General features: G+C 41.0%; 4 protein-coding genes across 6 annotated transcripts; 1 reads left to right on the top strand and 3 right to left on the bottom strand.

The window, feature by feature from the left end:
- Positions 1 to 20,442: 20,442 nt before the first annotated feature.
- Positions 20,443 to 22,452, bottom strand: LOC121363619 (acrosin-like). Its single transcript, XM_041486081.1, is given in 5 exon segments — positions 20,443 to 20,568; positions 20,570 to 20,797; positions 21,274 to 21,419; positions 21,709 to 21,974; positions 22,307 to 22,452. Coding segments are annotated over 4 exon segments (756 nt in total). The 5' UTR covers positions 21,965 to 21,974; positions 22,307 to 22,452.
- A 12,933-nt stretch (positions 22,453 to 35,385) lies between these two features.
- On the top strand, positions 35,386 to 71,931 carry PUM3 (pumilio RNA binding family member 3). 3 transcript variants are annotated; one of them, XR_005956770.1, is made up of 19 exons: positions 35,386 to 35,603; positions 35,728 to 35,834; positions 37,125 to 37,307; positions 38,971 to 39,106; positions 39,850 to 39,925; positions 40,631 to 40,724; positions 40,935 to 41,001; positions 41,550 to 41,724; positions 43,337 to 43,440; positions 43,902 to 43,980; positions 45,645 to 45,743; positions 46,794 to 46,847; positions 48,405 to 48,485; positions 50,407 to 50,549; positions 51,226 to 51,448; positions 52,484 to 52,571; positions 54,447 to 54,537; positions 60,153 to 60,334; positions 71,809 to 71,931. XR_005956770.1 is itself a non-coding variant. In XM_041486251.1 (18 exons), the coding sequence occupies exons 2-18, from the start codon at positions 35,738 to 35,740 to the stop codon at positions 60,280 to 60,282; spliced, it is 1,920 nt and encodes a 639-aa protein (XP_041342185.1). In that variant the 5' UTR covers positions 35,386 to 35,589; positions 35,728 to 35,737; the 3' UTR covers positions 60,283 to 60,405. The 3 variants fall into 3 exon arrangements, 2 of the variants coding, with proteins under 2 accessions (XP_041342185.1, XP_041342184.1); XM_041486251.1 differs by lacking the exon at positions 71,809 to 71,931 and having other exon boundaries at positions 35,386 to 35,589; positions 60,153 to 60,405; XM_041486250.1 differs by lacking the exon at positions 71,809 to 71,931 and having other exon boundaries at positions 60,153 to 60,405.
- KCNV2 (potassium voltage-gated channel modifier subfamily V member 2) lies at positions 71,846 to 76,871 on the bottom strand. Its single transcript, XM_041486253.1, has 2 exons — positions 75,432 to 76,871; positions 71,846 to 72,121 (listed from the first exon to the last, which is right to left on the bottom strand). The coding sequence occupies exons 1-2, from the start codon at positions 76,869 to 76,871 to the stop codon at positions 71,846 to 71,848; spliced, it is 1,716 nt and encodes a 571-aa protein (XP_041342187.1).
- Positions 76,872 to 109,020: 32,149 nt separating this feature from the next.
- On the bottom strand, positions 109,021 to 126,715 carry VLDLR (very low density lipoprotein receptor). Its single transcript, XM_041486106.1, has 19 exons — positions 126,357 to 126,715; positions 122,166 to 122,285; positions 121,094 to 121,216; positions 120,109 to 120,231; positions 118,445 to 118,816; positions 118,216 to 118,338; positions 118,008 to 118,130; positions 117,435 to 117,554; positions 117,232 to 117,357; positions 116,686 to 116,857; positions 116,137 to 116,361; positions 115,864 to 115,982; positions 115,350 to 115,489; positions 115,106 to 115,247; positions 114,646 to 114,792; positions 113,639 to 113,728; positions 113,170 to 113,247; positions 112,891 to 113,060; positions 109,021 to 112,595 (listed from the first exon to the last, which is right to left on the bottom strand). The coding sequence occupies exons 1-19, from the start codon at positions 126,568 to 126,570 to the stop codon at positions 112,560 to 112,562; spliced, it is 2,763 nt and encodes a 920-aa protein (XP_041342040.1). The 5' UTR covers positions 126,571 to 126,715; the 3' UTR covers positions 109,021 to 112,559.
- Positions 126,716 to 142,001: the final 15,286 nt, after the last annotated feature.

The following is a 142,001-nucleotide window of genomic DNA, read 5'->3' as shown; positions in this document are numbered from 1 at the left end:
GGTATTAGGAAAGGGTTATTAGCTGTTACTAGTAGTTTGGAGTGAGTGGGGGGGGGGAAGTAATATTTTTCTGATTCAGCAGTTATTTTGACAAAATTCAACAGCAGCCTAAAGATAATGTAATTTTTCTCTCTAGTTATATACAGAGTAAACTCACCAATGCCTAGATAAGCTGCTTTTGCAAACTGTCTTTTTATTTAAAGGACATGTATAGGATGGTCTAGAAGAAACTGGAAGAGTAGTCCTTATTTTTGTTTTGAAAAGTGAGCAAACAGTCTTTTTTGAAATCCTGATTTTTTTTTCTTTCCCCTTACCTTCCATGTAACAGTATCTGCAGTAGTCTTGTTAGTTGTAAATGACAGACCTAAAAACTGGGAGGGTGGCAGATTAGTTTCTATCTGTTTACAGTTGAAAAGTAGGAAATCTGTAATAAATTTGTGGTTTAGTCCTTATATGTGTTCGGTCAAGTCAAGACAGGCAGTAATATTTGGGCATTACATATGCAAGAAAGACTATATTTTTTAGATTGTTGGTGTCTTCATTTATGGACAGCCATTAATTTTGTAAGAGTTAGTAAATTAGTGAAAGCCCCAGGGAAAGTCTGCTTTATCTTATAACATATTTGTGTTACTATTCATATTTATATTATTTAAGATCCTTCACATTTTCCTTGGGAGTTGCCTCTCTGAGCTTTATAATTTTGTATGAATCAGGCACAAATCCTCATCCCATAAAAATGTATACTAATAATTTTTCTGCTGTGATTTATTGCCATTGACTTCAGTTGCCATATACCTGGAAGGTGCACGGGTGGCATTACACTTGCATGTGTTTATAGGATTACGTTATTTTTTTTGCAAAAGCAAATTGCAGCTCTTTAATACAGATATCTGGAAAGCAAACCATCTGTGTTGAGGTTATGATGATCTGATAATTTCAGTCTTGTTGTTGTTCTTATGGTTGAAATATAAAGGATCAGAAGTCATGTATCATCACAACTCTTTCTTCCCCGTTTTATGGTAGCTCATTCTCTTTAAGTCTTATTCACATAAAACTATAGTTGAAATGTAATGATATTCTCAGAAGAGTGTGGACATGGAATTAGCAAAAACAAAGTAAAAATAAATATATCTGTAATTAGAAAAGGAGTGTGGCCTTCTGTCTGCAAGTCTGGTAACTTTACACCAGGTCCAAGATTTTTTTGTATAAAGAAGGAGGTGCACTGACTCATTAAATGTCATGTTGAATAGACAGGAACAGCGTAAAATCAATTTTCAAATAGCAGTATGAGGTTCTGCAGGAGCTATAACTTGATACAATAAAGTGGCTGAGGTTCATTACTTCTCGTTGTTGTCAGAGCAGTTTTAGGTAACATTGGGCTTCAGGGGTCTCTCAATATTAAAAATTCACTGAAGGGCTACATTTCCAATTTACCAGGAAGGAAGCAAGGCAAGTAAGTATACTACTGCATGGCAAACAAGTTATTCAAAATAGAAGAAAAGGAGAAATCCTGCTCTAAATCGCACCAAAATGATTAGTGAAAGATAAAAGCCTTCTTGCACCACGCCAAGGAAGCATTTCTAGCGCATGTAGCTGGAACAGGTGGTACTTGAAATTACATCTTTGACAGTAGATACTGCCCTCCTTCGCCTTCAGAAATGTTTTTTGTGGTGCTCAATGAAGCGTTGCTAGTTGTACAATGCATCAGATGCTCCCAGTGGAAAAAGTACCAGGAATCAACTCATTAATTCGTCTCTTATCTTCTTGTGGCTTGAAAAAAAATAGGCTTTTAAAAACAGACACTGCTCACCAAAACAGCTAGATGGAATTCTGCTTGCTTCTTTTCTATTCAAGCATCAGATACTTCAGTCTTTTAGGCTATTTCTAGTTCTCCCAAAACTGTGTTTCAAGTAAATGACTACCCCTTATCACGGACATTTGCCTTGTGACCTACCAGGGAATATATATCAGGTTTGCTTGCTTTGCTGTCAAAGTGGGCCTGATGATACCACCTTAGTATGAAGCTTTAGTCTGGTTATTTGGAGATTTTTTAACTGCCTGTGGAAAACTGTGGATACTTGCAGGTTTTGAAGAAAAGCAGTATTGATGAGGAATAGAGCATGCACTGATGTGCAATTTGAGAGGGAATTTATGAGGAATCAAGGAGATGGCACATCCCCTACCACAGAAGAGCTTGTCTGCTCTGTCGATCAGCTGGTGCAATAGCTCTGGTGCAATAGCTCTGGACATTCTCCCCCCACACACGTGATGAGATGACCCAGGCCAGCTCTCTTGACTTGCTAGTGAGTTATTTCTCTCTGTGGCACCAGGGGTGAAACTCTCAATAAACACCTGAGTGTGAGAACAGATGTGGGGAGATAAGCTGGAAATTCCCCACTGAGAGACACTACTTTACAAACTATAAAAGCTACACAAACTTTAATGGAGGCAGAAACCACCTACACACACCCTGGAAATGTGTGGGATTTCTCAAGCGGAGTTTGGATGCAAATTTGCTGGATACTTTCCTAGGAATTGAATGAAAGAATTCTATGTGTACTCCATCACCAATTCAGTGGTAAATTACATTGAATCCTAATCTATACTATTTCTTTGCTAGTTGTAAATATAGGCACCTTTATCATGCACTGTATTTTATCTAGTAGTTCTTTTTGTTTTACTCCTGTGTAGTAAGTAGTCTGTTTGAAGTCTTATGTCTGTTAATTTTGTTAATTCAATAAATAATTCACCTTGTAATAGACCTAATCAACCATTATTAAGAACTTGTGAGTGAGAGCAATCTCACAGTGGTACAGGCCGCCTCAAACAGCCACTCTCAGAAATCTGCATCAAAGGCAGGACTTGCCCGGGCTCTTGCCCTCTCATTCATCACAGGCAGCAGGAAACAATAGTGTTGAAACAATAGTGAATGTGTTATCTTAGTAGCTCAAGCATTTAGGAGTACTGAGGCTACTCATAAAGAAGCATGGTAAGAACAGTATGAAAGCACTGGTGTTTAATTGCTTAAAACAAGAAAGTCTCCAAAGGGTGCAAAAACAATCAGTGCTGACATCTCAGGAGGATTTAATTTCTCTCAGCAAACAGCAGTCTAGACTTACAAATACCTGTTCTGTATTCATCTTAAGTACTTAATTCAGGAACCCTGAAAGTTTTGGGGGTGCCTTTGCTTTTGGCAATCCCTGTCACTCGTCCTTAGATGTCCAGAGCTTGCATTGCCTGGCAGAGGCCTGCAAGTCCAGCAGAGGTGTTTCAGGAGCATTGCACTGCACAACACCTCTAGCAACAGCTTGGCTTTGTTACTGTTCTTTGATGTCCTTATTACAGGCACTGACCTGATGTGGGACAAAGAGAGTATGACAAAGGTATAGGAGAGATAAGGGACTTCACTCTTGTTTTTCCTATTGTCACAATCAATTTTATACCAACATTTCCAGTACAGATGAACCTGTCCAATTCTCTCCAGGAGGCAGTTGTCTGGGGAAATTTGGATCTGATAAGGCTGAGCAGGGGTCAGAAGAGATGTGGAAGCAGCACAGGCAGAGCAGCAGGATGGGCACACAGCTCTTGCATATGCTCTGAGCGTATTTTGGACTAACTGTGCCAAGGATGACCTCGTTGCAAGGCTTTTCAGTAACCACATCTTGCAATCTGTGATGAAAGTTAGATAGATCAAAGCCTTATCCAGAACCTCTGGATTCCTCCAGACATTAACATGACCTCCTAAAGTTTGTTGATACCGTATCTTTATGAGGTTTTATCTCATCTAGAGCAAATGTAGCTAACTAACCACAAAGATTTTCAGAATTCTTCATGAAATAAGGGATTTTTAGAGTTTTGCAGACTCCTGAAATGTAGACTCTGTCTGGTATGGCAGCAAGAAAATATTCTTGTCCAGTCTCGTAACATCTGAGTATTTCCACCTCTTCCTATGCTCAACTGCCTTAATGAATAAGAAAATGCCACCACCCCTGTCTCATAGAAGAAACTGAGGGATGGCACAGCTATGACTTATTACTCATTATAATAAGAAGGTTGGTTTTGGCACCTTTCTGCCACTAGACCAGTGACTCTGATTTTGCTTGTGAAATGACAAAGAAAGGGCAGCAGGGCACATGGGAAGAAAGAATTGTTGAAAGGCTGTGAAATACGGTATAAGTAAAGTTAATCTGACTTTAGAATTCCAGGCATCTGTTCTGATTCTGCAGCTTTAGTTGAGGTGATAAATGACCCCCACAAGTAGATCTGAATATAGCTATACCACAGGAATATGCAATCAGTTTTCAAGCTTTTGCCTGAGTAAACAGCAATTTGTTTGAGACAGTTTGCAAATCACGGATTTTTGATTAACCATTAGAAAAAGTCTCAGACATTGCTTCCAGACTATTGCATTGGATGCTTCAGTGCCTTTGAAAATATGAGCTTGTGCCTGAGCAGACTGAGTTTGCTTTGTTCACTTATTTTATTTGAGTATTTTGCTAAAGATAAAAAGCCCCTCATATGTGAGAACTACAGTGTGATGAAATAGTGTTCTGTGACCTCTGAGAATTTGTTGGGCCTATTTCTTACAAAGCAAGCTAAACCCCTCTCTCTGATCAACTTCACAGACATGACTGGCTGGACAGTGAATTGCGAGCAGCTATGTGACGTGGCTTAGGGGGAGAACAGCAAAGCTGTAGTTCTGCTGGACCAGTGCTAGGCCACCTGCTTTGCAACCTAAGTGCAACTATTTCTAGTAAAATTTAATTGCCAGAGCTAGTCTTGGCTGCTGCTCCACTTCACTCCTGCCAGCTGCAGAGCCACTGTACTTCCTGCTCCACATGTGCAGGCAAAATCATCATACACAGTTGCTCCAGCACTGGTCTCTGAGTTTATTCAGCCTCCACCCTCTCTCTCTCTGGCTGCAGCCTTGACCGAAGTCAGCAGTCAGTAATGTTTTTTCAGGTTTGTCTGACTTTCCTGCTGTGAATCCAAGAAACAATTCATTTTTTCAGGGCAAGAGCAAAAGTGCTGGCCCAGGCAGACTGCTTGGTAAATATTTTTCTATAAGCTTTAATCACACAGCCAGCACAAGTATCCTTAGCTAAGGTTAAATGGAGCAGAAAACCACAATATTTGCAAGTGACAGAGGGAGTGCTGTCTCCATCCCTCATGCTGTTTTGCACATAGGCCTCTTTTGCTGGAAAAGCAATTTGCAATGACAGTGATCCCAAAGTCTATACAATACTGCACCAAAGGATGAATCCCTTCACTCTTCAATAGCTTCTTGGCTAGATAATCTGGTTCTATCGAATTGCAGCCAGAGATTGCCCCATGTTACAAAAGACTGTTTCTCTTTTGACAGATAATGGCTGAGCTGTCTCTCCCTGATGTACTGCTGACTGAAAATCAGTCTCCTTCATACCCCATATTATAGAAGGAGCATGCATTAGTCAGCATGCATGCATGCAAAAAAACCCCAAAAAACAACTACAAAGGAAAACCATTTAAGGACCTTTTAAAGGATAAAAGCATAAAAACAGATTCTCATTATCAACACACAGCAATTACAATAAAATGTGGGTCTATGAGCCTTTCTTCAGCATTTCATAATTGTGGGTCCTGAGTAGTTTTTGATAAATATGCAGGATGTAGCAAGGTCCTGCATATACCTAGATACCACATTGTAACGGGCAATTAGTCATCCATATCACATTCCAGCAGTTGTGTTGCATTTTATTAATGTAACTGTGCCCAGGACATTGCAACCAGCTTCTGGTTTATGTTTCATCACTTCCCTTTTGCATTCTGAATCAAGAGCATAAAGTGTCTCTGAGGCTTTTGCAAAAGTCCCTTACCCCATTTTAGGGTGACTACATCATTCCTATTCCCTTTTTTCTGCCATGAAATATTCCTCCTTATTTTTTTACTGCTGGTACTGAAGATCTGCAGTCACTGACCTGCACTGCTCATTATGGGTTCCCAAGATAGAGGCAATGCTCTGATGCACGGGGCGTAAGTGACCTTTGGGTCTGAGGAGTGGTTGATGGTATGTGCTACCTCTGATCCAGGCAGTGCCCAGCGCCTCCCCGGAGTGAGCACAGCCAGTCTGTCATGCCCATGGCCAGGCAGGGATGCCCTCTCACCGGCACCAGGGTTGTTTTTCATGTCTCCTGAACCCCTTCCCACCTGGCTCCCTCATCCACCCTGTGTTACCCCCTCAGATGGGTCACTCACAGGAACAATGGGAGCTGCTGGTGGCACCAGCACTGTCCTCCTCAGGGACATCAGGTCTGAAGGAACTGGGGAGCCACTGAAGGGACAGGAGGCTGAGGGGGCTGGGGGCAGCTGAGGGGATGGTGGGGCTGAGGGGTCTGGGGCAGCTGAGGGGGATGACAGAGGCTAGAGGGCTGAGGACAATGGAGCGGGGGGCTGGGGATGCTGAGGGGACATGAGGAAACTGATGATGTAAGTACTCAAAAAGCATATTGTTTGCAGTATCTCAGTTGTGACGAGAAACTGAGACCCATTGTTTAAAGTTTCATAAACCATAGAAAAAGTTTTCTTACCAAGGAAAGAAGTTGCTCAACCAAGACAGCAGATTGTGTGCCAATTCATAAGTCATGTCCTCAGGTGAACTTGTGTCCATGAAAGGATAAAGTAAGGTGGGGCCCATTCCTCAAATATCCACCAGAGACCCTCTTGAGACTGTTCCCCAATTGTGTACTCATGTCCAAGCTATAAGGCGTACAGCTTTATCAGTAAGGGGGACGAGAATTCTGGAACTGTGTGTGCTGGGGTGTGTTAGGAGGAATGGTTCCCCCCATCTCGTGCACCCACCGCTGAAATAAAGTAACGCCTGCTTTCTAATGCTGAAATTACAGTGCTGGAGCGTTGTATTCTTCCCAACCTTCCTGTGACGCTGAGGGCAGTGGGGTCCGGGCTGAGGGCACTGAGGGGACCGGAGGGCTCGCAGGGCCCCGGGGGTGCTGCGGGCAGCGTGCCGAGGGTTGCGAGCCTGAGGGTCCCCGCGGGGCCGGGCTGACGGCGGCTCGAGCCGCGCGTCGTGCGTCGGGCGCGTGCCGGCGCCCGGCGCGGGCGGCACCGCCCTCGCGCGGCCGCCGTTGCGGGCGCTGGGGCGTTGGGCGCGCGCCGTCGCGTGTCGCGACAGTTGTCGCCCGGCGCGATGGCGAAGGGGCCGCTGCCGGCTGCTTTCCGCCCCTCCTCCGCCGCCCTCTGGCCCCGCTCCCGCCTTGTCGTCCCGCGGCCCTGCACCTTCCCCATGAAGCTGTGGCTGCTGGTCAACAGCCCGTGCGTCCACTCTGTGCGCTGGGACGCCCGCGGCGAAGGCCTGTTCATCGACCAGGGGCTCTTCGAGCAGGAGCTGCTGGCCGTGGGGCCCAGCGCCGCCGGGGAGGAGGAGCTCTTCAAAACCAAGAACTTCGGCAGCATCGTCCGCCAGCTCAACCTATACGGGTTCCACAAGCTGACGGTGAGTCCGGCCAGCAGCACGGTCGAGTCCAGGCCGAGGCCGGCCACGGCAGGGGGCGATACCAGCTACGCTGATGGGCCCCTGCACCACTTCTGGAATCCCCATTTTCGCTACGGCCGCCCCGACCTCCTCGTAAAGATCAAGAGACTGACCAAGGCCAACAAGGAGAAGCTGGACGCTGGCCTGGAGGTGACCAGCCGTCTGCCCGATGACTTGCAGTACATTACTGGAAGGGGACTTGCTGCTGTCGCCCACGTCCCTCGGCGAGGTCGGAAGGACCGGTGAGATGGGCGGGTCATGGGTGGCCGCGGTCGGCCTGGGGGTGGCAAGGACTTAGAAAATTGGCACTGCCCTGGGGGGAGCGAGTCACCTGCCCTTGCTGGTGGCTGCTCTGTCCACGCGGTGTAAGAAAAGGGTTGTTCTTCCGGAAGGTAGATCTGCTGCCAGTAAACACAGGGAATGTAACTACAAGTTGCAACAACTGTGCTGCCCATTTATAAATAGGCAAATATCAATATATGCATCTGAATATCTATATACCTCTCACTGTGTAACTCACAGGTCCTGCTTGTATTATCTACAATGAATTACATGGTTCACAGTGTTTCAGTGTGCCTGTAGACTGCCTACAGTGTAGCAAGGACCTAAAACTAATATACACACACCAAATTGTCCTTGGATAAAAGGTGCAACATGCATTCTTTTCTATGTTTAAAATCTTCGTAATTAAAAAAAAAAAAAGTTGCCCAAAACACAAGTTCAGTGTGCTTTGAAAATGAAGAGGCCAATCAAAAGAAAATACTGCAGCAGTTCTGCTTTTTGCATCTTTGTATTTTCAGCTGTGGGAAACCATATACAACGTAGAGAAGAATGGCAAGGAGAAAGGAAGACTTTGAGATCTACTTTAGGAACACACACAAACTGAGTCATTTTCAATGTTCTCAAATTCAGGGAAAAAGAAGTTCACAGAAAAGTCAGTTATTATCTCAATAAAATGTTGCTTGATGCAATATGCTAAGAGCTATTATTCAACACATACCAGTTTTCTAAAATATGAATTGTTAAGTAACATTCATTCACAGGAACTGAAAATATATCCATGGATACTTTGTAAATTTCAAAACCTTGCCTTTTCCTACAAATAATATTTCATCAGGCTCTGTCTCTCTTTTTTGTTTATTTTGTTTGAAATTAGCTTCTGATCTTATTTCACATTACATAGCTCTTGGCCATATTGCTTTTCTGATAACACTAAGATGTGCTAACATGAGGCCTACCTTAGATATCTTAAAGACCTTTTTCACCTTTCATCCAAAGAAAAGTTCCCCAGTCCAAGGCATTGCAAACAATAGCACAATTACCTGGGCCATTACTGGGATGGCTGAGGATAGGCAGGATAGTGATTGTGCAGCCCAGCAGAGACCTGATGTGACATTGCTGCCCTCCATTAGCACAACAAAGGGAAACAGATGAGATAATCCAGAAGATCTTCCTAATTTTGGGATGGGAATGAGCTCAGAAAGTCTGGAGTTTTAGTAAAGCCTGTGCAAAAGGCTGTGTCTGATTCACATGATCAGCACTACCTCATTGCTCTCCGCTCCATGTGGGTAGACAGCTCCTACCTGAATCTTCAGTCTGTGTTGCCATCTCTCTCCTCTTAAGACCATTTCATAATAGTGAGGAGCAAATGAAAATAAGTGAAGTAAGACATAGCACCTCAAACTTGCAAGGCTTTTTTAGAGGTGCAGTACCCAAACAGGCACCTAATTCACAGCCTTAGGTGTCCTTCCACAAGTTTACTACTGCAAATCACTGAGTCGTGATACCATGGGTCCTTCAGATCTCACAGTTGCTGTGACATACATGGAAAGAAAAGCTGGAGCAATTTATGTAAAACTTAATGTGTTCAGAGCAGATACTATGAGAGAAGGTTCTGTGGCTTTTTGCAATTCTGGGGTTCAGATTAAATTATTATAATGCTGCTTTCTGGGCTCAGCTCTCCTGAATCAGAGCCAAAAATCACACATATGAGCTCCTTTAAATAAAGATTTAGAATCTAATTGTTGCAACACACAGTTCATCAATTGTAAGTTACTGACTTGTTTTGGGTTTTTTCCCCCGATGTCCTCATAGTGGACGTAAATGAAAAAATTGTCCAGAGGAGGGCAGCAAGGCTGGTGAGGGGCTTGGAACACAAGCCCTGTGAGGAGTGACTGAGGGAGCTGGGGATCTTTAGCCTGGAGAAAAGGAGACTCCGAGGTGACCTTATCAATCTCTACAACTCCCTGAAAGGAGGTTGCAGTCACGTGGGGATGGTCTTTTTCAGCAGGCAGCAGCTGACAGAACCAGAGGACACAGTCTCAAGCTGCACCAAGGGAAATATAGGTTGGATATTAGGAAGAAGTTTTTTACAGGAAGGGTGATAAAGTACTGGAATGGTTTGCCAGGGAGGTGGTGGAGTCACCATCCTTGGATGTGTTTAAGAAATGACTGGATATGAAACTCGGTGCCATGATTTAGTTGAGATGTTAGGACATGGGTTGGACTTGATGATCTTTAAGGTCTCTTCCAACCTAGTCATTATGTGAATTCTATAAATTCTGACCAACACTGTCTTTCTACATTTTACCTGAAGTGGCCATGGTAAACCCCTGCATGAAGAAGATGAATTAATGAAATTATCATAAACCACAGTTAATGTGCCTCTGACATGTGAAGCATTTAAACTACATTCCTAAAGACACATTCCTCTTTTGGGGGAGTCATTCAGACCTTAATTGTACTTAATGCAAATATGTTTTTCTAAGGCAGAGAGAAAGGGAAGGAATGGGAGGGTTTCTCAATCTTTTTAAAAGCACACAGAAGAGACATGTCTAAAGGAAAATGCAAAATGACAAATGCTGCATACTGTCATCTCATCAAATACATACCATCTCACTTTGTGCTGCAAGTGGGAACAGCAACTGGCAAGTACAGTTGAAGCATGTTTAAAAATAAAAGCCACCTACTAGAAGATTTTAAGTGTAATATCATTAACGAGTTTTGGAAACTCACTGTGCTGGGGACCACTTACAGCCACAGGAAACATCCTAGCTGTCTGCTCAGGGGGCAGAAACATCATGACAGGACAACAGCCACAAGAGGGGGAGCACAGCCAATGACAGAAAAGGGGAAAAGATAGTGGCCAGACTCCAGAAACCCCAGAAGCCTGGGAAGGAAAGCATCTTATAAAAATTGAGGCAAATCAGACACATACAAGAAGAAATGCTTATCTGAATTGGAAATAAATCTAAAGAGACACTGGTGGCCCTACTCTGTGTCTAGGACTGCAGCCATCCAGCAAAAGTTCTGCTCTGCCTCACTGCCTTGCCAAGCATGATGTGCTGCTTCTGAAGCTGATGTCACTGTCAGTGCTGTGACATTGCTGTCTTCCATTCACCCAAGTCCCTGTAACATAGCAGAGTGAGCAGAATTCACTTTGACCTGTGTCCCCCTGGGACCAGGTTGCTTAGGGATGATGCAATGTCCCTGTCTCCTGTTCTGCCTAATGAGGTCCCACATAGTACTTCTCACTGCATATTGTGATGTGTTTATACTGCTGCTAAGTCACCAGCATGGCATCTCTGTGGTAAACAAGTTGTATTTGCCACTGATCTATGAAGGTACTGAGAAGCAGAAGCACAATGGTTCATTCAGTGCCAAATTCAAGTTTTATTGGCTGATTTAAATTACTTTCAGCTTCTTAAAGGTCAGCCACTTCTGAGTAATAGTATACTCTCAAACTTGTAACTGGAGATCTAAAAGTAGGCTAATAGGTGAATGATGCAAGGGATGGATGGATGGATGGATGGATGGATGGATAGGAGAATGAATAGAATGTTTTCTCCATCCCTAACAGCCTCATTCCAGCACACTGAAGTCCTGTAAAAACATACTGTACCATCTGAAGAGACTTCTGCCAAAATGCAGAGGGAAGGAAGAAATGTGAGACTTTAGTCTATATTTTAAAAGAGAGGGACTGTTCTTTGGTTCCATTAACTCTTGCAGTTCCATTAACTCTTGCAGTTCCATTGATTTCTTTACAAAAAGCTGAAAATCTAGTTTAAAAAAGTAATGAATTATTTAAAAAAACAATTAGTGTGGCCAGAAGACTGTTGCCAAACTTGGCAAGTTTAGAAAATCCAAATACCTAACAACATAAAACATTTTGGGGTTTTTTTTTGTTTGTTTGTTTGTTTTGGGGGTTTTTTTTTTTTTTTTTTTTTTTTTTTAGGCACAGTTTTGCCCCGGAAACGTCATTTAATGTGTATTCTGTTGTGAATTAAGACATTTACAACCCCAAACTAGCTAGGTTACAATATATCCTGTTTCAGGTTTTCTGCCTCCCAGGAGCAAGAATCAAAAGGTAGGCAGTAGATGCTTGTAGATAAATGACTTGACTCTTTGGTAATCTTTGTGCAGGACATTTCCAGTGGCCGAGCTGATGTGTGGTCATGTGTCCCCCCTGGAAAAGAGAGACATAAGTTGGATAAGCAACAAGACAGAAAGACAAGGGAGGTTAGGAGGAGTTTGTCAGGCTTGGAAAGGAAGACGAAGGGATGTACCTGCACACCACACTATGAAGGAGCAGAAGCAAAACTCACACCTGGACATCTGTAACAGGCAAGGCTTCTTAGTTTAGACAAATTGCCAGCAGAGATAAGAGCAACATGAAGAAACATCCTTAAGTGCCAAAGAAGCTGGTATGTACCCTAATTGAACAGTCTGAACAGTCTGTTGATGACCTGTCTGCTGCAGTCCATTCGTCATGGGCAGACTTAGAGCAGAGAACAGTGTTTCTGAATGGTCTCAGTGACATTTTGGCTCTACTTGAGGTCAGTGGTGAAAATGCTACAAGGCTCAAAAAGGTCAATTCTCACCTTCAACCTGCAAACCATTCATAAATCATTTATTAAATATAACTCTTTAAATAGTTGGACTGCTTAGTGTTTTCACTGCCATGTGTGCATGACATTAATAAAAGTGCCATGGAATCCAGCCATGGAATCCAGCTGGTGGAAGGAATATAACTATATAATGTTCCTGATGTTATAGTGTTCCTGATGACAAAAGGAGTATAGACTTTCCCCAAGATTTGTCTTTCCCACTTGAAAATAAACGAAGCATAACTGCACTGTCTTTTTTTTTTTCTGAAATGTAAAAATCACAACAGCAGGTTTTGTTTCTGAAGAACACATTTGGAATGCCAAATTGGAATTCCGAACTGGAATTCCAAATGTTTATTAGCTTTAAATCAATGCTGTTTAGCATCTTGATCAATATTTCAAATAATTCTGTTGAAATAGTTGACTTTTTTTTTTCTTTATTCATTAATATTAGCCATTGGACTGCTTAGATCTTATTTGTGCTTTTGCTTCAGTTATGTGAATTTTCTGTTACTGTACCTGTGATATCTTACTGTAATTTAGTTTACTATTGTCTTTATTTATAAATCTCCTATTACATTTATTTATCAGCATTATGATTAGAAAAATAATGGATAAATATTTACTTACATCTAACAGAGTAGGAACAGAAAACCATTTTTAACCACACTTCTTAATGGCCCTGGTAAGGGGATAAAACAGTACAGCAAGTAAAGTTTAAGGGTGACATATGAAGCAAGCCATAATGTAAGCTCTGTTGGACATTCTGTCTGTTTTACGGTAAACATTGGATTATGGCCAGCCCCTACATTAAACAGTATCATTACAAATTGCATAGTCAGCTTCTGAGAATTTGAAGGCATGTTGAAATTTGTGCATTGAAAGTCCATCTCACTGCTTAGCCTAAAGAAATCACAGTAAGGAAAATGGCTCATGGTCACCTTTGCCAGAACTAGAATCACATTGGAGGGCAGTAGGCCACTGCCATACCGTGGTGGAGCAGAATTTGAGTGGGAAGGGACATTTTATCTGTGGGGTTTAAAGACATTTCTGACAAGAATCGAGAGGATTGGGAATCCCCAGTCTGCATACACAACCCGAGAACACATAACAAAGAACTTTCAAGAACATAAAGTTTAATATCTTTAAAGCAACTAAAATTAAGTCCTACAGTGCAAATTATAGTGTAAGTTTACTCCATTGACTGCTGAAGCTATTAGTTGCACAGTAACACTAGTGGAGTCCTAACCTAGAACAAGGCCACAAAGGCTCTGAATGAACAGACGGAAATACACATATTGAGAGCTGTTGCCTTTTAATCAAAAGACAGATGACAGAATAAGACATCATGGGTGCTGTGACGAGTTTTTTTAGTTCTGTTACGCTTCAACAATGGATGTCAGAGGCGGATGGGGGAGGGGTTGCACGTGTGCATGTGCAGGAGGCGACTAGGAAAAGCCTGTCTCTGGGAGGATTCCACCTGGCAACACCTCACATGGGACAGGCAGAGAAGACACTGAATGCCCGAGGTGGGCTGCTTCAGTCGGGTGGCAAAAGGTTGGACTGGGCCAAGTCTCCTGCCAGCGGGCAGGCTTAGGGAGGGGCCAGGTTTATAAAAGGTAACCGCGTAGCAAGCACCTGGGGCTTTTCAAAACTTGCTCTTTATGATTTTAGCTTGGGCTTTTTTGAGACTCTGCTTTTGTTTTTGAGGCTTGGTTTTTTGAGACTTGCTTTTCGAATCTTGCTTTTGAGTTTGGGCTTTTTTGAGTCTTACGCTTTTTACCCTAGCCCCAAGCCTGCCTTTTGGCTCTCGTGCCCTCGCTGGCTCTTGCTCGATCCAGCGTTTGCCCTGCCTCCCTGCGTTTCTGACCAACGCCCCGCCTGCTCCGTCTCCGCGTCCCTGCCTTAGCCCCCTGCCTCCCATGGTGCCGCCCCGGCGCAGCCGGTGGCCGCCGGCGCTGCGCCTCTCCGAGCGCCGCGCAGTCCCGTTCCCACCCACAGGCAGGCAGCCAGCACACTCCCGCCGCCTGGACGCCGACAGCACTTCCCTGACTCGCTCGAGGTAACGCTCTCTTTTCCTCTCTGTCTTCATGCTCTCCCGACTCCGCCGTTCCTTCTTCGTTTTCCTTCGTCCTTTTAGTGTCTTCTCTTTCGTCTTTCATTTGGACAACTCCTTTTCCTTTTCGTTTTCGTTCCAGTATACAGTTCACAGATACAATGTTTGCCTCGTTTTGCTTAATTTCATTCCCGAAAATCCGTTACTGAAAGAACTCCTTGCAGTTCCCCACAGCAGAACGCAACAGGTGCCCCGGATGGGTCGGGGCTGAGGGCTGTGCTGCAGATGCTGACAGGGTCACGGGTGTCTAGACGCTGCAGACCCCAAGACTATGGGCCCACGGACTGCATGGACTTCAAGGAGGGGCTGTGCAAGTTCTACTTCAAGAGCTTCACCTGTGAGGGCAAGCTCAGAAGTTGGGATTTTTACAGCTACCTCAAGGACTTCTGAGGTTTTGGGGAGAACTGTTCTGCCTCCTACTATGGCTGAACCTCAGGGGACAGGAGGGACTGCATTCTAGCCCTGAAGCTTGGAGGGTGGGAAGTGTTCCCTCAGTGTGGGATCTTGGTTTCGTCTTGTTTATTATGATTGTTTTTTTACACAGGATAATTCCTTCTGGAGAGAGAACAAGCCTGGATCCTGACCTGTACTACAGCACAGTGCTGCACTACACCACAATGCTGGCTGCTGGGGGTCGGTGCTCCCTGATTTGGGGCTGTAAGTTAGATGCCGGGCTGGGCTGGAAGGATGTGCAGGCTTGGGAAAATGGAGACCCATTAGCCTGGGAGAGGGCTGGGATGATTACTTCCCTGCAGAACTGGAGACACCTTCAGGGATGGTGGCTGGGGCAGGGACAAGTGTTGGCCAGTGATTGCTGCTCTTGTGTGGTGGAATGGCAGTAGCATAGCCCTGGACATCCCACTCCATGAGAACCCTCTTCCTGTGGATGTTGGGTTTGGTGGGACTTCAGGGACAATGACACACCCCCATTACCTCAGACCATGGTGTAATGACACCCTCTCTCTGTGGGACAACCAGGGTAATGACACATCATTTGAGGGGGATGGCTGGGCTTATCAAGACCCTCAGGTCTGTGATACCTGTGATACCTCATCCCTCTCTCTGGGTTTGGGACCAGAGAGGGGGCTCCTGAGCTTTTCAGGACCCCAGAGCTGTCACAACCCCCACTTTTAGGGGAATAGGGCTTGGTGGGACCCTCAGGGCCATGGGAGCCCAGCACTCCCCTCAATAGATACGATCACCCTGTCCCTGAAGGGGCTGCAGGTCCTTAGCCTGAGGGTTCCCCCTTCTGTCCCAGGCAAGTGCCCTCCCAGTGCTTCAGTCGTCCTTGGTGTTCCTGTCCTCCCTGCAACTCCCTCAGCTCCCTGCTGAGTCAATGCCATTCCAAGACTCTTTGGAGGCAGCTTGTCCAGCTACCCACCAGAGACCTATTCCCTGGGTAATGGTAGCCTGTTTTTCAGTGCTGGCACTTAGGTTTGTGTCCCCAAAGAGCTATCATTGGCAGAAATCACTCTGCAGCATCTGACTCCCTACCTGCTCCTTTCCCTGCACCTCCTAAACCCCAATGCCCACATCTTCTATCTTTTTGCCAAGATTTCCACCCTGGAAAAAGGCTTAGTAAAAGTAGGAAAAATAAAATTGCTTAAATTGTGAGATTACAACAAATACCTATTCTGCTTCCCTAATGTCATTCCCTTTTGCTAGAAGTGTACAAAGATTTTTTTAAAAAACATTTTAATATTTATTACTATTTGGATAGGGGGAAATGTGAAATGTTGAAAGTTTTAATCACATTCATATAATCATAAAATGGCTTGGGTGGGAAGGGACCCATTTAGTTCACTCCCACTTCCACTAGGCCAGGTTGCTCAAAGGCTCATCCATCCTGGCCTTGAATATTTCCAGGGATGGGACATCCACAGCTTCTCTGGACAACCTGTTCCAGTGTCTCACCAACCTCACAATAAAGAATTTCTTCCTAATGTCTCATCTAGACCTACCCCATTTTAGTTTAAAGATGTTCCCCCCTTGATAGTATTACAACATATCACATCTCCTCTAATAAGGAAGGCTGCAGTATCATAGCTGCTGAATTGTTAGGGTCCATCACAGGCAAATTTTCAGATGACACCAAGTTGGAGGGAGTGTTGATCTGCTGGAGTACAGTGGGGCTCTGCAGAAGGACCTGGACAGGCTGGATCAATGGGCTGAATCCAGTGGTATGAGGTTTAACAAGACCAAGTGCCAGGTCTTGCAGTTTGACCATAACAACCCCAGGCAGAGCTCCAGGCTGGGGAGAGTGGCTGGACAGTGGTCAGGCAGAAAGGAACCTGGGAATACTGACTGACAGCAGCTGAACATGAACCAGCAGGCCCAAGAAGGCCAATGGCATCCTGGTCTGGACCAGCAATAGTGTGGCCAGCAGGAGCAGGGCAGGGATTGTTGCCCTGTACTCAGCACTGGTGAAGCCATACCTCAAATTCTGTGTCCAGTTCTGGGCCCCTCAATTTAGGAAGGACACTGAAGTGCTAGAATATGTTCAGAGAAGGGCAGTGGAGCTGGTGAAGGGTCTGGAGCATGGGTCCTAAGAAGCACAGGTCCATAGTGAGAAGCAGCTGAGAGAGCTGAGGTTGTTTAGGAGGCTCAGGGGGAACCTCCTCTCTCTCTGCAGCTCCCTGAAGGGAGGGTGTAGCCAGATGTGGGTTGGGCTCTTCTCCCTGGCAACCAGTGACAGGCTAAGAGGCCAGAGTCTTATGCTGTGCCAGGTGATGTTTAGGTTAGGGAGGGAGGACATTAGGAGGCATTTATTCACAGAAAGGGTGATTGGGAATTGGATTGGGCTGCCCAGGGATGTGAGCGAGTCACTGTCCATGGAGTTACTAGGGAAGGACTGGATATGGCACTCAATGCCAGGGTCTAGTGGACAAAGTGGTGTTTGGTTATAGGTTGGACACGATGATATCAAAGGTCTTCCAACCTAGTAGATTCTCTGATTCTATGAAGATGGGAGTAGAAAAGATAGTCATCAGGGACCATACCTGGAACTGCTGTGCAAAGACATTCAAATTAGTGACTGGACAGTAGAATACCCCATAGGATCCTGCTATTGGTAAAGATCCATCAGTAAGAAAACAAGGTCACTGAAGTTTTAGAAAAAGAAGCTAACACGAACAGCAGGACATTTCAGAAAGGAAAATGCATGTCAATGCACAAGTGCTAAATACACTTTTCCAGTACAAGGAACATTTCAACCAGGGATGTTTTTCACGTTATTGTCTTGTTCTGTGCTAAATGAGAGTTTGTAATTTCAGAAATAAGACACTTTTCTTAAAAAAGTATCTCATTCTTGGTTTTACTGTGAATTTCTTATCTCCTTACTTTATGTCTTTATTCTTAACTATTTATTTTTCTGGCTTTGTATCACCATTCACATGTCAACAGAGCACATTACTCCTCAGCCCTGCCATTTGCTATGTGCCTGTACCAAAGGCACTCTAAACTTAGAGGCCTCTTTTGATACTGGTTAGGCAGTGAAAGTATATAGGCATTTCAGATTGCAAATATGTCATGACACTAAATAGTCCAGTTCAAACTGCTTGGGTTTTGAGCATGTTTATTATTAGTGTGGGTTATTGAAGGCCGTAGCATGTTTTGTTTCTTTGCAGGCTTTTTCCTTTAAAACATGGTAGTTTTGCACCTAAAATTAATCATATTTTAAGTTCCAGTTCTGAATTCTCACTGTTCACTGTTGCAAGAGCAGATAATTCATGTATTGCATTTGTCACAGTTTTGGCTGGGATTTTATTCTCAGCAGCTAATGCTGTGTTTTATCCTGGTATATATATAACAATACCCTAGAAAGGCAGTTCACAGAGTTGTCCAAGAGCACAGGCAAATGTATAGTGTGAGAGAAAAAAATAATAAATCTTACTCCACTCATGCTTCCTCTTTAACCTTTCTTATGATTCAGGTCTGGTTGTTTAAATTAACAATATTTAGTAGACACCATGATTGTAAGTAAGATTCCCTAAATAAATTGGGGAAATAATTAATTTTGAAAAAAGCTATAAAAGAACAGTGGATAAAGAAAATATCATTACTAACACAGTGCCCAGGAGCTCAAATTGCAACAGTAAAGCATGTAATTACATATTGTTCCTCATGTCCAACAAAAATGCCATTATATAAGTATATAATATAAGAAAATATACTGTAGGGAACACACGAAAATCATCAAGCTGCAAGGAACAATCATTTCTGGCAAGTGAATGATTTCTTAGTAGTTTTAGTCTGCAACTTACTGTTTAGTATAATTTCAAAAAAGAAGATATGAAGTGTTGGCCATTATCTCCTGGGGTAATAAGCTATCCTCAAAAAGATGTGCAGGAGTATTTATAGTGCAAATGCAGTTCCTTATGGAAAATGCAGTCAGGCATCACTCTTACTGCTATGGATTTTGCGTTATAGAGACATCTCAGTGATACTGCTGGATAGTGGTGGCTTATGGTTCCTCTGAATAGATTATTAGATTTTTTTTTTTTTTCTGCTTGAAATTTTCCATCCTTATACGGCAATAAAAATGTTGGAGCAATCATATCAGTTTGCTTTAGGAAAATTGATTGTCATCATGCTTTTTCACAACTCACACTGCATGCATTTATGAGACTGAAAGGAAGGTGAGAGCTGCTAAGAAATACAAGCTCCTGAAAAGGTCTTTGTCATAATTTTCCTAAAGGAATTTTCTTTCTCAATGCATAGATAACAAATAGCAATGAAAATTTCAGCGCTATTCAGCCCTATAGTTCTTCTGTTACTCAGAGTTCATAATTTACTTAAGAACCACTAGTTATGATGTCATTACCATAATAATGGAAATTTGTTACTCATTCTGCATTTCATAACAATAACAATCTTATGTAACAATGCTTATATACTATGAGACTTCTTGAGATGGATAAACTTTGCCTGGCCAGTATGCTAATTCATGTTTGGAAGCAATTATCAGAGATGAGTAGTGTCTGTGGTAGCTGATAGCTCTGAACTATTTGTTAGGTATAGCTCTGCTCCCTAAAGGACAAAATTGTGTGTCTGTGCTTGTGGCATTCCAAAGAGTCAGGTACACTGACACAGAAACAGACACAGACACTTACACAGTTACTGTGAGCAACAAACCAGGTTGATATAGACAGAGCAATGCCTTTACTAGCACCCAAGTATCCATAACCATCCCCTTCCTTGAACATTAACACAGTCCAGTCCTTTTCTGCCTTTCCAGGTAATCTGGATCGGATGTTTTTTAGTGAAACATGAACACACCTTCACTCCCTATATTCATAAGCACAGCATGTTCCTCAAATAACAGTATAGAAATTAATTGAAATTTATCCATGTACTGTCTGTGGCTGGGTGTCAAGTCCCTTACCCAGTCCTTGGTGCAAAGCTTGGATCTTTCTCTGAACCATGTCTCAATGAAAGAGTCCACTATTTCCCTAGTGCACTGGGCACAAACAGATTTATCCCAACAGTAGGCAGCCTAAGACACTTTAGGCTTCCAAGTGCTGTTTCTAGGATCTGTAAGACCCTCATTGCTCTGTAAAGTGTGTTCCCTTCTTCTGCACCCTTGCCCTCCTCTCTGACCAAGCAGAGTTTCAGTTCTTTGGACTGACTTCTTTCTGTTGAGCATGGTGTCTGTCCTCAGCCTAATTTTGCATGTACCAGGTGTGGAAATCCTTGCCTGGCATGGGAGACTGAATGGGACTGAAAACACCGTTAGCAGTGAAAACAGGCAACTTTATTTCCACAACTAAGTCAGATTCAGGATTTGCGTGCACACAGAGGAGAAGCATGAGCAGGATAGGGCAGGCCTTAGACACTGAGCCTGCCTTTGGATCACCAGGCATTGCCCCAGAAGAAAATGGTCATGGTCTACTGCAGCCTGCACTGGATCCTGTTCATCCTCCTTCTCTAGCCAGTTTTCTCCTTAGTACCTGAAAGAACTCCTTCACCTGAGTAAAAAATTCCACCAGCTTCTGGAGTGAAAATGGGCAGGAGCTAAACCTGTCCGATGGTGTTGGTATTGGCCTTGGCTTCTGAGGGGGGGGTTAGGGCAGTCATAGAATGTCCTGATGCCCTTCTGTCTGGCTGCGGGTCTATCTGGACCAGAATCCAGTCAGAGAAGTGCTGAACAGAGGTGTAGACTGTAGGCTGGTTTGCTGTTGCACAGCCTTTCCCCCAGCTGGCCACACCAACAAGCCAGAAGAAGGCAGCATTGTTATCTTTGCACACCAGAGGACCACCGCTGTCACCCTGCAGTGGAGCAAGAGAGGAATAAGGTAATATTAGGTAGCTGCTGTCAGCGCTAGAGCTGTCTCCTTCTCTCTCACAGCCCTTGACAGAGCTGTATTCCTGGTAGAGAAAGTCTCAGCTCAGGTGCTGGAGTCTCCAGAACCTTGTCTGGGAGCAGGTCAGGGGCTTGTACAGTAGGGCTGTCTCTTGTCTCTGCACAGTAATCCTGGATGTGCAGGATGGATGTTCCAGGGCTGGCATGTGGACCTCTGGACTGCCAAGAGCACTAGATGTGTTTTCTGGGTGTAATGCCTCTGGAACAATGGGGGCACTGGGAAAGGACCTGCAAATCGGGAAGAGGAAGGAAGCCCTAACGGAGGGCAGCTGGGGCTGGGAGGGTGACTGGCCAGGCAAAGCAGGCCCTGGACTGTGTTGGGGTGGTGCTGCTCAGGCTGCCTGTGCTGCTGGGGGCTGAGTGGCTTGTCTCACGCTCCTACCTGGCAGGGGTCGATGCCACCCACTGAGTAACCAGCACACAGATATTGAGTGTGGATGGCCTCTGTGCTCCAGAGGCTGCTGTTACAGAGCTGGACATCAATGAGGTGGACCTTGGCCTCCTGTAGGATGTCACTTGGTCTTTGAGCTGTGAGCACAGAAGAAAATGAACATACAGCAGTTCCTTGGCCATTCTCCTCCCTTGTTGGGGGGTGAAGCCCTGCCCTAGGGCTTCCCTGGGGTTCCCTAGGCAAATACCATGTTGCTCTGCTTTCCCCTTTTTGTCTGGCTTTGGGAAGTGGTCCAGGACTACTTCTCCAGGAGGCAGACATCTGGCAGCCTGACTCTGGCTTTGGCCTCTGCTGTTGGGAAGCCCAACCCATCTCCCTTATGTGCCAAGTTTGCTTTCAGGGCATTTGTCCCTTTTGGGAACCCACCTCTTGTAGTGGTAGTACCCCAGCCAGCAATGTAACAGGCTTCCAGCTCTGACACTTTCAGTGTGGTGTCAGGCACACAGCCCAGCTGTACGTAGTGGCTGCACATGACAGGCTGGTCCAATTTCAGCAAGGCAATGTTGTTCCTCTCCTCACCAGGAATATAGTGTTCATGAACGCGTAGCTGCTTAATCTGGCGCACTTGCACCTCAGGGCCCAGCTGAGTCAAACGGGTAGCCCCAGCCACCACATGCCACATGTTGGTGTTCCTAAGAAGGACATGGAGAAAGAGATGAGAGGGAGCAGAGCCATGTGCTGCAGCAGCACAGGAGTTCCCTGTCCTCTGCTTTGCAAGTCAGATAAGAAAGCAGTGTGTATGACTGCCCTAGCATGACTTGAGCTCTGAGAATGTTAACCTAGAGGCTTATAGGAAGCAGTGGCAAGAGCACAGAGTGTTCTCTTGAGTAGTCTCTCAGTTGGGGTCTGCAGTGCACAGGCATTGGGCATACTGCAGGGACACAGAATGGCAGTAGCCCATGGTGCTGCCGACACGGTACCTGTTGGTGTAGTGTAGATACACCCATTCCCTGCTGCTCCCTACCTGGCATTGATGAAGCAGTGGGCAGCTGTGAGGACCCACTCTGTGCTGATGAGGGACCCTCCACAGATATGCCCTGTGCCTGGTTCCCAGGGATCCTGGATGCTGACAATCCCAGCCCAGGCTCCTGGTTGGACAGCTGTGCCTTCAATGATGTGCAGTTCGCCATAGTCTGGAGCCATGGGGTCATAGTCATAAGCCATGGGCCCATAGGAAGCAGACATGGGCCAGAGACCACAGGTCCCTCTGTAAACAGAAAGTCATTGCTTGATGGCTTGCTGCTGCTCAGGTTGAAGGTCAGCCAACTTCCCTCCCCACATGGCATTGTTTGCATGGACAGCAGAGCCAGGGAATCCCATGGGACAGGTGTCTGTCCACCCCTGTTTCTGCTTAAGCCTCCATAGACAAGTTGTGCTGCAGCTTGGGTACTGTCAAGGAATTGAAGCTCCTGCATGGGGGTAACAAAACTGTGGTGTGGCCAGAGGGGATGGGGAACACCCCTCAAATGTTGTCCAAACTACCTTCAAGAGCCTGAGGCCACTTACCCACAGGTGTCCCATGTGCTGAGCACAGACCTACACATGGCCAGTAGGACAAGGAGGCATAGCAAATTCATCACTTCCTGTGGCATGCATCAACTGCAAGGAGTGAGGGCTCATTCAGTGCAGCCACCAACTACTGCAGTACCTTTGGCCCCAGGGCTGATGTCACAGAGCAGCTGGTTCAGTGTTTTGGGCACAGTGGCTTTATTGGGTGGACAGTGGAGGGGCAGCATAGAGTCATAGAGTCATAGACTTCTTTGGGTTGGAAGGGACTCTAAAGATTATCTAGTTTCAACTTCCCTGCCTGAATACCTTACTCTAGAGCAGGATGCTTGAAACCCTATCCCACCTGGCCTCAAATACTTCCAGGGATAGAAAGGCTTCTTTAGATGGCCTGTGCCAGTGGCTCTCCACACATGAAAGTTCCAAGCAGGAAGGGAGGCAGAAGCTGGGACTGTACATTCCTGACAGGCTCCAGTGAATGCTCTGCTGGTTGGATGAGGGTGTGCAGGCCTTGTGGCAGGCAGCAGCCTTTGGCTTCCAGCACTGACTGTTAAAAGCTCACAGGAATATACCTCATGGGGCATCACAGCATCTTTGGAAAGTTCACTGACACCTTGCTCTCTGCATCAGTTTGCCAACAGGTCCTTCCAAAAAATATTCGAGAGCAGTATGCATGTGTTTGGGTGCTGAGGATCCAATCCAGTTACAGCTGTGGTGGGTAAGCAACAAAGTGCAAGCCCAAGTGCAAGCCCAATAAACCAAGTGCTCCCAAGCAGTGTCAACGCTCCTACACAAAGCACAGTGAAACACAGATGCAGAACAGTCCATGTTGGCCATGCCAGCTACAGTAACACTACCTGACAGACTCCATGTCCTTGCTGTTTGTGGCTTCTGTTGCTGTTCTGGGCCCACACTGACAAGGACAGTTTCGGCATCTGAGATGTGTAGCCAAGGACATTCTGTTTGAAGTAGAGAGGGAAGGATGGCCCTACTCTCAGCCCCACACGCCAATCTCCATGGCTTTGGTAAATCCCATACCAGTCTCATCTCACCAGTCTGGCTGCTGCAGCCTTGTTCACCTGCTGGAGTGCAGGACAGTCATAGCAGAAAAGCAGAAGCCAGCCACATCTATTGAAGCTGCTGAGCAGAGCTAGGTCCCTGGAGGGGATAAACAGTGTCTCTCTTCTGGTGTCTTTTCACAGAAGCCACCTGTGCTGTTCTACCCTGCCTCACTTTACAAGACTTTGCCACTTAAACCCAATGCAAGGTTGCAGAGAAAAGCCATGAGAACGCAACAGAGAGGTGGTCAAAAGGGCCTAATGATGAGAAACCCGGTTTGGCTAACTTCTCAGGGAGAAGGGAAAAGATCAGGAACAGAAGCTTGGTACTAAAGGAGACTTCAGCCTGGCAAGAAATACTTCACGGCATCTAGTTGATGTTAGGTAAGCTCAAACAGAAGGCAAGAGGAGGTCTGTTGTTTTGATTTTTACCAGTAAGTGAAATTACTGTTAAGGCAACTTGTGAAAGTAAGTCAGGGACAAATAAATTTGAACCCTAGTGGGCACTGTCCATTCTTGGGTGAATCATTTTTCTGCTGGTTTACCTTAAAGAAGAGGGTAACATTTTCCCAAGTGGGCTTGAGTTTTGGAAAGTACAACCCTGCTCCAGGAGATCATTCCAAAGCAGGTGGCTTAGACAGGTGCAACTTTATGATTTTGCTTCAAAGAGATCCTGATGGCCCAGGTGTGACTGCTCCAGAAAGTCTACCCAGGCAGTTCCACTGGGCCATTTTGATTCCAGTCTGAGATGCAAATTCTGTTGAGGCACCACATACATGCAAAGCACCCTAAGCCCACTCTTTGTAATCCTTCGCTAAGCCTTCTGCCATAATTTGATTCTTTATGCAAGCACTACATGGTTCTCAAACATCTGCTTGGAAAGGTTTTGGAGGAAAATATTTGAATGGAATATATTTAAACATGAGGATTGTTTAAAAAAATCTCATTTTGGGATGAAATTTCTGTAGCTCTAAGGGTTGAAAGTTTTCTTCTTTAATGTTTCTGGAAGAGCCTATATTTTGCTCTTGTAAATGATACTCACACAATGTTCTGTGTATCTATTCTGACATGAGAGACAGGAAGGCATGAAAGCAAATAGAAAAGGGGAACAATAGAGAAGATAAAAAGATGGGGGAAAAAAGTGAGTACTTCAGTTTACAAGAAAATACCAAACTGAAGTAAGGAAATGATCAATTGGAGATCAAAATATGTGAAAATCACATATTCTGAAAAGAAGAGTTGGAAGTATACCATAATGTTTCAAAATTGACAAAAAAGGAGTTTTGCATTAAAAAATTGTATTTGTGTATTCATTAATCTCCAGTAAGTATAAAAAAAAAAAAGTGGTTTAATGTACCTTATTTGCCTTGCTTGACTGAACTGAACTGGCAAGCATAAGAGTATGCCTTTTGTGAACCCGTCTTTCAATTTTAAAGTTATTTGCAGAAAGGTCTGCACCTCAAATCAACAAGACATCTTCCTCTCTCTGATTCCTACCCCGGACTCTGTAGCTGTCAGTGCTATGTGTGTGAGGGGTGAGTGATCCACAGCACAGTTTGGTCCTGAGCAAGTGCAAACTGTGTTGGTTACCCTGGACAAAAGGAATCAGGGGAGACCCTACTGCTCTATTCAACACCCTGAAAGGAGGCTGTAGTGAAGTGGGGGTTGGTCTCCCAGGTAACAAGCAGTAGGACCAAAGAGCCAGCCCTCAGGTTGCTCCAGGCAAGGTCTAGGTTAGGAAAATTTCTTTACCAAAAGGCTTGTCAAGCTTTGGAACAGGCTACCCAGGGAAGGGATTGAGTAGCCATCCTTGTATGTATTTAAAAACCACAAAAACATGGCTTAGTGGTGGTCAGTGCTAGTACAGTATAGCAAACATATGGACAGGGGTAAAAGATCACTTGAGTTACTGGTGTCACTTGATATTCTTTGTTGTGCTCATTTAAGTTCTTTCCTTAAGGACGTCTTCTGAGATGTCTTTAAGACACAGCCATCTGGACATCTTCCCTTTATGCAATTAGCATAGGACTAGTAATGCAGAATTTATTACTATTAAGGAATATTGACGAAAGGTCTAGATGAATTTATCCACTTTGAAAAAAGTTGTTTTAGTTTAGGATTTGGGTGATGATATAACAATGAGGACAAACATTCAAAGTTACCCTTTTTTAAGTGCTTCTTGAAAAGTTAGAAGGCTTGACCATGGTTTTGTATCTAGACCACACTTCTGTGACAAGGAAAGAGCTTCCTTGCTGTTTCCCCTTTCCATCCCCTTTATGTTACCTGGAAGTAAAGATACCTATGCAACTTTTCAATTAATTGATAAGTGAGTAATGTGCAGGAAGAAGATTACTTCAAGCATGTATATTTTCAGTTCAGATTTCATACTGGAAAGTACTTAGAATATAGATCAAATGCACATTTGCATATTGATAGTACCGAAATTTTGGTTTTCCTCATTCTTTTGGTATAGGTTGACCTTTATTTTCTTATTTGATATCAATAAAAATAACAGACCTGTAAAAGAGTTGCACTCATCCCTGTTTTGATTTATACAAGGTCCACTCCCAATTCTGAAAAGCTCAAGATTACAAAAGTAGTTTAAGAGTGCCTCAGCCCTTCTTCCTATTTTCTGCTTGGTGTGTCTGTTCTTTCAGAGGCATAGTGTGAAATGTCTCCACATGTCCACTCTAGGGAATAATGACACCTCAGTGCTGTATAGTGTGTCTGTGGAAAGGTAGGAAGGCTGAAATTTGGCCTTTTGGAAGGCAGAAGAAAGGGAAAGAATTGTTTAGCCACACTTCACCTGGCATTTACAGGTGTCATTTACAGTTAGGGTACCTGGATTTGGTTGAAACACAGAAAAAACCTATTTTTCTCCGAACACTTTATATGTTTCTAGATACCAAAAATATTTTTATAGGATCAACCTGTGCAGCCTGTACAGTGCAACTGTGGATGAGTGTTTTTGACAACCTATTGTGGTAAGTTTGTATGTCTGGGATCTAATTTCTTGTTTTTCCCTCTCCCTCTCTCACTCTCTTCCCCAGATCCTACAGCTACAGTACCCTCCTTGTTTAACAGAGCACAGTGGCTGTTGAATAAAGAGCCAGGAATTAACTCCACAAGTGTGAACAGAGCTGCTGGGAAAAGCTAACTACTGTATGTAATATTCCTGGTTTTGCTGTTAATAACAGATGCCTAGAGATATGAACACATTAGGAATCAGAGAATCACAATTTGTTTAGACTGGAAAATACCTTTAAGATCATCATGTCCAATCGTGAACCAGGCACAGCCAAGTCTACCACTAAACCATATCCCTATGCGTCCCATCTATATGAATTTTAAATCCTTCCAGGAATGGTAACTCAGCCACTCTCCTGGACAGCCTGTTCCAATGTTTGGTCACTTTTTCTGTGAATAAATTTTTCTTAATATCCAATCAAAACTTCCCGATGAGAACTTGAGCTTATTTTCTCTCGTGCAGTCACCTGTTACCTGGGAGAAGAGACTGACCCCCACCTGGCTACAGCCTCATTTCAGGCAGTTGTAGAAAGTGATAAGGTCCCCCAAGCCTCCTCTCCTTTTCTCTACCTAAATACCCCTTGCTCCCTCAGCTGCTCCTCATGAGACTTGTATTCAGAACCCTTTACAGGTTTATTGCTCTTCTCTGGACACACTCCTGCACCTCAATGCCTTGCTTGTACTGAGAGGCCCAAAATTGAGCACAGGATTTGAGGTGTGGCTTCCCCAATGCTGAGTACAGGGGACAATCCCTGCCCTGCTCCTGCTGGCCACACCATTGCTGGTGCAGGCCAGGATGCCATTGGCCTTCTTGGCCACCTGGGCACTGCTGGCTCATGTCCAGCTGCTGTCAGCAGCACCCCCAGGTCCTTTTCCTGTGGGCAGCTTTGCAGCCACTCTGCCCCAGCCTGTGGCACTGCCTGGGGTTGCTGTGACCCAAGGGCAGGAGCCAGCACTGGCCTTGTTGGAGCTCACACCATTGGCCTCCGGCAGATCAACACTCCCACCCAGCTTTGTGTTGTCTCTGAGCTGGGTGAGGGTGCCACTGTGACCAACTGTCTTCCTAATGTGCAGCTAGCTTCCCTCATTGTTTCTAAAACAAGTGACTTGACCTTGATTTTCCTCTTGCCATCTACAAATGAAAGGGAAAGAGAAGGGAGCCAAATGAGCAGGTTTCTGTATAATGAAACAACCCTTTTTAATATGTAAGGATCCTTTTTTATTTTTTTGTCACTTGAATTTAGCACCCACCAGTATTCATCTTTCTTACGGGTAAAAACCTATGGGGGACCTAGTTAGGAAGAATGTGGGAAAAAAGTCTTTCTTACCACTCTGGGGAAAAAAAACAACCAATACTGGCTATCTTTAGGCTAAGTAGTTTAAGTAGCAATACCAGCTGCTGTTGCATGGAGACCCTAAAACCTGGCCAGAAATCTGGAAAGACCATCAGATAACTGATGTGACCTTCTGCACTCAACTGCTTTTGATACTATAAATGCATAAGAGAAAACTCTCATTTTTTAAAATAAATTTCAGCCTGTCTTTGACTGTAGCACGGCCATTCTGGCTCTCTGACTCTCTGGCTTTCAATTAGAGAACAGAGTAGTCCCTAGGACTGCAACACATGTTTACATCCTGAATGAAGTACATGTTTGGCTTTGATTTCTCAGCTGAGATTCTTTTTCTGTTTAAGACCAGAAATTAATTGCTCTATAAAAGCAGTTATAATATAATTAAATTGTTGCTTCTTTAAAAAAATCACACATCACCTTGTGTCACCCTTTTTCTGTAGCTAGATATTAACTATTAATGGATTAACTTGGAGCAATGTGATACAAGACTTTACATTAAATATGCTTTACTTAAAAACAAGTTTGTGAGCAATGGTAGATTAGGATTATGATATGTGATTAAGGAATGAAAAATTATGTGAAAAGATTCCATTTGCTGGCTGACCACTCCTAAGTTTTTTCTAGGGGACAACCTCTATTAAGTAATTTTGCTTTCTATACTTCATTTAGTTTTCAAGTATTTCCATACTGTCTTAGCTCAATTTACCCAAATGAGCATTGCAGAAGAAGACACTAAAATGTGTTTATCTTATAATAAACAAAGCAACCTCTAAGCCAAAGAAACCCACTCTTTATTTTCTCTGAGTGATTAATTTCTGGACAAAAAAAGTTATTGTTTCTTGCCTGAATAGAACAGTCTTTGATAGATGTGTAAAATATGCATCAGTTATATCAGTGATTCTTGAAACTAACATGTTCATGCGTGAGTGCTGATTTTATGGTATGTTTCTGCAAGAGGGGCGATGTTTATCAATAAATTCTGAAATACACTTCTGTTAATTTGTGTTGATAATTGCCTTTTATTAATCTTTTAAATTAGAACTGTCAAGAATTTATAATAGTACATACATTAAAAGAAAATTGACATATGTGGATTTGTATTTAGTTTAACAGCTAATAGTAACATTTTTAATATTAAAAAAGGTACCAGAGACTCTGCATCAGTTATAAGAGTTAAGAAAATGGCAGACTTCTAATAACTCACTCAAACTATCTGCTGAGAAGGCCTCCATTTTGGAGTAGGCAATTGTTAAGCAGCAGTTCTTTCACCTGTCTCCAGCTCTGGGATTCTTTATCTTAGCATTTTGAAATCTCAGTCAATTTGTCTCCCCGTAATACCCGAGTTATCCCTTTTTTCTACTTACAGACCTTTTCAATATATTATAGAAATATCTCTTGGAAGAGAAAACTAAGTATAGGACCATCTTGCTGAGTGTTATTTAAGGATGAAACTTCTGTTGTGAAGAATTATGTTTCACATTAAAGACAAACTTTAATTTCCTGTGATTTCCTGATTTGTTGAAGTTGTCTGAGTGGTAAGAGGAAAGAGAAATTAGTATTCTCTGTCCTATCATTGCAAAAGAAGATGAACTTTCAATTTTTCTAGGTAAGAAATTATTTTGACTAAAATACGCCACTGTATTTTACAATGGTGGTCAGCTCTTGTAGGACAGGAAATAAAGCACACGTACTGTAGAAGAACAAGTTTCTGACCTATTTTTACAGTTATAGTTTATTTTATTTTGTATTAGCAGTGGTTACTTATATAAGTCAAAATTCTATTTAGGATGTGTGACAAAGAGCAAAAGACAAAAGCTTTATATAACTTCAGTAATGATTTAGTGCTGTGACAAAATAGTTGACATTTACTTACTTGAAATAATGTGTACTTAAATCCTTTGCTGTTTCCTTTTGTTATGCATGACTGGAGGAATCAGCAGTATGCCAAGATGCACTCTGCTAAGTACATATATTGGCGTTGGAAATGAAGGACATCATTTCTGGTTTAAATGCAGAGAGGAAAAAGAAATCTACCTGCTGCAATCCATTCCAACTGAGCAGGGACCTTAATTAGGTGTTTAGAGCAGCATATTTTGGAAGAAAAAAAGTTAATTACAGATCAAAATAAGCAGGAGGAAGGAGGCATCAATTCTTCCACAAGAAGAAGAAGAAAGTATTTCTAAGTAAAACAGGCTGTGCTCTGTTCTCATTCTTATGCTGTATTTAGCATAAAGATATGCAAATACAGCTGGTGGAATTGATTATTTTTCCTGGAAGTACCTATGGAAAACACATTGTTTCCTGTTTTGTATTTTTGACTCAGACCTATATGAAAATTCCACAGTAAAGCTACAAAACAAATACTGTTGGGGTGTGTTCCTAATTTTCTGCCAGAGCTAGCCAAGGCCTTTTAAGGCACGCGATCTCTGTCACAGCGGAGCAGAGAGTGTGTGCTTTCAGCACTGCAGCTTGGGTGCCATCGGGCTCGGTTGGGCCGCCCTGAAGAGGGACACACGCGGCTGCAAAATACCCATGGAGTCTAATGAAAATTAATTAATTTTCATTGGCATATGAAAAGTGCAGCACTAAAAAGTATCAATTTCCTTAGATTTGACCTGTGACATTGACAGGGCCCAGCTTTCTTATGTTTTGGTTTGGTTAATATTGGTTTCAAGTCTAAAAGCTTTTTGTGAGGATAATTATGAGGAAGTTTACTGTTTTTCTAAAATCTCTGTTCTTATTCTCGGCACCCATTGCATGAATGACTTCAAAGATGATGCAAGTCTATTTATTTATAAGCAAAAGAAACTTAGTAAGTTTTGAAGCAACAAAAAAAGTAGAAATCACTTTGAGAGTGCTATCACTCATTTGTAAGAAAGCACGAAGTAAAATGTTCAAATTGTGTGTTACATCTAGAAATACCCTAAGTTATATGAAGGGGTATTCTAGTTTGAAATTTGAAAGTAAAGGATAACATTATGTGTTCATAGTTGCTAGCCACTTAACCATATTGAGTTCAATAATGTTGACTACTGTTCTTACATACATTAGTTCTTAAGAGTGCTCAGTTGTGAAATCCTGCCACAGCACACTAACCATATTTAATAGGATCTCCTTGTCAGGCTTCATTAAAGTTTTTTTTTAATTTTTTCTTCTCCATTCAGCCCCTGCCCTCCCATAACAATTACCAGAACTCTGAAAGAAAAAGCAAAGGCAAAGAATTCTTCTCAAAAGAAAAAAAAAGGTCTTATTCACAATAGCAAGAGATAAATTTCAGAGCATTTGTAAGGCTTAAAAAAATTACAGGTTTTTGTGCATGGTGGAACATTCTGCCAACACATATGGCCTAACTCTCTTCTATGTCACTGCTTCAAAGTCTCCCAGATGCAAATATTTACCTCTGTACCACATGGATGGATGGATAGTAGGGAAGGGGCAGTTCTGGGCAATTTTTTCTGATTTAAAACAGCTCCCTACTAATTTTACAGCATAAGGTAAAAAAGAAAAGATTGGACTTCACCAGATAGCGAAACCTTTCACTTCTGTAAAGGCAATGGTCTGAGATGTTATACTTAAGAGCAAAAGAAAGCCTCTGCCTTTGCAAAGTAAACAACAGTGGATTTGGCAGCATTTCACCCTTGCTTGCACAGCTGCAAATCAAAAGACTTACAATCCAAATTTGAAATAATGTTTTTTTTTTTTTTTTTTTTTTCTTTTTAATAAATCCAGTAATGCCACAGAGAACTGATTTCCTGGCGTTATTCCAATGATATTTTTCTGACATACACTGGCCAAGTGTTGTGCTTACATTTTCAATTTCATAAAACTCTTTATTAAATACTAAAAAGCTGCCAGTAGTTTTTACTACAGAGTAAAATAAAAAATATATTGGAATTTATTAAGTTTACTTAGTTCAGCTAGTGCTGTAAGCTGTAGAATTGTATATTTTTATTAGAAGCATTTTATTCTTTCATCAATTTATAGGTATGGATAGACTATATCATAATACAGCATCTGAAAACAGAGGTTACTAATAGACCTATTGGTGTTGTATAAAATCACTTTGCAGCTGTGCATCACTGTATGTGAGTCACATGAGAAGGGAATATTGAACTTCCTTTTTTTTAATCTGAAATTTAGCTTGCACTAACATTTAAACTTGAATTGTACCAGACTCGGTTTTATTCCTGAGAGATCATTTGATAGAAAAAGAACTATTTCTTTGTATTTGTTTTTACTCTTTTACAGTAAGCTCGCATAGGTTCACTGGTCTTACTTTTTAAAATATTCTTACCAATATTCTAGGTTATTGAACAAAACCCACATCATGTTCATGATGTGAATGTAAGATGTCAGAAGATCTTTGAGCAGTATGCAGCATTCATGCTTTAAACATTCAGCACCTGTTTCCAGGACTTCCCTGTGTGAGGATAATCCTGTGGCTCACCACAGAAGTCTGTTAAATACTGCAATTTTCTCTCAATGGACTCAGCAATTTGGTTCATTTTGAGACATGAACCTACAGTCATCTTGCATACCCTTTGTAAGTGTTCTGAGATTTCTCTATGCCTATAGCAGTCTAACAAAACATATCTGTAAATTTCCTCCAGCATATGATAAAGAACTAAAAATGATAGGATATGTATGTTTTTCACCTTTTCTGTAGCTCTGTGAGAAGTATTGATAGTGCAAGCTATATAAATATCAATTTTTCGTTTGTGTACCTAGCAAATGAAGAAATCTACAGAATTGTAGAACAGATTTTAATGAGATCTCTCTCCATGTAATGTCATCCACTAGCACACAGTGATTTTTATATATTTATGCTTCATTCTGAACAAGTGAGCTAGAGTCAAATCAGAAATTCAGATATCATACTAATACCAAAAACATAACTGCAGTGTTACCTCTAGCACAATACAATCAGCCTTTAGCCTTCCACATGCTGTTGAAAGGCTAGTTTGAATGAAAAGCCCCAGGAAAAGACTCTCCTCCCCTGAGGAAGTTACATGCTGCTCAAAATAATTAAGAAACAGCTGTAGTTTCAGAGATTTTTCTCCAAGTCAACGACCATTTGCAGATATTTAAAGATAGTTTATGACATTATGGAAAGTAGTCCCTAAAACTTTGGGAATTGTAAATGGCTGGAGCTTCCTGGGTGAGGCCATGAAACCACGGAAGGTAGCATCAATTATGACAACTGTGATATCAAAAAACAATTTTGCTGCATCTGGATCTAACTGCAGTGAAATAACTACGTTGGTGTTAATTTGCTTAACTAAGTTTCTCCATGTTGTGCTTTTTTTTTTTTTTTTTTTTTTTTTAGATTAAAAAAAACCTGAAAAAAGAGGGAAAAAAAAGGCATTTAGAGGTTGGAAGAATAAGTCTCCAGACTTCAAGTATTTTATTCTTCCTTAAGCCCTGGCATGTGAGATACACATTTCTATGTTTCATAATTCAAAACACACATATTTACAATTGTGCATTGACCAAATGGGAGCTAAAACTGGGGAAAGATGCACTGTCACAGTGTAGCTGGAGAGCCAGCAGGATAGAGGACAACAGTTCAACAGGAGAGTCAGGCAGAAAAATTACTTTCTTGCTGTAAGCATCCAAGAGGGCATTGAATACTTGTTAACTGTTCAGGTTCAGCTGACCAGGTTGAACCCACACTGACTTTAGTGACACTGAGATGCACATATTTACAGACGAAACAAAAGTAAAGTCAAGAAAACAAAGAAAAGGGAGTGGGAAGTATAAAAACATCTTTCAGTGCTGCCCCTCCCCAGATTAGCCATTTCTCAGGCATGTCATCTCACAACACTAAATGGAGACTTCAGCCCGATTTTGGTGGGACTTCAGCATTTTTCTACAGGAGGTTTTAGATGTTCCTCGTGTAACTGGTTAGTCTGTAGTCAGATATCCAATGCATCACAATTCCAAACTACTGCCAACAAAGCAATGCTCAATGGCTCAATGGAACTTAAGATAATAAATCTTATGTTTAATGGCCTCTGAACAAAAGTCAGTGTTAAGCTTTTACTCTGAATTGCTATTTTTAATTTGATTTTTTTTCTATAGTAAACATTTGTGAGTATCTGTGAAGCAATCCCAATCTTTAGCATTTCTTCAGTGGTGCAAGGGGAGACTTGTTTTCAGATACGGGTAGTTTTCTATGCTACATAGAAAAGAGGTGATACAGCTAACACTGCAGAGATCCTAAATGCACATTAATCAAACACTCATAGAAACATTAATAAAGAAGGATATTACCACAAAGCATGAAATATACCTGGGTTCAGGAAATAGCACAGAACTGAACATGGTACTTCCTCTAAAATAAATCATTATCACACAAAATCCCGACAGAAAAAAAGTTTCCTATGCTAATTACATCTTGAGAGGAAGAACATGTGGTGACCAGTGACAGGACCTGAGGGAATGGCCTGAAGATGTGTTACGGGAGGTTTAGGTTTGACAGTAGAAAAACATTCTTCACCCAGAGGGTGGCTGGGCACTGGAACAGGGTCCTCAAGGAAGTGGTGACAGTACTAAGCTTGATGGAGGCATTTGGACAATGCTCTCAGATATATGGTGTGATTCTGGGGGGTATCTGGGCAGCACCACGAGCTGGACTTGATGATCCTTTTGGGTCCCTTCCAACTCAGCACATTCTATAACTCTGTGAACAGAATTTTCTCTCTCAGCCTTTCCTCCTAAGAGATCCTCCAGTCCTTCAATCACCTCTCTTGCTCTCTGTTGGACCCGCTCCAGGAGCTCCATGTCTCTGTTGTCCTGCTCCATGTCCTGAGGAGCCCAGAACTGGACACAGCACTTCAGGTGAGGCCTCAGCAGGGCTGAGCAGATGGAAAGGATCACCTCCTTGGACCTGCTGGGAATACTGTTCCTAACGCCCCCAGGACACCACTGCCCCCAGGGCGCACTGCCGCCTCACGGAGCCGCGCTGCGCGCCCGCTCCCGCCCCGCAGCCGGGAGGCGCCCCGCGCGCTGTACGGCACGGCAGCGCGGCACTGTCGCGCGGTAGCAGCGCGGTGGCCAATGGGGAGCGGCGCCCGGCGTACGCAGCCGGCAGGCGCGGCCGGGCCACACGTGTGCGGTGGGAGCGGCGGGCCCGGGAGCGCCAGCGGGACCGTGGGATAGCGGAACAGAGGGACAGCAGGACACAGCGGGACATCGGGGCAGAGGGACACAGCAGGACACAGCGGGACAGAGGGACACAGCAGGACACAGCGGGACAGAGGGACAGCGGGCGTGCCGGGCCCAGCCTGCCTGCCTGCCTGCCTGTGCGCGGCCTCTGGTACCCCACCGTCCACTGGGAGGGTTTGATTTCGCCATGGGTGTTAACCGGCAGGCGCGGGCTGTCTTTCCCTCCCGGAGGAGCCGCGGCGGGTCACTAATGTTGTCTCTTGCTCCGTTTGCAGTGTTGCCGCGATGGAGAGCAAGGGTAAAAAGAAGTTCGTGGGGAAGAGTGGAAAAGGACCTCGTGGAAAAGCGCCGCACGGGAAAAGGAGATTTAAAAAAGATAATGGTAAGGAGGAGAAGGGTCATCAGTAAATGGTTACGGTTGTGTACTGGCGTGCTTGGAGTTCTGTATTTCTTCTCTCTTGGTAAATTCATGTTTTGAAACGGTTTGGCAGATTGTCTGCCTGGTCTTCAGTGAGACTTTGACAGTGTCTTCTCTCCTTTGAGATCCTCACAGAGGTGCTGATGAATTAAGGGCTGCAAGAGCAGTTGGTGAGGTAGATTGAAAACCGGCTGAACAGCTGGGTCCAGAGAGTGGTATGCTCTTTGGAGACCACTGATTAGTGATGGACCCCAGGGGTGAGTACAAAGTCGAGTTTAGTTCAACAGCTTCGTGGAGGACCTGGATGATGGGGCAGAGTGAAGCATCTTCTGATTTACAGGTGACACAGAGCTGCAGGGAGTGTTAGATGCCCCAGATGGTCGTGCTGCCCTCCAGGGGGATGTCAGTAGGTCGGATGAATGGCATGGCAGAAGCCTGGTGAAGTTCCTCAAGGAGCAAAGAGAAAAGTCCTGCAGCTTGAAGGGAACAGCTCCATCATGCACTGGAAAATACTGGGGAAAGCCCAGGGGCTCCTGCTGGTCAGAGTTGGATGTGAACCAGCAGTGTGCTCTGGTGGCTAGCTGCATCCTGGGCTGCGTTAGGAGGAGTGCTGGCAGCAGGTTGAGGGCTCTGTGCTTGCCCTCTCCTCAGCCCTGGTGAGGCTTCACCTGAAGTGCTGTGCCCCAGCTCTGGCCCTTCAGTGCAATAGAGATACAAACATGCTGCAGAGAGCCCAGTGAAGGGCTGCAAAGATGATGAAGGGACCAGGGCATCTCTTCTGGTAGGAAAGGGTTCAAAGACAGAGCCAGACTTTTTCTAGTAGTGCCCAGTGACAGGACCAGAGAACAGAAAACACAGATATTCCTTCTCAATATCAGGAAGAACTTTTTACTTGGGGAGTGCATGGGCACAGGCTGTCCCTGGAGATGGTGGAGTTTACCAGATTGGAGATAGTCAAAAGCCACCCAGACGTGGTCTTGGGCAGCTGGTTTTTAGTGGCCTTGTGCGAGCAGGAGGGTTGGACCAGATGACTTCGAGAGGTGCCTCCCAGCCACAGCCATTCTTTAACTCTGTCTTGCATTCAAAACTGTACTGACTGTGTGAGCCACTAATTCACTTTAAGCAGGTTGCATTGCAAGCCCTTCATCTCTGTTTGATTCACCTAAAATACTCTCTTGTTACAGTAATTTATTTTTTTTTTAAGCAACAGTAGTTATATTATAGCATTTTAATTTGTTTTGTGTTGGTTAATAGATTCAGGTCCACCGAAGAAAGTCTTTAAAAAAGGAGATGAGGAAGGAAAGCCTAAATCCATTTCCAAGAAATTTGGTAAAGGACAGTTAAGACCTGGAAAAACTACTGTCAAACAATTCAAGAATGAACAGCAACCATTAAAGTTTGCAAAGAAAAGAAAACTCCAGGATGGTGAAGAGGGAGGTGAGCAGATTTTTTAAGCCTGGATATTGAGGGAAACCAGGTTTTGGGAAACACCATTGTTCATCTAGATTTTCCTCTTTCTGATTGCCTTTCCAAATTGGCTGAATAACTCCAGGTTTACTTCCTGTTTAATCTTTGCTGTGGGAAAAATTACTGCACTTTATTAAGCTTGAGGCTTAGTCAAGTCATGAAAATCAACAGTTTGGAGTTTTCTTGGAAGTCAAAAGTAAGACACAGTAGCAAATTTTAAAATTGTCGTACTGTCCTAAAATTCTGTTTATTTTAATGGCAATGTTAAGTGGTCAGCTAGAAACTGGCAGTTGTTACACATGATTTGCAAACGCAGAGCTTTTGTAAAAGTACTTGCTATAAGCTTTGGAACAGAAATTCATTAAACAGAGTTGATTATCCTTTACATTTTTTCCTTTCTGTGGTCCGGACTATCTGGTCACATCCTCTAAGAGAAAAAAAAAGCATAATGGGTGTTAACACTGCTTTTATGTTTTGCAGCTTTTTTTCTTTCTGGTGTTTATGCAGAAAGCCTAAATAGTTGTCTGGTTTCATCACGTTTAAATGGACTTCTTTTTCAAATTAATTTCTTTTGCTTAAGATCTTCATCTTGTCTCATCCTCTCCTCTAAAGTAAAGCTCTACTGGGGCAGTTAATCAGTGTTGTAAAATGAGAAGTGGGATTTTAAATGAGGCGTTCTGAAGTTCTGCAGAAAGATGTCATTTGTTTGTGGGACAGTAGATTATGTCGAGTATTTTATTATTGCTGTTCTTGCATGTTTGCAGAATGGCTTCACATGGAATATGCACTAGATGTCTGAAAATCTAATAACAGTAGAATGTTTTTATTAGGCTGCTTTAAAAAAATGGAAACCCACAGCAAACCTTTAAATGTTATTCATAAGAGTAAATGAAAGCCTCTGTATATTGCACTACTCTCAAAGCATTACAAGTTTTTCTTGTCACTGTTGCTTTAGGAGAGTGATATAAAAATCAATAATATGCTTTGTAAAAAGGAAAACATGGGTTTTTGAATGGGTAAAACAGTTAAGTATATGCTGCTAAACACCAATAAACAGTGCTCTACACATTTAGGTGATGTCTTTAATGCATAATTTGTGACCCTTTTATAACATTATTTTGCCCTAGTTCGTTGTGTGACAGTGTACAAGGGTTGTGTAGTAAAATACTGTGCTTAAGGAATTGGAGTAAAAATATTAGACATGTAGAAAGGGTTTAACTTCTTTTATAGAGTTTTCAGATATGTGTCTTTGAGTTAGGGTTCTCCTTTTGGGAGAGGGGAAAGGTATGCATGAATTACCAGTAAACTAAAATGGGAGCATTATTGGGGCAGCCATAGCTGCTGAATACATCTTCAGTCAATTTTCAAACTATTAAGGGATTTATGATGCATCCTGTGACAGTTTTGAGGAAAATTAATTGTTTGCCTTGTTCTCCCAGTAGTCTAGATCTCCAGCTTAGCATACTTATTCAAGATTTATGGTTTCATGTTGGCTAGCTGCGTAACTGCAGGCAAAGGTCCTGAATTGTTAGTAATTCAAGTCACAGAACTGCCACAGTTTAGACTGGTAAATAATTCTATTGCTGCTCTTTTATTTATTGACTGTAGAAAATACATTTATTTTTGTCCTAAGGGTCAGATTCTAAGAAGCCAAATTGGAATGACTTCAAAAAGAAAAGGAAAGAGTTAAAGCAGACCAGACAAATTAATGATAAAAGTAATTATGACGTCATTGTAAAATCTAAACAAGTATGGGAATGCGTAAGAAGGTAATGACTTTTTTTCTTCCACTCAGTTGACTTCTAGTCATAAATTGCCAGAATATAATCTTTCTTATCTTGTAATTATATAAAACTGTATTTCTAAACTGAATGTCTTTGAGTGAACAGTAACATTGCATGCAATTTTGTAGGGAGATCAAACAGAGTATGGTAACCTGTGGTCCTAGGAAGGTCTGGTTTTAACTTGTATTTTAGACTAAAATTTATAAATTTGTGAATAATTGCTTAAGAAATTGCAGGGGTTTTTTGTTTTTTTCAGCCCTGAGATACAGAGCGTGCACGATTCACCCTGATCCTGAAGTGGGATTACTGTATGAGTTTTATGTGAAGGTTCATTGTCTCTGAGGGTGTAATTCTAGAACTAGTGCCCCATGTCAGCAAAAAAAGTTAATTTTGCTTGTCCTAAGTGTTTGTGCTTTGCATGCTTACAGATTTTTGAACCTGTAAGCAGCTCTGACTGCTAATTTGAATTTATGTTTCAAAAAATGTTTTTACTCAAAAAAAAATAAAGTTAAAGTGTGGAATTCTGTTCTGATTTCCATCAACTGAAACAGCTTAATCACATCTCTGTACAGGGTTAATGAATGACAGTATACATTTGCATTGGCAGAAGCCAACCTGGTTTTATTTGTATTGTGTTGCTTCTTAATTTATATATATAAGTGAATCATCCTGCAAAAAAGCTGCTTCCTCAATTAGAATTGTTGTACTAGATTTTATTTTGCTTGTAGGAAGAAATGCGATAAGGAGAAACGAGAAAAGCTGATGAATGAACTGCAGAAGCTTCTTCGTGGGAAAATTAAAAACGTAAGAAAAAACTGATGCCATAGTGCACAAATTCTTCTTTAACTAATGGTGAAACTGTGAGTAAAGAGAACAAAAACAGGGCTGAAAGACTGCATTTAGCACCTGTATTTCAGGACAGTAGTCCTGGAATACTTTTGTTTGTCAGCTGGCTGCTGTAAAAGGCTGCCAAGTAGCTTCAGTGCTGTGAAGTTTGATGTTAGCTGGAGTTCAGGAGCTCAGAGGTTTTATTAGTCACAACTGTTGCTTTGCATTTTCTAGGGAAGTTAGTGTCCTCATGCTTAATCATACTAAACAGTCTTTCTGCTTTATTCTTGAGATGTATAAATCTGCAGTGAAGAGCATGTTGAGCTTTTCATATTCAGTGCTGAAGTGGAACTGTTTCATCATACTTACTCTGAAATTATGAAGAAGAGGAACAAAATGGAAATACCATTTAACGGTTTTATTTCAGTATGAAAAACCTTGATGTTTGTCCTTAATTGTCAGCAGCAGTTGTCTGTATTTTCTTTGATAGAGTACTTGTGAAGGGGTAAAAATCCATAGTCCAAAGTCTTGGTTTGTTATAAGTAGGTAACTGCTTTTCTAATTTTATAATTGGCATTACATGTGGCATGACACTATACCAGAGAGCACATACATTAAAATAATTATGGTGCATACTGCCTTTTGAATGGCCTAGAGTAACAGAATATCTCTGTCCTTTAGTTGGCGTTTGCACATGATTCAACCCGGGTGATCCAGTGTTTTATTCAGTATGGTAATGAGAAGCAAAGGCAAGAGACATTTGAAGAACTGAAAGGTATTTTCATTTTACTAGCATGCTTCTGTATTGTGGTTAGGAAGGATTTTAACAAATCATGTTGTTTTCTCCTGAATATTTTTACCTTTTTTTCTGAACTGATGCATCATTTCTAGTGAACTCTTCATACTTACTTAAATAATGACTTATCATTTCATGGAGTTAATGTAGTGAAAAATAAACCAGCTGAATGTTTCTCCCTTCTTCTAGATAGCCTAATAGAGTTGAGCAAGTCAAAATATTCCAGAAATATTGTGAAGAAGTTTCTTATGTATGGGTGAGTATCAAGTGAATTTGTTCATCAGTGTTTTTTCATTTCTAGTGTGAATGCTGCTTCTTAATCTGTAGTGGATTGATCATGAATAAAAAAATATGTCTCTGGCAACATCTTTTCAATATTATGGAGTTAAAGGCAGGGGGGTGCTAACAGTGTTTTTCCTTTTGCAAGAAATAAAGCTAATGCTGTACTTGTCAAGGAGAACGTGACCAAAAAAAGGTTAGATTTACTGTCAGAGTTGATGTCTGCTGTATATAAAACACTGGCTTTTAAAAATTTTCTTTGCTAAGCATTTCAGTATGGCATTTGTTGTTCTCTAGAATTTGTTCACTGTTTACTTTCCCTCAAAATGCCTTTCAATTTTTCCACATTCCTGGCTTTCTTTACATATTTTCCCAAGTGCCATAAGGCTGATTCAGATTCATGAATTTCATGGTTTCTGTGATAAAACTTACTACATGAATGTGTTTCTAAAAATAAAACTATCAATAGGTAAACTTATCTCTAGAAGTTTTAACTCTTGCTATTTGTATTTCCCTGTAAAACAGGACAAAAGCACAAGTTGCAGAAATAATAAAAAGTTTTAAAGGCCATGTGAAAAAAATGCTCCGTCATGCCGAAGCATCTGCTGTGGTGGAATATGCATATAATGACAAAGCCATTCTGGAGCAGAGGAATATGCTGACAGAAGAACTATATGGGAACACTTTCCTGGTTTACAAGGTGATATTTCAATACTTTGTAGTTTAAGATAGTTTAGCACATAAGGTGTTGTGTTCGTAATGCCTTACCTATCTCACGTACTATTTTTTTTTTTATTACATTTCTTTCTGTCAGCTGTCCAAAGGTAGTCTAGTTTAGCATGTTGAAATGTAATGATTACTTGCTCATTTCTAGTTTAGATGAAATTGTTGTGGGTAGTTTTAGTTTGAACTATGTAAAATGTGCTACATTCATGTATGAGCTTGCTCTGCTCATCAAAGATGGTTTGTTCTTATATAGTTTCAGTTCTCATAATGTCTAGGCTGATATCATCCTTGATGAGGTAAGACGTAGACATAACTCTTGATTTATACTGTAGATGACTCTTGTGTCAGAGCTGTCTTATGTCTTGTGAAAACTGAGTGTGGGCAGAATGGGCCAGTATCCACATACAGTGTTCCATTTAGGCTTTTATTTTTATCTTTGTTTCCTTTTCCCCTGAAGACTGTAGGACTTGAGTCCAAACTCCACTGAAATCTAGGTCTATGGTAGATCCTCAGCAGGCAGTTGGAACCTTCTTAAAAATACAACCTCCATTCTTTTGAATTCTGTTTTTAATTTTTGCTGACTTGTAAAGTTGGTATCCATTAGGGTTAGGAATTTTGCTACAAAGGACAGACCTGTTTTACAGCATTACTAATTCCACTCTAATTACTTTTTCACCTGTTCAGTTATATCCAAGATTTCTGTTAAAACTGTCTTAAGAAATTAACAGCTTATTTCTGGACCTGTATTTTCTTGACAGGTTATTGTAAGTTTTAGTTAGGCATTTTGCAACACTGAGTAGTAGAAGATGTATGTTTGTTGGGCTGTAATTTGTACTCAGAGTCAAACAGCCTATGAAATGAAGTGCGCTGTTAGCTTCCATCATTCTGATATTTTTGGCATAACTGCTTTAAGTAGCCATACATTGTGGTGCAAAACCAAGATGCAGCAAAATGTACGTTTATAAAACATTGCAGTGCAGTCTTTAAAAAGTAGCAGGGATGGTTTAAAAAATATTTCTTCTAATTGTCTATCCAGTCAGACTTTTCTTTTAACAGCAGATTATTTTAAGAGTTACCAGTGTAATTCTTTGCTAAGATACCAGGAAGTACTTCTGTGTGTAAGGTATATCGTATATATTCTCCCCATCTGCTGTTCCTGAACTGGAATTTCCTGGGCCTTTGTTAGCTTCTTAGTTCATTAACTTGTTTTGTTTCCCTCTGATGTGTTCCTAAAGCAGGATTTCTGCTTAGCTCAGGAGCACCTTAACACAGTGCCAGTTTTATGTATTTTGCCTTGTATCTGGCATGAAGAGCTGGTGTAACTGGCAAAAAGCAGCTCAGGCTATAGAAGGGGGTTTTGTTTGCTAATGAGGAGTATTTAATTTGTAGAAACTGAAGTTTACAGCTTCTGACATACTCAGAAAAGGTAGCTTTTTATTTTTAAAATTGCAAAAATTGTTAGTTTTGCAGGAAATTTATTTTGGTTTTGATATTCCTGACATTTGATTGAAAAAGGTCTAAGCATTGTAATTTCTATGAACTCTTATTCTTACTGGTACAATTAAACCTCTGTGCATTCGTTTCAGACACCGGCTGTCCCAACACTGGATAAAGTGCTAGAAGCTCAGCCTGAAAAGAGAGAGGCCATCTTGGATGAGATGAAGCAGATTCTTACACCAATGGCACAAAAGTAAGGACAAAAATCAGCTGAAGGTGTGACAATCTAGCAGAAATCAGTTTGTTTCTGACAACTGGTATATTTGTAAGTTCAGGTGACAGTGATACTGATATTCTTTTAAGCTGTTATGTTGCTGTGCTGAATAGTCTATGGTTTTGTCCCAGGTGTCATAATGAGCATCTTCCCTTAATTTTGAACTCTCCTTCTAAGAGTTATAGCATCCTCTGTCCCAGTCAGACCATTGGTAGAAATGTTACACTATGCTTCTTCAGTGAAGAAACTACAGTCTATAATTTTTAAGTTGTGCTAGAATCTTCCACATACTGTAAGTGTTAAGCATTCGAATCTGCAATGACCGTGTGTTTTTTGCTCACCACGCTGCCTAACTTTTTAAAATACAAATGAGGTATTGCTAACATAATTTAAAATGATTGTGGGGAGCTTGTTGCTTATTTTCATCTATTCAAATACAGAGAGGCGGTGATAAAGCACTCACTGGTACATAAAGTATTTTTGGACTTTTTCACTTACGCTCTTCCAAAACAAAGATCTGTAAGTATCTTTATTTTGCTTTTTGTCTTCTTTTGCCTTTCTGTGAAATGTTTTTTATCTTCTTGTGAAAATGTTGCAAGTTAACTAGACAAAAATACACATATTTCATTAATAGATTTCTACACATGTGGTGATTCTAGATAGATTATGGAAGAGTAGTGTTGTGTAGAGATTTATAACCACAGTGAACTTTCACAAGTGTTTGTGGTACTTGAATTTTTTAAAAAAAGTGAAATGACTTTGATGTTTCTTCTTTTCCTGCTAAATGACCCTTCTCTGTAGCTGGAGAATATAATTAAAGTGAGGACCATTGCTTGCAGTAGTTTAGCTTTCCAGTGTGTAGTTTCTTAACAACGTGCAGTGATTATCCAAAAGTCTCTTGACCAAAATACAATGAGATTGGCCCTTCTGTCAGCAACCAAAACTTTCTTTGCTGTATTAAATTGCAGGTTTAAGGTTATGTCAGACATTCTTGTATTAAGGCCTAAATCTGTCTGTGTGATGTGACATGGTTTAAGCTGGTGTCCTGTTTGACTTTACCTGTCTTCAGGGTGTGTCCATCAGCCCCACTTGGTTCTGCAGCTCAGAACCATCTCACTTCAAGTCAGGCAGAGTCTTCTAAACTTGCTGTCTCTTGCTTCTTCCTGCCAGACTGGACTCCTTTGTTACTGTTAATAAACCCAAAGCTAAGGGTTGGGAAGTGAACTATTTGGGGCCTATTCTGAGTCTAAATCTTCTGAGCCTAGAACATTCCTGTGCATGGTTTTGTGTCTGAGAATGCTTTTGGATTTGCAAGCTTGCATGAATCAGGGGAATAAGGTTGTATCCCCTTGCTTGGCTTTCTGTGCAAATGTGCTAGTATATGGACATGCTCTTCGGGGTTTGGAAATCCCTTCTGCAGATCTGTTCCTGCCTGTGCTTATGGGTAGTGACACTAATTGTGTTGTGACTGAGCAGTTTGTAAATAATTGGTAAAATGCTTGGAGCCTTTGCCTGGAGAGCAAGAAGAACTAGAGATAGAAAGAGGCAAAGGTGGGAGCTGCACTTCGAGGAAATCTATTAGATAGTAACAGAAGTAATATTTAGTAACCCAAGAGGGTGTAATTCGATTTGATTTGGTTTTTTCCTTTGGCTGATAGTATTGTCAGATAGCTTCAGAAAATTTCATTCCTTTGATGTGAAGACAAAACTTTTGGCTGTTTCTTGTAATATCCGATTTATAACATAACCTGCTGCTTAAATGACTTTAGTTCTTCTTACTTTCTGGGTTATACTCTGTATATGTGAATATGCATCAGCTTCAAAGATTTCTTCCTAAATTAATGTCTGTCTTTTTCTCTAATTTTTGTCTCAGTTCTGAGCACCCTTTCTTGTATTTTTTGTAATAGGACAGCTGACAAGCTTCCATACAGTTGTAATTTCATGGCATGATTATTATGAACAGTGTAATTATAAAGAGAAAGCTTGTGTCATTTAAAATCTTTTGTACTCCTGTTGAGGCAGTTTTTCATAGATCCAAGAAATGAGAGTGGTTCTGTAGAGCCAGTGATGGAATGTAGAACAGTATTGTATGGGCAGACAAAATAGTTCTTTCTTGCCCACCTGCCTTGAGTTCCTCAAGCCTTTTCTTTGATCTTTTTGCTTTATCACCTTTTCTTCCTCAGGAAATGATAGAAGCTATCAGAGAGGCTGTCATCTACCTGGCACATACTCACGATGGAGCCCGAGTAGCAATGCACTGTTTATGGCATGGCACTCCCAAGGTAATGTTTGGTTTCCCTCTACTTAGTTCTCTCTGACTGCCCATATGGATCCTTCTACTTGTGCACATTTTCAGGAAATTAAGAAATTGAGAGCAAGGTTAAAAACTGGCCTGTCTTTATCTGTTGGCAGACTTAAGCAGGGCTTTTTGTGAATCAAATGCTTAGATTAGAACTTTTGTAGCAGAAGCATCTCATTTTATTTTTAGCAGAGGTTTTAGCAGTGACACATGGAGTAAGGTTATTGGCATTTCATTTATCCCATGGATTTTTTTAATATAAGTGAAATTGACAGCAGGGAGAGGATAGTAAAGAAGTCATAATGTGAAACTATGTTTGGCTTTGGAATGCGAAGACTTGCAAAATATTACAGAAAGAGTGGTTTAGTTTCATCAGCTGATACAGTATCCAGGACTTCTTTTGGTGTAATACATGTAATCACATTTTGGAAATACCGTAATGCCTCCTATATTTTTCTATATTAAAAAATAAAAAAGATGACTTATTAAAATAGTCCATTTGTTAAAGAATGGAGAAAAAAATTAAGTTCCTAGGTGTAGTGATGGATCTAAAGAGACTGTGCAGTGATTCCAAGAGCCAAAATACAGGGAGGGAACTTTCTGACAAAATATTCTTGCCTAGTAATAGGGGTTTAAACCAAGCTAGAATTTCAAGTTCTGTTGAATATGTTTCTTTCCAAATGAAGAGATGAAATACATTCTTCTTTAATTAATGGACAAAATATAAGTGAACATATGTGATGGTTTGGGGTTTTTTGTTTGCTGTGGTTTTTTCCAAGTTTTTTTGACATGTCCCATTGGTGACCTGGACTTGTAAATATACCACAGGATCTCTCTGGGATCAAGTCACAATTTAGGTTTAACTTTCCGTACTGGTTCTGAGTGTAAACTAATAGAATGTGTGTGAGTCTTACGCCTTTGCCTTAGAAAGCACATTTAAGATTATCTTTTTAAAAGGTGTAAATAGCAGTTCAGTTACTCAGAATAACTGGTATTCTAGGCTCATTTGAGTTTCCTCTTTTCTTTTGGATAGGACAGAAAAGTCATTGTGAAAACTCTGAAGACGTATGTTGAAAAAATAGCAACGGTGAGTGTTCATTAACCATTTATTTCATAGTCTTTGAAACTAGTGATTTGATCGAGGCTAGCTAGAATGTTCTTTGGTACTGGGAACAATAAAAAGACTGGTTAATAGAACCAGTCTTAAAATAGCAGTGATGTATTAGATAAGATAAAATAATTGAACTGTATGGAATATTTAGAGGCACACCAAGAAGCCTCATTGTGAACACTGCATGTAGTACTATGCTTTGTTATGGCTGAGTTCATTATTATTCCTCAGTTTTCTTTCTGCTTTTTATTTTGTTGGTCCCAACTTTGTACTGCATCTTCATGCAGCTCATTGGTTAATTCTTCTTGGTTGGGAGCAAAACAGCCTGCATAAAGAGGAGGGAGAAAAATCAAGGTATGGTGGAGATGTCATTGAAAAGGCTCTCTGAATATGTGTGTTTCTTAGAAGATGCTCAATATTTTTTTCAAGTCAGGAAGCTTTGAAATACATTGGCATACAATGGAAGAAGTCTGTTTTATTTTTTAATGAATAACATGTGTTTGGAGTCTGCAGCACCAGCAGAGTAACAGTTGAAACCAGATTTCATGGAGTTGGACAAAACTGTAGCTGTAAAGAGGAGCTTTTTAAACTTCCCTTCCTGGTTGCTATGGTGTTTTTTTTAATTTGCTAGTAGTTATTGTGGTCTCAACCAGTGGCCTTCAAGCATTTTGATCACATCCTGGGCATGTATCTCCAATGTATATATTTATGTATAAATCACATGCCTTTACTACTATAATAGTGTACATTATAATAGAAATAGAAAATTTGAAAGGATAAGATAAAAATAACCAGAGGCTATTTTGTTTTTCATTAATGTTTCTGAAAATATTTCCTTTCTGCATCACAGTGGATTGTCTTGTGCAACCCACTTTGAGGGCCACTGGTCTAGGTAATGTTTCTCTCTGTAATTTTCCACTCAAATAAATGAATTGTTTCATACTATAAATTATATATTATATGGAAATATGAGACAGTGGGTAAATAATAACTGACACAACACTGGAGCACAGAAGATCTGGTTTCACTTTGATGTAGAGCCTCACTGACATACAAGTGAATTGGTTTGTGCCCTTTTGAGTGTACTGGAGACTTGATCTCCTGCAATGCAATAAAAACTGTATGGCTCATTGTAGAGATATGTTCTCCAAAAACATTGTATGTGACTTGGTTTACTTCTAAGCAAATCAACAATAGAAATAAAGTCTGTGTGTAATGTTGCTGTAGGGAAAATACTATGATTTCAAATGTTGGTAATACAGTAGGATTAGGTTAATAGCTTGAATGTGATAAAACAGTATCTCCACTTGAAATGGAAGATTTACCTTTGTTTTAACAACATATTTCTCTTAACAAGCCTTGCTTTTGGAGAGAAACCTAAATGTTGGACTTATTCTGTGACAGTAGTCAGAATTTGCTTGTGTTTCATGTTGTGTTGTGTTTGAGACAAACCCTCAGAAATCCTCATTCTAAGTCAATTAGCATATCCATAAAAAATGACTGCATGTGGTTTCTGATGTCTTGTCTTTGCAGGGTGAATTTTCTCATCTGGTCTTGCTGGCAGCATTTGATTGCATTGATGACACTAAACTTGTGAAGCAGTTAATTATATCAGTAAGTAATTGAATTTCTCCTAAAATAGTGTATTAAATAGTGTCAGTGTGTTTGTCAGTGTATTGGAAAGTAGGAATCCATCTGCTTTTTTAGACTATTTAAATACTTCCCATCTTTTCTGTTTCCTTATATTTATGTATCATGATTAGTTTTTTCCTAGCAGACCTTAGCACTTTCAGACATCATTTTAATTCCTTATTTGAATTAATTTTTAAGCTAGGTTCAGTACTTGCTGAAATCTTCCCTTTTAGTACACATTCATTCTGGATAAGGGGTGACTGGAGTCTCTTTAAAGTCAATGTCTTTTATCATGGAAGTTTGAGCTCTACTAGTATTTCTAGAGATGGAGTCGGTGGAAAACTTCAGAATAATGATGGTATCTTATTGATTTTACAAGCAGTACTATTCGCATCCTCTCAGCAGAGAAATTCACATTGATGTACGTGTTGTAATCTCCCTGCAGTAGTACTCATGCTATAGCTGTAAGGGCTGATGGGTTTAGGGGAAGTGGCAGGGAGATAAAGGTGAGGCAAATCTTCTGTGTATGGAGAAGGAGTATGAGGAGAAAGTGGTTCTGATGAGGCTTGTTTTGCAAAGTAGGAACGATTTTTCCCTTGTGCAACTTGGTGTAGGGTGCAATGGGGATTTTTTTACCGTATCATAGGGATTTGGCCTCTCTAATGGAGTGATGAAAAGATCCTCTAATGGGTCTGTAGCGTCTTCATGTGGAGGTGGCTCTTGTTCCTCAAAGATTCCAGCTGTGATTGCAGGTGGGTTTGGTTCCCAGACCCAGGTCTGAAATGTAACAACTTCTAGGAGAGGTCTAAGGAAGTAACTTCTGACATATCTGAGCTGTCCTAATGTGCGATATTTGACCTTTTCCTGTACTGGGTAACAAGCACTCTGCTTTCTGGAGAGTTTATTAGTTCACATATAATGTCTTTAACTGAGCTTCCAAGATGTCATTTAATTATAGAACCATCTGAGATCAAGAATTAATCCATTATCAAAGGTAGTTGAATGTTTACTGTTTTATCCTACAACATCAGTCCGGACAGCAAATGGACAACACGACGTGGCCTTCGCAAATACACAATTGGCCCATCAGGGTTTATGTGTGGTCAAGAATGGGGAAAAGATGGCAGGAGGAGGAAACAAAAATCTTAGGATCAAAACCAGCTCTTCATATAGTCAATGAAAACTATTAGCAGATGATGAGGTGGGGACATCTTAAACACTGAAGCATATTCTTTAGAGAAAACCCATCTTTAAAATGATTTCAAAGAGCAGTTATACTTCAGAGTTACCTTATAGAGATTATCATTCTGTCCTTAAAAAATATCTAGCTTTATGAAGAGAAAAAAAAAAACTAGTAAAACTTGAGAGGGAAAAAAAGCAAGAGGGCTTTTTTTTGTTTGTTTGTTTGGTTTTTTGTTGTTGTTTTGTTTTTGTTGTTGTTTTTGGGGGGGGCATTTTTGCTGGTTTGGAATTTTTTTTGGTAATATTGCAAAATTCATAATTTGTCTGGGTTGACATTGTGGCTGAGAATTAGCAGGTAAAGGAGGGTTTTAAGCTCTTTATATCCTCTGAAGGATTTCTTCTGAAGGAAAGCCTCTTCTTATCATCATCTCTCAGGTCCACAGAATCTCAGTCCTGGACCAAAGTGTGTGGTGCTTTGAACTTTCATATGTGATTGGAACTGTACACTGAGCACTTGGCGTGTGTAAGAATTCAGGCAGATTACAGCACAAAATCCCTCTCTTTCATGAGGACTGCAAAAAGACAGAGACATTACCAGCAAGAGATAGCATGTCTCTGTCATTTAGAGTTTCTCCCGGTACTTTTTCACAGTTCTAATACTGATAGTGACTAAGAACTGTTATTTCATTAATGTTTTGTTGTGGTTTGTTTACTCCCACAGGAAATAAAGGCTTCTTTGCCTGATATAATAAACAACAAATATGGAAAGAAGGTCTTGTTGTACTTGCTAAGTCCTAGAGATCCTGCACATTTTGTTCCAGAAATCATCACACTTCTGCAACAGGGAGATGGAAATGCCTATAGGTAACTCAGATGTGAAGGTTACGTGTTTTTTTCTTAGGAGTCCAGAAGAAGTCATGCAACTTTTTGTCGTGATTTAATTTCAACTTTGCTTCAAAATAAATCTAAGTAATGTAAATATATATAAATAATACATGTTTGCCCCTTTCGTGAAAGGCAAATACTGTGATATATTTTGTGTGTAAGCTCATGTATGAAATTCATTGTAGAAGAAAATTTGTAATATGCATTACTGGTGCTTTGGGTAGCTTAAAAGTATATCTCAAAATCTAGCAATAAGAATGGAAATTGTTAATTTGATTTCAGTCTCTGGTATTGACAGTGATGCTTACCAACTTTTCAAGAAGGAGTAGTTCTAGATGACTAGTAAGCTGTGTAAAAAATACATTGCCATAGTTGAGATAACAAAATGAAAAGAAATAGTAAGTGTTACTTACAAGAAAAAAACTCAAGAGGTTTTGAGGCAGTCAGCTTTAAACATGTTTTCACTCCATGCATTCTTAAATTCTGTGTCCAACATGCGTTTAATTGTACATGAAACAGAGGGAACAGTAATGCCTGTATTTGAATCTAGCAGTAATTTAAATGTCTGAAATAGCACATACATTGTGAGATTTCTTGATACTTGATGTGCATACAGTGCAAATCTTCTCCAGTAATGCGCTGTCTCTTTCATCAGTAAGAAGAATACTGAACTCCGTCGCCATGAACTCCTGGAAGCCATTTCCTCGCCTTTGCTAGAATATTTGCAAGAACATACCCAAGAAGTAGTGATAGACAAAGCTACTTTTGTCTTGGTTGCTGATATTTTAAGAACAGCTCTTGGTGACATCCAGCCTGCACTAGATGCAATTGCCAAGTTAGCAGCAGAAGAGCTGGTTCCAGGAGGCTGTGATGGACAGGTAATGTACAGAAGACAAGGTGCTGAGATCTTGCAGATCTTCTGCATTGCTAAAATTAAGTCTGGTCTTGACTTCCTTTATGTAAGTCATCAGTGTACTGCCCTGATAGCACTTGCACATTAGATATGATCCGGTTTTCTGACTTGTGAATTCATAGTTTATTATTGGTGCATCTGGAGAGATGGTGGCTTGAGCCAGCATTTCACATGAGTTGTAGGGCAAGGTGCTTCATGATCTTCAATCTTCAGAACCGCTTTAGACACTTAGTGGGAAGGTTGCTAACAAGCATGTTACACAGTCTAATATCACTGTGCAGTCAAGCACTTAACAGTTAAGTTTTATAGGTCACTGGACTGTTTACATTGAGAGGGACAGGATCTCTTAGCTTTCAGGTGTGCATATCTCCATGCCAGGAAAGATCTTAGATAAGAGATGTTTGTCTTCACAGTATGACCTTCTCTTCAAAGAGTTCCCCTCCACTACTTTTTTAAACTCAGTCAGATATGTGATAGAGTGGAAAACAAAAAAAGAAATACAATGTATGCTGTATTTAAGATAGATATCTCCAGATTTTCATAGTTGTGGTGTTTTGCATTCTTTGATACACGTTCTATGAAATTTTAATGTGAACTACACATGTTTTCTGTCACTTTCTGTGAACCATACTTTAGCTGATTTTCAAGTGTGGAAATATGAGAGGTCCATAAGTTCTGGCAGAGTCAGTTAGACCAGGAGGTTCTCTTTATTAAGAATGAAGTCCTTGGAAGAGTGGATGAAATGTTGGTTGATATACTGAAAGTTAAATGTTGCAGGGAAGATGGCAAGAGTTAAATGGTCAATTTAAATGAGTGACTAGAAACTTACATCAAACCTGTTGATATCAGCATAGGCCATGACTCAGTGAATCAGTGTGATAGCAGAATGAATAAATCAAGCAGAAATATTTATGGCCAGACATGTAACTGAATTTTGAACCTACAGCACTAAATAATTTTGTTTTGGTTTGGTTTTTTTGTTTGTTTATTCCCCTTAAAGCTCCACATTGCAGAACATCCAGCAGGCCATCTAGTTTTGAAATGGTTAATAGAGCAAGATGAAAAAATGAAAGAGAGTGGAAAAGAAGGTATGTTGGAAATACAGCTTTATTTTCTCAGATTGACTTCAGAGTAGTTTGCTATCTGACCTCAGATAAGATAGTTGCAGTTATTTCTTTGAGTATACTATTATATGGAAAATCTAATGTTATTGTTTCTGTGTTTTTGCTGTTGTGAGCTGCTATACAAACAGAATGTCAAGGATATGTTAGCTTTTTTTTTTGCAATGCAAGCAGTGGTTGGGTTTCTTTTCTCAGTGCTTTAATGCGTATTTGGGGTGGAGTTCATTTCTGTGCTTAAAATGTCTTCATAGCTTTGCTAAATTACTTAGTAGTTTAAGGATAATAATAGAAACAGTGAAGTCTTTCTTATAGGAACCCCTGTTTCATTAGTGCTGGTAAGCCGAGCTGTAATCTTTATTGTGCTCATTAGTGCTGCTGGGTTAATGCTTTGTAACTGTTACTAAAATAATTTGTGCACAAAAATAGGACATCTTTGCTAGTTTATGTCTTCCATAAGGCAGATATTGGGCACAGATGTTCTCATCTTAATTTAGCTTTTAAACTTAGGTTATTACATAACTGTAAAATCTTCTGTGTGTATCACTCTGTCCTAACAGTGATTACTTTTTCTCATACAAAAAGCTCAAAAAATGAAAGCACGTGGTTGGCAAAGTGTAATCTGAGGGAACTTCTCTGTGTGTAATAGTTTTTTTCTATGTAGAATTATCGGATCTTGTTAAACTTTTTATTTCCTTTCCTCTTGCTACATTCAGGGAGCCAGTATTTCCTTTAAAAATGTTAGTTGTGTTTTATTAAATGTTTCTGAAAGTAGGCTGTTTTCCCACTTCTCAAGCAGATCATTGAAAATGTCCAAAGGAGAACTTTTGTGAGTGTCTTTCAGAGATTTGCCTGTCTGAAATGATGATCGTAAATCTGGATTTATTTCATTAAAAATTGTACAATTTCCAGTTTAATCACATGCTGTTCCCTTTGGTTTCCTCCAAAAAGTACCATTCAGAATTTCTGTTCTGAGTTTATTAAATTGTCATTAAACCCCAAACAAATTGCTGTCACATGGGGAGCAAGTTGTATAAAATCTAACCTGTCTTCGGGTGGAATTAGGATCTAAAGTGACAGTGAAAAATAGCTTCAGTGCTTGGAGGCTGGTGTTTGTTGGGGTTTGGTGGGGTTTTTTGCATTGTTTACTATAAGTTTGCTCAGCAGGCTAAGTTGTAAGAGCAGTTTCCATGCAGTTCAGTTCTTTAAATTCAGCTGGGTCCTTGGAGTCAGCCTAGGTTAATGTAATGAGTCTGAAGTCAACTTAGCTTTCAAAGCCACCAAAGAAATAGAGCCCTGGAACATTAGTACAGCTGAAAAAGACAAAGTTTTGGCATCAATAAAGGATTAGCTCTGAATTTTTAAGTAACTTCTGTTCAAATTATTTTCCTTCAGTTGTAGAGTCAGATGCTTAAAAATGTAGCATTTTTCAACAGAGGTGTTTATGTATTTAATATATTGCATACCATGATCTGTTCAGCCAGAATGATTCTGTGGTCCTTGCTGAGTTCTCTCTTTGGACTGGATGCCTGCTCTAAGATATTTATAGCCTTTTACACCCTTTTAAAAAAATGAACAAGTTTGTGTACTTTATAATAGTAAACTGTCACACAGTGCTACTGTTTTCTAACAAATTCCATGCAGTACTTGGAAGCAGTCCAGTATCTATAAAGGTCAGCATTGCATTGAACAGTCAATTATTTTGAGGCGGCAGAACTTTGTGAAGACTTGGGGACTAAAAACTATTTGATTAAATCAAAACTACAGAAAACTTTCAACAGGCTTCTTTCTAGAAAGATACTGTCTCATTTTTTCCTTTCCCTGCTTCTTTCTCACATTTTGCAGTTTGCTTTGGAAGAACACTGGTGGAACATGTTGGTATTGAGAATCTGAAGACCTGGGCAGAAGTAAATCGAGGTGCCATTATTCTTTGTTGGTAAGTATGGCGCATGACTACTTCTGATAAGATTACGTTTTTAATTTCTTGAACAGCTGAGAGAACATCAGTTGAAATTTCTACCAGCAAAATGACATTCAGCATGTGCTATCTTGAATGCAGCTGGCAAGTCTGGAATGAAACAGGGATTAGAAAGATTCATATCAGAGTTTCCATAGGTTATTCCTTGAGTTTCATCTTTTTTTTAGTAGTAGGAAGCAGCTCAGTATCAGAAAATCTGAAGATTAAAAACAAAATTAACAAAATTATTTTTAAAGTTGTGACTACCATGTCTTATATTACAAGCACAAAACTCTCAAAAGAGCAGTCCACAAATAGCTACATTAAAATAATTAACTTTAGAATACCTGGGACTGGTGGCAGCATACAAAAATCTGGAAATTGTTTCATTTTGTTTGTTTTGGTATTGTTGTATTTGGTACATTGTTGATGCCTTAATTGCAAAGGCTAAAAAGTTCTCACACTGAAGCAGAGAAGTGTTTGGAAGAGACCGTACATAAGAATAGTCTTTACAAAAGCCTATGATGAGCTAACTGGCTCACAAATTTGAAGCAGTGAACCATGCAGCTGGTGAAAATAAAAACACCCTACAGGGATCAGATTAAGATCAACGTTTTGTTTTATCAAGAGCGAACTCACTGCTTTCACTTTGTAGCTACCTGTCAGTATCAGATCATAGAAACCCAAGGTTTTGTCCTATAACCTGAAGTGTGTGGTCTGTGTTCTGGAACTTGTTTATCAGCCTTGCCCTTCTGGCGCCTCATAAAGACTTTCACTGAACCAAAGTCAACAAACAATTCAAACAGACAACATTAAGTTCCTTGATCTCTTTTTTCTGCTCCACTTTTCTCTCTCCTAAAGTTATTTTAGATTCCTTGCTCTTTGCTTTCCATCTCTGCTCTTTATCAGTTTAGAGTAGGGCTACTTCGATGTTTGTGCTCTTTGCAAGGTGAATCAAAAGCCATTTTCACTTCTGTTAGCTAATCTAAGTTTAGTTCTAACTTTTTTTAGTCATTGTTACTCAGATCACTAGTGAGAAATACTGGTAGTAGAGGAGTAGTTGCAGTCCAGATACAAAACCAGTTCACACAACATCTTACTAGTCATTTGTATGTGGCTGTTAAGATTGTTCAGCTGCCAAAATGATAATGCTCTTTCTTTGCCTCTTATAGCAGGTCTTTAGAATTCAACAAATGCACCTAATGCCTTTAAGTTATCTGATCCTGTGCACAGATGTTCATTGAAGTTTTGTTAGAAAGGCTTATTCAATGACACTATATTAATACGTGGATGTTTTTCCTTTAAGTCAAGGCTGAACAGATTAATTTAACATGTGATGTTGCTGGTGTATATACTTAGCTGTTGGTATTGTTCAAATAAAGTTGTAAAGTAAATTAATAGATTTTTCCCCATATTTAACACTTTAATAACTGTTCGCGATCACGGTGACAATAGTCTTTTAATAGAGATTGAAGACTTAGAGATAAAACAGGAAACTGGTCATTGAGCTTTAAAAAAACTGGCACAGGAGTTCGTATTTTGGGGAAAAATCTGTGAGGAATGGTAGTCTTTTTCTGTATCTGCTATTACTCATGTCACTACAGGTGGAGCCTTGAGAAATGTCCTCTGTTACCAAGCAGGGGATCTTACCTCCCAGCATTTTCACCCATAATGAAACTTAGCTAACAGGAACAAGAGAAAAAAGTACATTGTAGGACTGTTTGTTGTATGTTTGATGGAATTTTGTTGGTAGTCTTTGGTTTATTTCACTTAAATCTAAATTCTTTTTAGAGTGATCTTCTCTTGATGACTTTTTAGGCATGATGTCCTTTTGTTTAGGCAGCTGAGAGTGCACAAACATAATCATCTCCTTGTGTTCCATTTCTTGTCGCTATCACATAGCAATTAATTGCATTTTTGTTTAACTGCATGCACTGAAGTCAAGAGACTATCTAAATTGTACAGCAGTGATTAATTTAGTCTGGTGTTTAGTAACATCAGGGTGTTTTTTAACATAAAGTAATGGCTGGGTTTTTAAAAACCTTTTCATTTAAAAAACCCAGATACTTCTTGTCGTGGTTTGACACTGACCAAATGCCAGGCACCCATGGAAGCTGCTCACTCACCCTCTCCTGCCACAGCTTGGCAGAGGAGAGAAAAAAAAATTATCAAAGGGCTCATGAGTTAAGATAAGGGCTGGGCAAAAACACTCCAAGTGCAAAACAGGTTTAACTTAAAGGTAGAAAGTGAATTTATTACTAACAGAATCAGCAGAGGATAATGAGGAGTAAAATAAGCCCTTGAAAAAAACCCCCACTTTTTTGTCCTTCAACCCCTGCCTCCTTTCCGCAGACAGCGCAGGGAGGGAGACAGGGTGTGGGGGTTTGGTCAGTTCATCACCCAAGGCTTTCTTCTCCTGCTCTGGGAGAGGAGCTCTTCCCCTGTGAGGCCGTGGGGTCCCTCCCACAGGACACAGTTCTTTGTGAACTTCCCTGGCATAGGTCCACTCTCATGAGAACAGTCCTCCCAAAACTGCTGCAGCATGGGTCACTCTTCCACGGGGTGCAGTCCTCCAAGGACAGGCTGCTCCAGCCTGGAAGCAGGGCCCCCTCTCTCCATGGAGTCTCCCACTGGACCACAGCCTCCTCCAGGCATCCACCTGCTCCAGCATGGGCAGCTCCCCCATGGGCTGTGGGTGGATCTCTGCATCCCCCATGGATCCCCATGGGCTGCAGAGGCACAGCTGCTTCACCCTGCTCTCACCACGGCCTGCAGAGGAATCTCGGCTCCGGTGCCTGGAGCACCTCCTGCCCTCCTTCTGCACTGACTTTGGTGCTGCTGTGTTGTTTCCCTCACATGTTCTCACCTCCTCCTGTTCTCTGGGTAGAAAAAAAACTGTGTGTCTACTTTGTTTTGAATTTCTTCTTAAATATATCATCACAGAGGTGTTACCAACATCTCTCATTAGTCCAGTTTTGTCCAGCAGCATGTCCATCCTCGGAGCCATTGGGATTGGCTCTGCCAGACATGGTGGAAGCTTCTGCAGCTTCTCACAGGAACCACTTCTGTGCCTCCCCTTGCTACCAAAAACCAGGCCATATAAAACAAACAAACTTCTTTTGTCATAAGGAGTCTCAAATGTTCAGACAGAGGTAATTTACAGACAATGCTAGCTCACCCTAAAGCCATGATAGATTTTTGTTTTGTTGTTGGCTTTCAGAAGCCATCTGTCACATATGTGCAGATCTGAAACTCAGAATTACTCAGTGAGTCCATTTGAAAATTTTTGGCTATCTAGTCCTTTGAGCTTACTTGTCATTTATAAGCAATGCATGTGCTTGGCTTCTCAGTAACCAGGTACCCTCTGGACCTTCTCCTTTCCGTGCCCTGCTTGCTTTTGATTGTAATAAAAATATATGGGGCCTGGTTCTGACTTGGTACTATCTTGAGGATCCCAAAGGTAATGAGAGGACCCTCTGCATGTTCGCATGTGTATTAAGTACATGAATGTCGTAGATGCTTGCCTATTTAAATTTCTATATATGACTTTTCTGTATATTTTTAAATTTGTAAATGATGTGTAGCATCAGGGTAGAACATGGATAAGAATGTACTTCACCGAATGTGTTACTGACTTCCTTTATTTCTGTAATCTGTGAAAGTTATGTTTTACATCCACAAAATACATAGGTGCCAACTTTCTAGACCTTGTAAGAACTTACAGAATAGTAATTTAAAAATACCCCTCTCTGTCACTATGTTGGTCTTCTGGCTATGTTATCAAACATGCAAATGTTCTGTATTAATAACATCGTCTTGACAAACCTGTGGTTACTATGAGTTTGAAAGCAATGTCACATGTATAGCTGTCAGAAGCTGGCATTCATTTTTAGAGAGAAGTAAAATGCAGTCCAGAGCAGCTTGCTGCTTTGTGTGGTCCTTGCCTCTTGTGGTGAGTGAAAGATACATACCTCTCCATGTTAATTACCAATGTGTTCAGGACATCCTTTTCCAGGATTCTGGTCTTCCTTGCTTTTATCAGGGCCACATCAATCATAGATCAGAACATATAAACCTCACCTGAATTCAGTTTTAAAGAAGGCCTCTTGATTAAATGGTAAGAGCCGGACAGTTAAAATGGTTAAATGGTTACAGCTAAAAGTGTAACACAATTTGCTGCTAAAGGTTGTTGTAAAGTCATAGAAATAAATCTGGGGATTAAGTAGCTGAAAGTTGTGGTGTTGTCAGATGGACATCCAGTGCTTTTCTGCCTGTATTGTTGCCATCCAGCACAGGATTTGGTGCCCTAAAGGAGATGAAATTTAAGTCTCATCTTAAGCTACGTTAATTCCTTTATGTCTTACTCAGTTCAGTTTGCCATGTCTAATCATTGCTTAAAAAGTAGGTAAGAAATAAACTTTTAGGTTGATGTAAATTTGGGAGCCACTTGGAAGAATCCTAGGGATTATAAGGACTTGTAGTATCATGCAGCCTGCTTCATACCAGCACATGGGTGTTACAATTTGTTTCTAGTCTTAGTTTATTTGTATGTCTTGTAGACTTGTAGTTCTGATCTGGTTTGCACAAACTGGCTGCAGAAGGCACTTTTCTAGCCAGTGTTCACTCATAATTTTGAAGTAGCAAATTAGATATGTCACTAACTCAGCAGATCTTGTACTTCAATCCAAGAAACATTTCACTATTAACTGAAGAAAGGGAAAAGGACAAGCACTACTAAGCTGGTAGTATTTTATAGCTTATGATGAATTTCTTTGTTTCTGAGGAACAGAATTTATCTGGGAAATCTGATTTGGTTTCCAGAAGTAGTATCTAAAAGGAGAACAGAACTGGTAAGGCTTCATTGTTCTTCACTAACTGCAGCATGAAAGTAGTTAAGGTGCTTGATGTATAATAGATGTACTTCACTGCATCCAGTTTTTGGATGCACATTACAAGAAAGACACCAACAACTGGAGTGAATTCAGTGGAGGGTGACTGGCGTAGACTTGGGCTGGGTCCCTTGGCTTGGGAGGAGAGGCTGTGTGGCCAGGTCTGTTTCAGCTGGGAAAAGGTGCAGCTTGTGGGCTCCTGAGAGCATGTCTGGCACCAATGGGATGGATAGAGGGCTGGTCCCTTCACAGCTATGGATGGGTAGAGAGCAAGAGGCAGTGGCACAAGCATAAACACAAGATGCTTAGGCTGGAGATCAGGAAAAACCTTTTCCCCATGAGGATGGTGCAGCAGTGGGGCTGGGGCCCAGGGAGTTCTGGCTGTCCCCAGCCTGGCAGCTTTGAAGCCCAGACTGGGTGAAACCCAGAACAACCTGGTCTGACTCAGTATTTGAACGTGCATTGAATAGGGGTCAGTAGTTTCTTGCAGACTGATTTATCCTCTGTTGGCTGTGTTCTGCCTTGATGTTTCATATTTTGTGGAATGTTTTACATAGTTTTTATAGTATATATAGCCAGATGATAGCATCCAGCTTGAACTATATTTTTCTTAAATAGTTACTGTTTCCCATCATGGACAGCTTCTATTTCTATAACCTGCATGCTGACCTTTGATGTCCTTCATTTTTTTCCTATGTCTTGCAGCCTTCTCCGAAGCACTGATGAAAATGTGGCAAGCACAGTCAAAAAAGGACTAAAAAAGCTCATCCCAAAGCTGAAGCAGAATAAACATATAAAAGGAATAGAAGCACTACTGGAGAAATTGACTTCGTAGTGTAAATGAACCTAAAATAATTATTTACATCAATGCAGTCAACTGAGATTTGGTAAGATTTTGTACCATGGTTGTTTTAAGAAGCAGTGTATGCATTTGTATATTAAATAATTTCTAAAACAACTTGTCATTGTACTCATTCTGTTGTGCACAATAGAACATTGTCCTCAGAGATTGAAATCTCAAGATTTAAGAGCTAATGGAAACTTCTGAACATGTAATCAGGGCATTCAGTCTTTCCTGATAACTTAAACAAAAATGTTTTGAGTGTTGTTAACATTTGCATGTATGCTGTCATGGTTACCATAGAAACACAGGCATCTGTTCTGGACATACTGTATTTGGGCAATTGTATTTGTTTTAATCCCCTTCCCTCTTGGTTTCCTTAAAAAAAAAGAAAAACCCAGACCAACCAGGAGGACTTCTTAAGTCCCATTCTTACCCTGTGATGGAGGCTACCCTCCCTAGGAACTAACAAGAATAGAATGAAAATAGTGTCTCTGACTTTTTTCAGAGAAGGTCCTGAAGGAACAGCTGACTGTTCCAATGGACCACAATTTGGTTTCACTCACATCTTCTAACTACACTCTTTTAAGCCCTAATAAACCAAAGAGATTTGGAGGGTTTTTTGGTTTTTTTGTGGTAAGTGAATTCACTTCCACGTGATACCAAATCGGTATCCTATTGATTTTTCCTGTACCTTATTTTGATTTAGAAAAATGAAGCCAATATTTCATTTTCTCCATTTAGGAAAAAATCCAAAACTTCATAAGGCATTCAAAGAACACCCACCCTGCTAGTGCTCAAGGCTGTGCTGATAGACTGATCCAAGCAGATAACCAGATTGATTAAATCTCCAGCTGTAGGAGTCACGCTTTAGTGTTGCTTAGCTTGACAAGATGTGGCTCCATTAGTAATAGCAGATACTTAGGCACTGCTTCTCCTAAGATAGCAGCTTCCTCAACGTGAAGTACAATGCAACTGCCAGTGGTTGGTTGCCAGTGGTTAAGTAAACTGGTTTAAGTTCCCATGTTTTACATACTTGAAATCAGTCTAAACTACTGCTTTTACTGACAGAGGTCATCATGGTCCACCACTAGTCCTGCACTCCATTGGTAGCTGCAGTGCTCAGCACACATTACAACCAGATTACCCAGTGTTAGACTCAGACTTGAATGCATAGAATGAGGTAGAAGACTCTGGTTCTCTAGGGAGCACCTGTATGGCCCTGATGTTAAAGCACACAATCAAACCATCAGATTCATGTAAGCACACATTCTTACATGGCTGTTTGCTATCCAGTTTATCAGCAGCTTCTCTAGCTGCTCCCAGATGTCTGTGCCAGGTTCTGAACATTAGATTATTGCCCTCAGTAACCTGAACATTGGGAAGGGGATTTTTTTGCCCCTCCTTGTTTTGCTTTACCACGAACTGGAGCTACAAAGTTGATCAAGGAATTGGAGCATCTCTCCAATGGGGAAAGGCTGGGGAAACGGCCTGCTCAGCCTTGAAATTACTTGAGTAAGGGCCTCATCAGTGCCTGAAAGTGTCCAAAGGGAGGGTGCCAGGAGGATGGATCCAGGCTCTTCTTGGCTCTGAGCAATAGGACAAGAGGCAAAGGGCGGAAACTGATGCATAGAAGTTTCATCAGAACATGAGGAAGAGGTTTTTTGTACAGTGGAACAGGTTTCTCAGAGAGGTTGTGGAGTCTCCTTTCACTGGGGATATTCCAGAGGTCTCTGGGCACAATCCTGTGCTATGTGCTGCAGATGACCTTGCTTGAGCTGGAGGGTTGGACCAAATGACCCACTGTGGTCCCTTCCAAACTGATTAGTTCTGTGATTCTGTACTTCTGTAATTATTCATCATAAATCTGTTGCATATTTTGTTCAGGTTGGCTTTTTTGGCAGTAACTTAGACTTCCTAATAACAGTTCACTACCATGTGAATCCACTACCTGTTGCTAATTAAAACAATCTGGTTTATTGTCATAAAAAAAATTGTGTTGCAGACACTAGTGAGCTGCAATCTTCAGTAACTGAGAGGATGTGTTTACAAGCAGGAATACTTAATGCCATTGCCAAGCAGGTCTAATTGGGATTAACCTTTAAGTATTTACACCTACTCAAAAACTTAGGTGGAATTTGAGGCGAGCACAGTCAGCAAAGTATTAGTAAATCAACAGATGCAAATAAACAATGTTAGAAACCATTTTCGTAACTATAACGTGTACTGCCCAAAGTAGCCTAAGTAAACTATAAATTACAATTGGGTTTATGATTTATTTGTTTTTATGAATTTGCCTATTTGAATATCTTATAATTTGTTTTATGAACTAACAAATACTTCCCCCAGTGAGAAGCAAGAGATTATTTATAAAGATGAAACAGTGCATTTCACTGCTTTAAACTATTTAGACTTAAACATACACATCTAGAAAATGTACTTAATTCCAGCATCTGATTGGCAATGGCATTAAGTGTTCCTGCTTGTGAACATGTCCTCTCAGTTACTGAAGATTGGAGCTCATTAGTTTCTGTAACAGGATTTTCTTTTGTGACAATAAAACAGATCGGTTTAATTAGCAGCAGATAATGAATTTAAACTGTAGTGAACTGTTTCTAAAGAAGTTGCAGTTACTGCCAAAAACCCAACCTGAATGAAATATGCAACAGATTTGTGACTGAGTAATTAATGGTACAATAAAAGCGGGAGAGGAAAAAAAGTCTGGTACAACACTTCTCAATTTTTTGGGTTATTAAGGGGAACTAATACTTAGAATCTGGCACAGACATACTTCCAATCAAGAGGATTACAGGGAGCAATGAAAGTAAGTTATAGCTAGAGAAGATGCTAATAACCAGAACAGCAAAAAGCTGTGTAAGAATGTGTGCTTACATGAATCTGATCTGATGCTTTGATTGTGTACTTTAATTATGGTTGCTTTAGCTGGATGTGTACCAGGCAGTTTATTTACATTTTTGAGTCTGCATACATCATTTATTTTAAGTTATGTATAGTAATTTGCAGTGACTGGCTGTTCTCCGTACAGGAAAGAGAAATGCCTCTCTTCATTAAGTAGGCATAAGTTAAGTTTATGCTATAGTTGTCACTGTTTTCCTACCAGAGATATAGACATAAATTTTACTGTTAAGATGTGTCTTTAGTATCAATTGAAAACAAATTCTAGAACAGCCTAAATGGAAGGAGAGAAAAAGCAGGGTATGTGGAGTATGAAAGATTGTTTCAATGACTTAAGCTACACCAAGAGTGGCCTGGTTTTTCCCAGTGAGGAAACTGGTTGGGTGCAGTGCCATATCTGTCCCAGTCCGCCATGGGTCTCTGTTGCTTTGTGGAGGCGGAGAAGTAAATTTTTGAAAGTTTCTGAAATAATAAGTGTTTTTTTCCTTGATTCGGTTTTTCTTTTCAATGTATGATTTTTATTTTGTTTGAGTTGTGCTTTTTTGCCTACTTTAGGTTATCCAAAGTGCTCAAATTATTGCCAGCATCGTAATACAACTTGCACTAATTTTTTTACTGCCAAGAAAACAATGGAAGTGCACGGGCTGCAAGTAATTTTTTCTGTCTGCTGTTTGCTCAGAAGAAAGGCTGTGCCAGCAATTATGGGGCATCTATTTTAGAGCCATTTTCCCAAGGTGAAATGCCTGTCCCTTGTGACCAGACAACATCTCTCACCTTACTTAGCAGAAGTTGGAGGGTGAACCACCATTGTGAGTGCTAGGACAGAAGAGGTGGTAATGATTGTTTTATTTTCTGTTCTTAGAAGACCGAAGACCTGCTTCCTTGGTATTGATATCTGTTACTGTGTAACAGTGTATTTTCCATTATCTTGGAAGTAGGTGCATGCAGATGGGTGCAGTTGCACCTTAGTAGCTCTTGGTTTAAGGTACAGAAGAATCAGCCTTGCCCTTTGCTGCTGAGACAGGATCTACCAAGAGCACGCAGTGTTTCGCTTTCCTACTGACTCCACCAACGTACTTTTCTTCAAAAGCAAAAAAAAAAAAAAAAAAATACACAATGACTTTGAGTTTGTTTCTGATTGCAGAACTGAGGGAAAAGGTGGGATCAGCAGAAAATGCTGTGATTGACTTAGCTGGAAATAAAGGAGGAGTGTTTGGGGTCAGTATATACATTGCAGACAGACTGTGACCCATAACTGAGACTTGCTTTCTTAGTCCTGTCCATCTCATGTCTAGCTGGGTTGTAGACTGTCACAATGGACACGAGGCCATGCCCACATATGCACACCACTTGGTACTTACAGAGTTGTACTATGTGCTCTCTTAATTCCTGTGTTATGTCTAAAAAACTAAACTATAATAATCTGATATAAAAAGTGGGATTTTTTAATTTCTTGCATCTTTAAGACAGGTTCATGCAAGAGTTCATTGCATTAATCAAGACATATTTTCTTCTGGTTTCTTGGAAGAAACCTGTATTGCCCATTTAACACATGGCATTATCAGGTTCAAGATCATTGCCAAAACCCATCTGTACTGGCTGAAGTGGATTGAGCCATCTTGTCATCTGCTGTCATGGAAGATGGTTTTAATTGCTGGATTCATACATCTTTCAATCAGAATGTGTCTTACAAGTACACTTATGCTTTACACAATGCAAAAATCCTACTCATTCTCTGATTTCCACTGTCCTCCCCACAGGTGGTTCTGCCTGCCATTCAGGTATCTTGTCAGTCTGTACTCTTAACTGGAGTGTGGCTACATGGATTGTATCTTTTATTAGAATTTTAAACCAAAAATAAAATGCATAGAGGAGGGAGCCTAGAGGACTTCTGGGTATACAGGTATAGACAAGCAGGTGCTTTAAGCATTGAATTAAGAAGTCATCAAAAACTTTTTATCCCTTTGCAAAACAGATACAAATAAGACACTTGTGGAGGGTAAAAAGAAAATTGATCCAAAACAGCCAACCATCACCACCACCACCAAAAAATCAAACAAAAAGAAAAAAGACAAAAACCAAACCAGGGTTTGTTATTTTAATGATAGACTAAATTATAAGCATCTCTGAGAAAACATTTTTTGAGAAGGAGAATAATAAGTTAATATGAGAATTGGTTCAGTGTGTTGTGGTTGTTAAAGTTTCTGCTCCCAGGCTGTGGTGAGATGAAGAACATCAGCTGCCACAACACTTCCATGAAGTCATCTTCACAGCATGGTGAGAGCACCAGTTTTCAAGGCAGTTGTTCTTACAGTTGAAATGCTTTCAGAGGCTGTTTTACAAATTGATACCACCCATTTTTCTATGTAGGCATTTTCAATTTTTATGCTTTTTCCCCACTGTTTATCTAAACAGGTAAAAATGCTTAGATTTAGAGCTTCTTTAAATTCTGTGTCTTTTGATAGTGCACAGTTTAAAAAATAGGTAGTACCAATTAAAGATGTTTGAGATACATCTGAATTACTTCTCTTCAAATGAATTAAAAATGGTTGAACTTCTACATTACTGTAAACACTCCACCCTTTGTGACAAGACTTCAGGATTTTGGTAGACTACGTGAGGAAGATGCAGCACAGCTGGCTAACATGACAGGTAGCAGGCACCAGATATTGTTAAGGAAAAGGGGAGTCTGGCAGCCTGTAACCTCTGAGCGGCAGCAGTGAACAAGGTTCCATGCCAGGAGCGGTTCTTCCCACAAGGAGACCCACCCAACTGCTTTGTCCTGCCCTGAAGAGGCCCCCCAGCACAGAGGAAGGTGCTGTCGCAACCTGCCTGTGATTTCCTGAATCTTCCTGAACGTACTGGTTTTGGGGGGTTTTTGCTTCGGGTTCTCCATCGCCCCCACCAGCCCCTGCCAAAACTGGTGAAGGAAAAAGTAAACATGGTGGCCTGAAGAGCAGTTACTAAGTGGTGGCAAAAGAATGGCTTTAAAGTATGGTACTTGCTTATCTGGTTATTAATGATGTTAAATTCTTTTGCTTATAAATTGAGTAAATCTACTGCAGGAGTTTGAATGACAGCACAGAGTAATTTTTTAGAGTAGAACTCGACTCTGACAAGTTTTCTTTAAAAACAATGATAATCTCTATCTCAAGACTTGTAGAAATCTTTAATTTTTCTCAGCATATTTCCATTAAATTAACTAAGTACATAAAAAATTTCTACCTCTGACCTTTCCCTATTTTAGTCCTAGATAAGGGACTGGATTACAGTCAAAAGGCATGTAATTTTTATACTACCAAATAAAGAAGTTAATAAAAGTTTTGTAATAGTAGATAAGCATATTTTTGCATGACATAAAACCAGAATGGTCTAACAGTTGAAGGGTTTTTTAAGCAGGTGATGGCTTTTATTTCTTAGTCTTATTGATAGTAATTATATTTCATCAAAAACCTTGAAGTGTTCCTAATTGATAATTTAAAAATTTTCACTTCATTTACTTACAGTATTTAAAGACTGAATATTGCTATTTGCCTTAGAAACCTGGGAATAGTACCAGATGTCTATTAATCTGTGGTGTACTGTAGCTACCCCTTTAAGTATTATCTTTCTGAGTGAGAAAAGCAAACAGCTCCTAAACTGCGCTGAAAAAGTGATGTTCTTCAAAGACAGGATTTGTTCAGGAGCCTATTCTAAGTGGAATTCTTTCCACTATCTCATGTAGGACAGACTCTGCATTTCTACTACCCCACCCATTTTTTTTTTAATTTTCTTCTTTCTTTTTCATTTTTTTCCTTTTTACTTTTCTGTTCTTTTTCATTCCCCTTTTCCCCCAGTAATTCCCAGGACTAAATTAAGTAGAAGAAACAATGCTTGGTTCTCCTAAAATGAAGCCAGGTCATCCAGATAAACTGACTGTTTCTTTGTCTTACGGACATACCATGTTTGCCCAGTCTGTGGTGAAACATAGTGATAGAATATATTTTCCTTCTCCCTCTGGGTCTCATTAGTATCTGCAATTAGTTAAAATAGAAGACTCTAGCATGGCCATATTTAGAGAGATTTCTAATTTCTCAGTAGTTTGAGAATTCTCCACCCTGTTTCCCCAAAACCTTGGTTATGCCAAATTAGCATCTCATAAGAAAAAAGTCTGTCTACTTTAGTAGTATTGCCCATCTTGTTGTGTTTAAGCATGTTTTCCCTTGATGTGTTATTTCAAAATCTTTTGATTGCCAAAGCCCTATGGAATGCAAGTAACCAAGACAATAATGACTCTCCTGTGTTGTTTTTGGATGTCATCATGTCTACCACTTGACTGTTTTGTTTGAGTAATTTAGGGACAGTGATGCTACTGAAAGTCTTTGTGGATGTGGCGCAATAGATTAACCGAGTCTTCTGCGAGAAACATTGTGTCAAAAAGAAAAAAAAAAGGCAAAAATGCTTCATCCTCTTTCAAAACCAGCTGATACAGGTTTGCACAGCCTTCTGCACATCCTCAAAAGTCTGTTCTGTGGGAATATGAACTTGTTCCTATCTCTGAGCTGGCTGGAGATCTCCTTTGTATGGTAGGAGCAGGAGAGAATTTGTGGAAGGATCTTTCTATTTCCCATCTACACAGGCGGTGTACCACGTAGTGGCACTGACAGAGCCCTGAGGAATCCAGGCACTGTCTGACTCCTGTAATGTTACTTCAAATTTAGGCATAATCTTTCCTATTGAAATGCACAGACTAATGCTTGTTGCCCCTAAAATAAGAACAGTTAAGCCAAAGGCAGAAAACTGCATAAGATAATCCAGAGAAGAAAATGACAAAGCTTTAGGGAAAAAAACCTAACAAGCACTAACTTCTAATTTTCTGGAAAGTGCTTTACTCCACTAAGCTCCAATTCACCTCCTCAGTGCAGCAGACCAGAGGTGACAGATATTGCAAAACAAAATGCAGCAACTTTGCGTAGCCTTGTGCTTAGTGTTTCGCTGCCAGAGGTGTGTCCTCTGGACTGCACACTTCTAATAAGTACTTTGTGCCAACTCTAGTGCTAGTGAGAGCTCTCAGCACTGAGTCTGGTCATGAGCCAAGTGAGAATCTATCCCCACTCCCCCAAAGAGTCGCATTTGTGTGCTCAGTCAGTGCACAGAGTAGTCAGGGTGGTACCAAAGCTGCCATCTGTGAGATGGTGAGTCTGGATGACAGATGAGGGGGCAAAGTGCATTGAGAAAAAAGAGAGGGGAGCAGCTGCTAGGTAAGCTGAGCTGCCCAAAGTGTGATGGCCTTGGTGCTCAGGGCGCTCAAATGGCACCTGGTGGTGCTGGTCACAATGTGTTGTCTGTTGTGGTGCACCAGTTTAGTTGTTCTCTTGCACTGCCTGATTGGGAATTTGTACAGAATAGTTTTGTATTGCACTGTATAGCTTATTTTATATCACGTGGTTTGTTACCTCGTTTCCCCATCACACGGTCTTTCCCTCACCTGTCCCAGTACCACCTGGTGGTCTCTCCCCTGGGTTACCCCTCCCCTCACCACTCCTCACTGGTATCCCACTGGCTGCAGACCTCTCCCTCTGTCCCCATCCCCGGGGTATAAAAGCTCCCTGCTGCCAGGGAACACCCTCTTTTCTCCCATGGGTTTGTCCGCCTGATGTGTGTCTTGAAATAAAGGACAACGTCTCCCACGTGGAGGAGAGCGCTTCTCAATCTTTTACCTTTGTCTATGAAATATTGTGTGGGCAAGGGTCTATAGCTAGTCGGAGTGGACCCCAACAGCCCAGGAAACGCGTTTCTTCAGTTGCCCTTCTGAAGGGACAGAAATCTCCTCTGTATCTGGCAGTGATTTTGGCACATAGCCATTAGGCTGTGAGGTACCCTAAGTAAGTTTTGCCTTCATGTGTCTGTAGTGTGTGGAGACTCTGAATTCCTTCCAAACTAAAGCCCTCAACTGAAGATTGCTTGGGCCAGAGGAGGCTGGGTGCTGGGCAAGTCTTTGCTGCTTGGTCAGGGTACTTTCATAGCTCTTTATTGAAGCAGGGCCTGTGACACACTCCTTTCCACCCAGCTGAGTGCTGGAAACACCAAGCTGTATGGTCTTTCTTTTATACTGTCGCCTTGTGGGCCATTATTTACCTGATGTGAAGTAGAACAGATTCAGCTAGAGGGGTGCAAGAGACCCTCATCAAGCTGCATTAGAACAGTTAGAGCAGTACTGATTTGCGCATTGAAATCTTATTGAACAGATAAAGCATTTGCCAGGGACATTCAATTCTGACTCCTGATTCAGAGACGAGACTCCTATTTCTTCTGCTTGAGTTTGGTGTGGAAAATCTGTTTCATTACATGTCTTCAAAAATATCTAGTTGAATAGGTCCTGCAGGTGAGGCAAATGGGATGGAAAATGAGACTAGTGATTTTTGTCAGGTCTGAGGCTGTGACAAAGTCCAGTCTCAGGAGAGTTAGTCCTCAGGCTCTGGATTTCTGTAGGTGGCAAGAAGCTGCTGAGCCTGCAATGCAAGGCTGAGCATCTGGATCCCATCTGCATGGTCATGCAAGTATGAATTCCTTCAGCAAAGAAATTTATTTACAGTGTCCTATATTTTGGAAAATTCAGTCATCACCAGATTTTAAATCCTTTTAATGGGTCTAAATCAATTTGCATGTTGAAAATAAAGCATAGTTATGTTTTTGCATGCTTGTAACTTGTCACCTCACTGAACAGTGAAGTTTCCTGTGGTTCCTGGAAGCTTCTTGTCCTGTTGTTGCTGTGCAGAAGGGCTATGCAAATTCCCTAGAGCCAAAGCAAAGCAGCTATTCTTCTCAGTGAGTGCCAGGATTGCGCCTGCTGCATTGTGTGCAGTCCAGAACAGCAAACATCTATCACATTGAACTCCCAGGGCTCAGCTGTGCCTTAAAGACATGGTTTAGCTTTTAACAGAGCTGATCAGCACACAGTGTTCTGACTGTCATTCCTAAAGAACAAAATGACAGATGGGCTTATGATACGTTCGTCTGGAGGTAGAGAATGAGAGGAGCAAGTTGGTTACTAATTACCTTCCCACCACTGAAAGGGGAAATGTCCCCATGCTTGACACAACTCACATGGATGTGTCAAAATTAATGAACAATTTCACCCTCGGCTGTCCCAGAGTGAGTTTCACACCATTGTGTCCCATGTGGCCCTGAGATCTTAATGCAGCTATTTGCATTCATCAGGGCAGCACAGACACAATGTGAGAGTTCAAGAGTTTTGATATGAATCTCTGTCATCAAGATGCTTTGCAGCAGGAGTGTTGCTGACTAACAGCCATGGGTCATACTAGTGCACTGTTGCTGTTGATCCTTTTCATTATACTTTTTTTCTTTCAGGTCTTTGCATCTGATTATCAATAAAATATTTTTTCTTTCAGATCTGTTATTCAGATTACTGTTTCTAAATTGGTATGACTGCTCTTATGTAAAAAATATTCCTGATAGTCTCAGAAGTAATACATAAAACTGCAATTCCATCTAATTATTTTTGGTTTTATTTGTTATTTACATTTTGGCATTAGTTAGACACATGAGAAATCCCATTCAGCTGTGCAAAAAACACAGTAATCTTAGGACATAAGGTACTCCTGGGGATGAGCTAAGTTGTCAGGATTGTATCCCTAATGGCTGTATGTACCAGACAAATCATCTTGATTTTAAATCATATTTAAAATTGGTTAAAGTGAAGTGCTGATATGATCCTTAGTATGAATAGACTTTAAGAGTTGCTACTCACATATTTCCTTTGATTATTTTGTAATTACTGCTTTAATACTTATGTTTCTTGACAGGTCAATTATTCTAACAATCCAATAAGTAGATACATTATATACTGCAAAATAAATTATCACTTAATCCTATACCTAAAAAGGATTTGGGTTTGGAAATTTGATTAATGAGATTTATCAAATCAGGCTCCAGAATTCTTCACTAGTTCTTGTCATACTGAAAGATGATTATGGAGGTGGGGTGGTGGAAAATGCTAAAAGCAGTGCATTGCTTGACTAGGCATGAAAATAGGAGGGCTCATTTGCAGGGCTGCACTTGAAAAATAAAATTAGAACAATGAAGCATTGCTATCTGGCAATGGAAACAGAGGCTGACATTTTAGGGATTATAGCTGCTGCTAATATTTAGGTAAGTGCTCTAGGCCATTTTCCTCTAATTGAAAGCTGATGCAAAACCAGTTTAAGTGATGCAGTCAGTATATTGGGTATTCTATTAGTTTAATTTTTGACACTGCCTTGACAGAGGTAAGGTGGCAGAACCTTAATGACAACAATTTGTTTTCTGTTTGTGCAATTATGATGGGTCTTTATTGTCAATCTAATCAGTAGCAGAGGGTTAGATCTTAATGTGAGACTTATTCAGAATGTTAAATTTGAAGGAATTCATTTCAGAGAGCTGATGAGCACTCAAGTGCTGCTCACAGGCTATCAGAGTTCAAAAAAATCTGTTTTAATCTAAGCCTTTTTAGTTTTGAAATCTTACAGCCCCCTTCAAAACAGATTTCACCACCTACTTTTGTTACTTTTGGCCCTTTTCATTTATCTTTTGGCTGATTTGTTTTTCCTCTTTCTCCTCCAGCTTCTTGGTGGCCTCCCAATATCCAAAGCCCAAACTATCATTGCTGTGACAAAGGGTGGGATGCACCTTCTCCACAGCACTCAGATATTTTCCTCATGGCTCTCCGTGTGAAGTCAACCTTCCCTCTTTCTTTCTTGAGAGCTGTGTACTCGTAGGCCTTCAGCTTGCTGTAATAGTCTGAGAATTTATTGTAGAGGATGGAGATGGGCATGCCATTCAGGATTATTCCAAAAGCAATGCAGAGGAAAGCAAACAGGCGTCCAAGGTGAGTTTCTGGACACATATCTCCATATCCCACTGTAGAGATGCTGACCTACAGGCAAACCAACACGCAGCTTATTAGCTGAGCAGAAATACATAGACAGATATGCTCACTGATCAGGGACAATGTTAAAGTTAGCTCTTTTTAAATTTGCATTGTAAGTCTAAAAAGCAGTCTGTGCTGCTTTTTTTTTTTTTGTCTCTGTGTGGGTGTGTATGTGTATGTGTCTACTAGCTTTTTTATGCAAAATATCCCTAATTGAAAAAAAAAACAAAAAAAACAAACCCTCTCATGAAGTAAAGAAAGACAGTGGTTTGACACCATTCAGGAGGGTTTTTAGATTTTTGCCCTGCAGAGGGAATTCCCAGACAATTTCCATACCAGGCTGACCAGAAGATGAGTTTGCTTGGCTGGAGGGAGAGGATCGATGTGGCTCCATAACCATACAAATCCACTGATAGCTGCAACCCTGCTCCCTCATCATGTCACTTGGAACAGATGTCCTGTTTCTAAATCCACTGTGCTGATAAAACCCAGTATTTGGGACTTATTCTGTGGATTGTATTTTGAGTTTTACCATTGTTTTTCATATATATTTTAGGAAGTAATGAAAAACACACAAAACCCTTCAATTAATTACGAAATAAATTTTCCTATTTGCATTAGAGGAAGAGATGATCCAGGACTTCAAAGTTTCTGGATAAAATCCCCTTTAATGATTACATACCTACAAAGAACTGTAGCCTGGAAGGTTTTGCTTGTGGTCTATGATTTCAATATGTATAGTTATAGTGTTAAGTAAGTACATAGGTGGGTAATTTTTGCTGAATTTCCTTTTGAAGCAGGATTTAGGGGTTGTTAAAAATGTTTCAGCTTTGGTTGTTGGATTGGTTTTGGGATTTTTCTTTGAGAGTGATGTTGTTCAGTGTATTTATTTTACATGATTCTGAACACTTGGGCAGGTCACTGTGTACATACATTTAAATTTTTCTTCTCAGCCAATATAATTTTCTCATTCTAGCCTATGGATATATGAAGGAACTATTTTATGGGTCCAGTGCTACACCAAGTACTGAAATACTTCCATTGTAAAATTCAGATCAAAAATTAATGGATATCTGATTATGGAGATGCTACATTTGAAAAATGTACTCTCAAACAGTCAACTTAAGATAACTCCTAATTTATTTAATTTCGCATGTTGATATTTTGTATTTTTTACACTGAGTAAATATAACTTACTTTTTTCCTGGCAGGTAAAACTTGCATGTTGCTGTCACCTCTCACTTTCTAGCCTGTGCAAGGGATCTTTTTCAGTCAGTGAATTTTATTTAATTTTTTTCACAGTGTCTCAACACACTGTGTATATCTGCTAAACAGTAACCTAGAATTCTGACAAAAATAAGCCACAGACAGTAGGACTTTCACTGTAATGCCCTTGTGGCTTTAACATTAAAATAAGTCTTCAGAAGGTCACTGTGTAGAGTTTGCTGTCTTCTAAAATGGTAAATAGACTGATATTTTAAATGAAGAAAACATTAGAGTACATGAGACAGCACTGGGTGAGCACATTTTTAGGATGCACCTGGTGCTTCCTGTGGAATAAAAAGGATTAGTGATTTGGTTTAATGGAAATTAAGTCACTGGATTTGAATGATAATACAGGATAAATATCTCCAAAAATAAATACTGAGATGAAGGCAAGATGTTTATCTCTACCAGCCAGGAAAAAAACATTATCCTGTGATAAGGTTCTGTACCATTGGCATAGTATTATACATTGCCTGTAACAGTTTAGGAGGGATGCTTGTCCTGCATGTGTGAGTTGGTGAATGCTGTTGGATTTTTATAAAATTTGAATGATCTAGATATTTTAATTTACCGTCTTAATGAATAGGCTTTAAAAAGTGTTTTATGCTTTGGAATTGCCATGTGCATAACACAGCATTTGAAGGCATTTGCTCACGCAAATAGACCTTTTTCACCTTGCCATATAAGTTTATTAGGAATATCTAAATTATTATGGTATCACCAGTTTGCAAAAATGAGCCTTAAAGATTTTGCATATAACCTGCATGTTCAGAAGACAAGGTATTTTAGCAATGTATGAATCACCAGTGTTTTCATAGCCTTTGTATATCACTTACAGATGATCTATGAAGGTCACATTACAGGTCCCTTTCCTTTATTCACTGTTTTTTCCATCCTTCCATGGCCCAGCTTAAAGGACATTCAGCACAGTTACACATATGCATGTGCACATATAAATGTGTGCCTCTATGCTTGTCTGTAAGGCTTTTTTTTCTGCCACATGCTGAATCACTGCAAATGTGTGGTAAACCACCACATCTCATTGTCCATGGCTGAACCAGAGTACAGACCTTGGGCTCCAGGATGGCTGGCCAGGAGAAGTGACCTTGAATGGGTTGGGATTACTGTCTGGTGGGCCTCATATACACCTTGGGGCAATCAGGTTCTAATTCCCATCCAGTCTATTTGCATGAGCTTCTTTCTCCAGGGAAGTGACTGGGACAGAGCCAGACCCATAGCCATGCCCAGGGGTCAGAATTGCTCCCAGGGCCCCACATAAAAATAGACTATGCAGGCTGGCATCAGCTGCTGCAAAACAAAAAATATGTGACAATAGTCTAGGATAAGCCTTAGGGTTATGGATGGCCAAGATGTGGGCCCTGTGCCTGCCCTCGGTATCAACAATGTCTAGCTACCCCCTGGTTTCATCTAGGGCACTATAAATACAGACATCTTCTGCAGCACAGCAGAACACAATCTCTTGTGTAAAACAACTGTTGGTCCTAATGGATTTTTAACAGCCAGAGCTCTGGGACAGCTTTCACTTTTAAAGTGTGAGTGATCTGACTGTAGTTAATAAACTATATCTCATCATCTTGTAGTTTTATGGGTCACAGAAAATCTACATATAGAATAAGAACAAAACCCGTGTAACTGGGTAGCTGAATGCATGCATTTTTTCCCCTATTGTTTTGGCAACACTCACAATGGCACTAAATTGGGAAACACTTTTTTCCCCGTCTTTGCCCACTTCTTCTTTAAGAGTGAAAATACTGTCTGCATTTGGAGATATGGGAGTTTCAAGACTGCCTGCCTGATAAAGCCTTGATTTAAGCTTAGAGAGAGGTGAATGAGTGCGTGTGTGTGTGTGTGTGTGCGCGCACGCAGGCATGCATATGTCCTGTAAGCTCAGAATTCAGAGCAGATGTTCACTGATCTGAGCCTGTTGTTTTCATGACTGTCAGCAGCTCCAGCTGGGAGGTGAGGGGAAGGGGAGGGGAAGGAAGGGAGGGCCTCTGGCTACCCAGCAAGGTAAGATGTGTTTACTTACGGCAGCCCACCACCAAGCATGGGGAATGCTGGTGAAGTTGGTACTGGACACATCGTGCTCCACTGTGTAGACCATGGCAGAGAAGGCAAAGATGCCCATAGCAATGAAGAGCAAAAGGCAGCCCACCTGCTGGTAGCACTGGCGCAAGGTAAAGCCAAAGGCACGGAGCCCTGTGGAGTGGCGGGCCAGCTTGAGGATGCGGAAGATGCGCATGAGGCGCATGATGCGAAGCACTTGTCCTACCTTGCTCACCCGTCCCACCTTCTCAATATCGTGCTCGTGCTGGGAGCCCCGACCCCGGGGCTGGTCATCATCAGTAAAACATTCAAGCAGCAGCTGCAGATAGAGGGGCAGGATGGCAATGAGGTCTACTGCATTGAGGGCACTGCTGGCAAAGCGACGCAGGTCTGGGGTAGAGACCAAGCGCAGCAGGTACTCCAGTGTGAAGAATGCAATGCACAAGGTCTCCACATGCTCCAAGACAGGCCGGCTATTCCCACTCTTCCAGTCTACCTGCTGCATCTCCTCTACTGTGTTGAGTGCCAGGGCCACCACGGAGATGAGCACGAAGAAGCTGGAGGCCACTGCCATCACTTTGGCGGTGACAGAAGAGAAGGGCTTCTCCATGAGGTTCCAGAGGCGCCAGCGCTGGGGGCCGTAGTAGCGCATGTGGTGGAAGAGCTGCTCATTCTCCTCAGCCTCTGCCTGGGAGCGCAGCTCCCGCTGGACCTTCAGCTGCTCACTCAGCTCGTCCCGGCGCTCCTCGAAGCAGATGCGGCAGCAGCGGGGTGTGTATTTGAGACGCACGCCCCAGTAGCTCAACTCCTCCAGGAAGCTACGGGGGCACAGCTCATCCCTCACCCGCAGCACCCCTGAGGCATAGAAATTGTACACCAGCTGGAAGACAGCTGGGTCCCGGTCAAAGAAATACTCATCAACCTGGGCAGCATAGTCATCGCACAGGCCCAGCTGGCAACGGCGGTCAGTGGAGGTAGCCAGGCGGCCCAGGCGGGTCTTGGGGTAGATAGCCACTGCCTGGTAGGTGAGGCGGTAACTTTGGCCACCAACATTGATGTTCAGCATGGATGGAGCAGATGATGTGGTCGGGGATCTAGAGGAAAGAGCAGGAGAACAAGGAATAAATGATGAGGCCTTGCTTTCTCCCTTAAATGCATCTTCATGTTGCCATTTTCCTTGTTCTTTCTCTTCATCTTCCTCATCTTCATCATCCACATAATAGCTGTAATTCCTCTCAGGTCCTGGTTGCAGTAGATGCTGGGCATTCAAGGGAGCAGTGGCAGAGGAACCACTCTGCATGTCTACATGAATGACTTCCTTCTCCTTCCCCTTGCTGGGCTGCAGGGGGATGTTTGATGTTTCCATCTCTCTGCCTTTATGTTTTAGGAAAAGAAACTCTTGCTGACTGTTAAACTGCAGCATAATATTATTCCTTACCCTTTTCTCCTCTTTGCATTCACCTGATCAAGCAGTTAACACCAGTACTTCTCAACACTGCAAAACCTGGCAACCTGGTTTTCTTCTCTCTTTATCTCAGAAATATTATGCACAGCAGTGGTTCTGCATATTTCTCCCTGCCAGCCACCACTCCAGTTGTTGTGAAAGCTCTGTCTGGGATATAGACACATGAAGACTGCTGTTGACCGTTTTAATCTTGCTGACAGCAAAGATCTGAGTGCTTAGAGGAGGGGATTTAAGCGCTATTATCCTGTTCAAACCTCGTTTCCCTTAGGCTGTGACGTGAATGATTATGGATCCATAAATCTATGAAAAATCAGTAAGCAGGAAAATCCCTTAAAGTTTTATTGCTAATGAAACCCACACATTTTCCTATTTCAAATATACATGGATTAAAAGTAATCTGAAATAAAAATGTATGAGGGGCGGAGAGAAAGAGAGCAGTACAGATTTCTTTCATCCTCATGGGCTTGGTTTTCTTTAATGAAAATAATGAACAATTGATATGCAGATAAAGGGCAGGAACTCACTGGTGTATCTCTTAAAATGTTTTCAAAAGGTGAGCAAATAAAAGTAATTTCATTTTATTCACAGTTAGAATACCTCCATTTGGTTAAGAGCTGAGGAATATTTCAGTCTGTGCCTGAAGTTTTGAATGTACTCTGGAAGTGCAGGTCAAATGTTCTGCTGGACTCCGTGGAAGCAAAGGGCAGGGGTATGAAGGAGTTTCCAGCTTCAAACTCTTCATCAGCTGCTGAGAAACAGCATAAAGTCACTCTTGTTTCTCTTGCAGCTGGTGTTAGTGTAATATAAATCTGCAGTCAGTAACTAGCAGGACAGGAGAGATGCTTTCTCTGTGTTTCATCTTCACCTCTGTTTGAGCTGGCATCAGCAATTCCTGTAACAATGAACATCCCAAAAACCAGGTTACTTCCCCTTGTCACTGGGAGCACTTCAGCTAAGCTGAAGCTCCTGTAAAGCAGGGGATGCACACAACAAAGTGCTGGTTCCTTGTGCCTGCTCTTAGCACCTGACTTAAAACTCCTAAGCAGCAGCTCATTATTCCACCTGTATACAGGCTGGTGCAGGAAGGGACAAGGCTTTGGGAAACTACTCGATTTGGTAGCACCCTTGCTGGTCTGGAAGGCATCCCATCTGCAATTTTGTAGCCTGACTTCTGCTTGCAGCTCCCTTTCACATAGGCTGCTGGGACCAGTGTACCCCAGAGCACAGCAGCAGTGTTTTCACTTTTTTGTCCTCAGGCTCCTGTTCTTCTGCACTGCTCTCGGGTTCTTGCTCTTGCAGACCCCAGTACTGTTGTTTTGGTAGTGTCCTGTGTGAAGCAATTGCTGTTGCTATGAGAATGTCTCCTTATTTTCTCCTGTTTCCTTATCTCCAGTTGTAGCATTTGTATTTATGTTTACTAGTCCTTGACAAAATGGAAGATGCCATAGCTGAGCATTTTGCAATACTTTTGTTCTCAGTCTGTGTTCTACTGAGTGGATCACATGAAACTGTTCAAGGTTTCTTTGAGTCACACTGTTTAAGGCCTGAATTTAAAGATGAATTTGTAATTCATCTTTAAATCTGCCTGAAAGTGAATTTGTCTTACCTGCCTGTTCTCCTTCTTGATGCAAAAGAGGCAAGCCCCATATTAATAGGGATTGTCAGTGCCTCTTTAGAGATACCAACCTGCTTTGCAGTTTGCTTTGAGCATTAAACCACGCCATGGTTAGTCCTTTGTATAGCAACCTTAATGCAAATTCATGTCAAGTTTCAAGGCTATTACTTTCTCCTAAGCAAACTAATTCAGACATAAGAAAAAGGGCAGTTCACAACGCCATCATTTTAGTACCAAAAGTTCTTGAATTTTTCTTCATCAAGATCCAGAGTAGACTATAACCATATTTCTCATGCCAATCTCTGCTGTAACATTTAATTTTGCTTTTTTGTCAGGCTCCCTGGCTTCACTTCTGAGAAGTATCCAGTAAGATTTATTGCTCACTATTCAAGAGATCATTTCTTGTGCCATACTGAAGCAGCAGGAGCTTCTACAGGGTGAACTTCATGACTGTCAGGTACCAGCTCCTCGTGCACATGGACTCAGATCTTGGACACCATTACTAAGAAAAGCAAGGAAGATCAATAGCTTTGGTCTGCTCAGACTAATCTCTTTGACCTAAATATTCTTTGGAACAGAGCTCTGGGGCACCTGCTGCACTCTGCTCAAACTTGTCTCTAACTGGCAAAATAGCTAAAATAAAATTGTTTCGTATATGTTCTTTATTTTCAGGTGGGAGTTGGTTCTGAGGTGCTAGATTCTCAGTCTAGACACATAAGAAAATGAAGTGACTAGAAAGGACCCACTTTTCCCCCTTATCTACGTTATTTAGTGTGCTGCTTTTCTTCATAAATGTCACTAGTAATAATTGCTTGTCTTCTTGTATGGGGAAGAGCAGACTATGGGCTGCTTAAAGAGCTAGTTAGTAAAGTCTCTTGGGAATCTTTTTTCTTAAAGCTATTTGAGTTATATGCTTGTTGCTTTTCAAGAACTCTCTTTTAAGAGTGCAGGAGCCAAACACAACATGTTGAAAGCCAAGCCAATGGGGCAAAAGGTTGGCTAGGCTGAGCAGTGAACTTAGATGGAGAAGGAAAGCTTATGAACACTGGAAACAAGGTGACATGGGAGGATGATAGAGATGCTGCTCAACTCTGTGGAGAGAAAATTTGTGTCACCAAAACTCAGATAGAATTTAAGCTGTGCAGGACAAGCTGTGAAGGAAAGCAAGAAGGGCTTTTTTGGGTTTTATATGTTAACAGCAAAAAAAGGATCAGAGATAACATTGGTCCATTGCTTGATGAGATCCAAATAAAATTACAGACACAACAGAGAATGATTACACCTTCGCCATCTGTCTTCAACACCAATGATGGGCTGGGATCCTAGGAGCCCATTGTTGGAAGACTGTCACTTGGGGAATGACAGATTCCCAGGCAATCCTGAAATTGTTTGAGACTTGCTGTTTCAAGTTGGATGCACACAGGTGTATGGGGGAGGATAGGATTCTTTCCATGGAAAAGCTAGCTGATGCATTTGGCAGGACCTCTCTCCATTATATTTAATTTGTCTGGAGATGTCCCAGTCAGCTGGAATCTGGAAATTTGTCCCAGTTTTCAAGAAGGATAAAAAGAAAACTCTGGAAGTTATAGGCCTGGCATTTTCACTGCAGCTCGTGGTAAAATCACAGGGAAGGTTTTTCTGGGAGTTACTGAGAAACACTGTTTGAGAGACAATGCAGTCATCACAGTGAGCACAGGTTCATGAGGGAAAAGTCCTGTTTGACCAATTTAATTTTCATTTATGTCAAAGTAACCCTAGGTGACCAAGGGAAGACAGTAGATGTGGATTGGTTTTATTTTAGCAGAGCTTTTGATTCTGTCTGCCACAGTACCCTGCTGGATAAACTGCCTGGCACAAAACCAGTTGAGTCCATAACACATTGTGTGAGCAACTGGCTGGTAGGTTGGGCTCAAAGGGTTTTGGTAAATGTTGTGACAGCAGGCTGGCAGCCAGGGACCAGAGGTTCCTCATGGCTCCATTTTAGCGCCAGTGCTCTGTAATGTTTTTATAAAAGACTTCATATAAACTTCATATGAACTTTTTTATAAAAGTTCAGACTGGATGCAGGGATCAAATGCACATTAAATAGGTGTGGTGATTTTACTACACTAGGAAAAGTTGTGGAGTCCCTTGAGGGTAGAGAGGCTCTGCAGAGAGATGTGTGTAGATTAGAAATTTGGGCAACTACCAACTATTAGAAACTAGACAAGATCAGTCGCAGGACTCTCCACTTGGGATAGGGTAATCCTGGATGTACATGCAGATTTGAGGATGAGTGGCTTGGGGAAAGAGATCTGGGGGTTTGAGTTGGTGGCAAGCTGAACATGGTCAGCAGTGCCCTGGCAGTCAGGAGGGCCAACTGTATCCTGGGGGCATCAGGCCCAGCACGGCCAGCTGGGCAAGGGAGGGGATTGTCCTGCTCTGCTCTGCACTGGGGCAGCCTCACCTCGAGTGCTGGGGGCAGTTCTGGGTGCCACAATAAAAGAACATCAAACTATTGAAGTGTCCAGGAGAGTGTGACCAAGATGGGGAAAATTCTCAATGGCAAGACTGGTTCCTCAGCTTGGAGAAGCACTTGGTTTCCTCAGCTTGGAGAAGAAAAGGCTGAGGTGACCTTAAGGTGGGCAGTGAAGTGAGAGGTGCTAATCTCTTCTCTTGGTGGTCAGTATAGGACATGGAGAAATGGAATGAAGCTGCATCAGGAGAAGTTCAGACTAGACATTAGGAAAACATTCTTCATGGACATGGTGGTCAGTGATTGAATCATGCTCCCCAGAGAAGAGGTCACAGCACCAAGATTGTTAGAATTCAAGGACTGTCTGGAGAACACTCTTAGTCATATAGTTTAATTTCAGGTAGTCCTGCAAGGAGCAGGGATTTGGATTAAGTGACTCTTATTAATTCCTTCCAACTTGAGATATTGTATGATTCTCTGATTCTATGGATAGAAGAAGAAATACAAAAACTTAGCAGTCAGTACCATTGGAGAATGCTATCCAATCAACCCGTCAGTGCTCCGGATACCAGCTCCTGAAAACAGGATTTTAACAACAGAAAACTATAATTAAAATGGAGTGAGCAAATGGGTCTTTGCAAACCTTCATTTTTAGGAGTGCTGACTTTTCCAGGATAGGGGACTGTTGTAGTAATACAACTGTATTTATAATGCTCTTTGATTGAGCAAATCAGCTTCAGAATTGAGTGTGTGTGCTTTTTCTTTGTTTAAAAATAAGAGAAATTTTAAATTAAAATTGCTTTAAAGAATTTATATGATCCTATAAGGCCTTAGTTGATAAGTTCCTACCTCATGAGGAATTTTTTGTAGATTAGTGTTTTTTTAAGGTCAGGACAAGCCTATAAGATCATTTGTTCTGACCTACTTGAAAATGACTCCAGAATTTCACTCAATAATTTTGTCATTTTGCATGTTTCAAAGGGTCTTTCCTTAACATCCAGTGACTTCTGAAGCTAAGTTGACCCTGTGGAAAATACTGCTAATGGTGATTATTAACAATGTAATAATTAATAATGTCCTGTTTATCATTTTAGGGCACTCAAGAAGCTGTGTGATAGGGCTGAAGGTAGACTGATTGACTGCTGTGTCTGCTAAAACTGTAAGGGGTGACTCAGCAAGTAAGAGAATTAAGATTCTTCTCTGTCTGCCTGTCCACATACCAGTACTTTGCAAAGAGGGATTGTCAAAAAAAAGAAAATGGAATTTTTTTCTTTTTTAAATCCTGAGCTAGAGCTTTTCCAAAATACCATATCTTTGGAGAGCTGAACTACCATTCACTCTATGCTTTGTCTCCACTCAGTTCAGTTATTTAGATTCAAATGCAAGCAAGTAAGCAAGAGAATCCATTCTGCTCTGTAATTTCAGGTGTCTTTGCACCCTACCACCCTGGCAGACTTTCTCAGCCAACAGAATGCCATGCTGTTGCTGAACAAATGCATGCTGCTCACTGCTTTCTCTTATTTCTGCTTGTTTGGTTTTCTTATCCCCCACTTGACAATCCTGCAGCTGCAGCCAGCCAGACAATGCTAGGAAAGGATGACTTAAGTGGGAAGAGAGGGTAATTGAGGGGTGGGATAATCAGCGTCATCTAGTCAACCTCTTCCTGCTTCCAGGGAAGAGCTCACATGCCTGTGCAATCCCTTTCCTTCAGTCATCAGTGTTGCCTTCATCTGGAAGGGAAAAGAACACAGAATGCCAGATACAGAGAAGAGGCAGAGGGGCAGGCTGGGGTTGTGGTCCTGTCACCAGAGCATTAAGGCTGTGTCATCCAGGGCAGCAGGAGTGATGTGTGTCCAAGGGGTGTACCAGCTGACTGCAGCAGCATACCTGAGCACAGGCACGCAGGAAAAAGGGTGTGTGCTCCCACTGCTGTTGTGTATCAGTGTGTCCTTGTTGGCATCTATGTCCACTTCGGCCACTCTACATTATCGCTTTCCTCTCCTAGTGAACTTCTACTTAGTTTTGTAAATTGCAGGTTTTTTAAGCAGATAAACCTACAGTGTTTAGGTGCCACAGCAAGTCAATGCATTACAGCAGCAAACACACACAAAAGCAACAGTACCATATTCTCTCATCTTAGTGAGTTCATAAGCCTTTTTTACAGATGGGATGCTGAAGAACAAAGTCATTTAACCTGGAAACAAGCAGGAGAAGAATAAACCATTACTTTCTGTATTTCATATTGCTGGGCTTTCCACTGGCCTTGCTTACAGTATGTGGTGTTTCATTCATAAACATTAGCAGCTCTTCAGACACAGGAAACTGTGTCTGGGCTTCAGACACAGCCCTGCAGTGAAAAACAGAAAAAGCACACAACAGTAGCAGCGAGAAAAAAAATTTACTAAATGAGTGGAAATGAATATGAACTATATGTAAAGAAACAGGAAATATGCTGGAAGCAGAGAGAGTCATGGCAGTAACACATTGCTAAAGCTATGGAGGAGTGACTTGTGCAATCAAGGGGCTTTATGTTTTCTGAGCATTACAGATTTATGGGAATAAACACTTCTCTTGCTGACAGAGTTGCCAGTTTTGCTTTGAAATCTTTTTCATGTCACTGAAAGGGAGGAAGTACTGATGTGTTTATGCAGTGTTTCCACTTCCTCTCTCTGACAGGAATTTACACTTGAGTTTTTTCTTTGTTTTGCTGTTTCCTTATGTATGATAGAGACACTTTTGACAGGCAGCATGTACTACTACAGTGTTTTGTTTGGTATTTTTTTTTAATGTGAGAGGACCCTGCAATACAAATGAAAAAAAAAAAATTAAAAAATCAACAGCAATAAACTCACAAAATGGAAGCCACAGATGAAGATGTGGAACAGCACCAAACAACCCTTCCTGGCACACTAACAGCATGACATGCATTCTCTTTTCGGATTTCTGGATCACTGGTGGGCTGTCCTATGAATTACAAAGAGCCTACTGAGTTTGTAAACTGTACAATTCTGGTACTGTTCCAGTCACCACTTCCTCTTTTTTTACCCTGTTCACATCCCACCCCTAGCAAGAACCAACCACCAGGAACACAAATCTCAATGTGACATAGTCTATGGTGATCAAAAAATCAAGATCTCAAAAAACACCAAACAACAAAAAACTCCAGCCAACCAACCAACCAACTCCCCTCTGCCCCACCCCGCCTTGTCCAGAAAAAAAGAAAAAAGAAAAGAGAAAAAAAAGAGAGGCGCAAAATAAAGAGATACATTAACCTTGGATTCATCTTGGTGGCATAATGGTGAGTTGTGTTGGACTCAGTTAGAGAACAATATGATAGATAAATGTGTCATGGCCTTTGGATAGAATTTTGTTTTGATTTATGCATTCTGTCACACACTGTACTGAAAACTGCTGGTTCTTCACTCAGACTTTACTAAAAACCAGCTAGCAACAAGGAAAAAACCCAATTCATTCATGCATATTCTCTGTAACTGGATCACACAGACTTAGAAAGGACTTGATGCAAGGCATATATCCAGGAATAGAATAGTCTTTTCCAAGTTCTCTCCCTTAACAAACATATCCATTGTGATAACTTCTCCCATTGTTCCTTCTTGTTTCTTTGGGTGTAACTGGCCCTCCTGAGCCTTTCTTATACCAGCACTACCAGTGATTGTAAATTAGCACAGCTTACCTGTCTCCTTAACATTTACTTGCTGCTTTGCAGCTGAATTACCCTCATGTGCAGGCCTAATGCTATGCTACACCCGAAATCTGAAAGAACAGCTTGGCATCTGCCAGAGCCTCCACCCAGAGATGTATCTAGCTTTACACCAGCACTACCTTTAAAGAGGGGAAAAGGGGGGCCACACTCCCTGAAGTGAATTTTCTGACCCTAGACTTTTAAGTCCATAATCCATAGTGGGTTTTTTAAGGCTGTACTGTTGTGAAATTTTGTTTGCTTCATGCATATGCATGTCACACCTCTCCCTCTCTCAGTGAGTTTAGGACTGTAGCTGCATGGCCTCTGCTTTTCTGACATTTATTTCTTGCTTCCTTGTCTTTGCCTGTTGTGTCTGCGCTGTACTGCCTTGGTCCCACCTATCTGCCTGCTCTACAGCAGCATCTCTCCCTGCAGAATCCGTGACACTAGCATTCCTCTGAGTCAGGTTATTATATTCCTCTTGAAGACTTCTCTATCCACAGCATGCTTGAGGGCTCATCTCTCAGCCTCTTTATAAGCGTGTAATATGCTCTATCATGATGAAGTTCAAAGAATACATTCTTTTAGCATACCAATGCTGCAGAATTATTAGAGTTTCCTTACACACAGGAAAGATTGGCTAAAAATAAACTAGCTGCTCCTTGAACTTTTCAGAGGAAATTAGATAACTTTGGCAGTGGAAGAAAATATTTCAGTCATTACTGAGATGCTTAATTCAGAGCTAATTGTGATTTTAAGTTCTGGGGGATATTTTTTAAACACTAACAGATTTGTAATAAAGCTCACTATATAGAAAGCTGCATACCAAAGAACAAATCAGTTCAGGGTCAAAAAAAAAGCTTTTGCAAGCCTGGATTTTGGCCAGTTTTTGTGTATGGATGTTTGCATATACACATATTTTATGCATATGTGTGCAAATCTGTCAGCAAGATTGCTATCCTTATCCTAACCATGTGCCATTTGCAAACCACTTTAATGCAGTGAGCATTTTGGGCATATCATGAAAATACAGTTTAGTGATTTGAACAGGTTATCTTTTATTTTCCTGCTGTGGTCATACACAGCACTGCATTGGCTTGATTTACAGGCTAAACTTTTCTAGAGAAGATTTCAATTCTCAACTCTATACTTCTCTCACTCAATGTAATGCAATACCCCAAACTTTTTTTCTTTGTTGTTCTCAGAAATTGCCATTGTTTGGAGAGTGAACAAGATAAAGAAAAGATCTTTTACTGATATTTCCTTTGAAGAAATAATGAATATACCCTTGAAAATATTCCTTTGATATTGACTTCTGGTGAAAAACAAGTTCATTCGTTACCCTACCATGAAAGTCTGGCAAGAGCAAAAATTGGTAGAGCTGCAAAACTGCAGAAGGTTTTCAAATGTGACAGAATAACAAGTGCCTGTTTAAGCTAATCACTACCTTTGTCAAATACTGCTTAAAAAATCGCCTTGAAAATTAATTCTTTTAGAAAATACACTGTTGCTTTAAAAAAAAGGTCACAAATCTCTATTTTATAATTATGAATGTTAATTTTGCTGTAATGACAGGTTAATTGCAAGATGTTTTCTGTCAAACTGGAGTTGCAAACCTCTGTACACAAGATGGTCTCTTGAAATTTGCTTGGAAGACATTATTTAGAAAACACTCTGCAAAAACATGATGCCATTGCTATTGTGAATAACCATTGCACAAATAAAGCATTTACATAGCTTAAAAAACAGTATCAGCAGACTTGCATTTTATCTCCCTAAGTAGCCTTAGAAAAGTAAGATATAATGCAAGGTGATTCACATCAAAGTAACATTAATTTGATCATGAGTGACCTCAGGTAATCAGAAGAAAAAGTCAGGCATAGGTGAGCTTTTCCCTTGTGCAAGTGCAGGTGAGTGGCATAAGTGGTGAGGCATGATTGCTGGAGTTATATGGGTTCATTGCAGCTCAAACTGGGCATGCCGAAGCTAATGTTCAAATTGTGAGAGCATCCTTATTCACCCTGTTTGAGGATGGCTTAGCAGTAAGCTATTGGCAGGGAGGCAGGAAGGAAGGAAGGTAGGAAGGAAGGAAGTGGCAGAAAGAAGTGGTAGAAGGAAGGAAGTGGCAGAAGGAAGGAAGTGGCAGAAGTGGTGGAAGGAAGTGGTGGAAGTGGTGGAAGGAGGGAGGGAGGGAGGGAGGGAGGAAGGAAGGAAGGAAGGAAGGAAGGAAGGAAGGAAGGAAGGAAGGAAGGAAGGAAGGAAGGAAGGAAGGAAGGAAGGAAGGAAGGAAGGAAGGAAGGAAGGCATTTCCTAGAGTAAGTTGGCACTGAGTGACCTGAGGCAGCAATAAGAGGAAGAAGAAATGCAGTCAGGGCAGTATAGAGTTCGTTCAAAAACAAAGGGATCTGGGGAGAAACAATCTATACATAACTAACTGATAAGGTTCTTGGCAGTGTAGCAAACAGGGATTTGCCTGAATTGTCAGCACCCCTGTTTGAATCCATTTCAGGAGCTGGAAAGCACAGTACAAGTGTAATTATGCTTCGTGTTAAAATTTTTTTGTATGGGTTTTTGTACCACTTACAGGAGCAAGGATATGGAGTTAATGGCCAGGAGGTCCCTTCCAGCATGATCCTTGGCTTATGATTAGTCAGTCATTTGTGATGGGTCAGGCACACATGCCTGTGTGATATTTTCCTGCCTCAGAGACCATATGGTCTGATAGTCATTTTCATATCCTGTCACTTAGTGATTTCCTTAATATGTTCTATACAGACTTCTTTCTCAGTAACTTGCTAAAATCCCCTGCTAGGACAAGTGGGTCCTGAAGGACAATTCTCTGTCACCATTCTGCTCCACTAGCTGCATTAGGTTATGTCTTACTTCATTAACTCTCGGCCATCCAGTGTTTTACTTTGTTACCAGTTTAATTCTCCACTGGCTCATCACTGTACGTTTTACATGTATCTTCACAGCAAAACTGGTCTGTATGGGGTCAAGGGGTTCAATAATCTGCCAGACATAATTTAGCTATGAAAAGTGTGGGATGCCATTGTAGAGGGAGATAAGTGTGAGGGTGAAATGGCAGGGAACAGTGATTGCAGATCAGAAGGACCAGAGGAAGCAAGGAAAGGAGACATGATGTTAAACAACACATGCAAGGGTATTCATGTTTAAAGATTTAACAGGAAGTCAGGCAGGCAAGGAGACAGGGAGACATCATACCAAATTGCTCGCAGATTCCATAGAGTGATAAAGAGGATGTTTAAAGAGGGTATTCTTTTCCTTACACTTTCCCTTCTGCAATGAAAAAATAAACTATCCATTTTGTGATACTTTACTATGCTATGGTGTAAGGCAACAGGTTGCACTCAGGATTTTAGCTACTGCTGGGGACAGTGCTAAATAAGCCTACCACCACTAACACAAGCACATCACCACCAGTGGCATCTTCAGTATCTTTGAAGTGGAGGACAAGACTAGGAAGAAACCTTGGACTGTTGTCTTTTCTGGCTGGAAACAGTAAGGAAGCCTACTACAAGAAGCTGCTTCAGCTGTGTGCAGGAGGGGCACAGTAGTGGAGGGCATCAGCACAGGAATGACAGTTTATGGTTAAGGAATATTGAGGTACTGAACACTGAATAACAAGGAAGATGATGAAGAAGCACCAAAATCCATCCTCACTGAAGAACCCCAGGAAATACAAAAAGCAATGTGGTTCATCCAAAATTAATTAAGACTGGAGTTTACAGCAAGACATAAAGTAAGTAATGCACATGTAGAAGAAGGCTTATAGTGGGAGTGAAATGGTTCTGATCCCGTGATAACCAGTAATCACAGCTCATCAGTTACTTCACTGTTTCTATGTCTGTGGTGGGTTGTGCTTACAGTGGGAATGAAATGGTTGTGATCCCATGATAACCAGTAGTCACAGCTCATCAGTTACGTCACCTTTTCTGAGTCTGTCACGGGTATTGCAGACCTTGAAGAGAAAGCCTAATTTTTAAAAGATGAGAGATGTTTAAAGAGAAAGTTTCTCTCTGTACTGTTTTCCTAGCATTTGTTTTTCTAAACCTTCACAGAGGTGGCTGCCAGAGCTATTTCTATTTTTCCTGGCTCTTCCTCCATGTCTCCCTGTTGAGATGAACCAACATGTTCACACAGAGTTTGCTAGAGGCAAGACAGTGCATGGTAGTCATGAAGCATCACAGGGCAGCTCTGAGCTTGCCACATATGCATGGGACATCATGTAAAGTATTTTTCTTAGAATTAGATCACCATTTAGAACTGTAGGCTGAGGCACTGGCAGTTCAGATGTTCCCACTAGTTTGCCTCACTTCAGCCTTCTTGCTCCTGTCTGCTGCTGGTGACCACAGCCTGTCTTGAAGCCTATGGTGCTCCATTGCAAACAGTGATTTGCATACATTTTGGGGGACTATTTGTTACCTGAGAATAGGAGGGGACCTGGCATACATTACAATGTCCTAGGTTGCTGTTTTCCTGGTGCTCAGAATTATGAACTGCAGTTTTGTTTTGCCATGAGTTGTGCTTTAAGCTAAATCCTGATCTTAAATTAACTCAGCAATATATCTTTGGGTCCTGGATTTCTCTTTTTTTTATTATTTTTATGATTTTCTTTTTCTTCTCAAATGTGAGCAATTGCATACCCATCCTAGGCTGGTGGGACTAAAGTGTAATGAGCAGAGAAAAGATATTATAGCCAATTTGTTATGTGAAGCAGCACACAAGGAATATAATTTACTTGACTGCAGTCTTATTTATAAATTGAAGAAACATACACACATAATACATTTAACTACAGATGGCATAAATCAGTCCATTTAATTCAAATGTCCAAGTTACAAGGCACTAAGTGGGGAGTTTGCAGCACTAGGTCCTGTGGCCTGGACAGATGGGAACCTGCCTCACACTGCCACCACTATTTCCGTCCAGCAGCAGCAACACTGGACTGCAACCTTCTGCTTCCCAAGGAGCAGCACCACGGTATATCCAACCCACACCCTGCCTGGAACATTGCTTTCAGGTTTCTCTGGGAGGCCATGGCCTAGCCTGGGTGCCTATATCCCCTGTATCCCTTGGGGTGGTCAGGGATAGCTTGCTCCCTAACTTGGTGCCAGGGGAGGACCATAGATGCATGAGCCTGGTTAGAATGGTGGAATAAGCTAGATAATTTAGGTGGTCTGTTAGGTTGTAATGGAAAGCAGGCAGGTTAAACTGGTCCTTGAGCCATCCTTGATTTGATTTGGGCAAGCTAAATCTGCACCCACACATGCTCAGCAGTGGTAGAAGAAGCAAATCTTCTGCAAGCTTGACCCTCTGTCTGAAGAAATCAATTTAAATCATCATGATATTGTGCATGCCAGAAGGGAATGCTGCTTTAGCTGCATTTCTAACAAGTTATAGTGACAAAGAATCTGGGATGATGGATTTTTAGTTCATTTGAGATAAACTGCCTTCAAACTCAATAGAGTGTAAGATTTAAGACATGCATACTAAGACATGTATTAATAGATGTTAATAGGTCACTGACAGAGAAATCCCTTTTTAGCTTTTTGTTTATGCAAGCTTCCAGTGGCGTTCCACCTCAAAAGCTAGTGATCACAAAAAATTTCCAGTGGAGAAAGCATTTAAGCATTCAGCAATGCATGTTGTCTCTAGTTTGAAGTGAGCACTGCACGTTCAGACTGCAGATGCAGCACCCTGGGAGCTGTAGAGGGTACTTGCATGAGCAATGAAAACAGGATCTGATGGCTTGTACGTGCTGATAATGATGACTAACAAATGAAAAGGGGTTCTTGTGAGTTTTTTTCCATTTGTTGTGACTGGATGCCATGGTGATTGGAAGTATAAATAGGCAGATGGTTTAGATGGATAGAAACATTGGTTCTTTATGACATAAAATACCAGTTTAGCTGAAAAATTCCCTGCACTTCAGCATAATGCTTGCACAGCACGTTTATCTACCCATGAGATCAAAATTTTATTTTTTATGAACCAGTCTTGGTCTCCTGGGGAGAAGCAATACTGTGGGATGTTAAAGCATTTCCAGGGACAACACCATAATGTCAGAACACCAACATATTTTGGGAAGGAAGGATCTTCTAAGAGACTTAGGGGAGAAAATCTTCCTTAGAGTAGCTTGGAACTGCAAGATTTGGGGATTTGCTGACAGAATCTCAGCAAAGTGCTAGATAAAAACATTACACTTGTCATTTTTCATCAGTAATGCCCTAAAGGCAAATTCCATTTATCAGGCCTGTTCACAGAAGAGTTATGTCCTGTCTAATGAACAAAAAAAAAAAAAAAATTTTTTTTTTTAGGGATTTGTTTCTCTATTTTAATTTGTTATGTTAGCTGTAAAGTTAAATTATACTAATTGTTGACTGTGTTTCTGAGAGCTGGAGTACCTTAAGTAATTAATTACCCTGGAGTTATTGCTGCTCTTTGTATGATAAGTGTAATATTCAGTATGCTGATGAGACCAGACACAGCCTTTTCCCCTGCCTTAGTGAATTCAGCAATATGATTAAAATGCAAGACCTTGCAGTCTCTCCAGCTGCGAGCAATATGTGAAAGCACAGCTGTAGGTGTGGATGGATAGGAAACAGAGAACTTTGGACATTACTTGGAAGGTTTCAGTGGTGGACAGGTCTGTGTATTGGTGACGCAGCTGAGCAAAGGCTGAGCCAGGTCACCAGGAGTAAGGCTGAAGGTGTCCTAGTACACTGAGGTCAGAAGTTCAAATTGCTATGCTACTATTCCCCTCCTATCAGCTTCTGGGGAGAAAACATGGCCTGAAGCTGCGGCCTTCCCTGGCTAACCTTCCCCAGCTTTGTGTGCTGAGCATGACACCATATGGTATGGCGTATCCCTGTGGTCAGCTGGGGTCAGCTGTCCTTCTGCATGCCCAGCCTCCTCTCTGATGGTGTGGGGCGAGGAGCAGAAAAGACCTTGATAGTGTTTAAGTGCTGCTCAGCAATAATGAAAACATCTCCATGTTATCAACACTGTTTTCAGCAAAAATCCAAACCACAGGCCCATACTAGCTACTGTGAAGAAAATCAACTCCACTCCAGCCAAAGCCAAATACTCTGTGAAGCCCCTCACCCAAAGACACTCTGTATGCTACAGTTTTCATAGCTCACAAATGAGACTAGATGAATTCTGAGAATAAAACATGAAGGACAGTTGTGAAGGAAGACAACTGCGTTTAAGTGACAAAGTATTCTGTTAAAGTGTTCTGTCAAAGTATCACTATATGATGTCCTTAAATTCTCCCTAGGCACCCACAGATGGCGATTGCCAGGGAGCAGACAGTGGGTGAGACAGACCTCTGATATGCCCTGGCACAACTGGTATTTTCTCCTCATGTGATGACCTTGTCCATCTGCTGTAACTGTTGTCTGTAATGTGCCCACTGACAGGAAGTTATTAGGGCAGCACAGCCTTGGTATTCTGTATTTATAAAATCAAGAGAATTTGATTAAATATTTGGTATTCCTAGCTGTCCTGGGTTGACTGTATGATGCTTTTGTCCCCAATTGTCTGTTCTGTTTATGCTGAATATTAAGTTTTGCACCTTTAGGACTTGTTCCAGAGAGTGAAGAGGAGAAGCGCGCAGTTTGTTTTCAGACACTGCACTCACTCCTCCACATTCCTGCTCCTGGACTGTGTTGTCTGCAGATGGACAGACAGCCAGAACAGAGCTCTCCTTTGTTTTAGTTTTAGCTAGCTGAGGCAGAGAAGTTCCCTGGACTGTGGTTTTTCTTTTTCTTGGACCTGTTTAAACCGGCTCTGGCCTGAGCACCCAGCAGAGCAGCGGCAGCTCCACCTGTGGCCGCCGGGCCGGGCCTGGGCCGCGGCCTTTCCAGCGCCGGAGGGACTGACCAGAGACCGAGTGAGCCGAGCTGCAGCCCGGGGAGGGACTGTTCTGAGCTTGTCATCTCTTCTGGAGCAGCAAGAGGTTTTATTGTTTAATATTGTTTGGGTTTTATTGTTTAATAAACAGTTTTTTCCACTTTTCTCCAAAGAAGTATTTTCTCCTGAACCAGTTGGAGGATGGGCCAATTGAATCTGCTTTTCTAGAGGAGCTCCTTTGGGAGTTCTCTCCCAGATTTACCCTGAACCAGGACACTAGCCATGAGACAATACAAATAACAATGTTGAGAGAAATTATAAGTATCTCAGTGTTGGAGCACATTCTTCTGTAGCTGGTGCTCATACAGTGATGCCAGTTCCATTTCTGCCTAAATGACTTTCGAATGTACAATAGGCTCTGGTGCCATACTCAGCACCAGTGTTGCAGGAAGTGCTTTAAAGGATTAGTTTAAACAGAAAGCAGAGTGTATTCCTCTTCTAAGCTTGCACAGTATCATTTTTTCCCAGGGCTGGTAATCTGCTGCTGCTACTTGTTGAGAAATGGCAAGGGAAACCCTTTGCCTGATAAATCTGATTTATAGGGTTGCTCTGAGCAAGGGTTGCTCCCTTGCTCCCCCTGACAGGGGGGATGTTTTGCATCTGGAATCAGAACTACAGAATGTAATTGTGATAATGCAACTTGTCCTTCTTTTGGCATTTTTCACTTGTTGCATTGAGAGCACAGCTTTCCCAAATGGTTTAAAACACTTAAGTGACTAGGTAAAACACCTCCAGGTATGTAAAATCTAAACCATGCAGCAGTCCAGAAAAATGAAGCCCAACATCTTGCATTATCCTACTGTGTCATCCTGTCATTTGCTATGTGTGCCATCAGTTCAACAGCTGAAGTACCCTCATAGGAGCTGGCTATCGTGAGACTCCATATGGCCCTTCCTCCTTTTTGCAGCACATAACCTAAATATGTAACAACTCATTCACCATCACACTGAGAATCTGTTACTAGAGTGACACAATTGCTGTGGAAACAAAAGGTATTTTGGGGACTTTTGCATCATATTCCCCTCTGAATTCCAGGCTCTCTCTCGATCTAGGGGGAAAAAAAAAAAGTTTATTTCAGCATGTCTCATGGTATGAAATACGTAATTCACAGGAGGATGTGCCTTCATCACGCTACACCTTAAAAATAACAGACTACTCCTCAGGATAGAAGTTTTCACTTTTGAGAAGAGGCAGTTTATCAGCCTTCCCTCCTGCTGTAAGGTCATCTTTATCCACTGAATGCTATTAAAGATCAAAATAAGGTTCAGATTTTTTGGCTGACACAATATGGGAGAAAAGGCAGAAGGCATTTCAAAAAACAAAACTGAAAAATTAGAGTGATCAGTGCTTCCCACCGCAGGTGCACACTTGTCATTTGTGCGCCTCGGGGTAAAGGGAGTCAGAAGTGCTTTCAATTTACTGTATTTGATTTCACTTCTGAGAGTAACAATCTGTTCAGGGACTCCAACTGTGATGCTGGAAGTATGTCAGATTTTGGATTTGCATTAATGAAGGATTTGGAAAAGAGAACAATACACTACTCATCCTAGCTGTGTATTCAGAATACCCTTCTACAATTACCTGTTTGGCACAGGATTTCACATGCAGTAATTTTGAAGTAAAATGTGTCATGAACAATTCATTTGCTTTGGCCAAAATGTGACATTCCCAATGTAATTTGGAATCAGGAGAGGATGATGAAGGGCCTGCAGGGCATAACATAACCTGAAGAATCTTTATGGCTAGGATAGCGCTGAGCAATCTTCAGACAAATCATTAAAGATTAATGATAAACAGGTTGAAGAGAAAAAGGATTCCAGTAAATGTTGATGTATCAGTCAGAGGAGTTTAGCTGACATCTCAACTATCCTGTCATTTGAGAAAGGATTTTTTTGGCTGTGAGTCACGGAATCGTTTAGGTTGGAAAAGACCTCTAAGGTCACATCTAACCTTTGAATGATCATCACCTTGTCAATTGGAAAAGCAGGTCAAAAGTTCTTGGAAGTGTGTACATTTTTTAAACTCCCTTGAGAACTGAATGGATATGTAGAATTCAACATTACCAGGCTTTCTGTCTGCAGCATGCAAGTTTGAGTACAGGAATTACAACACACTTTACAGCCTTTTTCTCTGAGGACAGACAGCTAAAGCTGAGAGTCATTCAGTCTGGTTTCTGTGAGGTATAAAGATATGATGCTATTAGATCTCATTAATGAGCTGCTGAGAGCCACACTCCACAGTAAACGACATCTCCATTTTCCCAGACAGTAAATCAGCACTACTCCATTAAGTTTAAAGAGCTCCAGCTAATTTACACCAACTGAGGATATTTTGCTGTAAACTTAGGCTCCCACAGTGCATGGGTTGCTTCATTCATCACAGAATCACAGCTATCTCCAGCTGACAGAGAGCACCTATTCAGATCTTTAACACTGCACAATAAAGCACAGTAAAGCAGGATATGGATAAGAATGTGAGGCCCTTGTGGGACTGTATGGTGTATGTATATTTTCTGAACATTATATGGACTTTGGTCAGAGTGCCCATGATTCAGCCACTGTGCTAGGGGATGAGGTAAAAGAGATTAAAATCTCTGTAGGATCATAAGTTATATGATATATCTAACATAATTATAGGACAGTGTAGATCCTATGCTAGTCCATTTGTGCAGTCATTGAAATCTCTCAGAAGTTTAGTATAGAGTATACAAGATTTTTAAATGCATTATTGCAACATTTCTGGCTGTTGTAAACCTGAAACAAAGGATCATATTAAAACTGCAGCTGAATGAGAAAGCATTTCTCATTGGGCTTCTCATTCACCTGAAGCTTTTCCAGAGTAGTTCAGATGTGCTTAGAAGAAAAACAAGGAATAATTCAAAATGTATATAAATAACTTTTTTTTCTACTGAATTAGGACATTTATGCCTTAGATAGTAAGTTTTTCTACTTTCTATCCTTTAGTGGGGCTCCTGCTTTTAAAGATCAGTAGCACTACCCTGAAGGAGAAATGGAATTTAATGGAATTTAGAAGTCTTTGTATAGACCATTTAAACATCTGTGAAAGAATACAAATATACATATTGGCCAACCAAAAATTTGTGGTTTTCTTCTACTCTGCCAAAACCAGTTCCTAACAGAGCTGTTGGTACTTCTGTACCCAATCTCACCTTTCCAGAAGGACTGGTCCCTGCTGCTTTGCTCATCTGTGATAACAGAGGGATGCTACCTGGATAGTAGGCACCCTAAGTAAGTGAAAAAATGAACAAACTGAGCCTCTTCCGCCATGTCCTTGGTATTGGTTACAAGGAATACATATGACCCAATAACTGGGAAGTTAAAGAACAAAGAAAGGTCCATGTTGTGAGGAGGAAAGAACTTTTTTTTTTTTTTTATTTAAAGAGGGAACAACAACAACAAAAAAAGATGTCTAATTTTTGAAGAGTCTTGAAGGCTGAGATTTGTAGGTGAATCCTGACAAAGGAGTGGGGAGTGGTGTAAGACAGATCTACATGTGGAGCTCCTACTAGGCAGTTCTTTGTTTAAAGTATAAAAAGTGAAGTGCTTTGTCTGTACAAAACCAAGGTTTTCAACAGAAGGACTAAAAGAACTTTACAGATGAAGGTAGCAGGGAAGACAGAAAACTTACGAGGAATAATGCAACAAAAATAATCCATTAAGAAAATACTACGTGGCATACAGCATCGGTGACCTTGGTGCATCTCCAGGAAGCTTAACAGCAAATCTTAGGTTCTTAAGTCTAACACCGGTTGGTAGACTGTCCTCAAGAGGCAAATCTATTCTAAGCTCCAGAGGTTCCATTACAAAAGGAAAGAGAGGATCTTGTTGCAGCTGCAGGTAGATTCCCTGCTTGAACAGCAGATGATTGCGAGACATTGTTAGGTGTTAGCTCATCAGCAGTTCTGTTCATTAAAATACAGCTGCATCAGCACAACTATAGACAATCCATTATTGTATTGTGCTATGGACTCTTTTGGCCTGGTGCTGAAAATGCTTTTCCAGCTTTAGTTTCTGATGCTTCCTTCAATTCTGTCGCTGTTTTGTCTCCCATTTTGCCCGTTGCACTTTGACCAAAAGTATGCTAACCTATGGACTCTTTAAAAATTACCAGAAGTCTACAAAACTTCAAGAGCACTATTGTCATGTTCTTTTTGGGGTGAAAGCAGCTTGGGGAAATCCTAACATGGATCCCCAGATCCCTCTCCCCCTCCTGTTTTGAGAGGAAATATTTTAATATTGCTCAGGGCTCTGGTGTTTGGAATGATGCCTGAAGGCTTCACTTTGTGGCTCTAAGGATTGTGATAGGCAGCTCAGTTAATAGATCTAGTCCTGAGTATGGAAAACATGACTATTATGATAATGAAAAAAGCTTTTTTTTAAAGAATGCTATGATTGTATATTTTGCCTGAATGTTATTTTTTTATATTGCACTCTGATCCCAATGGACTGGAAATCCTTTAGGGTAGGATCACTTTTCCTGTTTCTATTCATTATTTAGTGCAATGCAGCCCCTACTTTTATAGTGGATTTGGGTTATGCTGAAATGTCAATAATGTTAAAATAAAGATGGTAGTCTTATATTCATTTTCCCTGATATTGTGCAATAAGCTGCACACTCAGTTTTCAACATGTCCTAGCTGCCTAATTGCTGCTTTCTAGCTCTGGAGTGAGCCTTCTCAAATGTACAGACTTCAGATGTGCCCCAAATAAAAATGTACCGTGGCCACACAGCAACATTAAGGTGATAGGATGTGACAAAACACCAGTAATTTTTATTGAGGTGGATTGTAATGATTAATGCTGAATTGGATAGGAAAAGCAGCTGTGTCCTGCAACAAAAGTTCTCAGTGATATAGCTTCATTTTGTTAAGAGAAATTCCAGTGTGATTTCTCAGCTGAGACTGAGATTTTCTACACTTACTGTGGGAGTAAATGTTGTACTCTGATTCTGGTCACTGTGACAGGAGCTCCCTGATGGCTTGCCCTCTGCATAACTTTGTCAAATATGAACTTCTCATGTGAGATCCCATTCAGGAGCTGTTTGGACATGTTATTGAGTCTAATTAGAGCATAAAAGGACTCGCAAGACAGGGAAATTAATGAGAGGAAAATGTACATCCTGTGTTTTCCAGTTCTCTGTTAGCTGCTAGTAGGAATGCAAATGGTCACTGGCTGTTCAGTCATTAGACAGTACCCCAAACAGACAGATTTTACAGCCCAAAAGTTCTGTTTCAGGTTGTATCACTAAAGCAGATCTATCCTGACTCATGACATTAGGACCTACGATTCATGCAGCCACTGGTACTCAGATGCTGGCTGTTGTTTCCACAGTTTGAACCATGCAGTTCAACCCCCATCCCTTCTGCCCAATTCTGCTGTTCTTTGCAGACAGACAACAGTGTGTGAAGGCACTGGGCCTTGCCTATCTGAGGCTACAGGTGCTGAAGATACGGCACAAATTACCAAATACTATTTATTATTACATTTACAAGGAAACCAAAAGGCTAAACTCACAATGCTACACATATTTCATTGTTTTCTTTGACAGCCACAGGCTGTGACCTTAGACTGAAAGTCAAGGTCATAGCATTCTCTGGGACCCTAGATGTTCTTGCATGTGATGCATCCATAAAATTAAGTTTCAAGACCAGAAAAATTGTTAATGATCAACTTTCGTACTGTGATAGCAGCTACATGAAACTCAGCTAAGGAATAGGGGCTCACTGTGCTTTCTTAACATTTATAAACCTCTGGTTAAGGATACATCAACACTTTTGAATTCTATATGTAAATAGCTGTAAAACTATGATTTGTAGAGGAGGATGATCAATTTAGGTTACTTGATATAAGCTTTGGAACCTCTTCTCTTATTTTCTTTCTGGTTTTCACTACAGTCAATTGTGGAATAAAAAGTGTTATTATTGCTACTATTGTTGTTCAGCCATCACTGTGAAAAAAACAAGTCAGCAGCATAATTTCTTTTATTTGTGATGGTGCTTCAACACTCCAGCATTCACCAGAAGGTGCAATAATGGGCACTGACAGCAGAGACCCTGAAGCTTTGGCTGCCAAATCTCATCATTGGAGTGATGAGATGAAGTTTACAACAGAGGAAATTACTACTTTTTACAGCTACAATTTGGTTTTTTTTGTGTGGTTTTTTTTTTTTTTTTTTTTTTTTTTTTTTTAACCAGCCTTATATTTTCTTCATAGAAAAATGTCTTTTTAGATGAGAAATTATAGCCTGCAGAAAACATCTGCTAGTAAGTCAATTAATTAAAGATTACATACCCTGAAAGCAACTGCTGTGTCAGTCAGACTGGAAATGAGAAAATACAGAGAGTATGGTTGAAAGGCTGGGGGATATAATAGATGGTAGATATAATTATGGTAGTAAAGGTTTCTTACAGGTCTGGATTTACTTGAACAAGCCATGATGTATAAATAGGCCAAAAAAATCTGAGGTTCTTCATCCTTAGTAACCCAAAGAATTTTAATTCATTAAGACACAAACTACTTGACACTATCTTGTGTGTACAACTGTGTGATTTTCCCCAGTCTACTGCCTGCCAGATGGAAAGCCACCAAAGGCAGGTGTATTATATCCTTCTGCTAACTGTAACATTGCCTGGGTCTCACTGAAGGAGCCATGGCAGAAGTTTTAAATCTTCCTCTTGTACTGTGCTTTCTCGGGTAACCTCTGGGGACTTCTGCTTTTCACCAAGCAGAAGTGAGAAAGCAAAGTGCCATTCCCAGGCCCTCTGCCTGCAGGTGGAAGCAGCATAGCGAGCCCTAAGCCCCATGGGGAGGTCCCATGCTGTAGCATTCTGCTGCCTCCTCCTTGAAGTGTGCCAAGCTCCAAGCCCTTACTGCACCTATTTTGTATTCCAGGGTTGGTTTAGGGGAACCTAAAAAATCACTTGAAATTGCACTTTCTATGTGGAGTCAGCCATGGGGATCTGTGTTTCATGCCTTCTTGGGCACCAAGTTGCAGAGTGTGATGCTAACACAGCCAATGCTGCCATCATGCTTGTGTCTTTAATGGCATGCTTGGACTGTTGCTCTGGAGCTGCCATTTTTCACTGGGTGTCTTGGTAATTAAGAAATAATAATGCTGGAAGATTCATGGCTCATGAGGTCAATAACAGTTGCAATTCCTTTTCAGACCTTTCCCAGGCTGCTGCTGAATGACTGAGGGCCACTGAAGACCCAAAACAGGTTGTGTGTAGTCATACTGTGATGAGCCAAAGATCTACATGTTCTCTCTAATCTTTTTCTCATTATAGTTTACTGGATTCTTTTGGTCTATTTGGTTCTTTCTGTAATTGGGTGGATAAATAGTTTTGTATGTGGAAACCCCTCACACACTTTCCCACCTGTCATGGGATGCCCACACTACCCTCTGAGGAGGAAAGTACAACAGCTGTCTTCCTGAGAAATTCAGATTTGTAGTAGCAAAACAGCTCATAGATTTTCTGCTTCAAGGTCCAATTTGCTTGGAATTCCTTGAGAAGGAAACTGCCTGGAGAGCCTTGTTTTTATTCGGCTTCATAGTACAGTGTTTGGCCTCATTTACCAGTTACAGGACCCAACCCCCTTTTGTTTAAAAAGTAAAATCTCAGTTTAGTAACATGACCGCCTTTCAGCTTGTCTAAGAAAAAAATCACAAGATAATTGAACTAGTACAGAAGAAGCTCTTGAGAAAGAATCTACAAATATAGGAACAATGGTCCCATTTCAATTCAATAAAACAATTACTTATTATCTTTAAAACATAACCTAAAATTAAAATAGTAGAAACCAAAATAAGATTGTCCCCGTATTACAAGTAACTCTTGGTGAATCCCATGCCATAGAAATAAATGTTTATTTAAATCACAGGAAAAAAATTATGTTTGCACACATGGTCTGTGGTGAAAAAGGAGTAGAAAATGGTCTAACAAGGATCTATCCCTGATGCAGAATTAAGCCTACAGATTAATACTCAAGCATAACAGCCAATTGTTCAGAGGAATTATTACAGACTGCCCCATAGTGTAAGGTACAGCCCTAAGCCTGGGAAAACCCATTAATATGAAAGACAATGGAAATGCTAAACTAGGAATTTATTATCTGCTGTTTTTCTTTCCCCTCTTTCTTATAGCAGAAAACAGAATATTAATGCAATATATGAGAACAAATTGAAAAGAGCCAGACAGAAAGAACCCATTTCCAGCTGTTCTAACAACACTAATCTACTCACTTGTCTGCTTGGCTCCCTTTAAATGGAACATTCAGCATTACTCTTGAGCGTGACATAACCACACTCTGTGTGTGTGTGTGTACGTGTGCATGTGCATGTGGAGAGGGCACATTTTGGAAGCAGCATCACACTGCAGTTTCTCGATTTTTTTTTTTTTTGCAGCTGGAGCGTAACATTGCCTTTTAAGTAGATTTTCTTGCATTTAATTTGTTGGATTAGCATAACTAAAATGGTGGTCATAGGACAGAAAAACATTCTGTCTCTGTCTTCTTTTCTTTATTGACTTGCCCTCTGACAGTATTGTATTTCACTGTCTGCCAGCTGGGTGACAGACTGCCTGATGAAAATTTATCATGTTGCCCTCCATGGTGGACACAACAACGTGTCATGAGGAAAGTATCCATGATGTCATAGTTTTAGCCTCTGGTGGATGCACAGCACAAAAAATAAAGACTATAAAACAGCTATTTTAGAAAAGGCTATTTCTCTGTGCAAATTTTCTTGCTCCTGCTGGTGGCTGACATTATTAATTTTATTTTAATTATTATTTATTAATTTTCTTCTATTAAAACAGATAACACTCTTACATACCAAAATTTAAATAATATTCTTTTCTTAAAACAATAATTTACTCTGTTTCATGGGTCTTCATATTCAAGTATAGGGCGTTTTTTTGGAAGACCTGAAATAAAATGGTTCTTTCTGCTTGTTAAATAGACATATCACCCAAATCACTCCATGTCTCACAATAGTGCTGGATTTACACATGCATCTGAGTACAACAGAAGATAAAATTCTGCTTCCAATTATTTTTTTTAGGTTTTTTTTTCTTTTTTAAAGTAACACAGATAATTCTACCCATTTAAATATTTAAACCTATGAAGATGTCATTATCAGCCAAGACAGTTTGAATTTTAGAATGTCACTATTGAAATACGTCATATATGATTTCTTTGCATAATTTCACGTAAGAGAATTCCTTCTGGCATTTAACACCATGTAGTAAAAATAGATTTCTCAACCCAAAAAACTGAAGAAAACTCTCATTTCTTAAAGGCAGATCAAAATTATCCTAGAAGAGAGGGGATAGTCTAAACTCAGAGTATGTCCTTAAAGCTTCATTGGTTTCTAAAGCTGGTATAATTGTGGCAAACCCTAGCAACTCAAGAAGATTGAATTGTTATGCAATAAATATACATTCCAGACTTTTACAGCATCACAGACATTTTCCCCTTGCACAAAGACTGCTATTTCCTGCACAGAGCAGTCAACAAGATACCTGATAATTGAGATAGAAAAGTTTTGCTGTAAATTTAACCAATTAATCTCAGTAATATCTTCATTGCCACTACCATTTAGGCTATTCTGATCCTGAAGATTTTTCTTCTGTAAAATGTGTCCTGCTGAACTTAGTTGACTGTTATTTTCAGGCTATTGCTTTGGCTGTGAAGCTGCTACTTTGAAGAAACCAGGTTTCAGTCCCAGGGTTCCAGCTTTGTGTGGATGTTTGAGGAAGTACTGTGCTCCAGACTCCACACAATCATATCTCAGACACAGAAAATTATGTTCTTTTACTGTTAAAAGGGAAATTATATCTAACACTGAAGCAGTAACCAATAAAAAAATTCCTCCTAATACATGGTACTTCTTTTTGTGATCTGTGCCATTATCTTCCCCCCTTTATCTAAAGCTAATAATTTTGTTTTGATTTTGTTGAAAACAGGGTAAACTTTCATAACATTCAGGAAAAAAATTGTTCCATCTTAAGTGTGCACAATGCTACACCTAATATCAATTGTTATTCCTGGGTACAGGTCACAAATGCATCTCAGTATGGGTCTCTTCTTCTTTAGTTGCATGAAATGAATTTTAATTAATTGTAGTAAGGATGTGAATGACAATGTGACAAAATTTGCAGCTTGTTTTACATCAAACAAGCTATTCTATTTTCCTCTTGTATAATCGATTGTCTGTATACAAAAGATTAAAAAAAAGCTGGTCAAGGGTTTAGTGCTGTTCAGCTACCATTTGGCATGCCCATTAAATTACTGCACAAAGCAGACAACAATGCAGATTCAAGCCCCAAATCTTGTGTTAACTTGACTGCATAAATGAGTCTCCAAGTTTAAAAACAGTTGAACAAAAGAGCCACCATGGGGTGATTAAGACTTATTTGGGTGCAGGAGTGCACAGCTGCTGCAGGGAGGAGGGGGAGAGACAGCACACATCCTCAGGGCTTGCCTGTGCTTTGCAGCTTCCTTCCCAGCTGCAAGGGAAGGAACTGAGCAACCGTACAACCTTTGTGTTCCTTGGCTTCTTCAGGGCTGTCCCAATCCCCCAGCACCAATAGGATCACTCAGCAAAGGGTCTGCCAGGCTGCAGCAGTGCTCCAGTTAAGTGTGATCTCCTGCCACACCACACTCCAAATTTGTTCAGTTCCCCTGCAGGCATATCTCTGCTCTTTTTTGTGTTACTGCAGAAGGGCAAGGGGATAGAAGCCAGGTGGGGGAGTGGTCTGCCAGCTTACCAGTGAAATTTATTTATTCAGCCCGGGAACTTGAATGCACTTCAAGCACAAACTTGAACACTCAGCAGAGAAAAAAAACCCCTTTGATTGCTTTGATGTCATCAACAATACAGGGGTGACATAGCTTCCAGCAGAAAGATGTCTCTTCTTACATTACTGACTCTGGTGTCTTGCTTGCTATGTAACTGATTATCCCGGACTGCTCATGTTTGCTAATGACTTCAGGAGTCTGTTGAGAAGGAAGATCAGCACTGTAGAAACTAAAAATGAAAGCACCATGTGGCAATATTAACACAGAAATGAAACATTTCTTCATGACTGTTTTAAGAAAGACCAATTACAGTGGAAAAATGCCTACTTCCAGGGAGAAGGCAGTGCAGGATTGGAACTAAAATAGGCAAAGTCAGGGAACCATTTACAGGTTCAGTACTACAGTTTTATCAAAGAGCTAACAAATTACTGATTTATTTTTTTTAATGCCACCAGGCAGTTTTCTAATACCGTATTTTATTCAACTGTCCTCCTCTAACACAGCAGAGGATGGGCAGATTGGTACAGTACATTCAGCTTCTATGCCAGTCCTCTGTCCTAAAGACAAAATGGTATAGTGATACAAGCTGTGTTAAGTTGATTTTTACTTTTTGTCTTTGGGATGAAGAAACTAATAAGCCCAAGACACTTTCCTTTTTCTCTCCTTTAACTTACACTTTTGATAAATTCTCCACTTCTTTGGGACATAGATGGTTTAGCTCTATCACAAAGTAAATGTCACAATCACAGCAATGTATCATAATTTTTTTAAGTTTAAGAGAAATCTTGATTTTAAAAATATTCTTAGTGGCATAGTCCTATAAAACTGAATAGAAACATTTGAAGGTCGGCAACACTACATCCTTAAGGCCTTTTCTCACACTATTAGCTTGAAGCTTTTGAAAATGTATTTATGCTCTTAATGCATGACCAGTACGGTAGGCATATGTATGAGACTTCCAAACAACATAAAGTAAATCCAGATTATTGTTGAATTTTCCATGTGACCTGAATATATGCACAATATGAGTCTTGGAGCTACTGACTGAGGCTGAGAGTTAACAAAAAAATTCAGTCTTAAGCATGTCAACATATAAAGCTTGCTTCAGGAGTCAGGTCCTGAAATAAAGCATTATGGTAGTTTTGCTAAAGAACTCATTCTTACTCACTCTGATGGCTGACATCTGCATTTGAGTCCATTTCTCTTTTCAAAGAACAACACCTTGTTTTGTGTCCTTGTACCAGAAAGTCTTGTCAACTCATTGCTAAAAGAAACTAGCATCATAAAGATATGTTAATCAAAACTGAGTAATAAAGTCTGATCTAAGTTGCAAACTCAAAACTTGCCCAGCCAAGCAGTCTGATTTAGCTTTGAAAGGAGACCTGCTCTGAGCAGTAGGCTGTACAAAATTACCTCCAAGGCTATTTGAAATCCAGTTAATGACATAATATTCTGTGCTTACTCTTTCTATTTCTTTCTAACATGCATCTTACTAGTGCAGTAAGTCTAGCAGAATGAACATATACACAATTTATGTGGTTGGATTAAACTTCATATATATGTAACTTCTGGTTCTTTCTCTCATTTAGAACAGCATGCTTAATGCAAAATCTTACAACTAATAGAGAAGTAAATATCCTTATGGTACACATCTGTGGTTTAGGAATGGTACTCCCCAGTTCAATGCCCTCACTGAGACTCTCTCAAACCAAATTGCCATTCACTCCCCCACTTCCCCTTGTGCTTCCCACTCCAGCAGGATGGAGAGGAGAATCAGAGGAACAAAAGGTTAAAATTGGGTTGAGGCAAGAACAATTTACTGGAAACAGCAATGAGATAAGAAAATGAACAGTAACAACAACAATATTAATAACAAATTGTGTAAGACATAGAAATCATTTACATGGAAAGCCCACGAGTAATCCCAACCAGCTCTTCCCCACCATGCTTTCTCGCATCCAGAAATCTCACTCTTCTTGGAAGAAAGAGTCCCTTAACCTGTCCCTGGCTGTTAAGGTGATCTGAGGTGATATGGTATATAACTTTAGGGTCTGGCCACTCTCCCTCTTAGCTATTGCCAAATATTAACCCTGTCCTTGGCCAAAACCAGGACAATCACCTACATGCATACCAGAAAAACATAGAGGCAGAACACCAGAAGAACTCACCTCAGGTCTTCGCTAAAATTTGGTTAAATCCTGGCATTGGGCATCTTTAAGTGAAATCTGCTTATACAAGTGTGCTTCTGCATATGAGTACTGCTATGCACATGCGCCCATCATTCCACTAGAGCTTTACAAGCTCTGGTTTATATTTGCAACAGCCCCATGACTTGGTACAAGTGGGAAAGCTGAGGCATAGAAGAGATTTGCCTTAGATGAAACAGGAAACAAATAGCAGAATGAGTGCAACACACTTTCCACTTACTTAGCACATGAGCTATTTAATGGCCTTTCATACATACCTAATCTGAAGGCAGCTGTGACTCCTTACAAAGCACAGGACTATATTGTCTATACTTCTAAGGTCCATGAAGCTTAAACAATCAAACATGATGGACCAGCACACAGAAACTTCAGAGTGTCAAGGAATTCTGTGACAATTCCTCTTCGTAGCTAACTGTGTCAGCTTGTGTGCTTAAGATAAATTGCTGAGCAAGGCATTTTCTTCTGTGCTAGGCTGAGGATTTCTCTGAGTTTTATTTCCTCTCTCCAGTAAACTGGGCTCTTTTTCAGTACATTTCTCTGTATACTGCTTCTAAAAGCAAACAGTAAATTCCTAGCAAATCAAGCTACAAATTTGCCAAGATGAAAAGACATTATTTGATTTCCTTCCCATTTGTAACAAATACAAAGAAACAAAATTAAATAATTGGTAACATATATATACTCTGCTGCTGCCTGGTAATGGCCCTTTTAATCCTCATCATTTTAAGAGCTCATCTGTACCTAGCTGGTCTTCTGGACTTTATAGTAAAACTTGAGAATGGTATTTAATGCAACTCATAAATTAACAGGTTGTACTGAGAACGATTCCCTGCAAGAAGAATTAATATGGCAGCTTCTTCTTTGACTTAAACTGATTTTATGCTCTTGTTTCAATGTGTTGCTCCACTTTTAATATTAATTTTGGAAAATCTTAAATAACACAGGATGTCCTTCTGCCTGATTATCAGTCCTTGATCCTTTGTTTCAACAGATGCATGCTGCCCTCAGAAGAGGACTGGAGCCTTTCTGTAAGACCCAGACATGGTGGCAGGGACTTCTCCTTCAAGGAGCACCTAGGGATGTTGCTGCAGGCCTAATGGAGGCCTCCCAGACTTTTTCTGCTATTTCAGTTGCCCTGCCTTTTGCAGCATGAGCAGTGGGGGTTCTGCATATCTTGCTTTTGTTCTTGGATTTACCCATGCAATTGCTTCTGATTGTTATGAATTTGGGCCAGATTCCTTCCTGTGAACTATGGCTAACATTAAAGACCTTATTTTACAGCATCAAGAGTCTTCTCAAAAATGACTAAAAGAGGAAGTGCAGGCAAAGGGGAAGATGCCACATATCTAAGCACACCAGAGGTAGTGGAATGTTCTCTTATGAGGATTGAGCTCCTCACAGCAGACCCCTGGCTCAGCCCTGTCTCTTGAGGCAGAGTGTGAAGCTTCACTTCTTCCCTACAGGACAACAGGCTCTGGAGATAACCAATTTACACAAGTTGTGATTATTTCAATTCTTCACTGATTCATTAATATGACTATTAGGTTCCTAATGACCAGGCTGGCTGCGTGACTTCCTTCTATTCTGAGGTAATTTAAAGGCAGTTTCATTTTCTCTTTTGACCCTACAGTACCATGTAAAAAAACCTGCCACTTAGTGTTAAATTAACTGCTGCTGAAGTGTCAGATGAGAAGAACAAATTAATGTCAGGTCTAATTATTAAAGCTATACGTCACAGCCACTTGCAGAGGCCTACTCTGGAGTGGATCCTTTTAACTGCTGAACACTGAAATAAAGCATTGGGGTTGCTCCTAGTGAAAGTCATGTCTGTCATGCTTATACAGGGAGCACTAAGCAGCCTTCTTATAGAGATTCTTGATGGTCAACAAGGGACCCTTAGAAAATATAATGTAATTGGGGCCATCCACATCTTGCCTGTGACATTCAAATTACAAAGACAGCTAACAAAACATTAGTCCTCAGCAGGCAGTGGGTATTTGCATCTGAAACCTAAGATGGTGAAAAATGGCTTTTTTGAGTAGTTTTTCTCTCAGATGGATGCACTACATCAAATACTAAAATGTAGTTCTCATGACACCATTTGAATTATGCTCTCTGTAAGCAAGTAGTTTTACAACTATTCTTTCTCCACATTCACTTACATAAATTAAACTAGCAGTGGAGGCTGCCAGAAAGACAAAGGGCTATGAAGAAATAGCTCTTTATATGCCACAATCTGCTACCTACCCACTTCTGTCCAAGCAATTCTTCAGACTCTGTTTCTGAGACAGATATAGCTGTGCTACAATTACAAAATCACCAAGTTTCACCTGGCACCGGGAATTTGATAGTATGTGTGGATCACAACCAAAAACTTATACATAAATTCTACAGACACAATCCACCTTCTGCCCCTATATGACTTTCACTTATTCCTCCACCAAAAAGAAGTTTGGAGAGAGGGACAGTGAGTTGAATGCTGTCTAATTAAAGAGTAACCAGTGTTTCTTCTAGTAAAACCAGAATGACCAAGTTGCTCCTGTATGAATACAGCACATGTAACTTGAATTTTGTACTGAGGCTTCATTAAGGATAATTATTTGTAGAAAGTTAATGGGATGATTTTTTTTTTTTTTTTGCCACTAGAGGCACCAGACAAAAAGTTAGAAACTCACAGTATTTGTTACTTAGACAGCAGCCACACTATGGAATTATAATCTAATTTTCAAGAAAGTCTTCATTTAAATGCACATATTACCTCTCATATATTTAAGGGTCCAAAAAAGGAATAAGCTGTCTAAACCAAACCACACTTCTCAGTTGCACACATCCACAAAGGGGACATTAGAACATGCAGCACTGTTTCTAGATGATTGTAGCATTGACTGTATTCAAGGATCAGCCTTTCAAAAATACTTTCACTGGAAAGAAACAAGCATTATGAATGTTAAGTTAATCTTTTTACATTGCTCTCCAGCTATCAGCTTCAAGTATATGCTGACAGTATGATAAAACATTTCCATGTATTTTGAAGTTTGATTCTAGGAAAGGATCTCCAGGAAGGAGGGAAAAAATTACCTTAAAACTGTCTAGTTTTTCTACAGAGCACATTGCCAGAGCAAAAACCCATGCCTATGAAATGTGTTTTGCACAATCATTTGTTGTGATTTAATGCTTAGTGTTTCCTATCTTCAAGCAATTTATTATATAGCAAAGAGTATGTTAGTGAAGTTAGCCTTCAGTTACCCGTTTAGGTTTTTGGGGTGGGGGAGGAAGTTTCATGTATGATATGAAGCATTTTCTACTGCTTGACAGCAGCATGGAAGTGTCCCAACCAGGGTTGTGCAAGGAGAATTAAGACAATCATTCTTTCCACAGGCAATCTTTATTTTAGATGTTTAACAGCCTGGATATTCAGCAGCCTAACTGATTGCACAGCCTGTCTGTCCCTCCCCTGCTCTGAAGAATTTTTCATTTATATGGGCAAATTTCAAAGCTCTTTCAGGAGAGGAAAAACAAAAACTGGCAAGCAAAGAATGTATTAAGTTGGCTCCAGCAGAGCAGACAGACCTCTCCAAACACTTTCTTCCAGTAGGTGACAGTACCAACCACTGTTGTGAGGCAGCTCAAAGAAGGAACATGAGCACATTTCTTCACAGACATGCTGTGCCATACCTACAGGAAGTACTGGCAGATCTCCACTTATATCCAGGTTGTGAAGTGAAGAGAGCTTCTGCAGCTGTATGCTTTTTTCCTTTATCTGAGGACTCACATGATTTCTTCTAGCCCAAGTCTTGGTTTTTGTAGTTCTCTTGTCTAGCAAGATTCAGCACTTACATAAAAATAGATAAATGGATGTTTGCTGTTTCAGGAAAGATCTGATTGGAAAAAGGTATGTCCATTAAAAGTGTAGGCAAATACAAGTTGGGTTGGAAAAGGCATATTGTAGCTAGCTGTAGAGGAACAAGGTGCAGAAGGAGAAGAAAACTACATGCACAGTATCAATTCCGTTTATGTTAATTTTCCTCTGAGCAATAATGTAAAATATTTATAGTGCTGTGAAAACAAAGGCAGATCAAATAGGAGGCAGAAAATAATGCAGGGGCAGATGAAGTGTATTAAGAGAAATTTGCATGTTTACAAGGGAAAGAAAAACCCATATTCAAATTTAGCTTTGCACTCACACTGGCCAGCAGACATTGAATAGAAATAGGTAGTATTTAGAACCAGAGGGCTTATTTATTTTTCTGGGAAGCCAAAATGATACCATTAGCTTGATACTACCTCAATAACCAACTACACTCATATTTTTGTATCTATAAGCAGAAAATTCTTCAGGAGGAATATAAAGTCAACTTAACAATGAAGTCTGACCAAAGAGGTTAATAATGTCCCATTGCTCTGGGATACCACAAGACTGCAGCAGAGGAGCTGAGACTGGGATGATGACTGAAAATTCCTTCAGCACAGCCACAGGGTGTTGCTGTAGGAGTGCTCAGTGTGGCTATACCACCTTCACTAGATGCCAAAGGAGTCATATGACGAGGAGTAAAACAGAGTCAAACATTTGCAGATGGCAGAGGAAAAAATTGTTAAAAAAGAGAGGAAGGTATTTGTCAATGCAAGCTGGATCTGTTTTTACAGATGGAATCTCTGACCACTCTCCAAGCCTGCTGTGGAAGTAAACAATGATTTCATAACACAAAAATGAAGAGATGCAGGAAAGAATAAACCTAGTGAGACTAAAAACCAAACAACATTTGCAAATAAGTACAAGCCATCTTGTATCATCTCCTGCTACTGCCTTATATTCCCCACTCCTCCCTCCTGCTATATGAAGCCATATAAATTTTATCTGGTAAAGTGTTAAGTCCCCTCTAGAGTATAGGAATAAATTGTGTTTGTCAAGGCACTATTCTTTGTTCAGCACATTGGAATAAAGTCAAAAAACAAATTCCTAGGTTCCAGAGTGTCTGTAAAAATTACCTCAGGTCCCCAAAATAGACTTGAGTTGCTAATTCAAATAAACATTAACCCCAGGGAGAAATGTCTTTATTGGTCTTACTGGTCTCTCCTTATACCATTTGGTATGATACTGGTAAGAGCAATGAACTTCATCAAAAAAGTAAAGCTGTTCTGTAGATACAAAGACTGGGAAGGCAGAACATTTTGCCTGTAATTAGCTGCCGTGTGAATTTATAATTAACCATCTGACTGAGAATTATGTTTTGTTTTGTCACATTTGAGCACAAATACTTCAGAGTATCCAGAGTTAGGAGTTAACTGAAAAAGCTACCCCATAACTAATGAACCTCACATATTACACAGCTATGAAAGGCACTTTATCCCAAAAGGTACTTGGTAAAATAGATACAGTATTGCTATCCAGAAAGTTTAGAGACCCCCTTACATCCTAATCTTTGCAAGACAATTCAGTCCACGTGAGTTCCAGATATCTTAAATGCCTGCAGTCAAGAGTTGCCAGAGATAGCTGGTTAGAAGATTCAACTCCCTGAAGAGTTGTAAACTTGCTAGAAACAACTTATTTTACATCTGCACAAGTTGGCAGCTGTCCTTATCTGTTAATAAAGGAGTCCACAATACAAGAAGACCATTAAGAGAACAGACCTCAGCTGTAACTGCAATGAGAACAGGCATTAGAAACAAGCCTAGGAACTGATCCAAGTTCTGACTTGATTATTTTTTGTTACTATTTTAGAGACAGAACTGATTGAGAATGATTTAACATGTCATCACTAAAGCATAACCAAGAGATTATTGCTTCTTCCAAATGATGTCTTAGCCTTGAAATTGCATCCCTCCCACCATAAGCAATTTTTTTCTTATCTTGGAGGGGGAAGGATTAGCAACAGTCAAGTAGCACCTCATACTACAGAAGTTCTGGGGAGTAACTGCCAATAGCCTGGCACTGCAAGGACCTCAGACTCACCTGGCAGACCACGCTCTGACCTGTCTCCATCTTGCATGTCTGCCAGTGCTGCTTCTCAAAATATTGCAGCAGTAGCTGTGTCATTTTAGCCTCTGTCAGTCCTAATTTAGGAGATCAGCTGGGCTACTCTGATAGGAAACCCGCTCTGTCCATTACTCTGTGCAGACTATTAGTCTCAAGAACAAACATATCACCTGGCAAGTGTCTTAGCTGCCTAGAATGCTGCTGAAATAATTGAAGAAATACTTCATGATCTGGCTGGCAGTGGTAGTGCGTCCTACTAAAGCTTTCAACTTAGGAGATACATCATTTTACTTCAGTGCTAACATAATAATCAAAACCAATACTTTAACTGCTTGACTCATTTTATTTTTATCCCCTTGGCTGCATTTGAGTTTTACAGTGGTTTCTTAAAGACCATTCATTCTTGTAGACCTCTAAGAGGTAACAGACAAGATAGAAGCAATTATACATATAAAATTACTTATGTTTACAAATTTTTGGCAATCATAATAACCCGTTTTTTCCTATTGCCATTGCCCCAATCATTGAAAAAGAGAGTGTACAATAATTTACATCTGAAGTACTTCAAAGTGCTTGATAGTGATTTTCCAATAATTATTTACAAGTGGCTTATAGACATATATACAGGTGTTACAAGTTGTGGCTGGAATATGGCTTTCTATGGAAAGTGCTTTATATTTGGTCAGTGATGTTACTGACTAACCAACCCAAGGGTTACTGATAAAACTGTAACCACTGACAGCTGAATTGTTGTGGACAGGTATTTACAGAGTTGTTAAGCTGTAGAAAATGACTATTTACACAAATGTTCCATAAATACAGAAAGTATCTTCTTTCTTCCAAGAATGGAGGAAGTCCTTCAGCCACAAACCTGGTTACTATCCCCAAAGAGTGTAAGACACAAGTAAACTGAAAGTGATTGCTGATCCAGTGCTCATGCCATATCATCATCTGTGCTGACAACAGATATCTGTAAAAAAGTAAGTACAAGTTACCTACAGTTGCTCTAATAAAAGACAAAGCAACACACATCATTGCTAATTCTTCAGGCTAGTGACCACATTCAGCACAGATTATTCCATCCCAGGTACAGACACTAGTTACCTACCACAACTTTAACCTTAATTATAGGGTAAATTTGTCAGTTGATTCAGCCCAGTAGTGCCTGCAGCAGACACATCTCCTAAATTCAATTCCAGTATCATTTGGCAGTCTTTCTACTCCAATTACTAACTTGGAGTCTCAGACAAAATAGGCTTACTTACTGCAGGGTAGGTGTGTCCTACTGAACCGCTGTGTCTTCCAATATCAATTGTGAGGTCCTCTTCTGTGGTTTTTAGGTAAACTGGGTTATCAAAATTCATGCTTTTCATGTTCTTGTGCTGCCAGTTACGCCACATAAAGTAGCCAGCTGCTGCAGCCATCATCAGCAACACTGCAGGGAGATAAAGAGATTGCAAACATGGAGTAGAGTCCGGTCAAGCTCCTATGAGTGGCTTGTGCCACCACATGGGGTCCAAAAGGCTAGTAAATGCTCTACTCACCAGCAGGAAGAATGATCCAAGCCGCTGATGTTCTTCCAGCTGCAGTTACTTCAGAAGCTGCACCACTAGTGTTGAGTCCTGCATGAGAATTTGACACAGTGAGCTTGCATACTGACAGGCTGGCAGATTGTCATATACAAGCATATCCCAAACCCAGAAGCTCCTATTTGATTAGCTTCTCAGTAGCACAGTGCTAGAACAACCTAACATGCTTCATCCTGTATTAGTTGGAAACTTTCTTTATTGCTTGCCTTATGAGCACTCCTGGGATTTCATGGAACCTACAGATTCCACACTGTCCTATGTGAGCTAAATCTGTTTAACACATGCTCCAGCTGCTACACTACACAAGTGATCTGGCCTGTGTTCTCTACTTGCATGCAAAGGAAAAAACTTCCAAGTAGACTAGTTGGTCAGTTTGCATTTAATTTCTCTAATGTTTAGCAGTGTGAGTTATTGGGACCAGTACCTCCAGGAACTAGTCCAACAGTTGGAGATTTTTCTGTTGTGCTGGTATCTTTAGCCTCAGTGTAAGCCACAGTTGTTCCAGTACCTGAAACTAATTATAGATCAAGAACTAATTATAGATCAGTTAATCCTGAAGTTCTGCAATGGCTTTGCTATGACAGCCATGGTAGTGAAAGTTCAGCAGATGGCAAAAATGGTCATGCAGGTTGTTAGCTTCACTGGGAACGCTGACATTAACTATTTCACTAGCACGCCCTCAGCAGAGAGTTCTTGATGAAAAGTAGTTCTAATAACACCAGACAGTTAATCAGGAATGAATTACAGGCATTTAAAGTCACAACAGTCATAAGCCACCCCACCCCTCACATAAGGTTTTCTGAATAAGATTTTAGTTTTACAAGTTTACTGGTTAGGTACAGCCTTTGATACCCATAGCAACCTTTTAGTGCAGCCAAGGAAGGCAAGCATCCTTGCATTTAGCACTCTGTGGCAGTCAGAATCAATACACAATACAGTCAGTGGCACCTTGGAGTTTCTAGTTCCACTCCACAGGACAAAGCAAGCCTGCTGCATAGTCAGTGGTGACAACAGTAGTACAGCAGCATGTTAATCTGGACCAAAAGGGAGGTACAAACTGCCTTGGACAGCAACATTAGCCAACCGCATTTTGATCTGTGTATTTACATGTACAGCCATGTTAGTTCATACCCCTGTTTTATAAGAGGCTGAGTATGTTTTGTCCTTGTGCTTGCTGTCTGCAGAAAGCCATGGAAGTACAAGATCTTGTTGCAAATGATGATGATGATGCAGAAGCAAAGCATGGACTTGGAACAGCACCTGCAGACTCTAAGGGCCATATCAATGCCCTCCCCTCCAGGATTAATTACGTCAGATTAATTTTAGCAAAGCTGTCAGCCTATAGCACTGTATTTCCTTCTCCCTAACAGGTTCAATAGTCTCCTACTCCTTCCCCATTCATCCTGGGAATTATCTCAGTTGTTACAGTACCTGTACATCTCAGGCCATCCTCCTGCAAGAAGTACCCAGCAGGACATGCACAGGTGTACTTTGGAGAATGTTCATTTATCTGAGGAGCAGGCAGGCACAGGTAGCTACAGCCTCCATTTGTCATGTGCTCTTCACACCAGTTCCTACCTGTTGGTACAGCAATTAAGGAGTGAACAAGAGTGAGCCTTCATGCTCCAAGTGTGCAGCAGAAGTATTTGCTCGGTAATTGTTTTAGTAGAATTACTTGTCTCAGCTGGTTATAGATTTATATCTGCTCTGCCCAAGAAAGAGCAATTGCAACTAGACCTCTCAATCCCCATGGGGCTGCCTATGTTAGAAGCTCCAAGCAGGAATAGGAATGGACATCTGTACAGTGAAGAGAAATCATTTATCACCATCCAGGCAGGGCAGGCTTCTTACAAGTATGCATTGACTTAACTATAAACTGTATTGAAATTACCTGAAGGCTGAACAAGTTCATGATACACAATGATGTCCTGTGCATCATTGAGGTTGTTCACAAGGGTAACCAAATCAGTTCCAGTAAATTTGTTGGCACCATAGACTGCCTCATTCTCTCCATCAATCCAGTACACACGGTCCTAGAAGACAATGTCATTGCATCCCATTACCTCCATGATGCTATCAGCCCCATACCAGCAAGAAGAGGATCTTTGACAATGACTATAGGAAGCCGTTCTTACCTCAAAAATGGTTAGAGCAAGAGGATGAGGAAGGAACATGTGTGACTTCAGCACAATTCTACGATCCTGGCCATTCAAGTCCACACTTGACAGCATGTGTAGTTTGGAATCAAGCCAGTACAGGCGGCTTTTTACAAGATCTAGGAGGGGGAAAACACCAATACCTTTAGTGTCCACATGGAGGAAACCTCCAAAGCTTGCTGCAAGAATTGAAACACGCACAGGTATGAGAATGGTGGCAGTGTTGCCCTAGTTTCTTACCATTCCAGGATACAGAGTGCTGCTGCAGTGATGCCTATGTGGCCTGTGCCTCAACTATAATATAGAGCAGTTCAGGAAAAGTTACTATTTCAGTATCTGAGAAGTGCTGATGCCTGTTGCAGTGTCTTCAGGCATACAGAAGCTTCCCTTTCTCAGAAGCTGAAAATAGTTCTCTGAAGAATGACCTTGGCTTTTGTAGCAAAAAAATTGCTAAAGCTCCAGAATACCTCTGGCAGAGACAAGTTCAACATACCTAGAGCAATTCCATTAGGCCATTGGATTTCTGTTGTCACAAGCTGCTGTCTGTCAAATCCATTCATTCCTGCTTTTTCAATTTTTGCTGGCTCACCCCAGTCTGACCAGTACATAAAGCTGTGAAGCAGAATTTATGTTGTATGATGCACTATAGTACTGTGTAGTATCACTCTTTATTATGACCAATAACTAACAAAGGCTACCTAAGTCAGTTATCAGAACACGTAATTGGTAGGTCCACTCTTTTAAAAGAACCTGCACAAATACTCACCCAGAGATAGGATCTACAGCAATAGAAGCTGGCTCTCTCAGCTCAGAGAGAAACAAAACCTTTCTTTTTGTGCCATCTAGGCTAGCCACTGAAATGGTCTTTGCAGTTGAGTCTGTCCAGTAGATGTTCTTATAAACCCAGTCAACAGCAATTCCTGCAGGACTGTGTATGTTGTCCAGGATTCTGATGTGTGTTCCAACTTTATCACGGGTATCAATAGAGGCACTGGAAGACAAGAATTACTTGCTTTCAGCCACTTCCATTGCAGATACTATCCCTTGGCATACCTCAGCAAATACTGCACAAGATTTCAGGCAGAAGATGCATGTGGGACTTTCCACAGAGTGCCTTTTGCACAAATGTAGCAGCAGCTACCAGAAAGTGCAACAGGCATACACATTGGTAGCTGTGGGAGCTTGTATCAACTGTACTTTGTCTTTAGGACACGAGGAATCTAGTTTTCACTACCAGAGACTAGAGAAATAGCTTGAGTAAAACCATGGCATGGTTTAGGGAAGTAAACTAGGTTCAGAAGCTAAGCCCATTTACCTGAAGATTGCTTTTTGGCTGAAGTCTGCCCAGTAAAGCTTTTGCTCAGCAATATCAGCATCTAGTGCTATAGAGTTTCTTAGCTGCTCTACAAGCTGAATGTATTCTTTTCTCTCAAGGCCAATCTTCCTTATGTCCCGGCGGTTGGTGAAAATTAGACTTGGTTCTTTCCCTGTGAAAAGAGTTTGTTATCTGTACTTCTAGCTATTCAGTAACACACTTTTCTTTTACAAAAAATGTTAAGAGTCATCATATTTAGTATCTGTCATTCCACACTTGCTAGGAGATGCTGACAGAGGTCTTGGCTGTACCATACCTCATCCTTTTCTCCCTCCACAACTTGATGGGGAGGATCCTCCTGCCCAGGGAGTAGACACAAGCAGTTTATGTCAGACAGCTTTAAGTACTGTATCATGGCATCATTTGAAGTGTTAGTAGTGATCAGTAACACCATAATAGCTAGTGTAAAAACCACAGTAGTATAAACAGTGCATCATTTGCTGACTCATTTTAAAGTAGGGATATAAAAGTCATGTCAACACTCACCAACTGCCTTGCACACCCCAGTAGCAAGATCCATCTGATAGCCACGGCTGCATTCACATTTGTAGCCCCCTTTCAGGTTGATACAGATCTGACTACATATACCAGGGTTCTGACATTCATCAATATCTGTAAGAAGAAAAACTTAATTTATGCTCACCTCCAATATCACCAGTAGAGTCCATGTTAAACTACTAGATATTTACCTCCACAGGTCCTCCTGTCCAGAAGCTCAAACCCAGCTGGACAGTCACATTCATAGCCAATAATGAGATCTCTGCAGATATGAGAGCATCCGCCATTGTTCACCAGACATTCATTGATGTCTAGAAGAGAGAATTGGCCACTTCTGAGAAGGCATGCTTGTTTAGTTTTATAGTGTTAGCCATGGAGCACTTTTCCAGGTACATATCCACTTTCTAACAATGCCTGTCACATCTGATAAACTGGCACTCAAAGTCATATGCAAGAGAACCCCCTCAAATTCACGTTCACGCAGCTACCAGCACTTTCTCTGTGTTACAAGCAGGCAGCAATATAGATTGAGGTTCCTAAAGTTTCAGTGTTTCTAATGCATTCAAGTTCTTTCCTGACTACAGATAAATCATCCTATCAGCCAATTTGGCTAGGATAAAACTAGCCTATTCACTAGGTTGGTCTCAGTTGTAAGTTTGCCACCAAGAAGTGCCAATGGGCATTCCAGCTGACATCTGACAACTCCGAGGCTATATCTAAGTATATCTAGTAATCAGCATTGTGCAAAGAGTTTGTTCACTTACTACACTCCTTGAGGGGCTCATCACTCCAGTCCTTGCAGTCTCTCTGCTGGTTACACACTTTATTGATATCTATACATTCTCCACTTCTGCACTTGAATTTGCCAGGTCCAGAGCACTGAATAACTGACATAATGAAGATTGTGAGAGTGACTACCAACTTCAACAGATATTCTGCAAAGACTTCATTCTTGCTCAGTTCCACACTTACCATTGTTACAATTTGCTTCATCTGTGCCATCCAGACAATCTCTCACACCATTGCACTGCCTACTCCCATGGATGCAGTTTCCATCTTCACATCTGAACTGGTCTGGTCTACAGGTCCGAGAAGCTGAGGACACAGCCATAACAGACTTTTACTCCTGAGGTCTACTGAAGCAAAGGAAATAAAAGAGGAGTCAAGCAGTACCTCCTAGAGAAGGACCAAGTGAACTTACGGCAGTTGATTTCATCACTTCCATCCTTGCAGTCAGGGTCTCCATCACAGCGCCACTTTTTGTGGATACATTCACCTGAGCCACACTGCACCTCACTGGCAGAGCACTTCACAGAAGGTGCAGGCTGGCGGCCACATTGCTCTAGAGACTCATCTGAGTGGTCAGAGCAGTCAGCATCATCATCACACACCCAGCTGAGGGGAATGCAAGTCGAGCTCTTGCACTGGAACTCATGAACTCCACAGGTAGGAGGTGCACACTCCAGCTCATCACTACCATCACTGCAGTCATCTTGACCATTGCAGACAAAGCTCTTGGAAATACATTGCCCACTGCTGCATGTGAAGTCTGCTGGACTACAAGTCACATTGCCTGGGGTAATGGGAGTAAGAGAGATTAGTACATTGTCACAAGAAGGCTGACTTTTGTGTAAAGGTATTTTGTTTTGCAGCTGCCAGCTGACACAAGATCAGCATCCTGTATAATGCAATAGGGAAGCCTAAATGACCACCTACAGGACACTTGGGTTCCACAGACCATCCTCATTGCCTTTGGACATCATAAGTGATAGGCATCAGATTTGAACTACTGAGTGAAAATAACCTTCTGAAGTAGCTAGGCTGTCCTGCACTTCAGATTGCAAGTCTTTCAGAAAACAGGGTCTAACCCTGTGAACCAAAGACAGAAGATAAAAGAAATGCTAACTCAAGAGTACAGACGAAGATTAAGTTAGTATGTACTGTAGTTTGAAATTAAAGTGTTTTGTGCTGGTCTCCAGGACAGCAGTGGCCCATTTGCCTGGACCAGTAGGGATAACAGACCAAGATCTTGTCCGAATTGATCCCATGGTTACGCACACCCATGCAATTTATGTCAGTACAAATTATGCTGGGTTAATAGCAATGTAGCTAATAGCTCAGTATGCCTAGGCTCATAGTTATATCAGCTTCATTAGAAACACTGTCTGTAGATTTATTGTAGATTAAGACATTAGTTTGCCGAGTAAGATGGCAGCTCCACAGACACCTAGCAGATCTGGGTCTCATTTGGCCATCCAGGTAAGGTGGTTCCAATGGAAGCCAGCCCTGTGGCTTTGGTTACAGCATGTATGTCTCAGGACACCTCAGAAAATGCATATGTATGCAAATTCTTTTGAATAAGCCAGGAATGCTGCACATGCTACAATGGCAGCTTTACTTTTGTACCAGCCTGAAGTTTCCCCCTGCCCCAGACACCCAAACAACAGAAATCCAGCTTCACAGATATTTCAGGATTGGACTATAAAGTAGATTAGTTATGCTCTTTGCTAAAAGTTGCTACTACACTTTTAGGAGATAATTTGTTAATGTAAGCAGCAATTTCAGAAACTCTCAACAAGTTCTGACAGTTGGCTTGCCAGGTGACTAAGCCTACCTATAGCTACTGCCAAAATTAGCAGAGAAAAAAAAGACACATATTAAAAACCTTACATTATTGTAGCTCTTAATTTAGCAGGATAGAGGACTGTTAGAAAAATTTGCTTTAAGCAGCTGCAAAACAAGATTAATGTAGGAGAGATATTGATACTATCAAAAATTTATCTTCCCAAATATACTGCCCAGCTAGCTCCTTTCCAGACAGGTCAATTTCAAATGGAGTTATGCAACCACCATTTCTTTCCTTACCACAATTCTGTTCATCTTCTTCACTGTCACAGTCTTTTTCACCATCACATTTCCAGGACACTGGGATACACTGCGTTGACTGAGGACCACAGCTGATTTCATTTACCCGGCACGTTCTTGTGTCTATTGAAAAAAAAGTTTAAGTTCAATCTAGGAGCCATTGATCTTGGGTATCAGCATTTGAGACTGAATTGAGACTGAAAGGCTTCAGGTCTGGACAAAGTTGCAGTTATTTAGATGCAAACATCTGTATAAATTGATGGAAAAGGCTACACTATTCTGTAGTGTTCAGTTAAAAAAGATGTTTCTAGTTTCTAAGAGATTAGTACCTTAACAGTATCTTTGTAGTGGTAGCGTTGTGATTGCATGCCAATTACACTATAGCAGCTTGAGCTACAACAAGCAGTAGTAGGGAGGAGTAATGCCAAAGTGCACTAGGACTTGGGCTGAAATATTCCCCACTGTGGATCCTACTGATACAGGAAAATGACACTTTCTGGATCTATATTGCTTGATGAGTTATGATACTTCAGACCAGACCTGCTAAACCTGAGATCTCACAGTCAAACCTCTGCACTACTGCTTCCCACACCCAACACGCAGTCAGATACTCAGTCCCTACATTAGCTCTGTAGTATTGGGGCTGCACTTGCAAAGTAGCTGCCTTGGAGAACAGCAATCACTTGGTGGACAAGTCACAGTGACAGTCAGGCCTGTCATGGTCTACTTGCTGCTTCTGACTGTGAGGAAAACCTGGTACTTATTATCTCTTACCCATGCAAGTGCAAGAGTGGCCACTCAGTTCTGCATCTTTTTAAGCAGTAAGAAGTCTCCTCTAGACCCTGACAAGGCCAAGCACTTAGGAAGGTGCTCCCCAAGACGAGTTCATCCCTGCTTTAGGAGGGGAACCAGACTGCAAGCAGGCAGGAAGTCAAAATGCTCCTCCCCACAGGTTTGGCTACACCACCATGCCAGGTTCACTTACGGCACAGTTCGGAACTCTCATCAGACCCATCCTCACAGTCCGGATCCCCATCACACTGCCATCTGTTAGGCACGCATTGGCCACTGAGGCACACAAAGTCAGACTCGGCACATGTCTTCTTCACTGCAAGGAAGAAAAAGACACTTGTTTAGGTACCAGAGCTTAGCTTATTTATTGCTAACAGGGATCAGTTTTGTTGCCCTAGAAAGTTATTCAACACCCTTGGTTTGTGGATGCCTGGTGTTGTCCCCTAACAACCTAGTAAACAGTGCTGTTGACCACTTCCAACACAGTTATTCTGTGTACAGAGAAACACTTATATTCATCTAATCAGGCACTGAAGGACCACCTATTGCTAAGGAGACTAAGTGGGTTAGTTTATATTAGCTACTGCTTTGAACAGACCTGAGTTAAAATAAGGTCTGTTGATATTAATATTTAGGTTTTGAACTCTGAGTTTATAGTGGAAGCATTTGATTCGTCATTATAGAAGCATGGTACTATGTAACTCTAGGGTAATAGTTTAGGTCTGCCTGAGGAGACTGGCAGCTCAACCACACCAGTGATGGATATAGAGTATGCTTTGCCTGGTCTCCAAGTAAATCTAGTCATCTATCTTGGCTTCTATGTCTGCTTACAGCAAGGGTTGGCAGCCAAAGCTACACTTAATGTTTATAGGAGACACAGCAGAATCACTTTCACATATAAAACAGGGCTTTTAGCCATGGAATAGCCAACAGCAGAGTGCTAATAGCAAACATTTTCTATTATGTATTCAAGAAACAACTGAGAACAGGCTTATATTCTGTTCCTGTCAGTCATCACTCTCACAAGTGAAGAATTTTGGTCACAAGCTTTGTCTCAGTTGCCAATTTCAGGAGAGTTAGATAACACTCAGGAAAATTCAATTGCCTCAGATGGGCACAAAGAATCAATAGTGGTTATTCTAAGAAATTTGTGTTCCAACTGCCAGAAGTGCTGGGCAGGATAAGTATCTCTCCAGCTATCTACTGTTAAGTCCCCACTTCCACCTAGCAAGTAGTACTACAGAGGTATTACTTTGATTACTTACCACAAGCACTCTCATCACTGCCATCTGAACAGTCTTCATCACCATCACATTTCCAGATTTGAGGAATACAGCGTCCATTACCACATGCAAACTGGGATTCTTCACATTTTGCTCTTGCACCTTTGATGAAAAAAGGAACTTATGCCTCAATACTGTTCAGCAATACGTCTCACTTTCCCCACTGATCAAGAAGCTACCCAGCCTAATCAAGAGCCTAACACCAACACGAAACCAGATCTGAGCTCCAAATTTTTGCAATCACCTTATTCAATCATGAAAGTAGAGCCAAAAGCTTTCCTTCACAGTAAAAAAGCAGAGTCTAAGCACCATAACCATCCACCTGCTAAACAGCAGCAAACAATCTTAGTGTTATTCTCACTCAGTTTTCCTCTTCAAGGCAGGGTCAAGCCCGCAACTGTGCCCACAATTACTTTTGCTGTCTTGCACCTAGCATCACATTCTCAAAACTCTTCAAATTTTAAGCAAACTGGGTTTTATTAAATTTTATTAATGTCAAGCTGCATTAGCATTTCAATGCTCTGCTGCTAACACATCACAGCAGAATCCCCAAGACATCTGTAAAGGTAGCTTAGATAACTGCTTTGTAGCTAAGCAAGTTTTCATGCTTTGTTATTCCTCAAAAAGTGGCATCCAGAGACATTCCTCGGTATACACCAAAAGAAGTGTGATGCTAAAAGAGCAAAGTAATCAATCACTTCCTTCTGGTATGAAGTCCATTGTCTCACAACTGGTAAGTTTTGGTTTGCTAGTATGTTTGAGTAATATACTGCTTTCTGCAAGATCCTTAGAGTGTATTTTCCAGTGTATCTTCAACTCTACAACTGTATGACCCCATCCCTCAAGGGAACGTGCTTTGTCTTGGAAGCCCTGCTAAAACTGTCACTAAAAGCAGCAGCCTGCATCTTCAGCAGCTAAGCCAGAGCTGTTCCACTTAATGCACGCAGGCAAGTGTGTAAGATTGTGCATCAGTATTGGCTGCACATGCCTAGAGCATGATGCAAGACTCCTGATCCTTCGTGGTTTATTGCATCATTTAGTGAGAGTGCTTTGTCCTGGCATTCCAGAGCTCAAAGGGCACTGAATTTCAGTAGAATATTATTTGCTATTTTTATATCCTCTCTGTATGACATGCAAAATGCAAGACAGTTTCCAAGCAGAAGGAAGGTACTCAGGCATTTTACATTATATTAGTGGCTAGCCATCACACATCAGGTACTCACAAATGCTGGACAGTACAAGCAAGAACAACATGAGCAATTCTATCTGCTGAATGTCTCATGTAAATCCATGAGCAAGGATGTGTAAAAGCACCTTACTAAGTTCTGCCAATATTTTAGTAGCCTTACCGGGGGAGTAAAGCAGTAATCCTGTTGTTAGGACAAAGTTATCAACTTTTTTCATGGGAACTGTGTTCAAAAAGTACCAAAAATCAGAACATCAGCTCTTGTGTATACTGTTTCCATTCCCCTGTTTCCTTTTCTGGTTGGGAATTACACCAGCATGTGCTTTCTAAGAGTGTGTTTTTGTAAAGCTACTACTACAACTTGGTCATGAGCTGTCAATCAATTAGCTTGCCTTGTGCTAGACAGCACACCCCAGCCACCTAAGAGTGGGAGTAGATGCCACTAAGATGTTCTAAGCCTGATACCTTGTTGTCCAGCAAGCTCTAAAAGAAGGTTAGAGTTGTGAGCCCTGGTCACATATTTCAGGTTTTACTGTACTACTGCATAAAATATGCAACAACTGACTCCTGCTAGTTTCAGGACTTCCTCATCCAGGCATTCAGAGTGAGAACAGTCAACCTTTCCCAAAATAGCACACAGAGATATTAGACTAAGCCTGCCACTAAGGAGATCCCAAAATAACTCCATGGCCCTTAGTTACCTCTGTTTCAAGCTAGAATAACCAGAAAAGGCTTGCTAAGGCTGCCTAGTACATTGTGACTTACAAATGTAACACCATTTTGATCAAATGCTACAGGGAAGCTATGCACAAGGCTAACAGAAACCATAGCTGAGGTTGGAGTAACAGCTGTAACTTTACCATTACAATCCTAACAACAAGCCATTCCAAGAATATATCATTGCTTCTGCAGCTGATACCAAATGAAATGTCAGAGCAACTACTTTTAGCTCACAAACAAGTAAAAAAAAAATCGACAAGACCTAACTCCTACACAGGTGCACAAAGGTAGAGGTCAGCGTCTGCTACCGCTCCTGAAGATGTCTGTCAGACTCTAACAGCCACTTGAAATGAGCTCCAGTTAAGATGGTTAGTTACAGCCAGTAACTCTGATCCCCTGTCTTACACCAAGCACCATTCTACAATGCCAGGTAACCAATTTAGTTAGGTACTACCAGTCTAATCCACTGCTATTTGAAGCAATGGAGTCATACCTCAACTGCAGCTTCAGTCACTAGATACCTAATGATTTTTGGATCAGCATCAATTAGCCACTAACTCAAGCGTCTCTTTATGTGCTCTTCTTGCAGTAGTGAAGTGCAGTGAAGCACCTTCACACATTTTCTCTTCCTTGGAATGCAGCTTAGGCTGAAAAATGCTGATAACCAGTAACATCAGAGCCTGGGATTGCTAACACATATTACTGTTCCCCAGGTAACTACTTGCTAGAAGTTGGCTCATAAGCAGCAATGGGTGTAGGGTGAAGGAGACAGTTACACTGACTACCCAAGATAAACTACCTTTCTCCATATCCCTGCTATCACTGTTAGTCTCAGCCCCTTTAGCAGGTTGCCAGATTACTTGTCTGGGCAGCTTCAAACATGTGACACTTGTGTACTGTCATCTGACACCAAGTCCCAGAAAAGCTTCCAACCGTGATTGGGAAACCTTGTGAGAGCTCAGACAGGAGCTAGCTTAGACTTTTCCCAGACCCTGGCAATTGCAACTCCTAGTAGAAGACAGCTGATGGGTCTACTAACTCAAATTGAAAGAACAATCAGAGTAACTTGGTTAGCTACCCTACTAATTACCATCCACTGTGTATCTCTTGTGATGACTTCTGAGCACAATGAAGTAGCAGGTTCAGTGCCAGCCAGCTTGGTCCTTCATTCTACAACTGTTAACCATGTCTGTTGCAGACCAGGCACCGGAGCAACCTACATGACTGGGAGACCAGAAGTGACTACGCAGACATTTCTCCTCTCTCTCTTTGTATGAGGACTGGATAAAACAACATGCTGGCAGGGCTCTACCCAACATAGCTGTTGTCTGAGCTACTGCACACTGTTATAGGAAAAACCACCAAGATCAGACACTTAGGCCTACTTTAGGACAACAGCCAGGAGATTTAAGAGCAATACAACAATGCAAACTTCAACTGCCCACCTCCTACCTAGGAGAGCAGGCTGAAGCTCAGCTCCTCAGGGAAGAAAGGAGTCAGCCAAATGATCACTACCTTCACTTAAGAGTAAAATATTTTTAAATGACCATCCAACTGGCTCATTGTGCAGGACCCCTGCCAATACGGGCAACAGCTTCTACGCCGGGAGGCGGCCCGGGAGCTGGCCACGAGCAGCGCTACTGGCGAACGCCCATCCCCGGGAGCAGGGAGCCAGCGCCGGCAGGACCCAGCCTCGCCACCAGGTGGAGACCCCTCACGGTGGTTATCCCGGACCCTGAACTAGAGCCATGCCAACAGCATGTGTTATCCAGTGTTTGTGGATAACACAAAGCCTAAGTTGAAACGCAGTTTGACAGCGCCTTTAACGCCGCGAGCTTCCTAAGCGCTCCTCTTTCGCCCTCCACAACAGAGCCCGAATCCTCCTCGACCCTCTCGCGTTAGCCCCAGCCCCTCAGACCCTCCTCCTTAGTATCCATCAAGAAGCCGGGCCCCTCCCGCAGCAGGCGGGTAGCTCCCGGGGCTCGGTCCCCCCTCACCGCTCCCACCGCCCGGGGCCCCGGGGGGAAGGCGGCGCCTCGCCCGGCACGGGGGGCGGCGGGGCCGACGCGGCGGCAGCACCCCCCTGTTCAACCGGGCCCGCCCCGCTCCCCGCGGGGCAGCGGGCAGGCAGTCCGAAAGAGCGGGAGAAAATAATGAGGGCAAGGCAAAAGTAAAGGGCGGTAGGAGACGGAATCGCCGCGGGGGGCGGCGGCGGGAGCCGCCCCGGCGGTGCGGGCCCCAGCCCACTCCCCCGGCCCCGCACTCACCGTCGGCGGCGGCGCGCAGGCAGCCAAGGGCGAGCAGCAGCAGCAGCGCCCAGCAGCGCGGGACCCCCCGCCGCTCCGCGCCCCGCCTGTCGGCCGAGGCACTCGGGTCTCCGGGCTGCCGGTCCAGCCGCATCGCCGCGCCGGGGACAGGGTGCGCGGGCAGGCAGGCGCTGCGGGCGGGGAGCCGAGGAGCAGAGGCGGCAGCCGGAGACATACACGGGGGGAGGCCGTCCCCGCGGCGCTCTTATAGCAGCCGCCCGGCCGCCCTGCGCGCCCGCTAGTGACTCACGGCGCCGCGCCGGGCCCCGGTTGGTTCGCCAGCACCGCCCACCCCCGCTACCTCCTCCGCGGCACCTGCTGCCGCCGCGACGCGCCCGCACACCGCTCGGCGCGGCTCGGCGGGGCACGGGCGGCGCGGTGAGTGGCGCTGCGGCGGCGCGGAGCGGTGAGGTGCTGCGGGCAGAGCCTCCCGCGCCCCCCCGCCCGGCCCTCCTTCCGCAGGGCGGGGACGGGAGCGGTGCGACCCTGCTGCCAGAGCCTGCGCCGGGGCGGCGGAGCGCGGCAGTCCCGGCGGGAGAGGGTCGCGAGGCGTGGCGGCAGCGGCGGCTTTGTTTCCCCTGCGTCTCCCCAGCGCCGCTGCCGCCGGCCGCGGGGAGGGGGGATGCGGCTCCCCGGTCCGGGCGTGCCGAAACCCGCGCTGCGCCCTGGCTGCCTCCGAAGAAGCTTTTCTTCCACGCGGTGCCCACCGCCCCATCCGCACATGCTCGCGTGTTTGTGCGGTCTTCCTCCCTGTGTAGTGGAACTTGATTTAAAACGAAGCAGGCGCGGCTGTAGAGGAAGAAAAGCACTACTTCTGCTTAATCCGATCGAAGGATCGTAGTTAATCAGTAATTTCACAAAACGATATGTCAGAATCGTGTAATTACGAGCTTAACCTTTTATTTAGGGAGGAGAATTGGTAATTTTATGCCACGTTTGTAGCGTTTTATACATCCAATTACGTCTCGGTGAAATATACATCGAAAAGAAGGGCTGGTAAAATACAAAGTTGCGTTTGTACACGGCACCCTTAGAATGTGAAACTGTGCTTTCTAAAATACTCTTGATATTTTTAAAAAAGTGTTTTTGTAGACCTGCTAGTTCATGGTGGTACTGTATGCTGTGCTTTTAATACTGTTGTGCAGATACAAACCTCAGCAAGCAGCTCCATCCAAAAATTATGAAAAAGCTGGTTGCTGTTTCTTCCCTTGGAAATGAAGTCTTGATTTATTAGCCTAATACTTTAAGTCTTTTCCAGTAACATGAACGATTCCTTCAATGAAGCAAGTATCTTTGATTTTTCATGTTTCCTCAATGTCATAACGTATTTCTTTGTATGTTATTTGCAGAGTGAAGCTATTTTTGATTCACATCTGGTTGTATCATGACTGCACTAAAGACAAACCATACTACTGCATGAATAACTTTGGAGTGGATTATCTCTTGCAGTTCATGTAATGAATGACTGCACACGCCAAATGGGCAAACAGTTGGTGTATCAGAGACTTGTTTAAAAAGTCAAGATTTGATTTTGTGTAACTGAAATACATCTGGGGATTATATTTCTCATATGTGTGTAAATATGAAGCGAGCAGCTCCTAGTGTTTGCTTTCCTACAGCTCTTCCACTTCGTGGCCTCAGGGGCAAAGACTGCTTTCCCAGCCTGCCTGGTATGTGGCATTAGATGCTACAGCCTCCTTCTTGCAAACATATGCTGCTTCAAGCAAGAAAAATCTTTTGTGTACACGGGGGTTGACTGGGGTCCTCAAGAAGCTGGCTTAGTGTAAGTAGTATGTTGAAAATATAATTCCCCTTTCTGATCTACAACAAAACATACTGCCTTCAGTGCTCACTGCTGCATGGTCTGCTGTGCTTTGAGCTGAACAGCATTTTCATAAAGGTCCTGCTATCATTACAGAAATATTTCATAAACCATATCCTGGTATGCAGTACACAAGAAGAAGTCATGGAGAATTACAAAGCTGGACATACATTGGTGTATCCTGGTAGCTGATGGCCTTCCTTGTTTGTCTGTAGAAGATACAGGTTTAATGGAGGGAAAAAAATTATTCTTTGTGCCCTGCATTATGGCTGCTCCATGATCATCTGCACCTGGCTTTGTGATGGGGTCCAACTTTCTATCTGGGATGTACCTAGCTCTTTGCACACCTCAGGGTTTGGACTCCAAAGCAGAACTTGATATAAAGTAATTTTTATGATTTCAGCTATATTAAAGTTCTTGAGTAAGTTCGTGTATGAATCTTACAATCCACAGTTTTTGGTGGTATCTCCATAAAGGGATCTCAGAAAAGTTTTCTCCATCCTTAGCATCATCCTTACAGGAACTCTGTTCAGGAAAGGGGCAGGAGTCAGGATGCTATGAGATGGTCTGCAAGATGGATGCCATCTGCACTGAGGTTTTCATGCCTTTGCAGCAGCTATAGTCTTTCAAAGGCTTCCTTCAAGTGGGAATGGGAAGGTATCTTGGGGGGGGGGGGGGGGGTCTGCAGTGTGTATAATGAATACAGAGTCATTTGTTCATACAAGGATACAAGCCAGAATATATCTGTACAGGAGAATAGAATACAATGATAGGTTTCTGTCTGTTAAAAATACGCACAGGGGAAAAAACCAGCCCTACTGTGCTAGTGATAATATAGGAGCAAAGCACCCAGAATGGTCTGAGGTTTAGGAAGGATGCTGAATTTTGTAAGGAATGTGAGCTGGCTCTTGTAATTGTAACTCCTTTATTAATTTTGTTGGGGAAAACCCATTAACATTTGTTTGTTTCCATTAGTGACCTGCAGTCTTTGGTTTTTGCAATACGGGCTTGAGTTAAACTTCTTCAGCTCTGGGGAAGTCAGAAAGCTGCAGACAGCAGGTGGATAAGAAAGTGCACAACCTCAGTACAGAGAGGGAGTGTGCAGGGAAACCTGGCATTGCCATCTCAGTAAAGCAAGTTCCCATAGTCAAGTGGTATATGGCATTGAATATTATACATAATTGTTTTATTACTGCTAATTAGTTTTAGCAAAGTCTCCAAGTCTTCACCCTGTTTTCTGGCTGTAACTGGTGAATATTCTTGAATATGAGATGTTCCCTTGAAAAAGCTGTAAAGTACTGCCAAGAAGCTAAGTGAACCACTTAGACATTGCCTTCACCTTACAATATCACGTAACAAGAAAAGGCATCATATTACCTTTCCTTTTTGGAATTGTGGCAGATATGGGCTCCCTGAGACTTTACAACATCAATTCACTGGTTAATGCATTTGGAGTTACAAAAGAATGGACAAGTGGTCCCATCGTTTGGTTTGGATCCTTTGGGATAATTAATTTACTCTGTTGGTTATAGAGTGTAAAGTCTGCTTACAAGAAAAAATAAAGAACAAAAAGAACCTTCTGGAGTACACGTAGCATGAATTCAGTGTGTTCTGTTCCTTTCTCTTCTTGCCTTAAAGACCATATAGCCTCCATTTCTAAATTAATTCCTGAAGCATTGGGATTACTAATTCAGCCTTAGGTCTTAAATCAATGGGACTTTTGCCTTCGGCTCCTTTGGTGAAGGACATGAAGTGAGGATGTGTCTACAATATTCAGCCTAATCTAATAAAGAAAAGGAAAGCCTTATGGGTAGAAAAAGCAGCAGTTATGTATTATGGGATAACACCCTGCGTTAGGATCAGCTGCAGAAATATTTTCATCATTGTGTGCTGGCATTAAAGACATTCATTGCTTTTGAGATTGCATGCCTGAACTTACAGTAAATGAAGGAGGTGTGTTCATGGCTGTATTTTGGACGTGCCAGAGGCAGGATCTGTGTTACTGACTTTAGAGGAGTTGTACAGAGGATGAGAGAGAGAGAATGCATCATTTGGGAATAATTTAAAATAGGTATGTGCATGAATCCTGATTTGTGTGATTGCATGTCTGTATCTGAGGGATAAATTGGCCTATTTTTTCTTTTTTAAAGGCTTCTCTGCAAATTGTGTGGAGGTTTATACCCTGGTCAAAAAGTCCTGCTCATGTCCATGTTCTGTGTTCTGTCTGCAGCTTTACACAAAAAGAAGGGGAACAAAGAAACACATACACAACTTTCCAGCAAAAATGCGCCATTCCTGTATTCTTCAATATATCTAGGAGTGAATCAGGACTCACAGATAAGTCCCATTTACCCACCATCATTATCTGAGTTGTAAAAATAAGTTTCACTGGTGATTTTAATCCACTTTTTAAATTTGTTTTTCAATCATTAGTGGTACAAGAAATGTATATTTTGTCTCTGGAGGAGCCCAGAAAATACTTATTTATTTTGGTTGTATTCTTCACAATGGCAAAAAAAAAAAAAAAAAAAAAAGATACAATTCCCAATATCAACACCAATTGGAATTTGCTGCTGATTTCTGTGAGGACAAGATTTCCTCCTCTGTGCTACAAATGGGTCAGTTATCGTTGTATAGTCACTTATTAATGGGGCTCCCCTGTTTGTGAGCATGTCTGACATGAACACAATGCATTTTTCTTAGTGTTACTAGAAGTCTTCATAATAGCTATGTCATGTTAGGAATGGAACCTTGGAAGCATTTAATTTGTTTTCAAAACACAAGTTTGCATTTCATTGGTGGTACTGGGCAGTGTGTAAGCCTGGAAATGAGAGAATTGTAAGTCATGCTTTGGAACCAAAATTTCCATTATCCTTTTTCTTTGTTTGAATAATATGTGATAAAACTTTAGTTGTGAAAAAAGAGCTTTCATTTCTGTCAGGTGTGGCATAGAATGTGGCTTCAGAATATATCTTTACCAGTTTCATAACTGTGCACTTTTTGTACTTATCTTTAGAAATGAGAAACTCTTTAGAATATCATGTCCTGATGTGACACCAATTCTGTATGCTTAGTAATAAACCAAATAAAACTTGATCTTGCTGATACTGCAAGATTTATCATACATAAGCTGGAGTATATTCTGATCAGATTTTCTAATGAGAAAACCTGCTAGGATGAAAACGTATTAAAATTCCACTGGAAGTGCATGTTTGTAAAGTTTTCCAGTGAAAAATGAAGAATTTGAAGTTTGTTTTTCTTTAATGCTTTTATTAATATGTTCATCTTTGTGGAAGCACACATGCATTCACATGGTAAATCTGACATTTGTGTTCCAAAAAACTCTATAGTGGAGAAAGATATTAATATTTGCTTTCTTCTTTACTAGGGATAAAAAAATATGATATGGTGTATGTTAGAAATAAGAAATGTGACTAATTAAGTGGGTTCAAACTTTTGATTGTGGTGTTGTGCCTGTAGAACATAGAAAATAGAAGGCGGAGCAAGACATTAATGGCAAGCTTGGAGTGGGCCATGACGTTCTTGCATTATTTTGGGTTCATTTAGATTTGGAGGATAATGTGGAAACAGAATGCAGTGTATTTCCCTGAAAATAGAAATCCCAGAATATGTTCTTGGTTCACACAAAAGGTAACAGGTGGGGCAGAACACCTGTGTATACATTTGTGTAAGAATAAGCAGCAGAGGACCATGCTGGGGAAATTCTTACTGTTCTGTGCAGATAGACTTGCTGATGAAAAAAGGAGCAAACCAAGGACATGGTGAGAGAGCTGCCCTGGGCTCATCAGTTATTCGAACTTAACAGTGTATTGTGTTTTCCATGTCCCATAATTCTTGCAAAAATGATTTGTTGTTACACTCTGCATTGCTTACTCACATTTTAAATGCGGATATCATTTTTCATCACTAAGGGTGTTGTAAACTTTTGCCATTTTCATTCATTAGCTCTTCTTCTTCCCCATATGTTTAAGTTTCACAGTTTTTTTTTGGATACTTTTCTTAGGGAAGTGGTGTAATATTTGACAGGCAAGTGGTCAAGCTTGTCTCTGCTGCAGGTGGTGTTTAGCAAGAAGTGGTAGACAGATTTATAAACTAAAGGAAATGCAATATAACAGCACTCCCTTACATTTTAACTTACATTGAATTGATCAGTTCTGATGCCTTTGCATCTATCTGCAAGATACTATTATTCTGCATATTGAAATATTTTTAGATTTTGCTTACAAGGAAATTGCTTCTGTGAAATTAAATGATGCCATGAAACACAGTTTCTGATTCTGTTTCAGTAGTATAATGTGTATAATAAAAAAATGTGTCTGCCTATAGCACTACATAGACTCCAACTTCAATTCTGCCAGTTGAAAATCCACTTTCTTATGCCTGAGCCATCTTAGGGCATACCCAGATAGGACAGATATAAGTATATTCTATCCTTTTAAGGTCAATTGTTTCCTTGTTACAAAGGGAAAATGAGGGTTTCTTGATTATTTTTTGCTTACAATGAGACATTTACTGTAAACCTTATGAAGAGTGTCCTGATGTCTTGTTTCTGTGCTACTCAGTTTACTTTTAATTTACACACAGAATTTCTTTATTTTGTTAGTTTTGTTCCTGTTGCTTCTGAGACTGAGATTTGTGGTCAGTGACTGCGCCTGACATTCTTCCCTGTCCTCTCTTGCTCTCTCTTTTCTAAGCTAAACTAGCCAAACTCTTTTAAGCTCTTCACTGTTGAGAGACCATTGGTCTAACCATTGTGATTGGGATCATCAGGCCCTCTCTCAGCTTGAATCCACCTTTCCTGGGCTTGACTGAACAGAAAGGTAAGTGTTGCTCCAGGGCTCAAAGAGCTCCACAGGAGGACTTTTTCAAGTCTTCTAAGCTGACATTAAGCTGACACTGATAATTTTCCTTGCAGGAAGTACCTTGATTGATAGCCTCTGCTCTCCATCTGGCTGCATCAGATGGTGTCGTGGTCTCTGGTGTAAATATTCACCTACCCTAAGTATTTATCTTGAGGAGCAAGTGTACCTTTATAATTAAAGGGGAGAAATGGACATTTCTGCATGGCCAGAGACGTTGATACAATTTCTATTATTTAGTTTATGTGTTGGTTGTCTGTTAAAGTGTGCTGTCCAACTTCATGTCAGTAATTTTGTTAGCCTCCTTTCTAATTTCTAGATTATTGGTGATGATATTTAAGATTGGTGATAATACTATTTGATAGGTCCTATGGTTGATCACCTCTTAGTAAACTCCTTTATCTTAAGATTTTCTTTTCACCATTGCTCCTCATATACCCTTCAAGCTATATATGTTACCCCATCTGGCAACTCTTGTACAAATTGCCAGCATTTGCTGCTCAACTAATAGTTTCCTGTGTTCATCTCATTTAGATTCTTTACTAAGTGACATGTGGACTTGATCTAGCTAATAAGTTGAAAAATTCACATGGCATGTTGAAAGAGAGTGAAGTTAGCTGGGTACAGTCAAATTCTGGTAAATCCCACTTGCTTGCTCCCATTTTCCAAGCATACATGAAGTTTATGAAGTTTTCTATTCTGTATTTGTTCTAAAACTTAGTATATTATTGAAGTTGAGACTGTAGGTGTCTGGCTGAGCAGTTGGAGAAACTTTTTCCATTGTCTTCCTTGAATATAAACAATGTTAATTTTGTTCTTCCAAAGCATGTCTTAAGATAGAGACTGTCTTTACCACTGCAAGATCTTTGGAGTTTCAACTCTGCTCCACTTGTACTGTTTCCTTTTTTTCCTTTAACCATCCTACGCTTGACAGCCTTGTCATTGTTCTGTTGAAAAGTGAATCAAGTATTAATTTAGTTACAGATCTATACTTAGACGATCTTTGATCTTAATATCATATTCAATATGAGTGCAATGGATTTCTTTTTAAAATTTATTAATACACTTAATGATCATTTGAAGGAATTGCAAACTCTTGAACTCTCTCGTTCTCTCAGGTTTTTAAACAATACAATATCTTTTATAATAAACAACTTAATTAATTTGATTTAAAGTAAGTTAGCTGGTGATCATTCAAATGATATTTTACCAGCTCTGATGTAGAAAACTTAATAGAAAAAAACCTCCTCAACTACAGTAGTGTTGGTTTATTGTTTACCTAGTGAAGGTACACCCATCATTCATGTGCTGAAGTAGCCAGAACTGATAGCAATCACTAGTATGTTTTTCTGCATATGGAAAGTTCAAGTAAAAATACAAGGTCCTGACATATCTTTCTGCCATGTAACACTGTAGAGCTGTGCCTGCCATCCTGTCTGGTAGCCCATATAAGACTCCAGCTCTATCTCCTTAGAATCTGTTCCAGACTGATTTGGATCTTTTTTTCCTGAAGTCTGCCGCATCATTAGTATGCAAAAGTACTACACTCTCCTAACTGTTATTTCATTTTACCCAAATTCTTTGAAATATAGGTAAGTATCTTTTCAAAGCTGTGTTTTTGTCATGGTTGCAATTTTATCATGTCTCTGTAATTCCTTGGAGATCCATTTCATCATATCTCTGCAGTTCGTTTCAGTGTCAACAGAGCATAGCATCTCCTGTTAGAAGACTGTAAATCTTATTTGCATATAACAGGTGATTCTTTAGGCTTTTCAACTGCAGTTACCTTCACTATGTTTTTTTTCTAAAAATATTGCTGTGAAGATACTGAACAGTAGTCCAGGATACCTAGATTCAATTTGTGACTTGGCTTAGTAGAAATATTTTTCAAATGTTCTTGTGCAGATCAGTTTTTGATGTCTCTTTGCCCAGTAAAATGAAGGAAAAAATGTGTCAGAAGGCACTTGCAGGGGGTGTATTTATCACTGCTTGGCCAGGGCTCAAGTAATTTAGTAGTAAATACAGCAGAAATAGTGACTGGATGGTTCAGTCCTCAGAACAGCAGTTAATACGTTGCCAGATTTTTTTTTTTTTAAATGAAAACTTAGAAAAATTTCAAAATACAGCAACCATTTTGTAGAATAAATGCTATCCATGCATTTTCCAATAGTTGTTATTATTATTGTAACTCTTGGCTTATTTTCAGGTAAATATACACCACTATTCAAATTTTAAATTTATATTGATATATGTAAAAGGGAATAACTGTCACCCAGAGAAAAGGTTTTGTTAATAATTTCTATTATGAGATCCTGCTTTCAGAGTGATGTTCTCATTACTGTTTATTAAGTTTGCAAAAAACTGCTTGCTCTTGTATTTCTTACCATATAGCTGAAGGAAACTGCTGTGTTTTGGGCATTTATTCTGAGAATTCTCAGAGCTTTGCTTCTATACTCCAAGTTTGGGACATGTGTGATTTGCCATTTGAAAATGAGGTTGCCTATGCTTTTTGAGTCTCATTGTCACATAAAACACACTACGTTTTCTCAAGTAATAGTATTAAAATAATGAGTCTCTGGTTCATATAGCTGTGATTTTCCTACAGTTAGAATGGTGAATTCACCCAAGACCCCATATCATAACAATTATTAAAAACAGAGGTGATACAAATCTAGTAATGGATGATGACAGAAAAGTAAGACTGCAGAAAAAGACACTGAAAGAGCTGTGTTAAATGGAGGACTCGGGAGATTTACAGTTACAGACTATAAATAGTTGCAGAGATAATAGTATAAATGAAAGAAGGGAATTACCCACATTCTCAGAAGAAAGAAAGACAAGGTGCAATGGCCTGAAGCTGAAACAGGAAAATCTCAAGTCATAAGAGAATGTTTCTTACAATGAGAGTAATTGTGCAGCGAACTAGAGGGCAGTGCAGTGGCACTGCAGATGGGTTACTGAGGCCATGAGCGCTCCTGCAAAGTGGAGCTGGACCGATTAGGTGACGTAGATGAGCTTCTCCAGCTGCTAGTTATTTCAAGAGCTTATGACAGTCAATCTGTTTCTCTACATCATCTTCTACAGCTGCCAGTCATGTTGGGCCAATGGGCTATCGTACTGAAAAGCCTCTTTGCAGCCAGGATCGTGAACCCCAGTGGCTTCAGTGAGATGAGTGTCTGCCTTGTCTCATTTTCTATTGAAATTAAGTGTGTCTTCTGCTCTGGTTTTCCCAGCAGGCCTCATCTTTCTCTCACTGTTACTTACTCAATAAGTAAGTTCTCATTGCCATCTTCATAGTCATGTTCAAGTGCAGTGCAGTGCTTATCTATTATGTAAGCATCAGCAAAAGCCTGCAAGAAAGGTCCAGTGTGACCCTAACCTGTTTCTTCTTCCTGTGTATCTTACTCCATTTGTTGCTGTGCTACTGACACCATCTATTTCTGACTAATTCCAGCAGGTGAATACAGCAGTGTGGCATATCTAGGCTTTACTTGGGTTATTTGGAGGAAGAAAAAAAAAAAAAAAACAACAACAGAAAACCACAAAAGAAATATTGGGAAAGTTCCTGATCCCTGAAAGTTCCTTTCCTTTTATGAATTAGAAATTCTAGGTCCTCATTAGTGCAAATTGCCAAGAAAAAACACCTCTGTTTTATCTTTGATGGTTTTGTTAGATAGTCATTCCTGTAATGGGGAAAAGCAGGAAATGTTATGCACTGATCTCCAGGCTGTCCACTGGTTTCAACAACTTTTACTTGATAGTTTGCCCTTGTTCATGGCTGTAACACTGCTTTGAGCAAGTAACAATCAATGACACTTCCTGCTTTTAACCTGAAAGTTAGCTCAGAAATGGTGTTAGGCTCCAAATAAACAGCCCCAGCAAGAAACTACAGCCTGGGAACATGACTGTTTAACTGCAAAATGGGAATGTGAGCAGGCTTGGTGCTGCATGCAGCTTTTCAGCTGGAGCTGGAAGGCCCATCTGCAGGGTTAAGATCAGAGCAAGATTCAGCCCTTTGTCAGCAGGTTTTAAGTGGCTGCAGGATCTATTCTCTTTCATATTTGTTTTGCAGGGAGAGCATTCTTTGGTACCTCCTGACAGGCTGTGCTCCATAGATATCAATAATTTAAGTTTTGCGACAGTTCTGTGAAGGAACTCGTGCGTGTGAGCCTGGGGGACAGCCACAGGACTGGTTCAGCAGGAAGGCAATTGCCATGTTAAGCTGCCCTGGTTGTTTATCCAATTCTTGCTGCCTCACTGCACCATGATGTCTTTAGCCCTGTTTTATTTGTTTTCACTTCTCATTGCAGTTACTGCCTCAGAAGTTGGTTCTGGACTAGTGATCCCCAGGAGCAGTGAATCTGACGGAGAAAGCTTTGGGTTTGAAAAAGCAGGAGCACCTAAATCTTCCCAGATATCCTTAGGCTTGTCAAGCAGAGGCATCTCTATTTTTCAGGGCCAACCCTCCCTGGATAGTGAAGTGCTAAATTTCTTGTGTTCCAATTGGAAGACACTTTCTAACTGAGATCCTATCTCAACTTTTTTAAGGAAATGTTGATATGAGTATTTTTTATGCAGTTTTAGATGTGCTTTTCCCCATTAGTTCCATTTGAATCCAGATTCTTCAATAAGGTCAACGCATACATGGTTTATATTGGGGTACAGATTCTATATTTGGACCTTAAATAGAAGCATCTTGCTACTCACTCTGAAAGTTACAGACTTCCTATGTATTCGAACTGTGGACCTCTGGTTCGGTCAATGTGTCCGGGTTTTCTGCTTTCCACCCCTCTGTAACTGTAGGCCAATAGAATTCTCAAAGCAGCATCTTGCCAAAGGCACACCTGGCAGCTGCCTGGGTATAGCTAGTTGCTGTGTTTCTGATTTTACTATGGCTATAAATGAAGCAACAGGCTTTCTTCCCAGGCTTCAATTTTGGCTAAGGACATGGTATTATTTAGTTTTGCGCTAGCAGCTGGGGAAGTGCTTATATGGTCACTTAACTAATTAGTTTCACTCTTATTTTTGAAGAGTTTCCTAATAGTTCAGTCAATTACTTTAACAAAAAGCATTTGTAACATCCATGAATTGAAATTGTCTGTCAGTGTTGCAAACGTGTTGGTAAGTAGCTGCATATCTGCCTGCATGAAGGTAGGATATAACATTCTGTGTGTCAGCTGGAGACAGATCACCCCAAGTGAAGAAAAAATTTCAAAACGAATTTGTAAAGGTAAAGTGTGGTTGTTCCTTAGAAATCCAAAGTACAGTGATGTGCATCATCAGAGTTGTCTTACCACTATGACAGAATTAACTCTTATATACTATTATTTTATAGCTGTTTTCATAATTATTAATTTTTATTAAGAATTAATGCTAATCACATAATAAAAAAAATCTTAATGTCTTCACTGAATTTTTAAGGCTTCCAGTGAGACTTTTATCAGACTTGGGGGTGAGCAAAGGCTGGTGTTAGTATTTGCCGTTTTAAACTTACATCCAAGTGCAGGTTGGTGGTAAGTAGTGCAAGACAGACCTACAGAAAAACTGGGCTAGAACTGCTTCTCCAAAGTCATCTGATCCAACTCTTGCCTCTAGAAAAGGCTGATACTCCTAAGTTGCTCTTGATGTGGGAAAAAGCATGTCTCACCATGTTTTTAAAACCTTCCAACAATGGAGACTCCAGGTCTTCTGGAACAGCAGGACATTACTGGCTCTGTAGTTTGTTATCTACAGTTTTCCACTTGACATTTAAGATGCACTAAATCTTATAAAGAGGCAGTTAACTGTGCTAAGGATACAATGTTTGTGTTATGCTTTGGACAAGACTGAGAGGCTGTGAGGGTATCTTTGCAAATTTAAATGACATAGTTTTATTCCTGGTTAAACAAGCCAGGTGCTAACAGCATGCCTATCTAATGTATGAAGAAATTTTCAAGGGCACTTTAGCAGAGGTGAAAAACTCAGTTACAGCTGTTTTGTGTGCTAGAAGCAGTGCTAGGATTATGTACAAATTCACCTGATGAATTGATCTGAATGTTATTTGGCAAAAGCTCACACCAGAAGTCAAAAGGATCTGAGTTCTTTGAATAAAACGCTCAGTGTACACACTGCCAACTGGGCTCCTTACCACTAACAGTCATGACGCAGGTGGGTGATGAAATCTACCCTCTGCTAGCCAGAGGGCAGGAAGCAGAGGGCAGGAAGCAGAGAGCAGGATGGCAGCCAGCAGCTTGCTCCCTTTCCCGTATGCATCTTGTTCCCCTTCAGCCTCCAACTCTGGTGAAAGGGAATGGGCCAGACCCCTCCTGGGCTCCTGTCCCAGCCCTCTGCTGTTTCCAAGGCAAAGTTTTCCATCACATCGTGCTTTTGCACTTGTGCATTGCAAAGCAAGAACAAAGTCAGGTGACATCTACCCCTGTACTAGAGGCCTCTGCAAGCTCTAAACAATTATTTTGAAGTGGTAGATTCATGTGGTAGCAGACAGAGTTCTGTACTGCAATTCCTCACTGAGCCAGGCCACAGGACAGAGAACTGGCACAGTATATAAACATCCCACTTCCCTCTCAGTCCCACCTTTTCGTTTCAGTACCTTCAACATATTTATGCAGAAAGATGAGTTTTCTGTCATTGAAACATCAAATCTCAAAACTGTGTTGTCGGGAGCAATGTGGTAAAACAACATTCATGGCCAAATTCACTTCTCCCCTGTTCTCATTTCAAGAGGTAAGACCTTATTTGAAAGGTCAGACTAGGTAAGTATTTATAGAGTTTGCCTCACTAGAAAGATGCCTGAGGTTGTTGTCTGCACTGGTAATGTCAGAAGTAAAAACTCATTTGAGCACTTGTTGATGTAGAATTTATTGTTTCTTTACACTCACATTTGTTAGATGGCTTTACATAAAAGGTATAACATTCTACTTCCACCTTGATTTGAATAGTTATCAGCAGAAGAATTGCACAGGAGAGAATTGCACATGTTATGAGAACAATACCTCCATTATGACCTACTAACATTGTAATCTAATTTGAGTTTGAAGAAAGACCTACATATTAATATTGTTACATATTAATATCCAGTACAGTAGGATAGCTGAATGCATTTTTATAATACAGAAACTGTGATCTCTGACAGAAGGTCAGAGCATTTGTGTTTCAGATATTTATGTTTCAGTGTTATTTACTTTGCCATTTTTAACTGGTACAATATTTCAGTTGAATTAATATTTGTCCCCTTAGATAGGCTTTATTTTATTTAGTTTCTGTTTGTTGTGTTATTTAAATGTTTAAAAGTTTGAAAAACATGATGCTGGAAAGATTTTGTTAATTAAGGAGTAATTCCTTATTTTGAACCAAATTTGTGTCTTGAAACACTGAGGACACAAAGGAGCCTTAATTTTCACATAGTGGCCTAGATTAAAGATAATGTTGTAACTGCAGTGCTCAGTCATTTCCTATATCAGAAGCTCAGAAGCTCATAGGCTCTAATGTATTTCCCATCAGGGCAGCGGTGGGAGTTGGGGTGCTCTGTTACCTTAGCTTTACAGGCTGAGGGAGCCCAAAGCACAAGAGATTCAATAACCTCCCCAGTGCTGTGGCAGAGCAAAGAATTTGGGGAGCAGCAGTTAAGATCCTTTCTCTGTGAGTGGTACAGCTAGAGCCCTGTGAAGAGCTGGTGCATGTTCCCATCTGGACTAGATTAGCTGCATCGCATGTTAAAAACATGGCCACAAGCTTTTTTTTTTTTTTTCTAGCGCAGTATGCTGCACTGGTGTAATGTGTAACAAAGTTACATTAGCAGGAATTTCTTACCATCAAATGTAGCCAAACTGCATATCTTGCGAGATTGCTTCTGTTAACATGCAAGCCCACCCCTTGCCCGCCTTGGAGTTGATGGAAATCCCTCCATTTATATAGTGGGTTTTCACTGTGCTCAGATTTCCCTCTGTTCCTGTCAAAGACATCTCCTAGAGGCATATTTAAGTGAGTCAGGGTAAAGATACCTAAGGGGAGTTTAAAGTATCAAGTTTAGCTTGCTTGTTTTAATTCTCACTAAGAACACTTGGAGCACTTACAGGTTCCTGGGTCACGTAGGCAGTTTGAAAACACTCCTTGCTCATTCTTATGCAAATCTGAATACTGGTCCTCGAGCCAGATCTCAGTTATGTATACAGTGTGGCAGCTGGTACTAGCTCCCATTCCCAGAGGGGAAAAATATCGATTGTGTATTTTTTGCTATTGGATTTTGGATAACTGAGCTGTTTCCTTCAGTGCAGGCAAACTGTATTCAGCCATTAACTACAATAGCTTAATTAAATAATTTGAAAGTCTGCTTTTGTTGTGCTAGTGGGCATGCTTAAATACATTTTTTTTATGCCAATAGAGTTTTCCAGCTGTTTAATAACACATAAATGATGGTACCATTTTTAATAGAAGTTTGTTTTCACAGTGTCAAGCTTGTGAATCATGCTTCTTAATTCCAGTTTAAATAAGGTATTATGAATACCGAGAGGGCTGCAAGATACATAATGGCAAATAATACAGACAATTTCTAAATAAATGGAGCAACTGCTTGTGACCAAGTATGTGGGAAATTAAGTAAGTCTTAATTGGCCTTTCTTAACATTGGATAGCTGTTACACCGTAAAGGCACAGAATTATATCATAACTTAGTCAGAAAAATCTCTGAATTTCTTTTTGAGGTATTACATTGCCGTGCATGTGTTAGTCGTACAGGCTTACTTCTCAAAGGAAATTTCAACATTCATCTAGCATGCAGATATTTACCAGACACGCCTAAGTTGTCAGAATAGCTGCCTAACATACATGGTGGGCCTATTCCCCACTTGAAATACCACATTTTGATTTCTGCCTGACTTGCACAATAGTAGGCCTATTTCTCACTCC

This window comes from Pyrgilauda ruficollis, unplaced genomic scaffold (assembly GCF_017590135.1).
Source record: "Pyrgilauda ruficollis isolate IOZ18807 unplaced genomic scaffold, ASM1759013v1 scaffold74, whole genome shotgun sequence".
NCBI classification, from domain to species: Eukaryota; Metazoa; Chordata; class Aves; order Passeriformes; family Passeridae; genus Pyrgilauda; species Pyrgilauda ruficollis.
This window is presented reverse-complemented; position numbering and strand designations above follow the sequence as displayed.

Coding starts and splice junctions, on each gene's coding strand:
- PUM3 (XM_041486251.1), top strand. CDS start 35,738: ATGGAGAGCAAGGGTAAAAAGAAGTTCGTGGGGAAGAGTGGAAAAGGA. Junction 41,002..41,549: donor AAGAAGTTTCTTATGTATGG/GTGAGTATCAAG, acceptor CCTGTAAAACAG/GACAAAAGCACAAGTTGCAG. Junction 41,725..43,336: donor ACACTTTCCTGGTTTACAAG/GTGATATTTCAA, acceptor CATTCGTTTCAG/ACACCGGCTGTCCCAACACT.
- KCNV2 (XM_041486253.1), bottom strand. CDS start 76,871: ATGCTGCAGTTTAACAGTCAGCAAGAGTTTCTTTTCCTAAAACATAAA. Junction 72,122..75,431: donor ATGCTTGGTGGTGGGCTGCC/GTAAGTAAACAC, acceptor GTTTGCCTGTAG/GTCAGCATCTCTACAGTGGG.
- VLDLR (XM_041486106.1), bottom strand. CDS start 126,570: ATGTCTCCGGCTGCCGCCTCTGCTCCTCGGCTCCCCGCCCGCAGCGCC. Junction 121,217..122,165: donor CAGTGATGAGAGTGCTTGTG/GTAAGTAATCAA, acceptor TCTTCCTTGCAG/TGAAGAAGACATGTGCCGAG. Junction 117,358..117,434: donor GGACAGGAGGACCTGTGGAG/GTAAATATCTAG, acceptor TTCTTCTTACAG/ATATTGATGAATGTCAGAAC.